The sequence below is a fragment of the Psammomys obesus genome, unplaced genomic scaffold (genome assembly GCF_907164565.1).
Source record: "Psammomys obesus unplaced genomic scaffold, mPsaObe1.curated_primary_1811, whole genome shotgun sequence".
In the NCBI taxonomy this organism is placed as follows: Eukaryota; Metazoa; Chordata; class Mammalia; order Rodentia; family Muridae; genus Psammomys; species Psammomys obesus.
The window spans coordinates 3,955,784-4,077,208 of record NW_026585690.1 but is presented as its reverse complement, the minus strand read 5'-3'; the positions used below and the strand labels follow the sequence as shown (position 1 = coordinate 4,077,208).

The 121,425-nt window shown below is 41.0% G+C and overlaps 3 protein-coding genes and 1 pseudogene across 3 annotated transcripts in view; 3 read left to right on the top strand and 1 right to left on the bottom strand.

The window, feature by feature from the left end:
• Positions 1-28,492: 28,492 nt before the first annotated feature.
• Positions 28,493-55,203, top strand: Mob1b (MOB kinase activator 1B). The gene is made up of 6 exons (XM_055596059.1): positions 28,493-28,743; positions 37,063-37,229; positions 38,588-38,681; positions 43,132-43,265; positions 46,900-47,063; positions 49,473-55,203. Exons 1-6 carry the CDS (start codon positions 28,730-28,732, stop codon positions 49,548-49,550), a joined length of 651 nt encoding a protein of 216 aa, XP_055452034.1. The 5' UTR covers positions 28,493-28,729; the 3' UTR covers positions 49,551-55,203.
• Positions 55,204-55,553: 350 nt separating this feature from the next.
• Positions 55,554-58,881, bottom strand: LOC129667747 (60S ribosomal protein L36a-like; annotated as a pseudogene).
• Positions 58,882-58,969: 88 nt separating this feature from the next.
• Positions 58,970-78,368, top strand: Dck (deoxycytidine kinase). The gene is made up of 7 exons (XM_055595318.1): positions 58,970-59,321; positions 64,565-64,680; positions 68,102-68,295; positions 69,367-69,514; positions 71,837-71,952; positions 73,319-73,409; positions 76,346-78,368. Exons 1-7 carry the CDS (start codon positions 59,231-59,233, stop codon positions 76,370-76,372), a joined length of 783 nt encoding a protein of 260 aa, XP_055451293.1. The 5' UTR covers positions 58,970-59,230; the 3' UTR covers positions 76,373-78,368.
• Positions 78,369-106,915: 28,547 nt separating this feature from the next.
• Slc4a4 (solute carrier family 4 member 4) overlaps positions 106,916-121,425 on the top strand; it is a 397,249-nt gene continuing 382,739 nt past the window's right edge. The window contains exon 1 of the mRNA XM_055596036.1: positions 106,916-106,979. Within this exon, the coding sequence (XP_055452011.1) occupies positions 106,966-106,979 (14 nt within the window). The 5' untranslated portion in view covers positions 106,916-106,965. The remainder of the gene's footprint in view (positions 106,980-121,425) is intronic.

Genomic DNA, 121,425 nt, shown 5'->3' with positions numbered 1-121,425 from the left:
CATACATACATACATACATACATACATACATACATACATACATACATGCAAGGAAACATTCATACACATAGAATAGAAACAAATGAATCTTTAAATGACAGCACACCTAAGTCCTACAGGAGGTACTGAGAACAGCTATAAGCGCAATGCAGGCACAAATGGTGGACCTAATATCAAAGGAGGGGCCCGTGTGTATAGCTAATTCTTTTTCTATTTCATTCTTTTGTATTTTTTCTTTTTTACAATTTATTCATTATATATATATATCCCTATTGAAGCCCCCTTCCTCAACTCCTCCCAGTCCCGCCCTCCTTCCCTCTTCCCTCCTATACCCTTCCCCCTAGTCCACTAAAAGTGAAAGTTCTCCTCCTCTGCCATCTGCCCATAGCTTATCCAGTTTCATCAGTACGGTCTGGATCCTCTTCCTCTGTGGCCTGGCAAGGCAGAGACCAAGGACCAGGCACGGAGAGGACCTAGACCCCTCCTCAGATATAGCCCATAGGCAGCTCCCTTACTGTGGTTTCCCAGTAAGGGAAGCAGGGGCTGCTTCTATCATGAACTCCAATTGCCTGCTCTTTGATCACTTGCCCCTGGTGATGCAGCCTTGCCTAACTCTTCAAGAACACAGCTTTTCTGTTCTTCCTGTCCCTTTACTCTGTCTGACACCCTCCAGGGACCTGTGTCTGCTATCATAGTTATTGTCGCAGGGTTGTCTTGCTTGTTCTTTGCCTAAGTCTTCCCTGGATCTTCTACATCCCTCTTGGGCCAAAGGCTGGTTCCTCCCCAGGAGGACTGTGTGATTACTCTGGCTAGCACTGAAAGTAGCCCTTTGTTCCCTGTGATATCCTGGGGTCATCTGGGGCTGTTTGGCCACAGATGGTCAGAGAGAGCTTACATAATCATGGAAGCACATGAGAATATGGGCCAAGGTTGGAAAGAGGCCCCAGAGTCTTCAGGAAATGAAAAGAACTAATAGTTTTAATATTTGTTTTTCTGTTCTGCATGTAATTTCTGCCAATATTCTGACAAGGCTCTATCTAAATCTCATTTAATTCTCACCACAACCCTGTAACTCAGATGATATTATCTCTCTCTCTCTTTTTTTAGAGACAGCATTTCTCTGTGTAGCCTTGGCTGTCCTGAACTTTCACTGTAGACCAGGCTGGCCTCAAACTCACAGCATCTGTCTGCCTCTGCCTCTGTGAGTTCTGGGATCAAAGGCATGTGCCACCACGTCCACCGTGTTGTCTCAGGTTTACGATAAGAAAATTTAATCACATCTAGTGTATAATCTGGTAAGTAGCAGATCCACAGTTTAAGTCTAGGTGTGTTTAGCTCACATAGAATCCACCTATCCCAGGGTATCTTATTACTGAAGAATTGGGCTTTTAAGTGGAAAAAACTAGGATCATATAACATTAAATCATGTATCAAGAAAGTTCTTATTAAATGGTAAACTATTTATCAGCCCTGCCCCCAAGGCTCAGGGACCAGCATGGAAGAGGTTGTAGAAAGTAAGTCAGAGCCAATGAATGGGGAGGTTATCAGTTACTCTTTTGTTTCTGTGATAAAATACCATGACCAAGGCAACTTACAGGAGAAAGGGACAGCGTCTCTTATCTCCACCCAACTGCATATGTCTCTGTCACCTCTCTGTTATATAAAACAAACAGACAAACAAAAATATTCCTAGACATTGTTAATCTCTCCAGGAAGCAAAAGAAGAAGAAGAAGAACAACAACAACAACAATAACAACAAATAAAAAGCAAACCACAAACTACCTTATTTGGAGAACTACTGATTTAAAGGAAAACTTTAGATGAAAATTCTAGTTTGAGAAAATAAACACCTAAAAATATTATGAGAAAACCTGAAGCTGGAAAACTTGTTCTAAGTAAATGCTACTTGAAAAGTAACTCTAAAAATAAGAATTTACTGTTTATATATGGTTATTAACATACTCAAAGTTTCTTATCAAAACTAAAAGTATTCAAACTTTCAAGTGCAGGGCAGATAAATATATGGAATTCATTTTAATTTTTTCACCTCTATTTCCTTCTTTAATGCTTTTTTTTTTTTAGAAAACAAAAATAAGGGTCTGTGGAGATGGTGCAGCAGTTAAGAACATTCACTGCTGTTCCAGAGGGTCCAGGTTCAGTTCCCAGCACCCACATGTGGCTCGCAACCATCTATAACTCCAATTCTAGGTGATCCAATATCCTCTTCAGGCCTCTTCAGGCACTGCATGCAAATAGCGTACTGTCACGCATTCAAGAAAATACTCATAAAATAAAATCTCCAAAATTTTAATTAAAATAAAATAACATTTTAATGTATTATTTTTTGTTTTATGTGTATTGGGCCTTTGTATGCATGTGTGCCTGAAGTTATTCAAGGTCAACAGTGAGTGCTCAGCCCCAGTTTATTCAGGCTTGCTTCTGGAGTTTATTAGCTACTATAGATGGAAGCTGAAAATCACCTTGTTGACAAATACATAATTATAAGGTATCTTTTCTTGGAAGGCCCCTTTTTAAAGAGTAACAATTCTACTTAGCCACACCATTCATAAAGGGGTTATTATAGCAATGCTCATAGAACAATGAGAAGAAAATTATCAAAGAAATGCTAAAACCAATGCCTTGCTAAAGCCAAAATTGTCTCACATAGATTTGGTAAATTATCTTAGCTAGACTCAAGGCTACTTTGGAGAACTTAACCAGAGTTCAGAGTTCAACTACTGTGCTCTGCCCTCACCTGCTTTAGTTACATTAGGTGTTTTTCCTTTTTTTTTTTTTTTTTTTTTTTTCTGTCCTGTTACCAACTGGAAAGTTATTTTGGCATTTGTCATTAAAACTGCCAGAATGATAGAGATGAATGGCTGATTAAGAACTCATAATTTGGGGGAGGGGAGCACCAGAGATAACTGACCATCTTGTAGGGAGACTGCTGTTGGTCTCTGTGACAAATGTTTTTCAAAATCAATGTGAATGATTTCACACTACATTATTCATTCTGAAAAAACACAACATTGATTTAAATAAAGGGGGAACCATCATACAGAAATATCAGTGCTCTGTATCAGGGCGTGGGGCCACAAACCTGTGGTCCCAGCAGCCATGAGGCTGAATCTAAAGGATACAGAGTATCCGTTTAACAAGAGCTTGTCTTAAAATAATAAGACAAAAATGATGCTATGATTAAAACATAAATTGTCCCTTTTTTAACCTTCTCTTATATAGCTGCTGTCAACTGTCAATAATTCCTTTCTACTTTCTACGCTTTGAACAAAGTATCTCTGTTACTTTGTAAGCAAAACAAACATAACAGATTTCATGCAATCCCTCACCCGACAAAGCTAACAGGGCTAGGATTTTTTAAAATTGTTTTACTTTTTTAAGAAAGAAGGAAAAAGAAAACACTGGTAAGGATGAAAGAACAGGAATTCTTCTAGGCTGCTGGTGGGAAGTGAACTGGTCCAGGCTCTTTGGAAATCATCGTGAATGTTTATCAAAACAACTAAAATAGACTCGATGACCCAACCGTGCTTTGCTGCGTATATACACAAGGCCCAACTCAACACTCCACAGAGATATGTTTGCCTTGATGCTTCCTGCTGGGAAGCTCGCAGCAGCTGGGAAACAGAGGCAACGTAGATGTCCATCGATAGATAAAGTAGATAAAGAAAACGTAGGCTTTAGACACAATCAAATTTTATGGGGGAGGATGATAAAGAAAAATGAAATGTTGACATTTGCAAAAACATGGGTAAAACTAGAGATCATTATACTCAGCAACATAAACCCAACTTGGGACAACAAACACCCTCTGTTTCCTTCCATGTGGACCCTACCTTTTAATTTATGATGCAGATAATATGTAAGTACACATCCGTATGCGTGCATGTGTTCGTGCTTTCGTGCATGCATGGGGGGATTGTGTGTGTGTGTGTGTGTGTGTGTGTGTGTGTGTATTTCTATCTTCTTTTTCAGGAGAGGAAAACCAGGGCATCATACATGCTAGATAGGTAAATGTTCTATCATTGAATTACTTCCTGACTCTGGAGAGAATTTTCAATAATCTTAATCTTCTCCCCACCCCAAGACGGGGTTTCTCTGTGTAGCCATGACTGTCCTGGACTCACTTTGTAGACCAGGCTGGCCTCGAACTCACAGAGATCCTCCTGCCTCTGCCTCCCTGAGCGCTGGGATTAAAGGGTTGCGCCACCACACCTAGCTAATAATCTTACTGGGAAAAAAAATCCTTTTCAAATTCAACATAATTCTAGAATCCATAAAGGTATTCGAAGCAGTTATCAATAAATTTGATATATTGTTAATGATGTGACGGGGAGTCCTTGCAGGTATCATACAGGGAAACCAACTGTGCAAAAGGGAAAAAATGAAAACCCAGCGCAGACTAGCTTGTCAACTTGGATCAGACTTCAGGGAGCCTGAAGTCAAGTGGCTTATTTCCAATATATTTAAGCCCACTATTATTTGGGGAGGAGGGAAAGCTTCCTCGTGTAATAGAATCCCTGGTGCACAAGGAAGCTTAATTGCATTGAAACTCAATCCAGGGTAAGTGTCATTATTCTCCAAGAATATGGGCTCTAGAGATAGGCTACCTATCCTAGCTTAAGGGCCTAAGGGTCTGGCCTGGTCTTGGCCATACAGACAAGTGCATATAGCACAGAGGACATCTGGCTATTAGCCACCTCTAGAGCTGGTTGTGGGAGCCTGGGGGATCCTCTGGCTATAAAGGTCATTTAGGTTACTAGGTATCTCTGGCCCCGATTGGAGGAGCTTGATATGGCCTGGCCCAACAGATAACACAGGTCACCTGGCTGTTAATCACTTTCAATTCTAAGCTTTCTGGATGCGGGAACAGGTTTTTCATCTTTCCCCATTAGAAAGACAATCCTGTGCGTTTACCACTGCTGGTTTCTCTGAAGATCTGTGATCACAAGGACCTTGGTACCAGGCTCCCAACAACAATGAAGAACATTAATTACAGAATTTTTGTGCACGTGAGTACCTGCTTACTCGTGCATAGGCATGACTGTGGTACCCGTGTGTGTGTGTTGACATCAGTGTCTTCCTCAGTCACTGTCTGCTGTATTTTAGGAGACAGGCTGTCAATTGGACTACTCTGACTAGACATGATATACTGAGTTGCTATGCTTGCTCTAGTTAAACTCCACCCCCCACCCCCACCCCCAATGTCTTCAGTGGTGTGGCCACTGGTAAGTAACCTATGCTCCAGTGGGTAGCTGTATGCCTGGGCTCAGCTATACTGCTCTGGTAAATACAACGGGTCACAAGAAAATAAAAAACAAAGCAAGGCATGAAAGTGGTGGGAGAGGGGCGACTGATGGGGAAGGAAGAAAGGGTAGGAAAACAAGTGTCAAAATGCATAGACTGAGCTATCTCCTTAGCCCAATAATAGAATTTTGAAATCTACAAATTGGAAGAAATACTTGCAACGTTTTCAGGCTTAGCACTTATTTCTTTGGTACATAAGACACTCATAATCTAGTAAGTAGAAGACCACAATGTAGGTGCTAGTTTTTCAAACACTTCTTTATTTGGGAGTTCCTTAAAGCTTGTACCTCCCTTCCAACCCTCCAACCCCAGGTAGGGGAAAAAGAAGGTTGTAAGGGAAAGGGCTGTAGCCCTCTTCTTCCTGCTGGATAGGGTCGTAGGGTCCTTTGGGAGGCAATACCAATATCCGTTGTCAGGAAGTTCAGAAATCCAGGGAACCAGCAAACTAGCAAGCGCAGCGAGCAGCCCTCCTCCATCTCCTTCAAGCCACTGCCCTTTCTTCTTCATATTTATACCCCTCAAGGTCCTCAGATTTCAAGTAATTCCAGCTGGCCAAGACCTCGATTAGCACGAGACAATTAACGGCTGTGGACAAACTAAAATCCCCCACTTGAGATTAAAACAGTTTTGTTTACATATCAGAAACCAAAACGTCCACAATACCATAAGGCAACTAATAAAACATAGCCAAAGTGTATAAACAGGATATTACCCAGCTGCTAAGTTATTAGGCAGAGCTGTAGAGACTGATTTCATTTGTTTGTTTGCTCTGGTTACTTTGTGACAAATCTCACTGTGTAGCCCTCACAGTTCTCCGGCCTCAGTCTCCCAATTGATGAGGTTACAGGCATGAGGAACTCACACACGGCCTACCAACTCATCTTTTAGACGTGACACTACGATAATGAACAAGTTATGGGTATGGGAAGGTTCATGGGACCTTACCCCTCCCTGGGGAACTACTGGCTGTTGATGCATGCTGGGGGAGAAGTCAGTGTCTGCACTGGTGAGTCTCCAAAGCTCTGGTGGATAGCTTCGAGTCCAAGCTCATTTACACCATCCTGGTCACACTCAGCGGGTCGCAAGACAAAATAAGGAACAAAATAATAGGACATGGAAGTGAGAGAAGGATTTGTAGGGAGGAAGGTGTGTTGATGTGAGTGGGAAGGGGTTGAAAAATGGTTGTGAGTAAATGTGACCAGAATACATTATATGCTTGCATGAAATTGTCAAGTCATACATTTAATTTTAAAAATTAAAAATTCTTATTCTAAGCAATAAAATAACCCATTAAAGTTGTTCAGTATAAAGTTAGTATGTAAGAAGCAATACACCTAGCACCACTGTGTTAAACACTGAAAAGTATTGATATTCTCCATTATGCAAGAAAGCAGGAGAAGCTGGGTATGGTGTCAGATGCCTGTAATCCCAGTACTCCGGGAGGCAGTGGCAGGTGGATCTCTGGGAGTTCGATGCCAGCTTGGTCTACAAAGTGAGTCCAGGACAGCCAAGGCTACACAGGGAAACCCTGTCTTAAAAAAAAAAGAAAGAAAAAGCAGGAGAACTATTTTGCAGGGAGGGAAAACAGAAGAATTCAGGTTAATTCTTTTCCAATAAGTTCCTACTGATATCATTTTAGCAATTTTATAGCCATCTTCTGTGCATCAAGAAGTCTTGTCATGGGTTTGGAGAGATGGCTCAGAGGTTATGACACTGTCTGCTCTACTGAGTTCAATTCCCAGCAACCAAATGGTGGCTCACAACCATCTATACTGAGATCTAGTGCCCTCTTCTGGCATGCAGGTGTACAAGGAGGTAGAACACTGTATACATAATAAATACATAAATCTTAAAAAAAAAAAAAAGTCTTCCATATCTAATTTGATCCTTTCTACCATGTGCTAAGGACCATTCATCATGGGAGAAATGATCTCACCAGCCCAACGTTTTAATAGGTTTTCTTACTGCCTGTTTAACATTCTGTATTGGTTGCTTTGTTTTATGCCTGTTTATTATGTAGTACCTCTTTCCACTACACTGTGCCTGGTGTTGGGAGGATTCAGTATGATCTTCTGAAGAGGGAAGAAGGATCCTCCTGCCCAGGCACTGGCTATGGAGACAGAGGAAGCTGGAGCCCAGCAACACCTAGATCTAGTCACAGAAATATCCCTCGGAGTGGGGCAAAGCTTCAGTGACTAAAACATGCCTATTGTTCTTTGTGGTTTTTAACTGGAGGGAGTCCTCTGGTTTCTATCTGACCTTCAAGTCTTGCCCTCAGATTCCTGCTGATCTTGTGAGCGTCCACAAGGCTCTCTCTCTTTCTCTGTCTTCGTAGATATACAGAAATAGATTGAGATCATATATGTACACACACACAGACACGCACAAAGACACATTTGTTTCTATTTTTTGTTTGTTGTTTGTTTGTTTTTCTTTTCTCTCTTTTGGTTTTGTTGCTGTTGTTGTTTGAGACATGGTTTCTCTGTATAGTCCTGGCTGTCCTGTAACTCACTCTGTAGACCAGACTGGCCTTGAACTCACAGAGATTTGCCTCCCTCTGCCTCCGGAGAGCTGGGATTAAAGACTTGCACCATTCTGCCAGGCCCCACATTCCCATTTCTTGCAAACAAAAGCCCTAACTCCTTTAAGCCAGCTTATTTTCTTAATTGTTTCTCTTTTCCATGTCATCCTCAGTTCTCACCTGTGTTCATCATCATTTCCCAAACCTGCTGACATGGCCTGGAAGTCCCCTCTAGGACTAATGTTGAAATTTCATTCCACTGTAACAGAATTAAGAGGTGGAACCTTTAAGGAGCAATTAGGTAAGGAGGCTCTGCCCTTTTGCATGGAGTAATGTACTGGTAGGGGCGAGTCCCTGAGAAAAAGGACAGGTTTAGCTGCATTTCTTCTCTGCCCGAATGACTTCACTCGTCTTTCTGCTGCGATATAAATGTCCCAGGCTCTGGGAATATAAGCTAAATAAGCTCCTATTGTTTATAAGTTACCCAGCCTGGAGCATTCTGTCATAGCAACAGAAAACACTCTCCATACCCATCCAGAACACAATCTGGTCCACAGAAAGAAGCAAATGCTTTCTGAATGTTACATATTTATTATTTGTTTGCACACATGCACTTGAGTGCCACAGCACTTGCTTGGAGGTCAGAGGACAGCTCTCCCCTTTCATGATGTGGACTGTGGCTTTGAGGACAACCTCCTTTCCTGCTGGGACATCTCACTGGCCCGTTTTTTTTTTTTTTTTTTTAAACAAGCTTTTTATTAGTTGTGTATTTGTGTGCATGGGTGTGATTCTTTAATTTTAAATATTTTATATGTTCTTTGACAATTTCATGCATATATACAATGGATCTTGGCCGTATCTGCCCCCATTCTTTTTTCTGAACTTTGAATAACCACAGAAATCAACTATAATTCCTGCACAACATTTCTTCATCCTATTTTCTTTCCTTCTCTGATCTATCATAGTATTTATAGGATTGTATTTAAAGTATTTCATAAAACGAAACGTCCTTAAACATGCCAGGCCAACAAGGTCTAGACTAGCAGAGAGCACACCAAGTAAATGTTTGTTTAGTAAATGAGTGAGTTAATTTAATACGGTTTTTATCACTTAAGCTCATTTTGATACTTTCTTTCAACTTTTTTCTGTCTCATCGATGATGTATAAAAATATACTGACTTGTTGAGGGGGCCAAAGAGATAATTCGGTGTTTAAGGGCACCTGCTACTCTTCCAGGATACCAAGGTTTCTTTTGCATTACCCACCTGGTGGCTCACAACTGTCTATGGCTCTAGTTCCAAGAGATCTGACACTGTACACAGAAAATAATCTTTATTTTTAAATAATTTTTATATTAATCACAGGTTATTCACTTTGTATCCCAGCTGTAGCCCCCTTCCTCATTCCCTCCCAATCCCAACCTCCCTCCCTCATCTCCTCTCTGCCCCTTTCCAAGTCCACTGATAGGGGAGGTCCTCCTCCCCTTCTATCTGACCCTAGCCTATCAGGTGTCTTCAGGACTGGCTGCCATGTGAAAATAATCTTTAAAGTTTTAAATATAAAAATCATTTAAAATATATTGAATATATAACATGATTTTATATAGTCTTACAGAGTTTTTCTGTTGTAGTCACATGTGAAAAGTTCAAGTAATGGCTTCCAGAGGGATTAAACAGCTTTCCTAGGTTGACATAATGTATATTAATAACAATTAAATTAATAAAGAAAAACTAACATGAATTAAACATTTCCTATGTTTAAGCACTATTTTGTTTTGCTTTGGTTTGTTTTTTGCTTGGCTGTATTTGATTTACCACCATGTTAGGAATGCCATTATTGTCTCTATTTTGTGGTCAGGGGAACTAGGGTCGCCAGTGAGTACTGGTAAAGCCGATGTCTGAGTAAGCTTGTGGGAATGGAATCAGTGTTCCAATCATTCCGCCACGTTCATACCATCACTACGGCAGCTGTGACGAAAATACCTGAAGAAACAACTTACAGGAAGAATGGTGCAGCTTGGAGTGTCAGAGTTTCAGTCTGTCACGTAGGGAAGGCTGTCACCGGGGTTCAACGTAGCAGGAGTACAGGGCAGGAAGCAGAGCGCTCCTGAACCGGAAACAAACCTAAGCTTCACTCCCTGCAGTGGTCTCCAGCCCCACACACAGCCTTCAAAACCGTGCCATACGCTGGGGCCTCTGCACGCAAAACACGAGCCATTCAGATTGAAATCGGAAGAACCCCTTACTTTTTCTTGGTGTCTTGTTTCTTGGTACCGTGGACTGGACTGGGGGCTTCATGCATGCTAGCCAAGCGCGCTGCAGCGGATTTTCTATCCGTAGATAATGTCTCTCTAAGCTGCCCAGGTTGCCCTTAAACATGGGAACCTGTGTGAGGTGGCACATATAGCTGGGATTCCAGGCATGCATACCCTACCAGGTCAGTTCTGTTTCAACCTCTCGGGCCAAGAGGCTATTGCTTGTTTATATGCTATGTTCTTCCTAGCATGCTGCTCTCTTACTGCTGCTACTTCTTACATGTGCTAGAAACCAAACAAATAACGTGTTTGCATTGTGTCTACATTGGGAGAAAACAAACTAGTATCTGTGGGCTCAAAATGTCTATAGGAATTTTTCCCCCATTTACTTCTTCATTCTCTAACATATTGTTAAGTAGAGGCCCCATGACCCATGCAAATGTCTCCTCTCACATAACTTCACTTGTGTCAACTTGTGTTAACCCAAACAATTGACCAGAAAACAAGATTATCTGAATAATGAGAAAGTGTTGGGACCCCCTGAGAGTGGTAACAATTTATTGTCACAATGTTCTCAGCCCTTGGTTTTACCCATCTGAGGCAAAAAGATAAAGGCACTAGCTAGTTCCCCAAGCCTTCCATGGACTGTCCATACTTAAACTGCCCTGTTCAATGTTTAATGGCCGAAATGGCAAATGGTTACCGTCATGGTTTGCTTTTCGTTGCTATGGTAAAATATCGATCAAAACCAATGTAGAGAGGAAAGGGTTTATTTCCACTTCGGGGTTAGAGTCCGTCATTGAAGGAAGCTGTGGCAGGGCCTCAAGGCAGGAATCTGGAGTCGAGAACTGCTGGCTGGTTTGCTCAGCTACAGTTTTTATACATGCCAGGAACACTTGCCTGCGGATTTCGCAACCCACAAGGGGCTGAGCTCTCTATCCCATGTCAATTAGCACTTAAGGAAAATGCCTCCCAAATGAGGTCACATGTCAGTCTGAACTAGGTAATTGATTCCTCAGTTGAGTTCCCTCTTCCCAGGTGACTGGGTGGTGACAGTCGGAAGAAGACTACCACAGACACGCTCTGCTTAAGGAAGCAGAGCTCACGACTTAAGACAAGCTGCTGAATTCCGGAGCACTCGCCGCCAGCTTGTCCTTCCTTGTCAATGTACCTGTCTTTACCACACCTCACTTTCCTCTCAACATTGATCCATGACTATGTGTGGAACACTTGAAAGTTGAAGGTTGCTTACGTTTCTGTCTGGAGAGAAATGCTTGCTCACTCATCCAGTCAGCACACCGATGACCTCTGATGCATGGATACGCATGTAGTGTCAGGAGACTGACTTCATTTACATCCCATGCTAACCCACTGAGCACTTAGAGTATGTCCCTGTAGGTACAAGATAGACAATACCACCAAACACAGTTTGTTCCATCATCATTGGCATGTAGTCTCTTTATATAGCCAGCTTTTTTTTCTATAAAGTTTTGAGATATAACATAATGACATCATTTCCCCTTTCTTTTCTTCCCTCCAACCTATCCCATATCCCAAATTCGTGCCTCTTTTCCTTTAATTATTGTTATATATACGTGATATATATATACCTAAATATAAAACTACAACTTGCTCAGTCCATATAATATTACTTGTATTAATATGTCTTCAGGGTTGGCCATTTGGTATTGAATAACCAACTGGTGTGCTCTTTCCTGGGGAAGACTATTTCTCATACTCTCAGCGTTCCTTAACTACCTGTAGTTCTCTGTCTAGGGTTGAGGCTTGTCAGCTTTCTCTATAAAACCAGCTTTTATTTTTAATTTCAAAACCTCAGGTTATCACAAAGCATTGTGAATTGTCTGTGTGTTTGTGTGTGTGTGTGTGTGTGTGTGTGTGGTAGTGGGAACTGAACATAGGTCCTCACACATGTCCTATAGTCACTCTATGGATGACCCATATTCCCAATTCAGCATTATAAAATTTGCGTACCGCTGTGTGCGGTAGCGCATGCCTTTAGTCCCAGCACTTGGGAGGCAGAGGCAGGTGAATCTCTGTGAGTTTAAGGCTCGCCTGGTCTACAAATCGACAGCCAGGATTACACACAGAGAAGCCCTGTCTGGAAAAAAAAAGCAAGCCAAATCAAAACAAGATAAGATAAAAATAAAATTTACATATAAATATCAGATTTCCCAAAATATACTTTCTCAAAAATAAGAGGCCAGATATAGTAATTGAATACTATTACTACTACTAAAAATGAGAACTATTTGGAGGAAAAAAAGACCACTGGGATGGGAAAGGGGAGAGTTGTGAGGGTGAATATGAGCATCATACAATGACATGAAAATATCAGAGCAAACCCCTTCATTTGTATTCCAACTAAAATGGAGAATGCTACTACTGGAATAAAAATTAAAGACTATATTTATTATTTTTGTGTTTCTCTGTGTTTATACAGAGACAGGTGAATGTGAGTTCCCAAGGAGGCCAGAGAGGGTGTCAGATCCCTGGACCTGGAGTTACAGGTGGTTGTGATCCCAGCTCTGATGTGGGTGCTGGGAATCAAACTCAGGTCCTCTAGTGCTCTTAACCACTGAGCCATACCTTAGGCTTCATGAGTATGACATTAGTTTCTTATTAGTGGCATAAAAAAAAAATACCACACACTCATATTCTAAAACAGCTCAAATTTATTATCTCACAGTTCTGGAGAAATGTGACTGAAATTGTGCAGCAATGGAACTGCCTGTGCTAAAATCCAGACTTTCTCAGGGCTATGCGCCACCTGGGGCATCCGGGAGAGATGCCCTCGCTTGTGGCCTCCTGCCTTCTTCAGCTCAAGGCTCCATTCTTCCACCCGCAAAGTAAAGCACTGCCGAGCTACCCATGCCAAGATCATGGCGTGCCTTTAGCTTTTGTCTTTATAAGTGTTTTCCTTATAGAAGGAAAAAAAGAGGAGCATGTCAGGAGTCTACCAGTAAGCAATTTGGAAAGCTGTGCTATTGCATCTTAAGAAAATAGCCTGGGTTAGTAGGAGTTGAGGCTATTTGGATCTGCCTGGGACAAAAAGAATTACCAATTTCATAGCCTGTGTAATACCCCCAAGCTCCACTGAATGAACAGTGAGGCGACACAGCTTTTAGTTTGTCTTTAAAAAAACAAAATTGCTGCAATCTGGGCAAGGTGGTACATGCTTGTAATCCCAGGACTCAGGAGGCTGAAGCAGGATTGTGACTTTGAGCCCAAATCTGTGCTACATAGGATGTTTCAGGATAGCCTGGGCTACACAGGCAGGCAACATCAAACAGCACAGAAACTGTAATGAGAAATTATTTTAAAAGATACTCTTTCGATCATTAAAAAAATAATAATAATATATTCTTTGTCTATGTGTTTGTTTCTTTTCTTGTTGGGGATAGTATGTCATGTAGTTAGTCTAAGCTGGCCTTGAACTTCTCACATATCTGAGAATAAACTTGGGCTCGTGACCTTTGTGCTTTTCCATCTCCCAAGTACTGGGATGACAGACAGATGCCACCATTCTCTTTAATTCACTTTTCTTTTCTTTCTTTCTTTCTTTCTTTCTTTCTTTCTTTCTTTCTTTCTTTCTTTCTTTCTTTCCTTTTTTTTTCAAGACAGGGTTTCTCTGTGCAGCCTTTGGACTCACTGGACTCACTGTGTAGATCTGCCTGCCTTTTCCTCCCAAGTGCTGGGATTACAGGTGTGTGCTACCGCACCCGGTGTTTAATTCACTTTTCTATGTTGTGAGGATGAAGCATTTACTTTACATTCTCATGATTTTATGCTTGAAGTGTCTGTTTCTTGCCTAGGACAGAAGCACAGATGATAAAGGATATCTGCTTGGAACTAAAACATTGCTATGCCAAGCAAGCCAAATGCTCTCAATAGATGATTGAAGTGGAGTGGGAAAAGTTCCTTCCAGCTTTCGTTATTCATTACTCTGGATGCTCTGGCACACGATACTTGAAACTTCTTGAACTTTGGCCAGGGGGAAACAGCAGAGCTGATTCATTTGGCATCTGATGTGGAGAACAGATTTTCAGATCCAGATCAGCAGACGGTGTGGAGGAAAGGACTCACAGAGTGGAGTTCCTTCTCTGTCCCCATCACCAGGCACAAAGGCCACCAAAACGGAACTCCGTATTGTCTGTTTTACAGTAGTTATTAGATTTATTAGATGTGAGCAAGGGGACTCTTAAACTTAAGAGTCCTGGAATACAATATAGTAACTGTGCTGGATATTTTACATCAACTTGACACATCTGAGAGGGAATCTCAAGAAAATGCCTCTATAATGAAGGGATGAAGAGAAGCCTGTAGGACATTTTCTTAATTAATGATTGATGGGGAAGGGTGCCCATTGTGGGTGGTGCCATCCCTGGGCTGCTCATCTTGGGTTCTATAAGAAAGCAAGCTGAGCAAGCCACGAAGAACAAGCCAGTAAGCAGCACCCATCCATGGCCTCTGCATCAGCTCCTTTGGAGGCATACTGTTTTGGGCTACTTTATTAGGCTCTTTTCTCTACAACCCTTCTCCACCCCAATCCCTTCCAACTCCCCAACACTAGGTAGGAGAGAATGTAGGTTAGAGGGGAAATGGAGCATAGACCTCTTTAGACTACTTCCTGCTGATTGGGGCATTGAGTTCCTTGGAGAAAGTCCAGTATTCCTAGTCAGAATATCCCCAGCCAGCAACCCAGCAATCCAGCAATAGCAAATGCAGCAGCAGAAACTGCAGCAGTAGGAACCAGCAGCAGCAGGGGAAGCAGCTGCTGCCAGAGGCCCTCTTGGGTTCTTGCATTTATACCCTCTCAAGAGTCCCCAGAATTCAAAACGTAAACTATCTGCAGCTGGCAAAAATCATACCCCTTCCTAGAGCACGAGACAAATCATAGCGGCTGTGGACAATCTAAAGCAGCCCCATATCTCACACCTGGGATTTAAAACAAAAGCATAGTCGCATAACAGTACTGGGTTTTTTTTTAAAGAAAACAAAATTCTCATACTCCTGTCCTCTCCCCTGTTAATCACTAATTTAAAAAATGCCCTACAGACTTGCTAGCCTGCAGCCAGATCTAATGGAGGCATTTTCTCAATTGAGGCTTCCTCCTCTCAGATGACAGTAGCTTGTGCCAAGCTGACATAAAACTAACCTACACAGGTCTCCTGGAACTGGAGTTAGAGACTGTTGTGAGCTGTCATATAGGTGCTGAAGACTGATGTCAGGTCCTCTGGAAGAACAGCGAGTGCTCCTAAATGCTAAGCCACATCTCCAGCCGCCATATTTTCATAGAAACGAGTTTCACTGGAGTTAGCTTACACAATCAATGATCTTCCTCCCAGAAACCACAGATTGCCAAATGAACAGGCTCGTGTCAGGTGTGGGATTCCGTTCTTTGAGTTGGTGGTGAGGGGTGACCGAAAGATGCCCCTCCTAAGACAATACAGTTCACTGTTGTCGCTGAGTCGTCCATAAGAATTAGATGGCAAGACCCCATAGCTAAAGACACCAGCTACTTTGGTCCCAGGACATAGAGAAATCAAGCTGGCGTGGACAAGAAAGTTTCCTCGCTGTTGCTTAGCTTTTATAGTACTGGAAAGTGCGATGCAAGCTGCTTGGGCTGGTATGTGTATGGGGGGGGGGGCTAGTCATCAACAGTCTTACCCGGCTGTGAACCATGTAGACTTCAATAGTGACTATTGTGGGCAGATATGCCTTTGGGTCCAATAGTGGCATGAATGCTACTAAGGTAACTAACCACTTTCTGGTTGCCTTTTAAGGCTCCCTCAACAGGAGGAAACACATGCCTGTCACTGTAAATCTGGTCAAGAAACCATGCTGAGGACCTCACAAGTGTCAAGGGTGAGCTTTAGACTATTAATTGCTATCTTATCATTATGGTAGCCGAGGTATGACAAAAATGAAGCCAGAGTTTAATTTGTAGAACCTACACTAAAGAAACAGACATAGTTATCAATCTTCCATCTAAATTTGTATCTACCAGTCTATTAGGGCAGCTCTCACACTTCATCAGAGAAGTTTCTTTTGTGTAGTAGTTTGTGGTTAAGGCAGAATCCCACAGCTAATCTAAGTACAGGGACTATGTATCAATGTGCTCAGCTGCAAAAGGGGCATCTCTGTCCCCACCACACATGCAGCTCTGGAGCATTGCACAAGAGGGGGTAGAAAGACTTTAGAACCAGAAGGTGGAGAGAATGGAACAAAACAGTGTCTTTTGGGCACAACAGGATCGCTGCACTCACAGACTCCAGCAGACGTGGTTGCCTGCACAGTATCCACACAGTCAACATTCCAGGATGGAGGAAGAATGGTTTTCTGAGCCCCCACCCCTGACTGAGACATTATTGACAGTTTTTTACTGGTGTAGCTCCTGATAGGTCAACCATGCTCCAGTGAGTGACCCATGAGTATGCGGGCAGCACACATTGGACTTTCTTTTTTTAAAGGGGGACTAGAGAGATGATTCACTGGTTTAGGCACTGGCTGCTTTTTAAGAGGACCTCGGTCTGACTCCCAGCAACCACATGGTGGATCACAATTGTCTGTAACTTTAGTTCTGGGGTTTCTGATAAGCTGCTCTGGGCTCCCAGGGCAACAGGCATCTACTTAGTGCACAGACATACATGCAAGCAAAACACCCATACACATAAAATTAAACTTAATTAAATTAAATTTAAGAAAGATACAAAGTTGGTAGGTAGGAGGAGGCAAGGGATGAATCCAAAAGGAGTTAGAGATAATATAAAATTATATATTCTATATAAATTATATGTTATATAATTTATATTTTATATAATATTATGTATAAAATTACATATATAAATATATGTGTTTTTCTTTTTTTTTTTTTTGAGACAGTCTCACACTATGTAGCCATGGCTGGCTTGAATTCAGTATGTAGTCCAGGCTGACCTTGAACTCACAGAGAGCTACTTGTCTTTACATCCCAAGTGCTGGCATTAAAGGCATGCACCACCCATGCCTTGCTAAGAAATATTTGTTGAGGGCTGAAGAGAAGCAAGAATGAGGACCTGGAGCTAAAGAAATGGCACAGTGGTTATGAATATCTGCTGCATTTGCAGAGACCTACCTAGATTTGGTGTACAGTACCCATATCAGACCATAACTCCAGCTCCAGGAGTTCTAGCACCCCTCTTCTGGCCTTCCATGGGCCCTTCACTCATTCTCTCTCTCTCTCTCTCTCTCTCTCTCTCTCTCTCTCTCACACACACACACACACACACACACACAAATAAAAATAGCATCTTTTTTTTTAAAACGAAGCCTGAGTTTAATTTGCAGAACCCATTAAAGAAATAAAAAATAAAAAAAAATAAAAGGAGGGAAGGGGAAGAACTGAGCACTGGGAAATTGGATGTGGAGCTTTGGAGTTGCTGGCCAATTGGTACTTCCAGACCAGTGAGAGATGTTGTCTAAAGTAAAAATAAATAGAATGTAGATGGCATCTTAGGTATCATAACCAGTGACACGTGTGTGTATCCAGCTTCTACACGAATGTATTCCAGCCTCTACATGAGTGTGTACACATGTGTGTGCTGACCTGTGCTCACATATGTACCTGGACACAGAAAAGAAATAGTTGTTGAATTAGAGTTCACGTTGTACATGGTTGTGGTGGGCAGTGTTTTCTTTGCCTGTATACATGGTTTTGCATTTTATTTTCTTGAAATACTGTCTGTATAGCCCAAGCTGGCTTTGAACTCAATTCTCCTGGCCCAGTGGGCAAAGCACTTACCGAGGAAGCAGGAGGACTTGACCAAGCTTGGCTATCAGGCACCTACAGAAAAAGCTGGCTGTGCTTATTCGTTTGTAATGCGAGCACTAAGGAGGTAGGTAGATCCCTAGGGCATGCTGGTCCAGTCTAATCACTGAGTTCCAGCTTCAGTAAGAGATCTTGTCTCAAAAACTAAGGTTGAGTGCATCTGGAAAAGGCACGTGATGCTGATGTCTGCTCTCTGCATGCAGCTGCTTTGCCCCCAATACAGACAAATAAAAAGCCGAGGTTAGAGAGATGGCTCAGCTGTTAAGAGCACTTTCTTGCTGATCTTGTCAGAGACCCAGGTTCACTTCTGTCCCCCACACCCCCAAGATCAGCTAACTCACAATGCCTGTAACTCCATTTCCAAGAAACCCTACATGGTCTTTGACCTCTGTAAGTATATTGTGAATATAATACTCAGGCAAATACACATATGTATAAATTAAAAATAACAAAAAAAATTAAAAAGATGTTTTGGTTTATGATATGTAAACCTGCTTTTGTTATAATCCCAGTGGGGGAATTTTAGTTTGTCCACACGTGTTAATTGTCTCATGCAGAATGAGGTCTTGGCCAGCTGGAATTAGTTAAATTCTGAGGACTTTGAGGGGTATACATTTGATAGCCCAGAGGGGGAAAAAGGGCAGTGGCTTTGAGGGAGACAGAGGAGGACTGCTTCCTGAGCTTGCTGGTTTGCTGGTTACCTGGGCTTCTGGATTTCCTGATGAGAAATACTAGTATTGCCCCCAAAAGAATCCTATGACCCTACCCAGCAGGAAGAAGTAAAGAGGACTATGTCCCCTTTCCCTTACAACCTTCTTTCCCCCCTACCTGGGGTTAGGGGTTTGGAAGGGAGGTATAAGCTTTAAGGAACCCCCAAGAAAGTAGTGTTTGAAAAACTAGCGCCAACAGAAAAAGGAAAGAGAAAATTGAAAAACAATAATTGCTTATCTATCTATCTATCTATCTATCTATCTATCTATCTATCTATCTATTTATTATTTATTTATTTATTTTTCCTCCTAGATCCTTCTCATATTAACGCAATCCCTTGTCCCATCTGGGTACCTATAGTCCTGGGTTTAGAGTCCTGTTATGAGAGATCATTGTGTGTACATAGAGAGATGACTTCTCTATGTACCAGTTTCTGAAGCTAGGAATGTTTCTTGAGATGGTAATGCTGTGTCTCTCTCTGATGGCCTCACTGTCAGGTGGTTATTGGCTTATGGTAGGAGTCTGTTAAGAGTCAGCAGGAGATTCTCCAGCAGGGCCACAATAAGGTCGCAGCTCTCCAAGTCAATCACTACAAGGCTTGCTTCTTCTTCTTCTTCTTCTTCTTCTTCTTCTTCTTCTTCTTCTTCTTTTAATGTTATTGCTTCTTTGTGAATTTCACAACATGCACACCAATCCCTCTCATCTCCCTGTCCTTCCATGTCCCTCCTCCACCCTTGCGACCTTCGCCCGACCAGAGAAAACAAACAAACAAACCCATCTCACTGTAGAAGCTGCAGTGTTTCACCATGTCATATCATATACCCTTTTACTTCCTGGAGGGGCTGGCTGACTCCTGAGTGCTGCAACTGGCAAGGGGCGAGGCCTTTTTTTGTTTTTTAATATAGGGTTTTGCTGTGTGATCTAGGCCTTGAACTTCTAATTCTCCTGCCGTAGCTCTGGAAGGCCAGGATCATAGGTATGCCATCATGCCTTCTGAATGAAATGATTAGTGGGTAAACATAGACTATGGCATCTAAATTACAGAAATTTGAAAACACTTTACAGTTCAAATGGGGGGGGGGGGAGTTCTTGGTAGGTGTTTTGATCCCATGGCATCCTCAGGCATAGTAATAGCTGGGAAGGATTTCTTCTGAGGCAAAGGGAAAAAAAAGTTTGACTATGTGATCAGATTCTTACAGGGGCAGGGCAGGGTAATTGCATTGTATAAGGTGGAATGAATGAATATCATGTCTCCAGCTCCGAGACGATTATAGCCTGCTCAGGTTGCTATAGTTATGACTATGACAACTAAAGAAAACACACAGAGATGCCAAGAAGCAGGTGTAGCAATGGCCACTGGTGAGAGAAAACAAATGGCCAAGATGAGGGAGGGTCTGGGGTCCGTGGATTCCAGCAGTCTTACAGGCAAGGATTCAAAACCGTATGCAAAGATGAATTCCTTCCTTTTCTTTCCTCCACTCCTCCTTTCTCCTCTCCCCTCCCCCTCCTCTTCCCCTTCTGCCTCCTCTCCTCTTTCTTTTTCTCCTCCCTCTCTCTTCTTTGGCCTAAGCTCACAGCAACAATTCTCTTGTCTTTGTCTCCGGAAGGTTCCACATATCATTATTTAAATTTAGACAAACCCTTAAGCTCTCATAACTGATTGATTCACCCAGGGGTTGCTTTCTGCTATTCTGAGGTAGAGAACCGAACAGGAGGAACCAGCATCCACATAGGGCAGCAGCTCCGAGGACAAGTGCTGTTCTGCTCAGCCAACTTTAAACGTTCGTGGTGCAGTTGAAAGCAGCAGCTGCTGGTTCCAGGAGTATTTTTAAGTGGCACCCGGTAGGGGTGTTCTTTGTGTCTATATATGGTCCTTCAGGCTACAGGACCTCGAGGAGATGATGAACTTAAAAACACAGCCTCCTTGAAATGCCGTCCTCATCTCTCGATCTGTGACCCGTGTTATCAGCAGCCTCCTCTCTGCTGCATTTTTAACAAGGTTAAAAGTTAAGCGCTCTCTGGCAAACTCAGCTGTGACTCCTCCATCCCCCACACTGTTTTCCAGGCATTTCTGAGAACCAAGGAGAGACTTGTTTAGCCTTCACCGAGTTCCAAGCTGCTTAGTTACCGTGTCTTGTGCACGCCAGGCCAACAGACTGTAGGAGTGGACTGGATTGAAGTAGCAAGCGAACCTAGCCGACTGAGTCCCCTGAGCCCGTGTGGTATCTGTAGCAAACCACATCACAGCTGGTAGAGTTAATTTTAGACTGCAGACCTTGCCAACAGCCTGCCCATTTGTGAAAGGTAACATTGGATAACTGGAAGTCACTGCTTTCCCGTCTTGTGGGGGAGAGAGTTGTGGGCAATGCTAAACTTTTTGACCGAGAAATACAATTTACTGAAAAAGTACAAGGTTCATTTCACCTTACATTTTAAGGACGTGTGTGTGTGTGTGTGTGTGTGTGTGTGTATGTATGTATGTGCGTCTGATGTGTGTGTGGGGCTGGTGTGGTGGTATGTGAGTGTGGAAGTCAGGGAAAAAAAAACCAACAAAAAACCTTTAGGAATTCTCTTCCTCAACCAGCTGGGTTCTGGGGATCAGGCTCAGGTCAGCAGGTTACCTCACCCACCCAGTGATGTTGATAACTTTTTCCTTCCTGTTGTTGGGGACTGATCTAGGGCTTGGCCTTACCGCTGAGTACAATTCCAGCTCACACGAAAGCTCTTGTAGCTTTTGTCCTATGGATGGAGAGTCTCATAGTTACTCTAAAAATAACATGTCCTAAAAGATCTCATGAAGCTGACTCGTGTGTGTGTGTGTGTGTGTGTGTGTGTGTGTGTGTGTGTGTGTGTGTGTTTGCGGGTGGGTGTCGGGGAGATGGGTGGAATCAATTTCCCTGTTTGCTTCAAAACAATGTAACATGAACATGAGTTTCACTTTTTATTAAGTTATGCTGTTTTTAAATGCAGCAGTATTTTTTTTCTCTCTGTGTCGACTTGGCTGTCCTGGACTCATTTTGTAGACCAGGCTCTTCTCACAGAAATCCACCTGCCTCTGCTTCCCGGAGTGCTGGGATTCCAGGCATGGGCCTCCTTGCCTGGTTTGCAGCAGTTATTTAAATGTGAGAAGTAGATTGATAGTCTCCAGTCATTTTAGGGAATGCTATAGATTAAAGCCAGGGCCTGCCATGCTAGGCTCTCTACCACTCTGAATACAGGATCCAATACTCTGATCACCAAAACAAGAGACATCCTTTGTTTGAGAAAGGGGCTCACTATGTAGCTTTAGCTGGCCTGGTACACACAGAAATCCACCAGCCCCTGCCTCCGGAATGCTAGAAATACAGGTGTGTTCCACCATACCTCGCAAGAGATACCCTTTTAATACAAACACAAACCTTTCCCTCAGGGTTTATTCCTAATCATTCGTATTTACTTATATTTACCGTGAGACAAGGAATGTTTTCCAGATTCTCCCCCATCTTTTTCACAAAAACCCCTCATTGAAAATAAATGCTTATAAAGTGGGCAAACATGGTTTATCTTTTTTTTAAAGATTATAAAATTTATTGTAATTCGATTTTCAATGTACCAATGAAAACATTTTACCTTTCCATATTAAAAAATAGTATTTGTGCCTAGTGCGTAGTGTCTTAATCTCTAAAATCTAGCCATTTTATACACAGACCCCATCAGCAAAGAAAGAACAACTTCACATAAAAGTATTTTATTAGGGCTGTGATCAAGAGAAGGTTTATTTTCTTTCATCTTCATCAATGACATTTGAATAAGTTTTTCTTCTGCCTTACCATGTTTTTGATAAAGGATGGCATCAAGAAACACCAGCCTTTCATGCTTCATTCTTCATGAGTGTCGAATGTGTGTGTACATGTGTGTGCAGCTTGCCTATGTGTGCACATGCTTGTCTGTGTGTGCACGTGTGGAGGCCCCACGTAAACACTGCTGTTTTGTTAGCCTCCTCCTCTCCTCACTTTTTGAGACAGGGTCTCCCACTGATTTGGGAGCCAGCCATTTTAGCTGGATTGGCTAAAGAGCCAGCAAGCCCCTGGAATCTTCCTGCTTTCCCTCTGACCCCAGTGTTTTGGAGACAGACAGTGACCAGTGTGCCTGTGTTTTGTTTTTCTGGTATTTGTTTGCTCATTGTTGTTTTGAGACAGGGGCTCGTCATGTAGCAACAACTGGCCTGAGACTCTGAACACAGAGATCTGCCTGTCTCTGAGTTCTGGGGTTAAAGGTGTGCACCACTAAGCTCAGCTATGTTTGGCTTTTTATGTGGGTGCTGGGCATCAAAATCAGGTCTCAACACAGAGTCATGATGAATTGCTGGCTCTAAGAAGTAGAATTGTGTAACATGGCACGATTAACTTAGAATATACTCATTTTAATTGAGTCTATTTGAGAGGTGGTAAAAAGGGAGAAGTGGAATTTCCTAAGTTCAGATTGTACTTAGTAGCTGGGCTCTTGAGCAAGTTACCGACTCTTTCCTTGTTTATAAAAAGGGGAGAACAACACATAATGTCAACCTCATGAAACATTATGAGCCATAAATAAAAAATAAATAATAAATAAAATGTGTGAAGATTTAAAATGACTCATAGAAATATTAGATAAATGGTTAGGGCAAAAAACAGTCTTATGTAATGAACTAATTAGATGGAATAATTACCATATCTATCTAAATATTATACAATCAAAACATTCCTGTAGGACACAGTGCATCTTATCCAGTTACTAAGGCTTTTTCACTAGACATCTTTTTCCAGAATCACTGTTTAGATACCCATTCTACCAGAAGCAGATCACATTTCTGAATCAAAGGGGAGGAGTGACTCAAGGACTTTTAAGAATTTGGGCTGGGGCAAGCATTTCTTCCCTCTGACATTAGTAGTGTCTGCTTTTAGTTTTAGAGTTGAAAAGCTATCTTTAAATAGAAGCAGAAAGAAAGCTGACTTCTGTGGGGTGTTAGTTCATAAAGCATTATTATTTCTAGCAACTTTATGAAAATACCTTTTATTTATTCATTGACAAGTCACATCTGTATATAATGTATCATGGTCATAGCTACCCCCAATTTCTTTCTAATCCCCCTGGACACTCACCCACCCCATATCTCCTTCCCACTTTCCTGACTTCTCATCCTCCAGCTTTTAAATCCTCTTCATTCTTCCTTGTTTTTTGAACTGTGTGTGTAAAAATAAAAAAGGGCCTTTCCCACATCCATTCTAGCTCCCAAATAATGACACGAAGACCTATTACATTTATTAATAAGCTTTAAAGCACTATAACTGGGCAGATACTCATCTATTCTAACCCGACTGTGCTGGTCTGGACTATTTCCCAGCCGTGTCGCATTACCTGCCATCTAGCCTCGCCCTGGCTGCTCCTGCTCGGTGCTTGTCCTCATGGCAACCTTCTCCTCCTCCTCTTTCCTTCTCTCAACCTTCTCTCCTGTCCTGCTATTGGCTGTTCAACTCTTTATTAACAAATCAGAGCTGATGGAGAACATTTTTTTACATGTTGGGACAGGAGATTCTTTAATAGTAGTAATGACAATGCCCATGTCTGGACTGCAACCAGATCTCTAGGCATAGAAGTCAGCATCTGAATACACAGTGCACAAAACCATTCCAACAGTGTGTGTGTGTGTGTGTGTGTGTGTGTTGAGTTGTTATAGATGTCTTACTTGGGCTGAGCATTTACCAGTCTCCCCCACTTTTTTTTCCTAGCACCTTAACCAGTTATGAGTTGCTAACTGCTTCCCACTGAAGAAAGTAGTCTCTCTGGACAAGACTGAGATCAGTGCTGTGGGTATAAACATAATTCAGCCTCACTGGGATGTTAGCAAGAATTTTGTCACAGTAATGGAAGGCTGACTACCAGTTTCTCCTTCAGTGCCTTTCTTTTCTTTTGTTGAAGGAATGAGGTCCAGCACAGTTTCCCTACAAACTGAATTTTGCTGATTTCATGTGGTATAATTTTATGTTTTTATTTTACTTTATTTTTATTTTTTTAACCAATCCTTTTCTCACCTGTATCTATTATGAGTTGGTAAATCAGATCTAGAGGTTTGATGCGATTCTGTTTCTATTTTGGGAAAAGAGTTAAAAAAAGAAGAAACACAGATGTTTAAAGGCGACCCTTTGTCTGGTCTATTTTTACCTGGCCTGTTTTCCTATCTAAACCTCCTTCTGAGACTTTGAAAGTTGAGCATTTGCTGAAGACTCCTGCTCGTGTTTGGGGTTCAGACTTCTCCCAGGCATCACAGGGAGGCCAAAACATGACCTGGGTGCCTACCAGACATCTCAAAGTGGACAGGTTCAAGTGGAGTTTTAGGTTGTACCCACCGGTCTGTGGCCCACCTCTCCTCTATCACCAATGGTGGTACTACTTGCTAATCACCCAAATGAAAAGCCAGAGCCGTCTTTGACTACTTTCTTCCACTAACCTCTACCACCAATTCCAGCTGCCCCTGGGTTTGCTTCACCTCGCTTTCCTTATTTCTATGAATAATAACACCGTAAATAAAATATCAGTTACTGAGAAGTGACTGGACAGTTTTAGAAGTCTACAGGCTCAGAAGTGCTGATACCTGCAGTGCCTTTCCCACAAGCAACGCAGACATCATAGTAAATGCTCATCAGGGTCAGGAGCTGATTGTGAGAGGCGTACTGATTTATTCTATTAACCTGTGGCCTTCTGTGTATGCTTACTATTTAAAAATATTCCGATTAAATTTACATTATCATTTACATCGAACTTACTGACTTCTCAGTGCTCTTGGGTTAAAATCCAAATGTCAGACTGGAGAATCCAAGGGTCTCGTTGAGGACTGGCAGCCCCTGACTGCCTTCCACCCTAATGTCCACCCTCACCTGATGACACTCTTCTCCTTGCCTACTCTTCTTCTTCTCTACAGCCTGACAGAATAACTTTTTTTTTTTTTTTTTTTTTTTTGATCTAAACCTTGAGGACTAGAGAGAAGGTCCAGCAGTTCAGGGCCCTTGCTACTCCTGTTCCCAGCACCCATATCAGGTAGCTGACAATCAGCTGCAGCTACAATTCCAAGGATCAGATGTCTGCTTTTGAGCTGTGAGGGCGCCAGCATACACGTGACACAGACACACTCACACATAAATAAAACCAATACATAATCAAAAACAGCAGGTCTGGGGGAGATGAGTTAGGAGTTAAATGCCACTTACCAGCAAGTGTGAGGACTTGAGTTCAGAACCCCAGAACACAGGTAAGTGCCAGGTGGGCATGATATTCCCTGTGGCTCAGAAGACCTGGCTGGGATTCCTGTAGCAAACTGGCTAGATTGGTTAGTGAGCTCTCGGTTTAGCTGAGAGACTCTGCTTCACCAAATAAGGTGGAGCACAATTGAGGAAGACTCCTCAAAACAGCCTTGTGACTCTACACATACGAGCATCCAGACATACGCTGGCCTACACACACATACATACAGACACACACACACACACACACACACACACACACACACACACACTTAAAATCGTCAGAGTATTCAAACCCCAGAATAGAAAAGGAAATTTTAGAAAGTGGAATTAAATATGTACCGTTAAAGGAGAAATTATCATTAAAAAAATCTATTCAAACGCAATTCTCTTTTTGATTTCAAAATTCCCAGTATTTCCACTATACTGAAGACTCTCATGTAACAGTCATTGTTTGATTTAAAGTCTAATTTTGCAGAGTTATATTCTGTATTATCAACAGGACCTTGCTCTGATTTTTAGGACCAATGTGTTTAGGTTTTCCCAGATGCCAATTCAAGGAGGCATTTCCAGTGAGGTGATAGAGCAGTACTCAGTAGTTATGCTTGAACAGTCTTTCCTTTGCTGGTGTTTTTCCTGACTCAAAGGGATAGGATGTATAGAAGTCACGTCAAACCACAAGCAGGGCCACCTAAATCAAATCAAGGAAGCAGGTAAGAGCTGTGTGCCAGGATTCGGAAGGATGCCTCTGGCATGATAGGGCTTTAAAACTGAAAAGTTTCTTAAAGATCATGCAATAGCTAGGCACACACCTTTACTCCCAGCACTCGGAAGGCAGAGGCAGGCGGAGCTCTGAGTTGGAGGCCAGCCTGTTCTACAGAGGAAGTTCTAGGAAAGCCAGGGCTACACAGAAAAACCCCATTTCGAAAAACAAAAACAAAACAGACAAAAACCCAGACCAAAACAACCAACCAAACAAAAGATCACGTGATAATCCAGAGCTTTATTGTTCCGAGTGTCTGGCTATACAGTCCTAGGTAGGACTCACATTCACTATTTTCCTGCTTCTGCAGCCATTTTTTTCTGAGAACACAGCTGTCTCTGGCTGCCAGGACCACAGTTAAGAGCGGGAGATACTGAGGCTCTGATGTGCTGCTTCAACTTTGTGTTCTCAAATACTTCCTAACCTCTTGAGGCAAAATCTTACTTTTGGAAGACCTTAATGGGATTATAAGCTGGATGGTAGTATTATATCAAGATTTGAACACAAGGCCTCACATTACTGACCTATTGTTTTTATTACAGTACGTCCTTTTGTTGTTTTGTTTTTGAGATAGTGTCTCACTATGTATCTCTGGTTGGCCTGGAATTCAGTATGTAGACTAGGCTGGCTTTGGACTCACATACACCCGCCTACCTCTGCCTCTCCAGTTCTGGGACTGAGGACATATACCACTGCATCTGGGCCTCTTATCTTCTGAGGCTGTCTCTTCAAATTATTATTTGCTGTTCCGAGATAACACAAGGTTGTTTTCTATGTATCTAGTTTTTAAAAACCACCTAAGCAACACAGCAGACAACTGGTATATAAGTGAAATAGGATAAATTTAATATTTGCAAGTATCTTACGTCTTTTGGAACGGTAAGCTTAAGTTTGGTTAACGTCTGCACATTGTTTCATTTTAAATTTCTTGAAAACTTGTATAGCCAATGGCATGAGTAAAAGAATACCACTGTCTCCTACGTTTAAAAAGGGTGAACCTTATTTTCCCATCTAAGTTGCATCCTACTGTGAAAAGCCCAGTACTTCCCACCCCCATCCCAGACCTTATCTTCCTGTGCTGTTCTGGCTTACTTCAAGCTTGTGATCCTTCTGCCTCAATCTCCGAGGTGCAGGGATTCCGGCAAGCACCACCACGCACAACAGCAACCATTCTTATTTATTTGTGCATATGTGTGGAAGTCAAGAGGACAACTTGTGGGAACTGGTTCTCTTTACCATGTGGGTTCCTGGCTATCAGGCTTGGTGGCTAAGCCATCTGGGGAGCCGCCTGCCATTCTTACATATGAAGCTTTGCCCTCAGCCTCCAGAGCATGTGAAAATTAAAGTTCCTCCAAGTGCGAGGCTGACAACTGGTTAATCCCTAGGACCATGGACAATCAGCTTCCCTGCCACTCTGGGGCTCATGATGTACTGACCTCAGCTCTCCTTGGCTCCCTCAGTTTCCCTAGCTGCTGTCCCCAAGTCATTCCAAGAAGGGGGGGGGAATGTATCCTTGTTTATCAAAGTGGGCACAGAGGGACTGTTGATGTGGCTCAGTTTGTGGAATGCTTGTCTAAATGCAAGCACAGAAAGGGAGCCCTCTCGGATTGCGATTCCTTCCTTCAATACAAGACCCAGGCATCCTGGAATGGAACTCCACCTCCTTCCTAGGCTCCGAACACAGCCGGGCAGCTCCGAAGGCCGGGCCACGACCTCGGGCAAACTCTACGGGAGGTCGGAGTGGGCTGCCGGGGCGACCCGATGGTGATCCCGAGGTGGGCTGGGCGCCCGCGCTCTCGCGAGACTTCGCTGCGACGGGGCGCGGAGCGGCGGGGACGCCGCGGCGGGCGGTGCTTTCTGGGCTGCCGGGTTTCCACTCCGCGGAGCTCGCCGAGCCCAGTTGTTCCACTTCCGCCGCTCTGCCCGCCGAAGCCGAGGAGCGAGGCCGAGCAAGCCGCCGCCGCCCCGCTGCCGGGGCGCGTCCTCCTCCCTCCCTTCCTCGCCTTTCCTCCGACTCGAGCCGGTCGCCCCGGGCTTCGCGCTGCCGAGCCCGCAGCCCGCAGCGCGGCCGACATGAGCTTCTTGTTGTAAGTAACCCGGCCCTGCCGGCTTTGTTCCGAGGCCCCGTCCTCCGTGTGCCGCCCGGCCCTGCCTCCCCGTCCTGCTGGTACTGCCCGGCCTCTCCCTCTGTTCCCTGTGTGCTGCCCGTGCCGGAGCCCCCAGTGTCCATGCCTGCATTTCTCTACCCGGCTTAGTTCTCGCTCCTCGGTCGGTCGGTCTCTGTCCGTCTGTCTGTTTCTGTCTCTGTCGATGTTGACATAGGTGTGTGTGTGTGTGTGTGTGTGTGTGTGTGTGTGTGTGTGTGTGTGTGTGTTTGCAAGCTCACCTCCCACTCGTGGGTGGGCGTGTGTATTTTCAAGCTTACATTCCACCCTCCCGACTGGCATCCAACGCTTGCCAACCCCCCTCCTGGCTCTGTGTCAGATGCCCGTTGTTGTTTTCTGAATGCCAAGCGTAGGAAGATGGATTGGCAGTCCCAGACCCCTTTAACATCTTCGTTAGGTCCTACGGTTGAGAAATTGAGAGCCAAGTTCCGTAGAGATCACTTCAAAACCGGACGGCTTGCGGGCCTGGATTCCCTGGTGACAGCCTGCGGACTTCAGCACCCCACTTCTTTCTTGATTTGTAGGGGTCATATTTTGTCAGTCACTCTCCAGATAGGATTTGGGTAATGTGTCCTGGTTAATTTAGGTCCGCTGGGCTGTTTTGCCAATCATTTTTTTTAACACCAACTTTAGCCTTACTTTTAGTGCTGGTCATTATTTTATTTATCATTTATTTCACACCAGTTTGAGGTGGAGGTGGGGGTCGGGGTAGAAAAGTGGGACAGCAAGAGTATGGAATCCACAGACAAACTTTAGGTCCCCGGGGTTACACCTGAAGAGTAACTTTTTTGAACGATTTCTTATAATTCACTCAGGTGTTTAGAAAGCTAGTTTAAAACAAGAATAAAAAACAGACTCGTAAAGGCTGTAATCTACCTCATCTGCTCTTTTACTGTGGAGCAAACGGCATTTAGCGATTCCTTTCTGTTCAGATTTCTCTTTCCCTTCTTCCACAAGTTTTAGTCATTGCATTGGTGGCACCCTTATTTTCACATGCTCATGTATAGGATACCATTTCTTTCTAGGTTGTTTAGACAAAGCTTAACTATCGTGAAAGGCTTACCCTGGACAGGCTTTTCTCCTAGGCCCAAGGTCTGGCTTGTGTCAACCTGCCTGACACCTTTGAACTTGTGCATGTATTCTAGGGCTGATTCTGAGTTTGTCAGTGGTAGATGAGAAACTTGGTGGTTTATACAGTAAGTTGTTTCATATTTTACCTTTAACCAACACCCTTAAGCAACTCCCATGCTTAGTGTAATTTTACATTGCTTATATTCTCGTCTCAAGGATTTAAAAGCTATAAAGTAGCTGTAATGTGGATGGCTGCTTCTGACAGGCCTGTGTCTCGGAACTCATAAGCTAAAGTGGTTGAAATGTAGGATAGCCATATTTGGCCGAAACTTGGTGATGTTTGGAAAGGTTCTAGTACTGTTTTCTGAATACATATATACTAGCATCCTGCTTTTAGGTGGTGTGGTGTTAGCTGCAGATATGAGGTAGATTAGACAATATTGCTGTAACTAATGTGAGCATCTAGAGGGTTTGTACTGTTTGGGGAACATTTTTATTTTTTATTTATTTTTATTTTTAATGTACATTGGTGTTCTGCTGAATGTATGTCTGTGTGAGGGTGTCAGATGCCCTGGAACTGGAGTTACAGACAGTTGTGAGCTGCCATGTGGGTGCTGGGGATTGAACCCAGGTTTTCTGGAAGAACAGCCAGTGCTCTTAACTGCTGAGCCATGTCTCCAGTCCCGCCCTCCCCCAGGGGAATGATTTTTTTTAGCAAGGTCACAAATAGATGTTAATACACTCTCAACAGGTTTTGCCCATCAGTTTAATAGTCCAAAAAAGTTAATCTGGAGGGAAGTTAATCTGGTGGCACATACCTTTAATCCCAGTACTCGGGAGGCAGAGTCAGGTAGATTTCTGTGAGTTCAAGTTAAGCCTGGTCTACTTAGAGGGTTACAGGCAAGCCAAGGGTAATAGTGAAACCCTGTCTATAAAACAAACAAAATTTAATTCAGCAAATTTTATTTGATGATTTCTTGAGTATTATACAGGGGAAGCAGAAAAAGAAAGAAAAATTGAGTTAAATACGGATATTTTCTGGTTCTTGGAACCTGTTTGGGAAGGCTACTGTAAGTAGAAAAAGCAGAGGAAAGAGGGCAGCGAGAGATAGGATTAAAACATGATGAGTCATGTCTGAGAAGGAAAGCCTAATTGATGAAAAACCTCACAACTTTCCTGTGCTCCAGCATGGTGCAGACATTGAGTATCACGTATGATAAGATGGACAAGCTTCCTGCTCAGTGGCACTTAAGTTTCAGGCAGTGACCACAGTATTAAATGTCAGAAATCCCTTAGTATGAAAGAAGAGCTAAGTGCTGTGGGTGGGGAAGGAGGTGGTCGGGGGTGATCCTGGTGGGTGCACAGTCTTCCACAGTGATAACCTTTGGGTAACTTTTGCATAGATGCACAGGATACACTTTCCTCACCTTATGTGAAAAGACTGGCTAGACTGTGGTGGTGCTTCACACTGCGTGTCTGCAATTTAGACCAAACCCCCAGATGCTGATTATAGGAAGTTACGTTAGCATTGTAGACGCAAGTCCTTAAGTGCCTATGTGGAGATGTGGCTACTCCAGAGACAGTAGACGGTAAATCAGAGTCATCTCTAATGGGCATAGTACACTCCTGAAGTCCTGAAGCCAAGGAAGCATTTTGTTTCGAGGTTTATGAAAAAAATTTGGGTGATATTTAATGAAAGGTTAGTAAGAGTTTTCTAAGAAAGAAAGGGAAAATAGTACATTTTACTTCTTAGTAAATGGGCTTTTTTCAGTGAGAGCCTGTTCCTTATTTTACTGGAGGAATAAAATCACAATTACCAGGTTAGGATTGCTGGTCCCATCCTTGGAACACAGGTCTCTTTACTTAACAGTTTGGTCCCCCTCCCTTGATATTTTATATATGTAAATGCAGAGAAATTAGGATAAACATGATTCTTGGTAATCATCAAAAAGTATGTTGAGTGTTCTCTTTGTTTCTAGCTTTTTAAAATTCTTTTGAGAAATAATGAAAAAAATGAAAGTATAATTTCATAATGTAAAGCTTTTTGATGGAGATAAAGCAATGCAGTTAACTGGAACAAAGGTGTTTTGGAATGTGAATGAGGGGCTGGAGAGATGGCTCAGAGGTTAAGAGCACTGGTTGTTCTTCCAAAGGTCCTGAGTTCAATTCCCAGCAACCACATGATGGCTCACAAGCATCTATAACAAGATCTGGTGCCCTCTTCTGGTGTGCAGGCAGAATACCATATAAATAATAAATATTAAAAAAAAATGCTGTTAAAAAATTAAGTCAATATTAAAAAAAAAAAGATGTGAAAAAGTCGGAATGTGAATGAATATGTCAGTCTATTTATATATAGGCAAAACAAAAATGGTTTGGGAATGGAAGAAAGAAAGGAAGAAAATACATATTAATTACTATGCTGGGTACCTTCCATTTTTCTTTTGTAACAAGAAAAATTTAAGAAAAGAGACCCAGCTTTTCTTTTTGTTTGTTTTGTTTTTTGAGGCAGGGTTTATTTATGTGACCCTGGCTGTCCTGGAACTCACTCTGTAGATCAGGTTGGCCTTGAACTCAGAGAACCACCTGCCCCTGGCTCCTGAGTATTCTATCAGTGACCTAAATCCCCAGCCTGTATAACATGTATTTTTTAAAAGTTGTTTTTCAAGTCGGATCTGTTTTCCAGAACAGTCAGTGATAGCAGGTATTCCTTGTGTATTTGTAGAATTCTTTCCTAAGGATCCCCCACTAACACAGAGAGAAGACAAAGGAGAAACTTTAAAACAATATTATAACTCATTCTTAGGTTAGTATTAAAATAGTTTCCGGGAGATATTACAAAACAAGAAAAGAAAGAAAATTCCTGGTGGGCATGCTGGTGCGTGTCTGTAATCTCTGGGAAGCAGGAGGATTGCCAGTTTGAGGCCACCCTGTGGTGTAATAGTGAGACCCTGCCTCAAAAAGTTAAAGAGTATAATTTACAACTAGAACTTCTCAGATAACCATAGTATGTATTTTGGGTTATAATTTCTGTCACATCATACAGATTGATCACTTATGACTGGCATGTTAACAAATCCTTCCCGTATATAGACAGGCTCTTCATGTGTCAGTTTCTTAGTGATGGTGCATAGACTTTTGAGCCAATGAAATGGCTGAGCTGGTTAAGCGTGTGCATGCAAGCTGGATGAGCAGAATTTGACCAGAGTCTATCTATTAAGGGTTTCTCCACCCCATAATTGCATTGTCCTGGGAGCAGCCCTTTAGCAAATTAGCCTTTCAGGGGATACTGGCCATGTTCAACTATAGCACTAATGAGCATAAGATCATTTTTATAATATCTCTAATTCGATAGTAAGCTGTAAAAATTACAGAAAAAATGTAATTAGAACTCTAGCAATCATTATAGCAATAATTAAGTATTATAACAACAATTACAAATTATAGCTGTAAAATCTTTTCATTTGCTGAATTGTTTAACATTTTATTTTAGCCAGGCATGGTGGTATAAACCTTTAATCTCAGTACTCGGGAAGCAGAGGCAGGTGGATCACTGAGTTGGAAGCTAGCATGGTCTACAGAGTGAGTTCCAGGATAGCCAGGCTACACAGAGAAACCCTGCCTTGAAAAAAAAAAATCAAACAAACGAAAAATTTTATTTTAAAAGTTTCCATCTTTGGAGAGACTGCACAGAGTTTCTAGATGTCCTCATCTAGAGATCCCATCAGTAACTTTAACTTCTTAGAGTAACACACAGACACAGACACACACCTGCACACACAGTTCTATGTCTGCAGTATTCTCTCAATCCCCTGTATTGCTGGAGATCAAACCCAGTGGTTGATCAAGAAGCTCAATTTCCAGCCCCACATTTTCTAACTAAAATATTTCTTCAGTCTTCATTGGTTACTATTGGGGGTTGGTCTACTGCTATGTATTCCGATGTTAATTTTTGACCCTCAAAGATCTTGACCCTGCTCAGAGGAGCACTTTCTCATGTACACCTGCCCTTGTGTAAACCTTGCTCCACCTAATTTAAAGCTGATTGGTTAATAAAAAATGCCGAAGCTTGGAATTTGGCAGAGGAAAGAGGGGAAGAGTTTAGGGTCCACAAGCCTTGGTGGAGGGACCACGAGATGACAGGATCGGAGGAGAAGGCAACAAAATGGACTGGCATCATCGGTTAGCGTGGGAAAGGAGCACATGGCTGGGTCAGCATGGATGGAGGAGTTGGAGAACAGTAATTAGCATTTTGGGACTGTGGATGGGAGGTCGCTCGAGATAGGGTTTGAGAGGGTCAGTTTAGAGAATTATCTTCAGTGCCCCAGATAAAGTCTATTTTATAAAGGACAACAGGTTCTATGTCTTTATTGGATTGATAATGGGTTAGAAAATACCGCTTAAATGGTTATACCTAATAACAAACATTTATTAGGCTCTACCTTTTAAATTTAGCATAACACATGACCTTTACCATTTTTGTAGAATATCCCTTATTTTCAGTTTCTCTGATGTTTGCCTGCCTCTGTTTCCTGATAGGATTAAAGGTGTGTGCCAGCACCACCTGGCTATTACTGGTGGTTTTAATTTTGGTGTTTTAATTTGGTTAAATTGCCTACCTGTAAATGTTTTTATTTCCTCAGATGAGAAGATGAGATGAGAGCTGTACCCAAGCTTTACAAATACATAGCTTGGGCTGAGCCCCCAACATTTCATCTAATATCCCTTAGGCCTAGGCCTGGAAGCTTCTAGCTTCCATACAATCTAATCTTTAGCCTGGACCTTGAAGGCTTTAGCTTGCAGCCTCTATCTGCTAACATAGGCCTAGAATGTTTCAGCCTCTGAGACTTATTGCTGAATAGCTCACCCTTTTTCTAGTTCTTTCAGAACTCTGACTGGCTGGTTGAACTCAGCTGTTCTGGCTCAAAACTCTTCTCCAGGTTGACTGATTCAAACTAGCTTCTCTCTGAATTGCTGTGCTTGGAAAAAACTTCCTCTGAACTCTACTAACTGAACTGCACAAACTGAGCTACACTTAAGTGTACTGTACCCCCAAACTCTACTGTACTGTCCATGAATCCTCTTGCTCTTCCGTGCTGCTCTTAAGTAGCTTCTCTTTCCTGTCTTTTCTCGTGAGGGTCCTGTCTGACTCATTCTGGCAAATCTGTCTGATTCATCACTTTGTCTGCCCCGAAAGTAGATATTATTGTTTGGGTTTAAAGGTGTATACTAAATTCCAGCCAGAGGAATTAAAGGTGTCCTGTGTCTATATTCCAGCCAGTGGGATTAAAAGTTTGTACTAAAGGCATGTCTGTATTCCAGCTGGGTCACACAAGCCATGTTACTGGATTAAAATTCCTTAACATCTATCAGAATCCTCCACTGTTGTTTTACCTTTTTGTTCCTCATAATTAACATTTTGTGTAAGTATTTTGATTCTATGTAACTGGTTCAGTCTCCATTCCAGCTTGTTCTAGCTTGTTATCTAAGTTCTTATTATTTTTAAAAGATTCATTTATGTATATGAATATTCGGTCTATGCACACCAGAACCAGGAATCAGATTTCATTACAGATGGTTATGAGCCACCAAGTGGGTGCTGGGAATTGAACTCAGGACCTCTGGAAGAGCAGCCTGTGCTCTTAACTGCCAAGCCATCTTTCCAGCCCCATCTAAATTATTTTTATAATAATTGCAAGAGTTCTAATTCTCTCATCACTTGCAAATTTACTTAAGTTTTATTGTAAGGAAAACTCAGCTCGTATTAAGAGATGGATGTTTTGTCCATCTAAAGGTGATAATTGAAATACGATCACCAAGATATAGCTGCATGCATATTAGAAGGTGAGACCTGTGGGAGATGAGTAGTGCTGTTATGGCAGGTCTGAGCAGTCTTGCTTTTCTCTTACCACACAGTCTGTCTGCCACTTCCGTTACTACTGAGCTGTTCCTAGTGTATTCACTGTAAGATAATACAGGGATGATACAGGCTGGGGAGGTGGCCTTATGGTTAAGAGTGTGAGGACCTGACTTGAAATCCCTAGCAGTCCCTGTAAAAACCTAGCGGAGAAGTGTGGAAACGACTGAACTCTCTAGCTAGCCTGCCTAGGCGATGATGCAGTGATTGAACAGGACACTCCAAATCCCCCTGTGGTCCCTGCACATGCACACCTATACACACATGTTCTCAAGCACACATACACCATGCATACAACAGACACAAGATAATCTAGGTAAATGGATTCTTAGTGTTCTTCAGTCAGGATCTGAAACTACTATCACTAACTTTGGCGCTCAGATTGTCCCAGTTTTTATTAGTGAAAACCCTATTCATGCTGGTTTCTGTGTCCTTTAACTTATGCCGATCTCATTTTTGAAATACATCCAGACACAGGATGTATTTGAGCATATCAGTCATACTAACTACCTGCTTAAACCAGAATTCTATGTTAAGATTGATTGGAAATGTGTCCTATCATTGTGTGTAGAACATTTAGCTTCCTTTCACCTGGCTCTTGGATTTTTCTGTTTATTGATATAAAAGTGTGTCTACATCTTATAAGAGAAAATACTTCTGTATTAAAATGAAAAACAGGGTTGAATAAGAAGTAAAAATAAAGCCCGGCGGTTGTCCCACATGTCTTTTAATCCTACCCTCAGGTAGAGGCAGGCAGATCTCTGAATTTGAGCCCGCCCTGGTCTATAAAGAGAGTTCCAGGACAGCCAGGGCTATACAGAGAATCCCTGTCTCAAAAACAAACAAACAACAACAACAACAAAAAACAAAATAAATAAAAAAATAAAATTATTAATATTTATTATGGAAGTGCTTTTTTTTTTTTTTAGAGTCTAGTCTATAATCCAGAGTGATTAGTTTACTGTGGAGAGCTGCATTAGTTGCAGCTGAAAGTTCTTAGCTCCTCCTGAGTTAAATTAGAGAACGTAGAGGAATTTTTTATGTATTTTGGGTAGATATCATAGTCAAAACAGTAACTATGTTATTGCTAGGATTAATGTAGCTAGTACAGTTTAGGTTTGGGGGTTGTAATTCCTATTTTTTGTTATTTAATATGACTTACTTAATGCAGAAATAAAATATAAATTCCATTGATAGTATTTATTTAAATAATCAAGTATTATGCCCCTTTCCCTTCTTTTTTTTTTTCATAGTGGTAGTCGCTCTTCTAAAACTTTTAAACCAAAGAAGAACATCCCAGAGGGGTCTCACCAGTATGAGCTCTTAAAGCATGCAGAGGCCACACTTGGCAGTGGCAACCTCCGGATGGCTGTCATGCTTCCTGAGGGAGAGGATCTAAACGAGTGGGTTGCAGTTAACAGTAAGTAGCCCTTCTGTTTCTCAGCAGACAATATAGTGATGATGTCACAGTCCAGCTTTAGTCTTTGTTATTTTATGAAATGTCAATAGAATGTTACTGTCACACTATTTCTTAATTATGTGATTAATCAATATATGATTATAGTTTTGGACTACAACAGTTCTGTTATTAAAAATAAAATGGTTTGTGTTTTTTATTTTATTGGTGAGAGCCAACTTACCTATAAGATATCTCAAAGATAATCAGAATAAATTGGCCATGTATATGTACATTATTACAGGGTTTCACTGTGTAGCCCTGGCTGGTACAGAACTCACTGTAGATTAGGCTGGTCTTTAATTTAGAGAGATCAACCTGTCTCCCAATTGCTGGGATTAAAGGTGTGTGCTAACATGCCCTGCTCTGCTTGGCCCCTCCTGCCCCCTCCTCTTCCCTCCTATCTTCTCCTATTACCTCCCTTCCTTTCTGCTCTTCTCTCTTCTTCCTTTTAGCACTTGTTTGTGTGTTTGTACCTTTGAGAACTCAGTTATTAATTTTTTTAGTTATTTGAATGTTTATACATTTATTTGTGTGTGTGTGTGCGCGTGCACGCATGTACATGTATGTGTTAATGTGTGTGGGTGGGTACACATGCCACATCAAATATGTGAGTCCTGAGGATTGAACTCAGGTTGTCAGGCTTGGTGGCAGGAATGCTTACCCACCGAGTCATTTTGCCAGCATGTGTATGCTAATTAAATATTAAGAATGGCTGTGTAGAAAGAACCCTGTGTTGTAGAGCACAAGATACTGTCTTAAGTGTAGAAGCAGACAATTCCTTTCTGTCTGTATTTTCTCTGTTGCTATGACAGTGTCTGTGTATTGGAATAGCAGCCGATGTCCCCTGGCCATTGCATGCACACACAGACACTTTCAATGTGTTGGGTATTCTTGGCTTTTTACAATCTGAAGTAAGTTTTTAGCTAGGGGGTGGCTTTAGAATGACAACCCGTTATTTAAATTTATGATTTCATTATTACCAACATTTTTCTATAGAATTTTATGATTATCTAGAAACTTTTTTGTGAGGGGGCATTTTAAATTATTACATTTTCTGTGTGTTGTCTTTTCTTACTCACATACAGTTCTTTGTATATTTTATATATGCATTTTATGAGGGTTGCCAATAATTTTTAACACTGTCTTCTTTCTCTTTATTACCAGCTCCTAATTTTAGTATACTCAACAGTTGAGGCTTTGGTGTGAGCTTTCCACCTGCTTTTGTAAGGAAGAGGAACCTGGGATTCTTCTTAAATAGAGTCAGAGTGATTTCTTTTTTTAATATTTTATTTTACTTATAACGGACATTTGCTTTGCAGCTGTGGATTTTTTCAATCAAATCAATATGCTTTATGGAACCATCACAGACTTCTGTACAGAGGAGAGCTGTCCGGTGATGTCAGCTGGACCAAAGTAAGATTCAGTTAATGATCAGTTTTCCTTGTCACTGTCACTCTTCGATGAGAAGGAAGTGCCTGGCCATGCATCAGGCCTGTGCCTGATCCACTTGTTTCTGCCTTGCCTTCCAGCTGCTTCCTGCCTTTCCTCTCCTTATACCCTTTCTTTCCCCATCCACCTGAACCAGCTTCCTGGAAGCTCCTTGCCAGTCACTCTATTTCTTCTGGAAAGTTGCCTCATCTATTCTTCTTGGACATTTTTCTTTTTTTTTTCTTCTCTTTCTTTCTTTTGTAATTGCTTTCTCTCTCTCTCTCTTTTTTTTTTTTTAACCTTATGTTAATATTTTAAAATGTCTCACCCTTGTTACAGACCCAGCTGAACATTTCTTTCCCTTTGAAACTGCCTAGGATTCTTTAGTGTAGATGTGCTCTTTCTGTTTAAGTTTTTATTTTGAAAGGATTGTTGTTAATTTGTGCGTGTGCGTGCGTGTGCGTAAGTGCATGCAAGTGCCCACAGTGGCCAGAGATGTCCTGCAGCTGCCTGAAGTCGGAGCTTATCTTGGGTCCTTTGAAAGAGCTTTGCATGCTCCATGCAGCTGAGGCATCTCTCCAGTCCTAGTGGCTTTACTTTTATAATGATTATATTTTCATTATGTTGTGTTTATCCTGTGATACTGTGCGTGTGTGTTCGTGTGCGCATGTATCAAATCTGGGGTTTCAAGTATGCCACTCAAATTCTTTTTTTGTTTGATTTTGGTTTTTCAAGATAGGGTTTCTCTGTGTAACCTTGGCTGTGTGGACCATGCTGGCCTTGAACTCATAGAGATCTACCTGTGTGCTCCCTGAGTGCTGGGATCATAGGTGTGTGTCACAGTGCCAGGCTTAGATCTTTTCTGTTAGAATTGTATCTGGTGATTTTCTCTTCTCAAGGAACTCCTTATGATGGAGAACTGCCCTTTATGGAACTTTTGTTGTTGCTTTTTGAGATAGTTTCGATGAAGCCGGATTGGTCCTGGAACTCCTAGGTAGACCAGGCTGGCCTTGGGCTCACAGAGATGGGCCTGCCTCTGTCCTCCCCAGTTCTGGAATTAACTACTATTCCCGAACCTCTGTAGATTTTTAATTGAATTGCCTTTCTTTATTAAATTTGTTTTTAAATTATTTAATTATCCTTTGGCTAAATATTGTGGTTTAGACACAGGATAGTGTCTTAGTTTTATCAAGTTTCTTACTGTAAAAGGGCATTAGAGAAATGAAATTTCCTTTTATTACATAATTCTTATCGGTGTTATTGGTGTTCAGATGTTTTACATTTCATGTTAAAATGGATGGTTTTAATTTTACTACACATGCTTTATCTGCTTTGGGGAAAAAGTAGTTCTGCTTTCTAAAAAAAGCAGATTCCTCTGTAGCATATTGCCTGCCCACTTGCTCCTCTCTCTCTTTTTCCTTTGAAAAATAAGACTTCGTTTTACCTATGTGACCCAGGTAGGCAGTAGACTAGAATTTTCCTGAGTCTGCTTCCTCTGTTAGGATCATAGCTGTGCTCACTGTGCCCAGCTCTTTTTGTTAGGGCATTTTAGCCTGTCATGGTGGTGAAGGTATGGAGATAGGTTGACGCTGGGCAGTGAGAGCTTACAGAGGATCCTTAGTGAGATCCTTACTAAAGGATCAGGAGGGATACTGGAGGATCAGAAGGCAAGACAGCTCTCACTGTAACCTTCAAGGTCAGTCCCCAGTGGTATACCAGCACCTGCTTGTAAAAGGTTCCACAGTCAGCCCACACCTAAGCCTGTGGTGCGGCTCAAACTAAAACCATATCTTGATCTTAATTATAAACATAACAAAGAAAAGATCAGGAAGTGGAGCGAGGTGGCACACACTTATAATTCCAGCAAGGGGGGTTGGGAGACAGGCTGATCTCTGTGAGTTCGAGGCCAGTCTTGTTCACAAAGTGAGTCCAGTATAGCCAAGGCTACACAAGGCTTTTCCTGTCTTGGAGAAAAAAAAAGAAAAGAAAAAATTAGAATCTTAGGTTTAAGCAAGATACAGTTGTTTCACTTTTTGCGAGTGTTAGGATACTGACAGTTGAGATTATTTTTAAAGCTTCAGGACGCTGTATATGAATCTTTGATTTACTATGTTTGCTTTTGTTTTTTTTTGTGGAAGTGAATGAACACCTGAGAATCTACCAAGTTAACAAACATGACTGTGAAGAAAGACTTTGAAATGTCTTACTGTAGAGAAAGAATATGCATGCCTTTTGTTTCCTTTTTTAAAATGCATTTTTATTTTATGTGCATTGGTGTTTTGCCTGCATGTATGTCTGTGTGAGGTCCAGGTCCTCTCTAACTAGATTTACAGATAGTTGTGAACTGCCATGTGGGTGCTGACAGTTGAATCCAGACCCTCTGAAAGAGCAGCCGGTGCTCTTAACCACTGCGCCTCTCTCCAGCTCATCCTTTTTTTCTTAAAGATTCATTTACTTGTTTATTATTTTATGTACATGTGTGCACCATGTGCATAAAGGAGCTCCCAGAGGCCAGGAGAGGGTATCAGATCCCCTAGAGCTAGAGTTACAGGTAGCTGCGAATTGCCATGTGAGTGCTGGAAACTGAACCCCAGTCCTTTGTAGGAGCAATAAGCACACGTAACTGGTGAGTCACCTCTCCAGCCCGAAGTTCATGTTTTTTAAGTGAAAAGTAAAGAAGGTAAGGCCTAGTTACAGCCCCCATCTGTCAAGAGGGTCATAGAAGAATAAACAGGCTTAAAACTGCACTGAGTACTTAAACTTTATAACAGAAAGTGAAAGTGATTAATCACAGCAGGGTACCAGTTAGGTGCTTGGGAATGTCTTCTTTTTGAGGTTTCACACTGCATTTGATGGTCTTCTGTGCTAAAAAATGATAAGGCTCTGGTTCTACACACATTTGTCAGGGCATATCGCTGCTTGGGGTAGTTCTGGGTTATTATTAAGGTGTGGATTTGATAAATGGAAAGCATCCTCATCTGTATATTGAAGATTACTATTTTTCTGTTATATTTTTATTTTCTTTGTTAGGCTAACTGGTCTATTCTTCATTGAGGTCAAACTCTGCAGAAAAGGTTAAAAACAGTTGATTAAAAAAAGTGAAGTAGCAGAAGAAATGGAAACTAAAAATCTAAATGACAATTCGTTTATAGATTTCTATATTTTGGAATTTTAGCTATGTACTTAGTTTTTTAGAGCTATGTTGATGGACATGTTTATTGTACAGTTTGTAAGGAAAGTCTTATCTTAAAAATAAGGGTGTGTGTGTGTGTGTGAGAGAGAGAGAGAGAGACTATGAAATGAATTGTTTAAGAAAATGACTTGAGGGTTTGGCCTGAATACAAATCAAGCAGCTTGTTTTATATTTGCATTTATAGGTAGATCTTTCAAGGGTTAGTTGTTCACTTTAGACAGGCAGTTCATACATATTTTTACTTATACATTTATGGGCATAGATTCTACTAATCTTGTTTTTCAGAGTAGTGGAAGTGCATTTCATTTTAGTGTTTCTTGTTCTTGACCTTGTGTTTCTCACATGATAGTTGCATATTAGATGTTTTTTAAATCAAAGGGATATTAATGTCCAAAAGATGAGCACTTTTGAGTTGCAAGTTTCCTTTTAGAGTGTGTTAATTCCTCATCCAAAAGTACTATTTTTTAAATGTAGGAGTGCTCACTCTGCATGTACACCTGCATGTCAGAAGATGGCGTCAGATCCCTTTATAGATGGTCTTGAACCAGCATGTGGTTGCTGGGAATTGAACTCAGGACCTCTGGAAGAGCAGCAGCCAGTGTTCTTAACTGCTGAGCTATCTCAGCCACCCACTGAACCATTTTTATTTATATTAGTTTTACTTTGACTTTTCTGCTTTCTATATACTTAACCCCAAATTTAAAGCTCCCAGGTAAAAAGAATTGCTCTGCATTTTATGTAAGGAAGAAAAACAACTGTGAAGTTCAAAGAATGCCATCATAGAACAGAGAAGTAAGTTCTCCTGCTTCAACAATATATATTATTCTACTCTGTATTAGAGAGCTCTTTAAGAAAATGTAGGGGCTGCGCATGGTAGCCCACGCTTTAACCCCAGCATTTGGGACACAGAGACAGTGGATCCGGTTCAAGCCAGCCTGGATTACATAGTGATAGACTGTCTTTAAAAAAAATAAATAAATGAAAGGAAAAAAGAAAGAAAGGAAAAGAGAAAATCAGACAGGTGAGGAAAACATCTAAATAGAAGATGAGTTTGATGTGATTCCTTAGTTTGGATTGTGGTAAATGCAAAACAGGCTACTGATAATTGAAAAATGTGTACTTACTTGGAAGAACAGATTGTTTAGAATATGTTTGTATATATTCATTTTATATATACATATAAATGTATGTATGTGCATGTTTATACCTCTCTTTTGATGTGTTTTCTATCTTTCCATTCAGATATGAGTATCACTGGGCAGATGGAACAAACATAAAAAAGCCCATTAAGTGCTCTGCACCAAAGTATATTGATTACCTGATGACTTGGGTTCAGGACCAGCTGGATGATGAGACATTATTTCCATCAAAAATTGGTAAAATTATTTTGTGTAATGGGATAAATTATGGAGTACTGAATTTTACCTTTCTGCAGTTGCTCTGTCCCTTCCTGCCCTACCCAGGAGTAGTTTCATGGGACTGTGTTGATGAGCTTGTGTGTCAGGCAGTTTCTAAAAAGCACAGGAGATTGTTAGCCCAGTCATGACAAAAGCAAGCTGTCTCATGGAAATTGATTTTTTTCCTACCCCTGCCCCTAGTGTTTTAATTGAAAGGTTAGATAGTAGAAAATAAGTGATCTACTTCTTGACTTAATTTATTATTTGCTAAAATTTTTGTGATATTTCAGATTAAAATATTACTAACATTATAATCAAAGGTTTTTAAAAATGTTTTATTTATTATTTATGCAGTATTCTGTATGTATTTATGCCAGCAGGCCAGAAGAGGGCACCAGATCTCATTATTGATGGTTATGGGCCACCATGTGGTTGTTGGGAATTGAACTCAGGACCTTTGGAAGAACAGCCAGTTCTCTTAACCTCTGAGCCATCTCTCCAGTCCCCAAAGAGGGTTTTTTGAGTGTGTGTTTGGGTATATTTGAGTCATTCATCTCCCCCCTCCCCTGCAACCAGACAGGGTTTTTTTATGTAGCTCTGGCTGTCCTAGAACTCGCTTTCTAGAGCAGGCTGGCCTGAAACTCACAGGGATCCACCTGCCTCTGCTTCCTTAGTACTGAGATCAAAGGCATGTGCCACCAAGTCTAGCTCCTTTTTAACATTAAAAATAAATAAATAAATAAACAAACAAACAAATAAATAAATAAGGAACTGTAAACAGGTAGTAGTTTTCCTTCTCAGTAGAAAGTTCCACATGGAGGTTTACTATTGTTCTGGAGTCAGAGCAAGTTACCACATCAATCATTTCTAATTTTATGCATTTCAAGAGCATTCTTGTGTTCCTTTCATACTAAATTTGTTAAGGATACTTCCTTGTAATTTTAAGTGATGAACAAATGAGGTTATACTATAGGAAGGTAATAGAATCTGGTCTACCTTATAAGAAAAGTTAATGGATAATAAGACAGCCAGTGATACTTGACACACGTTTATTTTCCCTTCCTCCAGTTTGTTTGGCTTATATATAATGTTATGTTTATGATAAAGAAGAGTGTGATTTTTATGGCTCATAAAATTATTCTTAAAAGCTGGGTGTGGTGGTACACACCTTTAATCCCAGCAAGTGTAAGGCAGACACAGGCAAAAAACAAAAACCCTGTGAATTCGAGGCTAGCCTCGTCTACAAAGCGAGTTTCAGGACAGCCAGGGCCACGCCCAGAGGAACTCTGTCTCGAACAAACCAAAAAAATAAAAATTATTCTTAAAGAGTTTGCCTTGTTCTTCTGTTTTAAGGTAGGGTCTCCCTCTCTGTAGCTCAGGCTGACACCAAGCCAGTGGTAATCCTGGCTGAGCCTGCTGGGTGTGGCTCCAGAGAAGCACTGCCATAGGTCACATTGATTTTGAAATCAAGATGTGAGAAAAAAACAGACTTGAGGGTTTGGCCTGAGTAATTTGTTTGGTGTACTTGTTTTTAAAGATAAATCTATCAAGTCTAACGTGTAGCAATTAGACAGTTCGTATGTGGTTTTACCTTTTTAAAATACTTGCAACTATGATTTCTGAAAAAAAAAAAAATGGTTTAACAGTTTGCCCTTAGAGTATTGTTAAATAACTTTTGGCTAACATTGTATGCTTTCAGTAGAGCATTGATCTCTGAAATCTTAGGTTTTCTTGGATCTTAGGTCTTTCTTGTTTGTGTTTTTCAGGTTTTCCTAGTAAAGAGACCATTGCTAATTGTTTTCATGCAGTGCTGTGTCCTGTTAGTCTCTGTAGTCTAGAATATGTGGACTTCAGTCTTTTTTCATCTATCATGACTTTGATATTTTAGAATGTCCTTTGGTTGTGGTGTGTTTGTTTCCTTGTATTTTTTATTGGTGTTAAATGGGCAATAGACTATGTTACTGAGGGAGTAGTACCAGTGTTTGGTTATCTTGCCAACATTCAGAATACAGCATTTTGTCTTCTTCCTTTTTAAAAATGTACTTACAACTGTTGTGTTTATGTGTGTGTGCATGTGTGTGTCTGGGATCAACTTTGTGAAACCTGTTCCCTCCTTCAGCCTTAATAAGCTTTCTGGGGATTAAATGCAGGTTACTGGACTCACCCAACTCACCCAATAAGTGCTTTTACTTGCTAACTGTTTTGGCCCAGATTTTTTTTTTTTTTTCAAGACAGGTTTTTCTCTGAGTGTCCTGGGTATCCTGGGCTCACCTTGCTCAATCTTACAGTGATCATCTGCCTCTGCTTCCCTGGTGCAGGGATTAAAGGTGGGCACCACCATGCCTGGAGTGGCCCAAATGGGTATTAAAATTTTAAAGTTGTATATATTTGTTATATAGTATGATGCTAGTGTGTGTATATACATACAGCTTTTATAGTAAAAAACTTGCATCATGTTACAGATCATGTTATAGTTAAGCCATTTTATTTTGTTGTGAAAGAAGCTATAAATACCCAACTAATAAAAAATTATAGTGGTGTTAAATGGGCAATAGTATTCAATAATACTTATTCAATAGTCTTATAATATTCAATATAATTTATTATTATTAATTTTATTCTCATACTTTATATTATATCTTTAGAGTTGATTACCTTGAATCTTTGCTATAGATCTATTTCTGACCTACATTATCTCATATCCTGTCCTCTTACCTTGGTAACCATGGTTTTATTCTCTATGTATTTCATTTTCTTTTTCACTCAAAATACAAGTAAGATCAAAGAATAGTTTTTTTGGGGTCTGGTATGCACTTAGGATAATATCCTTCCAAGTGCAGATCTCATACTTATTTTTCTTTTTGCTTTGAGACAGGGTCTTACTATGAATCCCAGGCTAGTCTTGAACTCACTGTTACCCTGTCTCAGCCCTCTGAGGTCCTGAAATTGCTGATACATGTCACTATACCTGGATCAGAATCTCCTTAAGGACAAGTGTATGTGTCTGTCTGTCTGTGTGTGTGTCCGTGTTTGTGTATCAGTCTCTGTGTGTGTGTCTGGGTATGTTTGTGTGTCTGTCTGTGTGTGTGTCTGATACATTAAAAGCATTTTAAACATAAATGAAATGGTTAATACATTATTTATGTTAGCAGATAATTGTGTAGTGCTTACTGTTAACAAACCTCACAACCTGGATGTGATTTTAGCTTCACTACCTCTTGGGTATTTATTGTAAAGTGGCAGTATGTTAGAGGTTCAGTATGCCGTAAAGAAGACTCATTCTAGCAGGGTGTGGGTGCATGCCTGTAATTCCTGCACTCCCGAGGCAGAGCCGGGTGGATCTCTAAGTTGGAGGCCATGCTGGTCTACAGAGTGAGTTTCAGGTCAGCCAGGACTACACAGAGACCTATCTTGAATGACGAAAAGAAAAACAAAAAGACCGAAGAAGAATCATTCATATTTAAAAGATGCTTTGGAGTTTACTTTCATTACATGCTTTCATTATTTACTTTCATTGATTATTTCACAATTTCATGATGCTATATAATGTCAAATCATGCTGCTCTGTGCTCTTTTCTTATTAACATAGGGATGGTTGTTATCTCTTCACTAGGTGTTCCATTCCCGAAGAATTTCATGTCAGTGGCAAAAACAATACTCAAACGACTCTTTAGAGTTTATGCTCACATTTATCATCAACATTTTGACCCTGTGATCCAGCTTCAGGAGGAAGCACATCTCAATACATCTTTCAAGCACTTTATTTTTTTTGTTCAGGTAGGTTGACTCATGAGGCTTTGTGCCTCATGTTTATTTTTAGGATTTTGTGAATATACAAAATAAATGTTGCATATATACTGTCAGGACATAACTTATCATCTCTCTCTAGTCAGTATTCTGTTTTATACTCTCCAAAATGACAATGACAAGCCTCATTAATCTCCCAGTTGATGGTAGGCAAGCCTAAAACAGTTCTAAGATGCCTTGCCTTGCTTGGACCGCTTTAGTGTCCTGGCCATGTGAAGGGGCTACATAAGAAACCTGAATAGAGAGTCAGGTATGGTGGTACTCGCTTATAATCTTGGCACTTGAAGATGAAGCCTAAGGATTATGACTTCAAAGCCAGCCTGCTACTTTGTAACCTCAGGCTGTTGTGGGCCATAAGATCCTGTCTTAACAAACAAACAGAAAATGGATAGACAACATTCAAAACCAACAGAAGCAAACAACAAGCAAAAGCCACCCAAAGTAGGGGAAAAAAGGAATTTGAATCTGAACTAAAATTGGGTGGGTGGTGGCATGTCATGAACTTGGTCTCAGATATTTTAGCATTCTTTTCCTAAAACTCTGCTGTAAGAAAAGTCTGATTGTTATTAGTAAATTTTTTTCTGGACATATGCTTTGAATATCACATCCTTGTTTCCCATTTCTTTAAAAAACCATTTTCTAAGTAGTTTTAAAGCTAATGACTCTCCGTCATGTTTGAGGAAGGAAAGGGTCAGAGTGATCTAGAGGTTCCTTTGAGTTGGAACTGGATTTGCTAGTTGATTTCCCCTTTCCTTCATCCTCAGAGAGCTGGCCTTAGAAATGTAAACTAATAAGCCAGGTTGGTGGTCCCTACACACAATCCCAGTACTCTGGAGGCTGAGGCAGTAGAATCAGGAGTTGAAGGCCAGCCTGGTTTACGCATCAGTACTTTGTCTCAAACAAACAAGGAAAGATAAACCACATATGAATATATTTTTATTTAATTTTCTAATTAGAGAAATAATAAAGTTGGAAATAGATGATGAGTCAACTAGTTTGATTCCTGCTTCTGTAGAGATTATAAGACAAAGATGGTGGTTGGAAGAAAGCAATTTTACTTTGTGTTGTTTTTCTTTGTGAGCATAAGTTTATAAATGTTGTCTTTACTTTTCACTGAAGTGTCTATTTTCATTAATACATACTCCTTACATTAAAGTCACACTTCTCTTAAAATAAGAAGACCACTTGTTTGGGCCTTTGAATTTAGAAAATCTTTCTATGGCCACAAACAGTCTAGACTTTACAGGGCCAACAACATACTTGCCCAGGTTCCTTTTACTATCTCATGCAATTGAAATATATGCGATCCCAGAATTCCCTATCCACATGCTCTCAGATAGAGCGTTGATGTTTATTTTTTGGAGACCAGGTCACATCTCCGCTAGGTGTAACTTCAGGCATGAGTACCGAGATGATACCTGCATGTTAGAGGTATGTGGACATCATTCATACATGCCAGCCCACTTATCTTTACTGATTTGTATGAGTCCCTTTTGCAGGGAGAAGGTGGGGTTGGAAAAACAGAAGGTTAACTGAGGGCCAGGAACCAGAGCTGGCCCTCCTCATTGACATCTACATTCTAGTGTAGAATCCTGAGAGGTTTTCAGAATTCTAAATCTGGGTTTGCTCTCTGCTCACTCTGAGGATTTGTCAAGGCAGGAAGATGGGACAGCCGTTATTTAAGGGTGTTACTTAAAGTGCAATACAAAAATGTAGGCATGTGGAATGTATTCCCATATGTTTTGCCCAGACTCCATTGACTGAGGAGTAGGCTAATGTTCTTCAAAAGTTCTATTTGTCGTGGTTGGCATATGATAGGTGCTAATGATAGATGACATTGGAAGTTGAGAATAGTCCATCATACAGAAGGTTGGAAGTATATGTGACCTTTATTGAATTTTTAAAAAAAATTTAGTTCAGGATAAATCATTTAAAAAGTCATTTTTAAATGATATAGTATCTTACTTACTGGCACAGTTTGAAGTATCCTGACTTCTTAATTTTTTCATGATAAAATCTTTTTCTTTGCAGTGATATCAGATCCCCATTTGATTGACATATTTCAGTGCCACCCACTGCATTCTTTTCAAGGGGAAGCAACAGCTCTCACTTACTGACCGGTAGTTTGTCTGTGAAGTAGTTAACGCAGTTCCCACATTTAGTCTCCACAAATATTTCATGAGATGTGTGTGTGTGTGTGTGTTTAATATTATAGATGTGAAATCATAGCATCGAGGGAGGTTAGGTGATTTCCTTATGCTCATGAACAGTTTCTTAAAAAATGAAGTTTCCTTTTACTTACTCCATAAGGTAATATCCAGTAATGTTCACGGTAAACTGCTCTGGAATTAGATGTGAATAATGCTCTGCTGTTTGTAGGAGTTCAACCTCATTGACAGAAGAGAACTTGCACCACTCCAAGAGCTGATTGAAAAACTCACCTCAAAGGACAGATAGAAGGATGAAAAGCTGTGCAAATCTTCCTCAATTGGAGCTGTGTGGAGTATATTTGGATGTTGTATTTCGTTTTTATCTAGATTGTTTCTGTTCTAGGTTTGGGGGCTTGCTTGGGTTCCCTTTTCTCTTCTGAATATATAAAATCATACTCTGCTACTAGAGGAGGCCAAAAACCATTCTCTGCTGTTGAAAAGGGCAGGTTTTGTCTTAGTGGAGTACAGTGTTTTTTATATCTTATTTTTATTAGCCTAGTTTTGGTTATTTGAGGACTTTCTATGATACTGTACGCTGGAAACAAGTAATAACTGACTGAAATGCTGATGGATTGGATACTGCGTTGTGTAAATTGTGGCCCACTTTCAAGTCCCTAAAAAAGACTTCGTGTTTTTAAGTGCCTTGATAGGCTCACTTCTGAGGTGCAGAGCACAGATACAGGACTGAACAGAGCTAGAAACAATATTGGAATTTCTATCTAGGGCACTTGCTTGTGCATGTTGTAAAGTAATCTGTTATAAAAGCCATAATTTACTCAAATTGATGATGTCCAGCTTTTACTACATTGAAAAAAACATAATTTGTAAAGTTGTGCATGTAGAATATCAATGTAAAACAACAAAAATGATTTCTTAATTATTTTTGACATAATTTGTAAAGGTGTGCATGTAGAATATCAATGTAAAACAACAAAATTCTTAATTATTTTTGATATTGACTAATATATTCTGTTCAACAGATGTTTAAAGTTCTACAAGCAGGTCTTTTTCCATCTCTTAATATCTGTGATATTGAAACGTGAGGATGTTGAAATGTGATAGTTATTGCATTTCGGCTCCTTTCTACATGTAAGTGCACTGTAAGTGTAAAACTTCAGGTTATATATAGAATTGCCATCTTCAGAAAGGATGCTGAACTGTGAGGCTTCCTAGCAATTGCCAAATGAGCCGTAAGTGCAGAGTCCCCTTGTACTTCACAGAGGAAAGGTAAATGGGAACGGTGGCCGCAGGCATTAGTTTGTTTGGGAAATTAGAGGAAGGATTAAGGTGTGGGAGTCATATTCTAGAAAGTCCTGTTTTAAAACCCTGGAATGGAACGTGTCTATTACTTATAAACAGAGTCTTGGAGACTTCCTTTTAGAAATCAGCTTCCATGAGAAGTTAAAAATGAATAGTTTTAGGTACAGACATTAAACATGGAATTTAACAACTATTTGGGGAAATTAATCACTTTTTAGCATTTCCATTCAGTGAATGGAGCTAGTATTTGCCTGTCATTTTAAATGATATACTACCTTGATTATTGGTGCAGATTGAAGCATCCTGACTTCTTAATTTTTCACTGTGAAATATTTTTTCTTTTCAGTGATTCCAAGTAATGAAAATGCTAGCTTGGTAGTTAATGACAAAGTTTAGTTGACACAACATTCTGTTCTTTTATCATTATCAATTATAAGTTCAGGATTTGGTTTTTAGAATAATTATTGAGATTTGCTCCCTTTCAGTTTTGTTCTTGAGAAATACTCCTTTTCAACTCGGAGTATTAATTTTGTCAGTGTGGATAAGTCTGTTTCCCTCAATATTTTCATATTCTCTCTCTTGTTAGAGACACATGCCTTTCTCCTAGTAAAATAGAAATGCTTTCTCTGAATTTTTATGCAAATACTTGGTAGAAAAGAGTATAAAGATTAAGTAAATTTGGTTTTGTCATTAATAAGTAGACAGTGATACAATTGAATGCCCTTGCGATTGTGATCACTAGGAACTGCCTTTTTCTCCATTTCCTTTCTGTAATGGCAGTTACTTACCAAGTACCAATAAAAAAAGGAACAAAAGAACTTGGAAAAGGTAACATGGGCATTTATTAGTGATGCTTATTTATGAACTGACAGCTAGCTGATTTTCTTAAAATTATATTTTAGTATCTAAATAGATAATGCCAATCAATATAGGTTGCTTCAGAATCCTGATGTTTGAATCCTCTCTGTACAGGAAGTGAAACACTAATTCCTTATTGAAATAGTCTTCCATAGTATATTTGACTTCATACCCTGTAACAAGGGGCTTTCATAGCAGCAGCATGTGGAGAGAGGAGTGAGAGGTTGTTTCAGGTCTTTTAAGCCTTACATATAGTACGTTGTCAAAATGGAAAACTATCCTAGAAATTAGTGCTTGGTAGAAGGACATATATTCTCACTGTATGTAGATAGGAGCTTATTTTCACTGTTCAAGAATCTCAGGTGCCTCAGTTTCAAATATTTGCTCAGTTTTGGGGAAATAAGGAAATACATGTGAATGTACATGTGAGGAAGAGTGGAAGTTCTGGGGAAAGGCCTGGTAATTGTAAGCAGGAGTAGATGGCTGTAAGTAAAAAGATATGCACCAGAACACAGAGAAAGTCAGTTCAACAAAAATTGGCTTTGAGAGTAAGATGCTCTTTTATAAAGTAAGGATCAGAGCTTGATTGTGCAGGAGAGCTTGCTTATAAGTGTTATTTGTTTTCAGATCGGTTAATTTATAAATAAGTAAGATAATTATCCCCTTTATCCCCCCAACCATTTTTATTTTATTTTTACTCTGTAGCCATGGCTAGCCTGGAACTTAATATGTAGACCAGATTGGCCGTAACCTCTAAGAGATCTGCATGCCTTAGCACCCCCACTTGCTGAGATTAATGGTTTGCTGCCTACCCCATTTTTTTATACAGTTATAAAAGTTCAAGTTGTTTTTCGTCTTTCTTTCATAAGCTTTCCCGTACAATTGAATGTAGTAAGTTATCATTATATTGTTACTCGCAGTGCTTTGGTTAAATGTGGATGTGATGAAGAAAGACTTAGGAATTATGCAGTTGTCAGAACAGTGGTGGTAAAGAGAAACTGAGGAATGACTTGCTTGCCCTTAGCAGTAGGTAGTGCTGCAGGCCTTGTTCATTTGCTGACCTGGTTCTTCCAATTTCCATAAAATGCAATTAGACTGCCCCAGACAGAAAGCGTGTGTTTTGGTGGGTGGCTGTGGAGCCCTGTGTACCTTAAAATGAAAGACTTTTAGATTGTTGCCTCTTTTTAACTGTTTTGTTAGTCATTGTAAATTCTAAATGGTTAACATAAAGTGTATTACGTAGCAGAGTATATTTTTAATGTGTATTTCAGACTGAATTACTACCTGTATTATCAGGATGGATGAAGCACTACAATCTCTTATCAGAAAATAGAAATATGGATATTTATATTTTGCATATGTAATCACTAGATTCCATTTTATGTAATGAGCATTTTCCTTGCTTATGGGGAAAAATAGCAAAACAACAGATTTCTTTTATAACTTTGTCTACACCCTCTCCGAGAGAGGTTTTGCTAACCACTGAAATGGTAGATTTTGTGAGATGCAGATTCTAAGTTGTTGAACTTTCTTTTAAAATGAATAAGTGTGTACCTTACCATCCAAGTGAGAGGTGACTGTCAGAGCAGTTCTCTTTGGAACACTGTTTATTTCAGTTATTTTTAGAACCTTGTGGGTGCTTTGAGAATTGGCTATGACTATGTAAGAAAAACCAATTTTTTATTGCACAAAACCAATTTTTGTAGAACCTATATTAACTACAGAACCAAAACAGTATGGAAAGCAAGAGACTATGTTAGGCTCTAATCTGTGGAGAAGAGGACTACAGACATTATTAACGGCATTGCAGAAGAGAAGACTAGGTTCATGAGGTCTATTTAAACACAAAATAGAATTTCAAAACCCAGAATTTTGTTTTTATTTTTTTATAATTTGCTTTATATTTTTTGCCTCCTTTTTCTTCAAAACTTTTGAGTTGTGTAGGATATTTTGATTGAGAGGATAGATGGAACAGTGGATCCAGTACTTAAACAGCAGTTTAAAGACACAAAACCTTTATTTATCTCCATTTATTTTGAACAGGCTTTTCTTTCAGTTTGACATTAATGAAAGACGAGATTGATATACAGGGAAATTGGTATGAATTTTATTAAATTTGCCAAGTTTTAGCATACATATCATTAATAGCATTTAAAATTATTTAAGTATTCAGCACAGATCATTTATAACATTAAATTCTGATTGTCTTTTGAAAATATTCCAGACCAAAAGTTTATTTTTAATTTGGAATGTGACTGCATCCTAGGAAGACATCTTATTTTGGAACTGTCTTGAGCTATTAAAGTGCATGTTAGGTGTAAGCTCAGCTCAGTCTTCAAGCATCCTTCCTAATGTACTTAGAGTGTCAGGGTTTTTGCCATAATGCTGAGAATGGACCACAGGAGCTCCTGTTCCCAGCGGGACTATATGTGAGGTGATAAATGATTGATTAGAGGTCTGTTTCTAGATCTTATAACAAAGTTCAATGTTAACAAACATGCAACAAAATTCTGAATGCAAGTAACTTGAATTTTTAAGGCTTTCTTAAGTTATTCTGTAAGAATTCATTTGGATGATATGACTGCTCTCTGTCTACCACTCATATTGTATTTATTTGTATTCTGACAAAAGAGAAAGAATACAGATTAAAATATTGGGCCCTCAGTATGGTAAGAATTCTTCCCTTCCACTCCCTCTCTTCCTTCCTCCCTCCTTTCTCTCTTGCATATAGTGCTACAGTAGAAACATGCAGTAAGCAAAATCACTGGCCTTTCCAGAGTTGTATATTCCCACTAGCGTCTGTGTCGTATGCGCACACACCTACCTGCTCACATGCACTCACGGCTGATTTTACTGTTCATCGTGGTTAGAGACTTTGCAGCACTGTTGACAGGCAGGTTTTCTCTTGTCTGGTTGACAGGTTCGTTAGGTCACCAAAGTTGCAGTTATTGGTGATGTAATGTTTCAACTTTTTAATTTTTTCTTTCATTATTATTTCTGTAGGTGGATATTTCTTTTTAGTTTTGCATAAATTATTTGTTTCTCAAACAGATGTATTGGTTGTAAAATAGATTAGTACATTTTCATTTGAGAACACTTTTCTTCTTAAATTGTCCTTCAGAAATGACTATTTTTAGGGAAAATAGTTTTTTACAGCTACTAAATTATATTTGTTATTTTTGTACATGCATAACCAGGGTGGTGAAATCACTAATATTTTAGGGAATACTTTTGTTATATTTGATTTTTTCCTATACATTTAAGTTATTACTTAAAATTATTGGTAGAAATAGTGTCATGAAGACAGCAAATATAAGGAACACTTAAAGTTGGAATAGAAATCATTTCTGAAGAGGGAAATCAGAAATACTGCCAGTGCCAAGTAATGGAAGCAGAATGGCAGCATTGGAATTGTGCAATTGCTTAAGATACGCATGGAGACATGAGTCTGTTCTTGTGAAGGGGACAGGCTCTCTAGGAAGGTAGTTAGATGGGACAAAAATGGCCTAAAGTATGAAATGCAACGTAGGCGCCATATTGTAAATTGTGCCAAGATTATGCAAAGTGTAGTTATTGATCAAAGCTTAATTGCTTCACTATTATTATTTTAAAGGAAATACTGAGTGTCAGAAAATCTGTAATATGGTTTTTTGAGCGATGTAAATAATGTGTACAGTCTTATATGTGGTGGAATGGGAGGTATTTAAATTCTAGGTTTTTTGTTTTAGAAGAAAATGTTTATAAGAAAAAAACCCTAATAAATAGTTACGTTTGGCCATCAATTCTGACTTTGTATTCCTGTTTATTTTTACAATAGGTATTTCTACACTGAACACCTTCCAAAGCAGAAGGACACAGAACGTATTAAACCTTTCACAGTTTGGTAGGCTTTACCTCTGTAATTCCACATCACTGGTAGTTACCATCTACGCACCTTACACACTAGAAAACTAAGCTGCAGTGTGCAGTCAGCACCCAGCTCTTAGGTTCAGAAGTCGGGTTTAGGGCTTAGAGGCTCTCATATGCCTGCACTTTAAAGCTTTCTTTCTGTCTCTCTCCCTTCTTTGGTTCCTTCTTTCCTTCCTTCCTTAACAAAAGCTCATGATTTTATTGTCTTCATAACCAAATTGCCTTAGAACTGGATCACTTGGCCCTTTCTCTTCTTATTGCTGCCCAGTTCAAAACACTTGCATCTCTTAATAGCCAGCATTCTCTTAGATCTGCACTTGGGCTCAACACATTCAAGTCTCAGCACAATCTTCTTTGTAGTTTTAGCTTTTTTGCAGAAAACAGGTGTAGTCTGCCCACCATAGCCACTCTGTTTCCTGTTGTAACGCCACTTCCCCTGGGCATACAAAGAATCCTTGCTCTTCTTGTACTGTGTCAGTTGTGGGGCTGGTGCTTGCCACATTTCTTGCAGAATGTCCGACAGGTTTTAGGAACGTTCACTATGGTCGTGCCAGCGATACCAGCTCAGAAAGCTAATGTTTTCTTTAGTGTTTAATATTACAGTGAAAAAAGAAACAACAGCGGGGGGGAAAAACAGTGGGAGAAAAAAAAAGAAACAACAGCGGGCCTTTCAACTGAACTAAAAATGATCTATTATAAATTATGAAATCATATTAATAAACAATATTAAAGGATAGTTTATCCTAACTGATGTTGTAAGAGAAAATGTGTATTCTCCAGTGTTATCAAAGTATTACCATTTATGTTAGGGGCATTGTGCTTAGATCTTAAGGGTGAAGATGTTTTGGTAATGGCTGTAGTTATCAGTCACTAATGGTGCACTGCCACACTACTCAGGGGACACTTAGGTGTGTGCAAGCGCACTCGTGTCAGTAGACGGAGGCCAGAGGTCAGGCTCCAGTACTGTTATATGATTCTGTGTATATGTGTGTGCCTGAGTGTACCTGTGTGCACCATGTGCACGCAGGAGCCTATGGAGGTCAGAAGAGGCATTGGAACCCCTATGGAACTTAGATAGTTGTGAGCTGCCATGTACAAGCTGGGATTCGAACCTGGATCCTCTGCAAGGGCAGCCAGTACTCTTAACCCATGAGCCATCTCTCCAGCCTCTTAATTGAAAAACAAAACAAAAACCATACATTTTTTTTCTTTTTGTTTGTTTAGTTTTTCTAGATAGGGTTTCTCTGTGTAGCTTTTCTCTGGAACTTGCTCTGTAGACCAAGCTGGGCTGAAACTCACAGAGATCTGCCTGCCTTTGCCACCTGAGTACTGGGATTAAAGGGGTGCACCACCACAGCCTGGCGAAAATATGTATTTTTCATACAGTATATTCTGATTATGGCTTCCCTTCCCTCCAACTTCTCCCCATCCACCCAAATCCTCAGCCTTTCTCTCATCAGGATACAATCAGATATCTACAAATAGTAATGAAACAAAGTAAGAAAGAAACAAACCAGAATAGGTTGAGGCAAACAAACTACCAGGAGAAAAAGAACCAAAGAAAAGGCACAAGAAATGCATATAGACCCAGAGACACACAGTAGCACACAGAAAAAGCCCGTAAGAATACAACACTGGAAACCATAAGATACACAAAGACTGGTAAGGGGAAAGAAGAAATGAACGAAAATAAATAAGATTGATGACCCAGACAGAACATTACGAGCCAAGGAGTCTCCAGAAATGCCACTGAATTTACTCTGTGTTGGCCATCTACTGCTGGGTGTGGGGTCTGTTCCTCGGAGTAACCCTGGTGAGACTCCATCGGAGGAAACTAACTTTTCATTTGCAAGCCGTTATCAACTGGAGACAACTCCTGGGCTAGAGATGGAGTCGCTGCTTCTAGCCCTAGGACCCTAACTGGCTTAGACTCATGCAGGGAGGGAATGCACATGCTGCCACACTATTTGAATTCATAACGTGTTGGTCCTGCTGTGTTTGGAAGATGTTTTTTACTTCCCGGCCCCAAGCACCCAGATCAAAGACACAAGAGGCTCCAAATATATTTACAGATACCTAGGACATATAGCTAGAGTCTTCTCTGACTAGCTCATAACTTAACCCATTTATTCTAATCTGCCACATGGCTGGTTACCTGTGCTCAGGCTTGATTCATCTGTCCTCATATCTTGCTGGCCACATCTCCCATGTATGGCTCTATCCAGAATCCTTTCTTGTCTACTGGATGTCTTACCTCCTATTTCCTGCCTAAGCTATAAGCTATTTTGTTTACTATGGACATGTGCTATATCCATGAAATACACAAGATAATTCTCTTTACAAGAAAGCCTCGTTTCCTTGGTATCCTCTATCACTTCTGGCTCTTACACTCTTTTTGCCTCCTTTTCCACAAGGTTCCCTGAGCCTCACTCGATGGGAGGCGTTTGATGGAGACATCCCATTTAAAGTTGAGTATTCATTCCACGGTCTCTCACTCTGCACTTTGTTCTTTTGGTGGTTTCTGTGTTTGTTCCCATCTTCTGCAGGAGGAAGCATCTCTGATTCTGGCCAAATGAGACACTGGCCAATGGGTACAGCAGAATGTCATTAGGAGTCATTTAATTGCTAAATTCCTTTAGCAGAACAGTATTGGATTTCCCCTAGGTCCATGGCCTATCAGGGCATCCAAGCAGAGTCAGGTATGGGCTCCATCATATGGTGTAGGCCTTAGATCCAGTCAGTCCATGGTGTCTCTCTTTAATTTCTGCTCTACGTTTTGTAAAAGTAAGTCTCTATTTCTTCACTTCTAGGTCTGTTTTTAGGACATACTTGACATTTGGTCAAATGATAGTTACAAGCTAAAAAAATAGCCCCTTAGTTTTTGTAGATAATTTGAATCTAACCTCCAGATTGGGTAATCTGTTTTACTAGGTCTTTAATCCGACTAAAAATAAACTGCATCTTTCTCTAGCCCAGGCTTCTAGATGAATGGATGTGTGTATGTATGCGGAGTACACCTGTATATAGACATAAGTATATGACGTTAAAAATTAATCACGAGTTAGGTAGACATGCAGTGTTAATCACAACCATGCTGCTGATAAACAAGTGGAGAGCTCTTTCTTGCGTGGCTTAATACCTAGTTTTCCGTCTCAGTTCCCTGGCCTGTCTTTAAACCAGTAGCCACTCCTTCCTTCCTTTCATTTCCGGCACTTCCTGTCCTTCTGGGCCGTATGGTAGGATTCGAACTGGATCATTGGTTAACCAAAGGAAGCTCAAGACCTTGAAGGACAGCTACACGTTTCCTCTGAGAGACAACTTGATGAGGCTCTAACGTTCGAATTTAGCCTGACAGGGTCCCCAGGGCTCGTTCTGCAAAGCCCGCCCCCACCATCTCTGAGCGCCGAGCTCTTCGCGCAGGCCCCTCCCCTTTCCTCGAATGAGCTCATCGCGCAAGCCCCGCCCCTCCCTCCATTTATGGCACAAGCCCCGCCTCCGCCGGCCCGCGGCTGCACGCGCAAAGCCCGCTCCTCGCTCCCAATGGAGCTCATCGCGCAAGCCCCGCCCCTGCCTTCCCACGGCTTCCCACGAAGCCCCGCCCTGCCGCTGGCCCGTCGCCCCGCCCTCTCTGGCTTCGCCTTGCAAGCCCGGGCCGCTACCTTCCGCTCCCGGCCCCCTTGCCGCCCGGGAGGAACCACTCACGGAGCAAATCCCGCAGGCGAGGCAGAGGCGTGGAGGGTGGGAGTCGTGGTCACCAGGGACGCCAGGGCGTGGCCGCCCCGCAGGCCCGCCCAGCCGCCTGCGCCTCCGCGCGCCAAAGTCAAAGTGCAGGTCCCGCCGGCGGGAGACCGACTCTGCAAGCCCGGGCTACCCGCGCCGCCGCCAGCCAGCCAGCCAGCCATGGCCACCCCGCCCAAGAGGCTCTGCCCTTCCCTCTCGACCAGCTCTGAGGGAACCCGCATCAAGAAGATCTCCATCGAGGGGAACATCGGTAAGGCGCCCCCGCTCCGCGTCCACTCTCCGCCTCCCTGCCCGCGCCGGCGCGGTGGCTGGCCTGGCCCGGCGCCAGCCGGGGCTTTGTGAGGAGCGCTCTGGGCCACTGCACCCTCTTTGTTGGGGACTTCCAAAGGGGCGCTGTCGGGGGATGCTGCTTTTCTTGAGATGTAACTTAGGTAAACGAAACCCTTTTTTAGGTGTGCTCTTTGGCTAGGTTTCGACGAGAACAGTTTCGTCATCTCCAGTCCCCTTCTGCTGCTTTTCTCCCTTCCCATTCTCTTACAAGCCCTGGCATGCTTCCTTTTAATCTCTGCAAATTTTGTTCTTCCAGAACCTGAGTGTCTGGGTCTTCTGGGTCTTGTTTGGTTTACCGGAGTGCTTTGAAGACTCACTCATGCTGTTTATTTCTGTCGTGCTTTTTATTTTGAGATATCTATTTGGTTTTTTGGTTCTATGTAGTTATGGCTTTCTTTGAACTCACTATGTAGACCAGGCTGGCCTTGAACTAAGATCTTAAGGATCCGCCTGCCTCTGCCTCTAAGGGCCGGGATTAAAAGAGTGCACCTCCACACTTGGCCCACTGTAGTACTTTAAAAAAAATTGTTAAATATTTTATTGAGTGGTATATATGACGTCTATTCCACGGTTGTGGACACTTGGGTTGGCGTTCCTAAGATAGGCATATGAGGGAAGTAGTTTTTAATGATTTTGATAGTGTGGGATTTTTAGTCCCTTTCCCACATACAGGTAAACCCTAGGTTATGGCTCAAAGACCATTAGCGTTTCTGTCCTTGACCCTACTGGAGGATAAACCACACTGTGCATGTCATTTTGCAAGGTGAACATGAACTCCCATTCTTTTACATCTCCTATTGCAGGAGACCAACTGACATTTCCTGTTTTGATACAGCTGTTATGTTTTGGGCTGCAGGTTGAGTACTGACTACTCATGTATGCAGCAGATGTTTTCATTTCTACCACATTCAAAGCACTGTCTCTTTAAGAAGGTAAGCAGATGTCAGACTTGAGCAAGAGCAGAGCTGAAACACAGGCAAGTAGGCTTGTTTTACTTGCTCCACACTTAAAACAGGTCAGTGGAAGAGATCCTCGTTTCTTTTCAAGTTCTGTGAGATGTCATGCTTATTAGTAAGAATCCTCATAGCCTCTTAGTGGGTAAAAATGACTGTATGTGTCAGGGGAAGTGGCACATGCCTTTAATCCCAGCAGAGGCAGGGGGATCTCTGTGAGTTCCAGGATAGCCTGGTCTACAAAGAGAGTTTCAGGATAGCCAGGGCTACACAGAGAAACGAAACCCTGTCTCGAAAAACTAAAAAAAGGTGACCACATGCAATGATGAGAGAAAGTTCTCAGTAAAGTCGTCTTTGAGGTAGGCTCCAAAGTACACTTCCTTGGATCAGAACCAATGGATTATCTCCCTTCTCTCAAACCCGGGGAGGCAACATACACCTAGACATTGCCTTCCTGCAGGCCGCCTGTAAACTTCCCGGACTGCGAAATGGGCCACTCCAGCTCCAGTTGACCTGCTTCCAGAGCTGTCTTTCTACAGACAAATCCAGTTGTGTTTTTTAATGCCTAAACTTCCTCCCTGACCCCCCCATTGAACTAAGAAGAGCTGGACAATAATGGCTTGCATTTACACAGTATTAGGAAAAATTCGTTACCAGCGTTCACAAGAATTGAGATTTCCCTTAAGCATCTATGTCTTTGACAAAACAACGACAACAACAAAATGAAGATTTGGCCGCATAGACTTACAGCTCTGTTGGAGGAACTGCCATTTAGATTAAGTGTGCTCTTGTCATTTGTTGTCTTTCCTACAGGGCGGTTTCATCAGCTGCCTGTTGTTCTTGTATGGTTGTTTACATCACCTTCACCTTATTTGTCAGGTCCAAATAACCTGTTACTGTAAAAAATGGTGCAGTCTGTGAAGACTGGTTTGTGATTCTTATGTTCGTCCTGAAATTTGAAGTTTGCTTGCTCATTTTTAGTTGAGTAGTTTTGTAACCTTTTTTCTCATGTTCTGTGTGAGCTATTCCCATTGGTTAGATTTATGGAGGCTTCATGGGCCCATTTCAGTGTGTTCAGAATGACGTTTGGTTTGGTGATGTTTGCTTAACATTAAGAATTCTGTTAGTTAACCATGACTTTTGGTTGTTGTTTGTGTTTTGTTTGAGACAGGGTTTCACTATGCAGTGCTGACCAGCCTGGAACTCACTGTGGAGACCAGGCTGGCCTCAGACTCACAGAATTCTACCTGCTTTAGAGTGCTTGGGATCAAATCCTTGGGCCACTACTTCTCTTCCCATGGCTTGTAAAACTATTAATAAGTGTCCAGGCTTCTTGTCTTTCACGTTCATAGAATATTAGTTTGTTAGCTCTTTTCCAGCTCTGCTTTCCCTCCAAAAAGTTGAGGAAGGAACTGGGTGGTGACTGACTATTAGGGGAACTACTACTGATGATTAATCAGCTTGAGGTAAGATTAACATTTACAATTTTAAAGTGTGACTGTGCGAGCTTTTTCTGGGTGTAGTCAATGTCAGAAGCAGGCTTACTGTGTTAGCCTTATGTGCTTTTAGACTCTCGACTAGCCTGAGATACTTTAGTGTGTTTCCTGTTCTCTCTTCTACCTAAGCCAATGAACTATGACCATTTAAATCTTTCTTCTAAATGCAGTACTGTCTGTAAACTGAAGCCTTTCCATACAAAGTTTTGGTCACCAGTGACCTCCCCACAAACTCAGTAGCTACCCAGTTTGTCTTCACATTTATTTCTTCTCTGATTTGGACGTAATGCACTTCCATGGCTTGCTTTTCACCTGCCCTGGTCTGTCAGCTTGTTGATCTCTTTGCTCTGCTCTATGAAAGAGTCCTTAAAGTTCTTCCTGACTTTAAGGGACTTTAAAGGACTTCCTTAAAGTCCTCTTGCCTTGTGTGCTTCTGCAAGTCAAAGGTAAGTTCTGTTGTGCCAACCTTAAGCCCATTTTATAAGGAAGAGGACACTTGGCAAATATATTGAAGCTATATAGTTTGTTTGTGTGTGTGTGTGAGGTAAGAGGTTGAGGAAGAAAGAACATGATTCTGGCTATCAGGTGTCTTATATAACCACACGTGGTGGCTTCTGATAGAAGGGTGTGGAGGACATTAGAAGTACTGCTACACCCTGTGATACACACTGATACTAAAATGGGGACTATAGTATGTCCTGATTACACATAAGCTACTTTTGCTTTATTTCCCTAGATATCTCAGAAACTAGTGAACGACTGGAAAAAGTAAAGCATATCTTGTCTTTTTTTTTTTTTTAAGCGTTTCATAGAGAACACAGAACCATAAAGGTGAGGCAGATTTGTACAGCTGTTACTCCTAGGAAGTGCTTTGCAAGACTTAAAATAATTTCTCTCAGCTATAGGGTTTATTAGGGCCCGATAGTCACCATCTCTTAAGCATTGGGTGTATCTTCGGGTTGATTTTATGGTTATTTCTTTTTTTAAAAAAAGATTTCTTTATTTTATGTATATGAGTGCTCTATCTTTATGTACATCTGCATGCAGGAAGAGCATCAGATCCCACTATAGATGGTTGTGAGCTACCATGTGGTTGCTGGGAATTGAACTCAGGACATCTGGAAGAACAGACAGTGCTCTTAACCTCTGAGCCATCTCTCCAGTTGTACAGTTAGTTCTTAATTGGCTTACTTTTTTTTTTTTTTCATTTTTCGTGCCAGGGTTTCTCTCTGTAGCCCTGGCTGTTCTGGAACTCACTCTGTAGACCAAGCTGGCCTCAAACTCAGAGATACACCTGCTGCTGCCTCCCAGTGGCTAAGATCAAAGATGTGCACCACCGCACCGGCTTATTGGTGCCTTTTGTTGTTGAATTGGGGTCTCTAGGCTCCTTTTTCCCTCCTTTTTTTTTTTTTTAATTGGGTATTGTTTTTTCTCTAATTGGGTATTGTTTTTGAGTGGGGAGGGAGATATGGTCTTGCTTTGTAGCCCAGGCTGCCTTAGCACTCACTATGTAGGTCGGTTTGAACTTGAACTCACAGTAATCCTGCTGCCTAAGCCTTCCAAATGCTGGGATACAGGTCTGTGTAACCACACATACAGGTCACACCTGTATTTTGTTTTGGGAGACAGTGCCTCACTGTGTAGCCCAGGTTGGCCTGGAGTTCAGAATCCTTTACCTTTCGCCTGCTGAAGGCTGGAGTTACAAGTGTGGGCCACGAACTCTTCAGACTGAGAAAGTTGAGGTAGGAAGGAAGGGAGGTTTTGAAAATACAAAAGATCAGAGGGCCTCTGAAAGGCTCTGCCCTGCAGACTATCAAAGCAGATGTTGAGACTTATGGCCAACTGTTGGGCAGAGTGCAGGGAATCGTATGAAAGTAGAGGGAAATCTGAGATCTGGAGAAGACAGGAACTCCACAAGGAGAGCAACAGAACCCGAAAATTTGAACACAGGGGTCTTTCCAGAGACTCATACTCCAACCAAATACCATGCATGGAGATAACCTAGAACCCCTGCACAGATGTAGCCCATGGCAGTTCAGTGTCCAAGTGGGTTCCATAGTAATGGGAACAGGAACTGCCTCTGACATGAACTGATTGGCCTGCTCTTTGATCACCTTCCCCCTGAGGGGGGAGCAGCCTTACCAGGCCACAGAAGATGACAATGCAGCCACTCCTGATGAGATCTGATAGACTAAGATCAGAAAGAAGGAGAGGAGGACCTCCCCTATCAGTGGACTTGGGGAAGGGAATGGGTGAAGAAGGAGGAGGAACAGTGGGGTCCGGAGGGGAGGAAATACAAAGTGAATAAAGTGTAATTAATAAAAGTTAAAAAAAAAAAAACCCACAGCCTGTGTTATGAAGAACCAACGTCAGGGACTTGTTCCAAATCTCACAACTGCCTGAAAGTTCTTTTTCTAATTGTTTGGTTAAGGAAAGCTTGGCTAGAAGTCAGTTTTTTTTTTTTTTTTTCTCTTAAAATCGCTTAACCTTGACCAGGTTTTTAATTATTTTGGTAAACTGAAAAATAATAACAAATTTGTTCTGTTGGCTAGAGACCATCTTTAAGTTGTAATTCATATAAAAGATGAAGAGAAAGGGCTTAGTGTTTCTGTATATCTGTTGCTCACTATTAAGCTTGTAAAAGCTGATGACCATTGCTTATGTTTTGCTTTTTTAACATGTTTTCTTAATTCTGTCTCTCTGTTTTACAACAGCTGCCGGGAAGTCAACCTTTGTGAATATCCTGAAACAAGTTTGTGAGGATTGGGAAGTGGTTCCCGAGCCCGTCGCCAGATGGTGCAATGTTCAGAACACTCAGGATGAATTTGAGGTAGGCAGGAAAATTTAACTGAATACAGTAGAAACTCCTTAGGGCTGGAGATGGCTCCGCAGGTAAGAGCACACGATGTTCTCCAGGACCCTGTCTGTGGTAGCTCGTAACTGTCTGCAACTCTAGTATGAGGGGTTCTGACGCCCTCTTCTGATCTCTGGGTACCCAGGACATATATGTGCACAGACAATTCAGGGAAAACACCCATACATTATTCATAAATAAATAAACCCATGCAGTATGAATGAATGAATGAATGATTCTCTAGGTTAGAGAAGCAGTGTGTAGTGTCTCTTGGACACCCCTCCTCCAACCTTTCCAACAAAACTTTGAAGTCTAGCTGTGTGTGTGTAAAAATTCACCGAGCTGTATATTTAAGCATTATGCACTGTCATATATATATATAAAATTTGCCTCATTTTTGTTTTGACTGAGTGTATCTTTGTAGTAAAATTTAATGTCTCACTTCTATTCCTTTTAACTTTGTAGGTAAGTCATCAGAGGTTTGATTAGATTTATTTCCAATTATTTTTAATATGATTCTTTGTTTATATTTTTGTTTACTGTTACATCTGGATGTCCTTTTTCAGTTTAAAAGTCTGTGAGATGCCTTAGGGGCGAAAGAGTTTCCCATGAAGCCTGACTACCTCAGTTCAGTTCCCAGAACCCGTGTCGTGGGAGGAGAGAACTGATCTTCCAGTTGGTCTTCTGACCTCCCTGTGCCATGGTGTGCCTCATAAATACACAGTAAAAGAAGTGCAGTAAAATACGAATAAAGAAACCAAACAGATCAGTTACTGCAGCTGCTTTAGCCTTATTCACGCAATAAGAGTCAGGCACGCTTGCTTGTGCCAGGGACTTGGGGCCAACCTGGACGGTTGTCTTGAGAAAGAAAGAAAAAAGAAATTCCTATTTGTTTTCTCAACACCTTTTAATATCATTATGTGTTGTAAAAGATGATTCTTTTCTCAAGTGTTCTGAATTTATTTAGCCCTGAGTCTATAAAAAAAGATGTTTTTATCCACTGCATTTCCTACAGAAGAGAATAGGATAAAATACTTTTTTTCTTTTTTCTTTTTACTTATAGATTTCTAGAATAAATAATGGATGCTTTAACAATCTTCAAAGATGACAAGTTTCTATCTCTCTCTTTTTTTTTTTTTTTTAAGTCCTATGAGCTCAGAGATTTTTCACCTTTTATGTTTTTGGGTGTCCACACTTCTCTGACAAAACAGAAGCCCCTCCATGTTGTCTTTGTCCTTTGTGCTCTTCAGGAGTTCTTGGGTAGTCTCTTGCTTAATTGCAACAGGGTGCACGAAGCCCCGCTTCCAAACTTGGAATCTGAAACAGAATACGTCTCAGAGGGAAAAGTATTTAGAAGCCATCTAGACGACATTTATGGTTGTTATTGTTTGTAAGGATTGCTGTTGTTCTTAAGTTTTTCCGCAGACTGAGCTGGGAATCCATAATGTAGAAAGTAAATGAATTCTAAATACCATTTGCAATTCCTATTTAAGAAGAAGGAATTTTAACCCAATTTCTTATTTTGTGTACTTTTTACTCAATGGTGAAAATATTGGTCCTAACAATATCACTATTGTAAGTTTGGAGCATGATTCTGTTCTGTCATATTATAAGACTGTAGCCCTGGCTACCATGGAACTCACTCTGTAGGCCAGGTTGGCCTTGAACTCACAGAGGTCCTCCTGCCTCTGTCTCCCAAGTGCTGGGAGCTTGTACTGCCCAGCTTGTAAAATGTTTTGTTTTTGTTTTTTGTTTTTTGTTTTTTTAATATGAAAACATGTACCTGTAGTAGATGTATTTTGATTTTTTTCCCGCAGGCTGGAGAAATGTGCTGACACTCTCTTGTTCTGGATAGCAGCAGTGAAATCAAAGTGGCTCAGAAAATCAGAAGTTCACCACAGTGTACTATGCTTTTTAAGCTATGATGTGTTTTCATTTCTTGATTTCAGTTTAGGATATGTTTAGGACGAAAGCCCCGTTGTAAGTGGAGGAACACCCTAAAGTTAGATCTCTAGAAAACGGGGAATGATGGGAGCTGATAAACAGCGTATGTATGTCACCTGAGAAAGGCCTATGTGACTCTGCTGTAGTGGACTGTTAGAGATCCCTTCATTTTATGTTTATGAGTGTTTTGCCTGTGTGTACGTATGTGCAGCATGTGTGTGCTTGGTGCCGGCAGAGGTCAGAAGAGGGTATCAGATTCCCTGAAAGGAGGTACAGCGAGCTACCATGTGGGTGCTGTGAACTGAACCCTCATCCTCTGCAAGAGAAGTAAGTGTGCTTAGCCAGTGAGCCGTTGTTCCAGCCCCCAGTGTAGCTGATTTAAAAATATCTGTATTTGTGTGTTTGTGGACATGGGTTAGACACAGTAGTGTGGAGGTCAGAGGACAACTTTTTGGAGTTCATGTTTTTCCACCTTTGCATGGATTCCAAGGATCAAACTGTCTGTCATCGGGCTTGAGTGGCCACACTTCCTCTGAGCTCTTGAGCCTGTAGCTGATTATTTTGAGAACAAAATATAAGTACAATAAATACTATCTTTTTCATCTTAGAAAAGAATATATAAATCTGAATGTGTTTATTTAGCCTTTAATTATTGACAATTTCTTCTGTAGATTGTCAGTCACCTGTGAGAAGGATCTAAGGATTCTTTTAGACATTAGATAATGTAGGACATTTGCTAGAAAAGAGTGAGGAGAAGGAACTTCATTGTCTTAATTTGCTAATAATTATATGTTTACTTATGAAATGTCTATATTTTTAAAAGATTTGTTTATTTTTCTCACATGTGTGTGGGTGTTTTGCCTATGTATGCCTGTACCACCTGCAGTGCCCATGACGCAAGTAGAGGGTGTTACATATTTTAGATTGGAATTACAGTTTTGATTTTTTTTTTTTTTTTGTGGTTTTGTTTTGTTTGTTTGGTTTTGGTTTTTTGAGACAGGGTTTCTTTATGTAGCCCTGGCTGTCCTGGATCTAGTTCAATAGATCAGGCTGGCCTTGAACTCACAGAGATCCCTCTGTCTCTGGGATTAAAGGCATGTGCTTCTATTGCCTGGCTTTGAATAACAGTTTTTAGTTACCATGTGGATGCTGGGAACCAAACCTGTGTTCTCTGCAAGAAAAGAGCAACTGCTCTTAACTACAGGGCTATTTTTTCCAGCAACTTTCCCCTCATTTCTCTTTCTGAACACCTTAAAAACTGAAAGGAGGTGAGCACGTGCGTAGCACTTGGGAGGCAGAGGCAGGTGGATGTCTGTGAGTTCCAGGACAGCCAGAGCTGCATATTGAGACCTTTTCTCAAGAGAACACAAAACAAAACAAAACAAAAAGGTAAAGTAACTCTTTTGGCAGTTATATTGTTTTCTCGTTTGTTTCTTCTGCCAATTTAAAATAGGAATTGACAACGTCTCAGAAAAGTGGTGGGAATGTTCTTCAAATGATGTATGAGAAACCTGAGCGGTGGTCTTTTACCTTTCAAGCATATGCCTGTCTGAGTCGGATCCGAGCTCAGCTTGCCTCTCTCAACGGCAAGCTCAAAGATGCAGAGAAGCCTGTGCTATTCTTTGAACGGTCTGTGTATAGTGACAGGTATGCAAATAGCTTCTATTTGGCTTTTGGAGTTTATAACTAGACGCTTTCTTCTTTCTCATTTCCTGGTAATCAAATTAGAGGCTGAGCTGGAGGTTTTAGATAGAAAGTGACATTTAAAAGTAACTTTAGCGTTGACATTAGGACAGGGACTGGAGAATGAGATGGTCATCTAATTCAACTTTCCAAAGAAATCCTTCCTTTCTTTCTTTCTTTCTTTCTTTCTTTCTTTCTTTCTTTCTTTCTTTCTTCCCTCCTTTCTTCCTTTCTCCCTCCTTCCTTCCTTCCTTCCTTCCTTCCTTCCTTCCTTCCTTCCTTCCTTCCTTCTTTCCTTCCTTTTTTTCTTTCCATCCCTTTAAAATCCTCATCTGTTCAGATTATATCTGGATTTATATCCTTGACTCTCAACTAGGAAAAGGAGATTAAAAATTGAATATTTCTGAAGGTGTTTTAGAATTTTCCTGTTTATACAGGAGCCTTTTCACCTTCACAGTTATTGCAGAATAGGTGGTTGGAAAGATTTTGGCCTTACGATCCCTTTCCTTTAATTGTTGACCAGTCTAAAGAAATTTGTCATTTGATACATATGCTATTAGTATTTAAGTTTGAGAACCAATATATAAACAATATACAAATATAAAATTAGAGAATCAGTAATAAACATACTTTGTATTAACATAGGTATAACCTGCTAAAAAAGTTTTAAAACAAAAATACAGTTAGAAGAATAGTCTTACATTTTAAAGTTCTTTAATGCCTGACTCAATAACAGTGGGTTTTCACTCATGCTTGTGTGTTTATGTTAATGTATATATATGTGTTTTGAGTGAAGTATAGTAGTATGTGAGGTAAGCTTGCTTCTCATAGAACTGGAAGGAGATTGGGTAACTCCAGGGCTCCTTAGCTAACGTTTTGAAAGCTACTGGCAAAGAATACATTTCCTATACATTTTGTGTGTGCTTTCCAAGATATTCGGTGATTTAGGGGTATATTTTATGGCCATGTTCTTGTTCCTGTTCTGTGTGTCTGTGTATAAAAGGATGCATCTGCTGACAAAAGATTCTCTTTCAGGTATATTTTTGCCTCTAATTTGTATGAATCTGACTGCATGAATGAAACAGAGTGGACGATATATCAAGACTGGCATGACTGGATGAATAGCCAGTTTGGCCAAAGCCTTGAACTGGATGGAATAATTTATCTTCGTGCTACTCCAGAGGTGAGACCAATAAACAGTAGTTTGTTTGTGCCATTGAAACTTTAAAGCAATATCAGAGCTCACAAGAGGGACGTAGTAATGGCAGTTTAAAACCAGCCTCCACGCTGGAGAGCTATCTCAGTGCTTAAGAGAACTGGCTACTCTTCCAGAAGATACAAACTCAATTCCCAGTTGTCACATGGTGGCTCACAAGCATCTGTGACTCCAGTTCCAGGGAATCTGATGCCCTCTTCTGGCCTCTGTGGGCACTGCATATGTGGGTTGGCCAGACATACTTGCAGCCAAACATGCATACACATAAAAACAAATAAATAAAATCAACTGTCCAGCTCCTCCCCTGGAAGCTCACAGCAGTACAGATTTTCTCAGCATACTAGGAAACTAGATGTGGCGAGTTTGGTCTTCTCCACTCTTCACCAGTCTGGTTTTATTTTTGTTCTAATTCCTAACTTACTCAGATTCTCATATTCCCTCGGAGCAAGAATAAAAAACTTGCTAACGCACCTTCTAAAACATAGGCTTAATGAAGTGGGGCTTTGCATAGGGATTTTAGCTGTTGTTGGATTTTAGGGCCAGAAGGTCTGGGGACACAATTAAAACGTAATAGATGCTTGCTTTATTAATAGCACAACTGCTGAGGTTCACTGTAAGAAACCTTTTATGGTTACTTGTGACTTTGTACAAATGGAGAGCGGCACACTTGCAAAGAGACTCAGATATCTTGTCATTTTCAGCTAAGGGAGAACCCCTGGAAATAGGCCTTGTGTTAGGTAAATTTCTCTTCTATTTATATGTTATATTACATAATGAATCCAGAAAGGTCAAGTCAGCTAGACCTGACTGGCTAGTGAGAATTTTATACCTAAATACTCTATGTCCTTTCCCCCTTTCCCTCCTCTCCTAACTTTTACCATGTCCTCGTTTTCAAAATCATGGCCCCTTACTTCTTTAATTATTATTGTTACATATATGTGTATATATAAATTAATAAAGACAGCCTGTTGAGTCCCTTCAGTTACTCCTATGAATAGAAGTTTAGGGCTGGCTGCTTGGGTTTGGATAACCTATCACCCCACTTGTCCCTGGAGATGATGGCTTCTCTCTGCCTCAGCATTTTATTGTTTGAGACAAGACCTCTGAACTGGAAGTTCGCTGGTTGGCTAGAATGCCTGGCCACCCAGCCTGGAGGATGTGCTACTTCGTCCCTTCTCCCTGATGGTGTGAGTGTGCTGGGCACTAACGTTAGGTCCTCCTGCTATGCGGTTAGCACTTTACTCACTGAGCCCCAGTCTCTCATTTATGGCATCTTTTTTGTTTGATTTTGAGGCAAGCTCTCTCTGTGTAGTCCTTATTGTCCTGGAACTCACTATGTAGACTGGGCTGGCCTCTAACTCCTAGAGGTCTGCCTGCCTCTGCCCCCCTGGCTGCTGCTATTAAAGGGTGTGTGTGTGTGTGTGCACATTTATATCTCTTAATTAAAGATTATTGAAAAAGGACTCGTAGCAGGTCGTGGCAGTTCATGTGCTGCCATAGCTCCTGGTTGTTATTTGTTCGAGGTTCCTCTTCGCTTCCTTTCTCCAGTGCCGGGGATTGATCCAGGACCTTGTACACGGTAGACAGGTGCTTCGCCACAGAGCGCAGTGTGGCGGATCTTACATCTGAGTGTCTGTGATCTCCCACAGATTGTATGAACTTTCATCTGTATGATGCTGTTAGAGAAAAATGATGTAGGGTCCCACGGTCCAGTGTGGCTATTGAAGCGTATGTACAGTTGGAAAATTCTCTTCCTTGGTGACCATATTAGCAGTGCTTCAGGGCTGGAGCCACAGTGGCTGGTGGTGGCTCTGCTCAGTAGTACAAATAGAGGACAGATGTAAAGCACCCCGTGTTCTTTTAGGTCATGGCAGTTGAGAGCTTCTGCCCAGTGACGAGCCGTTCTTACAGGAGGGAGCACAGACAGAACACAGACATAAGCATGTTTGCTTAACAGCCAATTAGGATGGATAGAATGACACGCTAAGTTATTTTCTAAAAGCAAAGTAGGTAAATATTTAACGAACTATTAACTCCCCCCACACATCCTTCTCTTGTGCTGAAATTAGTGTATTTCATGTGTGGAGACTGATTTATTTTTCAAAGTTCTGCTTAATTTAGAACTACCATCTGGCAAAAATAAGGCAATTAGAGGGAAAATTAACTATTTCAGTTTTCTGGAAGAAATAAGTACAGGTTTTTGGCTAATGTAAAGACAGCAGAAGATAACGCTTTCACAGCAGCAGACACAAATAGTTACCTGACTTTTTTCTTATTGCTTGCTTTCAGAAATGCTTAAACAGAATATATTTACGAGGAAGAAATGAAGAACAAGGCATTCCTCTCGAATATTTAGAGAAACTTCACTATAAACACGAAAGCTGGCTCCTTCATCGAACTCTGAAGTAAGACTTTCTCATGCTGCTTGCTGTCCATTGTGATATCTTTTATCTAGACATGAGCAGAAACATGTACAAATGCTTATTTTTATCCATGTGCTCGTTCATATTTCCAAGACACTTGTTTGAGATCTTGAAACTGGTTTATTCTAATCGTGTTTTTACTTAAATGGTAAAGTAAGTGTGTCTGTGTTATTAAGATACACTTAGAAATAATTTAAGGCGCTATAGTCTGATGTTATATACTGTTTTAGTTTTTATACTTCTAGTTATACATTATTAGCTTTAGTCCAAAAATATTAAATGTGAACTATCAGAGAGAATTCATAAATTTAAAATTGTTTGCTAAGATGATCATACCTCTTTCTAGTCCTGTCTCCTGGGAGGCCTGAGCTCAGGGGCCTGAGACCATCCTAGACAACATGGCCTTCCATTCTGAGTAGTGTTGAAACACTGTGTTGTCCAGCTCTATGCTGTGCCACCCAGGAATGTCCAGGAGATGAGTGGTCCTTTTGTCCAGTTCTTCTAGGTGCCTACAGGACACACTCTATCATTCGTTTCATAGCTTCCCTGTTTTGAGAGCAACCGTCACCGTCTGGCAGTGTTATCACCAGGGCCTCCCTTGCCTTGGTAGTGCTTCTGAAGTGCTAGAGTACCGAGTGACACCGGCAGCTTTATGCCAAAGAGAAGCCACGATGCGCTTTAAGTGGGAAAGGGAAAATTCTCAACTCGAGGAAAGGAAAAGGCAGTGTTAAGGTGGAAAGCGCATTGGTTTGTATGTGTATGTGTGTAAGAGAAAAACATAGTGTACATAGAGCGCGTGCCACCTGTGATTTCAGATGTCCTGGAGACCTTGGGATCTCCCCCCACCCCCCCCGCCAGGGCTAAGGGGAGCTACTGGGATATATTTTAAACCTTTGTCTTCAGTCGGATTTGGGAGGTAGAAGCCTAGTCAGTGGCATGAACCAGCTCTTGGACAGTATCTAACTGCATAGGCCCTTGAAGCTTCGAATGGCTTTTCTGTTCGTTTTCTATCTTTTGGCAGTGCTGGGAGCGGAGCCCACTGCCTTAGACATGCTGGGCAAGCGCTCTACAACTAGGCTCTACCAGTAGCTTTCTCATCACTAAGACGTGAGACCTCCTCCTCATGTTTTCTGCTTCTGAGGAATGACACACCATAACGGCTAGTTTTATGTAGTCCATACCTGAGATTGTTGTAAATCTGCATGTAAAGTGGAGACTGCCAGCTGTGTTAGCGCAGGAAAACATTAAGATAAAATGATTGGCAGTATTTTGAATGTTAAACGATGGAAGTTTCTAATATTTCCCCTTGATTTAGTGCTTTTTCGATTCTGTTCATCTTCCGAAACAGAACCAACTTCGATTATCTCCAAGAGGTGCCTGTCCTCACGTTGGATGTTAATGAAGACTTTAAAGACAAACATGAAAGTCTGGTTGAAAAGGTTGGTTTAGAAAAAAGCTAGTGTTTGTTTTGTCTTGTCTAAGACAGTTCTGTTAATTTGTGAAAACAGCTTACAGAGAGGCTTCTATAAAATTACATTGAGAGGGCTTGGCGTATAGTTTTGGGTTCAGATGTTTCTAGGCATTCATGAAACCCTGGGTTTGAGCCCCAAGATCACTCACACACACACACACACACACACAAAAGAAAAAAGGAAAATTACTTAAGAAACTAAAATCTGAAGCTGGGTTTGGTGGCACACACCTGTAATCCCCCCACTTGGGGAGGTAGAGGCAGGCAGATCACTGAGTTCGAGGCCAGCCTGGTCTACAAAGCGAGTCCAGGACAGCCAAGGCTACACAGAGAAATCCTGTCTCGAAACAACCTCCCCCAGCCAAAAAAAAGAAGAAACTTAAAATCTGTAGAAAACTTTAGACTGTTTAAGATTGAGTCCTAGTTTTGAATTCTAGCTCTGACCTGAGCTAAAATAATCTTTATATTTTATTTCCTTTTCTAGAAGGTAGGGCAATTGCAGCATTATGCTTTTTCTCATTCTTTTTTTTCTGTTTTGTCCCAATTTTTCCTTCACATATCACCAATATGTGATTAATATAAACTGCTTAGAAAACTAGTTTATCTTTTTCAAGGAATTCCTATGGAGGGTGTTTAAAGTTGTAGGTTTAAAGTTGTAGTCTTGTTCGTTTTCAGCTGACGTTTGGAAATTAGGCAGTGTTAATTTAAATCTTTGTTGGAGACCATGTCAAGGATGAATTGGCTTTATCCTAATCATTGAGTCATTATATTAACAAAGGTTAATTTAATCCTCAGATAATTGAGTTGATCATTATCTGAGTGAATAATGTTATTTATACATATATAAAGGAGAGACTTACTGATGAACATCAAGATGGTAACAGGAAGAATTGTATAATAAATATCCACATTAATTAACTTGGTGATTTCATGTCTAAAGGAAACCACATATTTGTTTAGATTTGAGAGAAACTTAGGGGCTATTTTTGTTGCTGCTGTTTGTTTTTGTTTTTGTTTTTTTTTTCATGAAATGTCTGGATGTTTACTATAATAAAATTCTGACTGTATCTAAAAAAATTGAAAACCTCAACATTTGAAACCCTTTACTGTATATGGTTAGTTTCCCTGTCATATAAAATAATACATGTGTGAAAAATCCAGTGACTTACTATTTATGATATTAAAACATAAGGTAGAATTAACTTACAGTACTCTTAAAATAAAATTAGTAGTAGATGTAACAACACCAAATACCAATTATAAAACCACTTCCTTTTTTTTTTTTTTTTTTTTTTTGGTTTTTTAAGGCAGGGTTTCTTTGTATAGCCCTGGCTGTCCTGGAACTCACTCAGTAGACCACGCTGGCCTCAAACTCAGAGATCTGCCTGCCTCTGCCTCCTGAATGTTGGGATTGAAGGCATGTGCCACTACTGCCCGGAAAAAAAAAAAAAAAATTAAAGCTTTATTTATTTGTTTTATGTAGACTTGTGTTTTGCCTGTATGTCTGTACACTAGAAGAGGGCATTGGTTCCCATGGGACTACAATAGTTCTAGATGGTTGTAAGCTGCTGTAGGAATTGAACCCAGGACCCCTGGAAGAACAGCCAGTGTTCTTAACTGCTGAGCCATCTCTCTAGTCCCTATTAAAATTTAGTTTATTTTTTAATGTGTACAAGGGTTTTTTCTGCGAGCATGTTTATGCACCACAGGTGTGCAGGGCTCCCGGATGCCAGAAGATGTCAGCTTCCTGAAACTGGAGTTTCTGGTGGTTGTGAGCTGTCATGTGGGTGCTGGGAATCAACCTGGGTCTGCTGTAAGAGCAGCCAGTGCTCCTGAGCACCGAGTCATCTCTCCAGCACCACATTTCTTAACTTTAAAGAAACACTTTCCTTTCTGAGACCTGGAATCATTCCACATTATTCTTTTCAAAATTAATAATCCTGGAATTTGGGGCAGTATTTTTTTTTTTTTTTAGATTTATTTAATGTTTATGTTTATGAGTACTCTATCTGCATGTACACCTGCATGCCAGAAGAGGGCACCAGATCACATTACAGATGTTTGTGAGCCACCATGTAGTTGCTAGGAATTGAACTCAGGACTTGTGGAAGAGCAGATCTCTGAACCACTGAGCCATCTCTCCAGCCCTTGGGGGAGTATTTGTACAAGGCACCGAGCTTTATCTTCTGAGGAGAACTTTGTAGTTTAGAGTGGAGATTGCAAGTCTTGCACTGTAGTCTTCATTTGTTGGTAGGTTTATTCAGAACTTACATGGCCTTGCCTATACACGAACATTCCAGAAATTTATGCCTTGGCACTAGAGTGATGGCCCAGCAGTTAAGAGCACTAACTAGCTTATCTTCAGAGGAGTCCGATTCCCAGCACCTATATGGCGACATACAATTGGCTGAAACTCTAGTTTCAGGGACTTTGACATCCTCTTTTGGCTTCTCCTGGCACCAGGCATGCAGACAGAATATTCTCACATAAAAATATTAAATAAAAAGAAATTTATGCCTTAATGCTGAATATTTATATGTTTGAATTGCAGGGGTGTTTAATATCTCATAAATAACAGTATTAAAGCTATCCATATCATTGATCAGTGTTATTTATTTAAATGTACATGTGTATATAAACATAGAGATCGCAAAACTAGTGTTACAGGTCTTTTAGAATTGCATCAATCCTTTTTAATCGTATCCGCTTAAATGTAAATTAATAATTTTAGGCTGTTCATCCTGCTACTGAAATACTTAGTCTTTGTTTTGAAAATAAACTGCTGTGGCATTGTGATAGCTATTTATAAAGTTGGGGTGTTCTGCTCGGTGCTCTTAAATGAATATGAGCATTAGATATCAGATTAATTGAAGGAATTGTATTAATTTATTTTTCTTCCTTCAGGTCAAAGAATTTTTGTGTACTCTGTGATTGCACAGGAGACTGCCAGCAACAAAGTGTTTCCAGATACTTGAGTTTTGTGTGTCCTCATAGCTTAATATTCATACAAAAATCTTGACAAGTTCAAGTTTTTAAACCATTTTTGTTTTAAGGAAAAAAACCCTTTCTTTATATATATATTTTATTTAATGTTTCAGAACCTTCTGTAAAACTGCTACTTCCTCCACTTCTGTTCAACAGTTTTAAATCAGAGGTGTTTATCTCTCCCAACAGGAGGTCTGGGGATACATGACTAGAGTCAGGAAAGTGAATGTCTAAACTATTGTAAAAGGCCCTGCCTTATTCTGCCTTCTCAGTTGTTACCCTGCGTGGGTTAACGTGGTTTCATTGTGCCTCTGGCTTTACTGGTACCAGTTTCTTAAGTGGATACCCTGCTGTTAAGTGTCAAGGGCATGTGTATTCTGGACATCAGTACACCTGTCACAGGCTGAGAAGGGAGTTTGGGGAGTCCCTTCAGGGGTGCTAGAGATGGAAGCCAGGCCCTTTCATGCTAGGGAAGCTCTCTGCAGTACCTGTCCCCAGCCCCGGAGGTTTAGTTTTCATCAGGTGCCCCTCCCTCCAGTCCACCTAATGTTGGAGGTAAGGCCGCGTCAGCATCACCGCAGGATGTTCTTAGTGTGTCTGTGGGCCTCCGTACAGGAGGAGGTTAAAGTCGGTTCCCAGCCTGGTAACAGTACAGCTGGTTTATGCATCACCTGATCTTTACCTGTTTCTTCATCTGTGACGAGTACTTTGTTTACCTGAAATTTTGGACTAGAAGAAATCTCTATATTTAAGAGGTAGCTAAGAAGTGTATTATGTACAAGACTTCATTAAGGTAGCCACTGCTCTTCTCAGACTACAGTTAAAATGCTTCTTTAAATTATGATTTTTCTTTTTTCATTTTTTTTTCTTTTTTTCAAGACAGGGTCTCTGCATAGCCCTGGCTGTCCTGGATCTCACTGTGTAGACCAGGCTGGCCTGGCCTTGAACTCACAGAGATCCACCCACCTCTGCCTCACTTCTCACACTCGGTGGAAGCATCCCCATCCTGAACTCTGATTTCTTTGAAATCCTTTGAGGTGCGAGTGCAGTTTTTTTTTATGTAAAATGATGATAGAACATGACAAGGTTTTCCATTCCCCCTTACCCCCAGCCCTGTATTAATAATGAGTAGTCTCTCTTTAGCTTTATCCGTGGTGAGACATTGTGATAAACCAAGCCAAGGGGGAACATTTTAGCTTTTCGGTCTGTTCAGTGCACATCTCCCCAGCTGCTGAACATGTCTGCTTTCTCCCTGGAATTATCAGGCAGTTTGCTAACTTAAGATTGAAGGTCACACATTTCAGCTGTAAAAGGGCCACGATCATGCTTTGCCTCCTGGTTTGCTTTGCTTTGTAGGATTTTCCTTAATTTTTTTGTACTCACAGAGAAATTATTGATGAAGCAATTTTGCTTTATGTTATAGTGTCTTGTGGAAATGTTACAATTTTTGTTGAACTAGGAACTAAAATTAACAAATACAGGGAGCCTTAACACTCCCATTAATAATGCACATGTCTCTAAACTACTTTCATGTTTAGCTGTAAAAATTTGCTTGGATTTATCCTAGGCCTATATATAATTAAATAAGTACTTTTTTTATTGCTTTTTTTTTTCCCCACTGTAGTTAAGTTAAAATGTGTGTTGTTTTTACCGAGTAATTAACCTTTCTATTTCACATTAGGAAAAATGTATAATTTCTTGAAAAGAACGCATTTATCTTGAAGCCATAATTTTCCTTTCTAAAATGTTATCTTTTACTTTGGGCTTCTTATTCAGAGATGTTAATTTACTGTTAACAGCTATAGTAGCACTGATCTTTGAAATGGGGACTCAAGTCTGTAATAACCATAAATAAATTGTCTTGTGTTATATCTGACTTTTTATTTTTGTTTGAAATAAAGTTGCCCACTGAAATATTTGTCAATAAATGAATTAAAATTTCTTGGGCTATAGGGGGAGAGTTTGAATTTTCTTAACAAGAAATCATCTGGTTATTTTCTAGGAATTTTATGGCTTTGCACTTTCCATTTGGATCCATTTCGTGAAACTTTAGGTTTGTATGTGGATGTGTGTGTGTGTGTGTGTGTGTGCGCGTGTGTGTGTGTGTGTGCGTGTGTGTGTGTGTGCCTGTATGCCTGCTCCAGCATTGTCTCTGTTTCCTTGTATTGGCTTCCGCTTTGTTTTCTAAGATCAAATGATTATCTTTATCCAAACCTTTTCCTGGGCTCTTTATTCTGTTTGGTTGGTGTATTTATTTTTTGTCAATACTGTTTTGATTATTTATTGTGGTTTTATAGTAATTCAGTTAACTAGTGTCAGCCCTCCTATTTGTCTGTTTACAAGGCTTTGCCTTCCAGCCGGGCTGTCCTGGAACTCATAGTCCTGGGCCAGTGTCCTCAGTGCCGGGTTATAGCTGGGTTTAGTTTCTTCCTTTTAGTTTTGCGTTGGGCATTTGCCTCCCTGTGAAACATTAGACTTGGTTTGTCAATAGCCACAAAAGAACATGCTGTCAGTATTAATTGGCATTTTGTTTGGTCTGTAGAACAAGTTGGGGAGCTCTGACAACTCTGGGGTTCTTGGTTGTTGTTTTACTGTTGGTGAGCATGGATATTATTTATTTAGTTCACTGACACCTTTCTTCAAAGTTGTATTGTTTTCTTCATGCAGACCTTGTATTTATGTTACTCTTAAGTGGTAATGCATTTTGTTGTATTTACTTTACATTCCGCAAGATTGTTGTATTACTTATTCTAGATTTTTGTTGTTTCTGTTATTTTTTTTTTCAAAAATATTTATTCTTTATTTTATTTTATGTGCATTGGCATTTTGCCTGTGTGTATCTATGTGAGGGTATCGGGTCCCTTGGGACTGGAGTTACAGACAGTTGTTAGCTACCATATGGATGCTGGGAATGTGACTGTGGGTCCTCTGGAAGAGCAGCTACTGTTCTTAGCCTCTGAGCCTTCTCTCCAGCCCCTGTTTCTGTTAGTTTTCAACATGAAGGATCTTGCCAGCTGTGGACAGACTCTATCATTTTTTTCCAATGACGATACCTTTTCTTTTTCTTGTTTTATTACATTACGTAGCACTTTGGGTGTGATGGTGGAAACAAGCCTTGGTACAAGGAGATTGCTGAGCCTTTTTCCTGATCTTACCAGGGAAGCGTTAGTTTCTTGCTATTAATGTAATATTAACTTGCAGCTTTAACAAAAAAGGAAGGAAATTCATCTGTGATAGCCTGTATAACCCTGAAGGACACTCCGCTAAGTAAAATAATTTAGTTAAAGAAGGATAAATACCATGTGATCTCCTTCATACAGAATCTAAAGCATTATCTGGATAATGTTCTAGACAAAGGGTACAAAATTTGGTTAGGAGGAACAAGTTTTGTGAGACGTGTCACAACGTGGTGACGAGAGTTAACGTAGTCTTAAAAAAAACTTATTTTCTCATAAATTACATCTGACCAGAGTTTCCCCTCCCTCTATCTGCTGGCTATTTCCTGAACCCCCCTTTTAATTTTAATTGTATAATTGTATATATTTAATTATATATTTTAATTACATATATTTGTTTTTAAAGTGTATGTGTGTGAGTGTGTGTTCCTAAATGTGTATTGGTGTTCCATGTGCATGTAGGTTTTTGAGAAGACCAGAAGAGGGCATCTGAACTCCTGGAACTGGAGTTACAGGCAGTTGTGAGCTGCCAGATTGGATGCTGGGAGTTGAACATGGGTCCAGGGAACTGAACTAGGTCCTCTGGAAGAGCAACAGGTGCTCAAAATTGCTGAGCCATTTCTCCAGCCCCAAAAATGTACTTTTAAATACTAAGTAAATGGTGTTTTCAACCACCAAATTGATGTTTGAGGTGATAAGAATATATAATGATAACAAATTACACTTCAGGAGTAAGTATATATATGTGTATATATATGTTTATACATACATATATATATATATATGTATATATAATACTTAAACTTCAGTAGTTTCCTCCCCAGTGCTGCTATTATACACCTTGGTGTTTGTTTGGTTTTAGCTGGGGGTTCTAAGGATCAGAATAATGTCCTCCAGGCAAGGATAGGACTTTACTGACTGAGTTATCACCTTAACTTGATGGCTCATCTAGGTTGTCAGCCTAATATACTAGGGCATTGGTAAAGGGCACTTCTGGGTGTGCCTCTGAGGATATTTACAGAGAGAATTATAATTTTTAAAAAGTTTATTATTGTTGTTACTGTTTTTTTAAGACAGGATTTCTCTTTGTAGCTCTGGCGGTTCTGGAACTCAGTATGTAAACCAGGCTGGCCTTGAACTCACAGAGGTCTGCCTACTTCTGCCTGCCAAGTACTGAGATTAAAGGTGTATGCCACCAACCACCGGGTTAAAGATTTATTTTAAACTATGTGTATCTATAAAAGTTTTGAGTGTGGGTATTTAGTAAACACCATTATTAAGAATGTGGATAAGCCAGGCGTGCTGGCACACACCTGTAATCCCAGTAGCTGGGGAGGCAGAGACAGGCAAATCTACAAAGCGAGTCCAGGACAGAACCCACTGAAAATGAGATGTGCCAATAAAGAATTAAAAAAAAATAAAAAATAAAAAAAAAATACCGTGCTTGTATGTTCTGGTTCCTGATTTTTGTTTTTAATGGGTTTTCTCTCTGTGTGTGCATGTGCTTCTTGTGCTTCTTTGTTGTTTGGCTCTGCCCTCCGCCATTTGTTTCGTTCTGTTCTTGCTTCCTTTTTTTAGTTACCTATTTGTTTTCTAAAGAGAAAGAAGGTGTGGAGCTGGGTGGGTAGAGGATATGGGGAGGATCTGGGAAGAGATGAGGGAGGGAAAGCCCATGATCAGAAAATATTGTATGAAAGAAAATTTACTTTCCGTAAAAAGAAAGAAATGCCACCAATACAGAAAATCATCAAATTTACAAGATACATAGAAAAAAGGTACTTGAAGAAAATCCGAATGAGACGTAAATTTATATGGCAAGTGTTGGAACAGCACCTATTAAAAAAAACAGAACAACAACAAAACCACTGCCAGACATCAAAAGGATATTTAGTCCTTAGTGTAATGGGGTGATTTAATACCAAGAATAATTTTGCATTACTGGAGCACAGAAGACTTCAAACAGCCAAGGGAACCCAAGTAAAACCATATTGGAACCAAAATAAGATGTAATGAAAACGCGTCAGGATATCGGCACAGGTGGATTATTTTAGATAAGACTTCATAGAAAAAACAAGAATTGAAACCTGGAGCGGGTCTCTGTGCTCTCTGCCTGCTGCTTGTGGTTTGAAACGTGAGCTCCCAAGAAAGTCCTGATGTCATACTTTTTGCTTTGAATCATGGATTCTAATCCTCTAGAACTGTAAGCCCAATTAAATGTTTTATTTATTAAAGATTTATTTTAAAACCTTGTATGCCTGCAGTTCTGTGGGTGTGCACAAGCATGCAGTTGCCTGAGGAGGCCAGAAGAGGGCAGCAGATTCCTGGAGCTGGAGTTACGGATAGTTGTAAACCGCCTGCTTCCTTGAGGGTGTTGATAACGCAACGGCGGTCCTCTACTTGAGCTGTGTGTGTTCTTAGTGTTGGGCCATTTCTCCAGGCCCTCCTGAGGAGGTTATTTAAGAGGAGAAAGCTCTGTCTTGGGTGTGGGCAGCACCATCTCATTTCCTATGGCTTTGAATGGAATAAAAGAGAAGGAGGCCCTCTAATGCAGGATTTTCTCAGCTCCTGCCTTCCAGGATGGAACTCTTGTGTCTACCATGCCCTCATTCTCAGCCAACGGGCTGAAAATACAAGTCAAAGGAAAATCTTGAGTTGTTTTGCTCAAGTAGTTTGTCATGGAGACCAGGCCTGTCTAACACAGATGAGGGCTCAGGGTAGCCCATGCTGGCTGGAACCATTTTGTACTGGCTGTCTTGGTGATGCGTGGATTGTAGTCATGCCCTACCATGTCCAACTCTTGTTATCTGTTATTTTTAAGCAAGGCAGATAGATATTTTTGCATTTCTTTTTAGAAGATAGATTAAAATAAAAGTAACTCCCAATGCCTATACACTTATATTTGTTTTTCTTTTTTTAAGTAACTCTTTCTGTAAAATAAACTATTAATCTTTTCTTGGTTAAAAGATTACTATGATAGTGAATCCACTCTTCCTGGCGAGATAAAGGGGACACCTGGGTAAAACGTCACACAATCGGGACTGAAAGGAAAGTAAACCTTTTGCTAATGTGTGTTTTTTCCTTGCTGTCTTGTAGTTTTTATTTCGTTTTTCTCCTGGTTAGCTTCAGCTGTGAACCTGACACCGCCAGAGTAATCTGAGGAGGTCTCAGGTAGCTTTGCCTTGACCTGCTTGGCCTGTGGGCCATTTTCCTGCTTGCCAATTGATGTAGAAGGGTTCAGGCCACGGTGGGCGGTGCTACCACTGGGTAGGAAGCCCGGAAGCAGCAGAACAGAGTTCCTGCCTCAGTGGTTTGTAACCTGGAAGTGTACTCCAACCAAAACCCCTTTTCTCCTCAGGTTGCTTTTGGTCATGGTGTTCATTACAGCAGCAGAAAGCAAACCGGGACAGCTGAACAAACCGGTCATGATAAGGAAGAGAAGGGAGACATTTCTAAGTTAGCCCTAAATAATATTTACCAAAGAAAGTTAATCTAGACAATTAGAAGTAGAACAGTGGCGTCTACTGTAAATCCAACCACATCCTTTCAAATCAGTGCTACACATTCTCAGGTGTGTGATGCAGTAAATGCCCAGACTACATTTGTATATGCTTGGTATCCTGGGCAGTCTTGTTTAGATTCAGAGGCCAAAACTCGTGATTTCTGTATTGGAAAGATAATGTTTTTATATTAAAATTTAGTTACTAGCACAATTTCTTGACGTTTAAACGAAAGATACCCTGTGCCTAACTTAAACTGAAAGTTTAGTAAGGTAGAGTTTGAGTATATCATTATTTTCCTATTGGTTTATAATTTCAGATTTAAGGAAATTACTTCCTACTTCATAACGACAGTGAAGGCAAGCAGTTCTTGCTCAGTTGATAAAGTGCCGGTTGGGTGACCCTGAGAGCCTGCCTGAGTTTGGACCTGCAGCTGCCACTGTGGGTCTTAACCCGAGCACTTGGGAGTAGGGGAGATGGGTGCTTCTTCAGAGCTTGCTAGCCGGCCAGTTTAGTTCATTAGTGAGCTCTAAATTCAACAAGAGATTCAACTCTGCCCCTCCCCCCCCCAAAAAAAAAAATAGAGTGATGAAAGAAGGTACCCAGTATCAACTTCTGGCCTCTATGTGTGTGCATACACACGTGCACACACAGACACAAATAGAATATGTCCTTTAAAATAATGTAATGATTGAAGCAATAAGAAAATGGCTCCACAGTCCTGCTGGGCCACAGAGGAGGACTTTGCAGCCAGTCCTGAAGATACCTGATAAAACAGGGTAGATGAAAGGGGTGGCGGTCCTCCCCTATCCATGGACTTGGAAAGGGGCAAGGTGGAGATGAGGGAGGGAAGGTGGGATTGGGAGGGAATGAGGGAGCGGGATACAGCTGGGATACAGAGTTAATAAAAGGTAACTAATAATAAGAAAAATTAAATTAAAAAAAAAAAACTCTCAGACATGACTTACAGACCTAAACATTCTGAAAACAGAAGAAACACTGTAAGGTTCTTTTGGTGTCCTGGAAATAGTTTTGGCTTATAGTACTGAACTGCTCAGAAAAATAAAAACATCATTCAAACAAAACAAACAAACAAAAAAAGAAAATGGCCCCAGCTCACAAAATGCAGAGGTAACACTGCTGTATGAACCGCCATCCAGCCTCAGGTTCTTGTGTCTGCTGAGAAGCATTGTTCTATTTTTACCAACCTAAGATCATTTTGTAGATCCGGTTCCATGCACCACTTGCTCATCTGTTTGTTTATTCATTTTGAGCATTTTGGCCACATAGCCCAGTTTGCTGTATAACTCACAGCCCTTCAGCTTATCCTGTGCTCAGGATACAGGTGTATGCCACCGTGGTCTGGCTCTTCTAGAACATTTTTCCCCCCATAGTCCATTTCACTGTGTTGCTTATGGTGGCCTCGAACTCCTGGGCTGAGCCCACGTACTTGAGGTGTGCGTCAGGCCTAGCTTTGTAGAGCTTACACATTTGCAGAGTAGCGTTTCCTCCATAATGCGCGCGAGTGTTAGAGTGCTAGCATGTGGTTTTTGATGTATTAGGGGCTTAGCCTAAATCGTTCATGAATCTGACATTTCACCCTTTGCATTTAACCTGAAGTTTGTTTTCTAGTTTTGTTTTGTTTTTTCCTCTTCCGTTTTTGTCGATCAGCCGCCAGGAGTTGCAGCTTTTCCTTTCTGAATTATGGAGATTTAAGGAAACCCTTCCCTCTCTCCAGCCTCTCCCACCCACTTCCTGCTGAGTATCACACCCAGAGCCTCATGCATGCTTGGCAAGTGCTATCTAACCACCAAATTATACCCCAACCCTGGCGCACAGGCTTGCCTCAAACTCCCAGTCCTCCTTTGGTGGTTTGAATGAGAATGGTACGGTGGAACCGTTTTTTTTTTTTTTTTTTTTTTTGGGGAAGGATTAGGAGACGTGGCTTTAGGGGAGGAGGTGTGTCACTGGTGGGTTTTGAGTTTTTCCCGTATCACGCCCAGTCTCTCCCGCCCCTTCTCTGCCTCCGACTGCCCCTCCAGAAGAGGTGTAGCTGTCTGCCACTCCTCCAGCCTGCCTGCCTGCTGCCATGCTTCCTGCCATGCCGGTCGTGGACTCGCCCTCTGAAACCGTTCGCAAGCCCCCAGTGAAACGCTTTCTTTTGTAAGTTGCCTTGGCCCTGGAGCCTCTTTGCAGCAGTGAACAGTGATTAAGACGCCTCCTGAGTGTCCCTGTCACATGTGCCTTCACACCCAGACTCATTATTTCTTAAACCTGCGTAAGATGACTAGCAGGTGACAATGCACTAAGGCACAGACACTGCTAAGTAATTGATAAATTACTTGCTCGCTCTTTCTTCCCATAAACCCTGGAGTTAAAATTGTACTTCAGTGAAATCATAATTCATTCTTATGAAGGACCTTACGAGTGGCCGTTCAGATACTAAAACTTCAAAATGTTCAATCTTTTTTTAATTTTAAAGTGTTATTTTATTTAGGAAGTTTGTATAAAAAAATGCCATCTTAGATTTTAGCTGAGAATTTTTTTAAAATGAAAAATGTTTTAAAAAGTCAGAATATTGCAGACATGTCTACCTCCTCTTCTGCTTCCTGCACATTGCCACAGATAACTCTCTAGGCAACCCTCTCTCCTGCTTTGGTTCTGGCTAACACTGGAATCTTCCCATTTGCTTCTACTACATTGCTTTCAAAGTTGAAGCAAGTTTTGTTTGTTTGTTTACATATATTGCAGTATTTGGATTTAGTATAGGAATTTAGTACATTTGAAAATTAGGGGAAAGAATTCTGAAGGGTTATATTGCTATCTTATTTCAGACAATGAGAAAATTTTATTGCTTCCTTAGAAGTCACTTCTTAAACTTTTTATTGCAAACATGAACAAAAAGAGGAAAGGAGGATGATCAGTAAGAATCACAACTGCATGGACGTAACTACATAACGTCTTAAATCCTAAATACCATTTTATCTTAACATTTTTAGGGAGATAGTGTGTCTGTGTACATATGTGTGTGACTGCCTCTCTCTCTCTCTCTCTCTCTCTCTTTCTCTCTCTCTGTGTGTGTGTGTGTCTGTGTGTAACAAATGTAGAATTTAAAGACAGTTCTTTGTGCCCTGGCCAAGCTTTGAATTCTGTGAGCTTCAGTTTCTTTACCTGTGGCAATAGAACCTTTCCAACCTACAGGCTATTTTAAAGAGCAGACAGCATAAAATCTGTGAAAGGCCTTTGTTTATTACGACACACACCAATATGATACACATCAGTGTTAACAGTTATTGTTCAGAAAGCTCCAAGAAAGAGAAATAAAATGTAAAGACAGCTCATGATTCCCAACTTGTGGTTTGTTTTTTTTTTTTTTCTTCTTCAATAACAGATGGGAACTGGGCATGAAACAGCAGTAGAGCCTGGGAGACAGCTTAGCCATGAAAGTAGAGGGGGCTCAGCCTGACAGCCCAAGTTCAACGCAGAATTTGTGTGAAAGGCTAAATGTGCAATCCTGGTACTCCTACAGTGAGGTAGACAGGAGAACCGCCTGGAAGCCATGGACCAGTTAGCATGGAGCATGGACGTGACCCAAGTTAGAACCCACATAAAGGTGGAAGGAGAAAACTGACACCTAGGGTGGTCCTCTGACCTTCACATGCTTGCCACACACACACACACACACACACACACACACACACACACACACACAAAGGCAGAGGCAATAACTGCCATGGGTTTCCTTACTCTAATTTTTCCCAAATGACCTCTTCATACAGAAGAAATATAAATGTGTTTGTGTTGCAATAATTTTGAGCAAGAATGGTTCCTAACTTAAGAAAAAGAGAGGTGGGGTGGGGAGCAAGGGGATGGCAGGTTTGTTGGCCATGGCCTGCTGTTTTTAGATTGGCTAGGAGTCCCTGCTTGGCTGCCTTTCCCCATCTCATTTGGCAGCTCTTGAGCTTGCATCTTTCAGAAGATACAAGGAGCTTAAAAGGTGGGAATGTGGATTTCTTTGATTTTTCCAGGCATCACTGCAGAAAAGGCATCCCTACAGACCATTTGAAGGACACAGGCTGTAAGTAAAACCATAGGTGTTTTTATTCAGTGTAGTGGACATACACAGCAGGAAGATGTGGTGTATTTCTACCTTTCTGCCTTAACTGGGAATGGCAAAACGATGAACCTTCTTGACTTGATTTTCATGTGTTATCGAGGGAAATAAATTTAAAGAAATATGAAGATACTTTACATCTAACAGTTCTAATATTGCATGTGTCATTATTGTCTTTCATGATCAAATACATAGAGAGAAAGGGAAACACCATGAATGCCATGCAAGGAATGCCTAAGGTCCAATTTTAGGATTAATGTCTTAAGTTAGATGAATTCAAGCTAAATAAACAGACGGTAAATAGAGAAATCTAATATACCACCTATTTGCATAAAGAGCTAATATAGCACTGATCAATTTTATTTGTAGTTTATAAAAAATTCTTTGAAATATTTTTCTTATAAGCCAAAATATCTATTACCTGCTTTTTTCCCACCAAGTCAGTGGTGCTACTTGCCTATGTTGTTTTATTATTTCACTATTTTCCCATACTAATTTTTCTTTCCTGATGAATGGTCATATTGCCATAGCTGAAGAATTTTATTATACAAGTTAATTAAAGTTCAATGCTCAATATTTTTATTATAGTTAATAATATCTGGTATTTTTAATGTGCACATACATTTGTTAATTTAAAACCAGTCCTATCTTAAGCTGTATAATTATTTTAAATAATTGTGCATTTAAGCTTTCTCCAAATTGGTAATTTTCTTTCTCCTTCTAAAGGGTTTGAAAAGCCTCACTCTATAAGCTTAGTCTTCAGTGTAGTAAAACCATTAGGTGCAAAATATCATCACTTTATTTAAATTTGTTATCAAAAATTCAGTGACATATAGAGGAATAATCTATATATAAAGGGTATATAAAAGAAAAACTTAAAATGATGTCAAAGCAAAGATACACTTTCAGGTGTACTTGCTTGTAAAGAGAATACAGGGACCATTTATGAAGTACTTTATTTCTTAAAGCACCTTTATATATTTTGTCATTTAGTCCTTAAATATTTCCTCCTCAGCTAATAAAAATACATGATCTGTTCTGTCTCTGTGTGTGATGACATATAGTATTAGGTCTTTAAATATTGGTTTGACAGAAAATGAATTTCATGCAACTGTTTATACTGCCTAATGTGAAAATAACAGTCTCAAGTTATAGTGGCATTTTTATATTTGTTCTCATCATGGTCTTTCCTTATTTGATCTTCAGTTACATTGGTTAACCAATTGTTCAAGTAACATTTAACTATATGTTGTTCCTGTTTAATTGGGCTGTAAGATCGTGGTAGGTATGGGTGGTCTTTGTCCATCATCCAGTCCATTGTTATCATCAGGGTATCACTGGGTGGGACTGGGGGTTCATGCTGTGAATAACCAGAGGTTTGGATTTGACTGATCGATACAATTTATGCTTGACTATGGCAGGATTTTGGCTGAAGACAAGAAGGTGTTCCTTTAGTTGCTACTGTCAGGTGAAAGGCTGCGTGTCATGATACTTATGGTCAAGGGCAAAACCAGAAAGATCTATAGGAGAGTATGCTGTATTTCCAGAACAAGGGTATGTCTTGGTGGATATTTTGAGGTAGTCTTTGGTGAAAATAATCTCTCCCAATTCTGGGCCTTTCCTGACCTCCTGTGCTTCATTTGCTGACTCACTCAGTTTTTAGCTATAATTTTCTTTAAGAAACTCCTATGGGAAGAGCCTAAGGCCGAATGAGATGCCTCTCTTCTGAGTTATCACAGGGCCAAAATACTTCCCTTCTTGACATACATTATAAAATTGTGCTGTAATGGCTTATATTTTTTTATTGTTGTGTTTATTTTATTTGTATCTATCTGTATGTTCCCTACTAGATTAAACACTGCGTGAAGATGTGAGTCGCACGCTTTACTCACCACTTTACTGCGAGTCACTGCCTGGAAATAGGCGTCTGTTCAATACTGAATGAAAAATGAATAAGGAAAAAGCAGAAAACTGAAAATAAACGTGGTTTACAGAGTGTCTGTTAAGTGACTCGGCCTTCATAGATGTTAATATTTAATCCTTGTAACAATCTAGAAGCGGCGACTGAGGTTCAAAGGACTTAACCTGGTAAAAACAGTGCTGCTTTGATTTGTCTGAACCAGGGTCTCGGAATGGAAAGCCTTTGTCTTTCCACTGGAAACACTGCCTCCCTCACCTCTTTACCTGTGTGGGTTGTTACAGGCCCCAAACCGCCTTTATTCTTAGTAATAGACTTCTAAGCTAGGCGTTGTCCCCTGCTTTAGATCCAGATTTTAAATTAGATACCCTAGGTGCAAGGAGAGGACTCACCTTATGCAACAGTGAGAGGAAGAAAGTTTAAAAGTAACTGAGAGTCTTTAAGTATAGAAACAACCTCAGAAAGATATATTTCAGAAGTACTGGAACAATTTCTGTGGTATTTTTGTTTTGTTTTGTTTTGTTTTTGTGTGTGTGTCATTTTTCCTCCAGTAAAGTTTATAACAAACTTGGGAATAGTTGCTCTTAATACTATCAAGTTCTTTTTTCCCTGTGCTGTCTGATTATTGCGTACTTTCTTATCGCTCTGAACTCATTCAGAAGCCTGTCCACACGGTGGATCTGGGACGGGGTGGTACTGTAGCATGGATTTGATGCATGTCCTTCTGCTTGCCGTTGGCGCTCCTCAAAGCCCTTTGTTTACTAGCAACTTGGCTCTCCTATACTCCTTGACTGCAGCTTCTGGCAGGAGGTGCTTAATGGGTTTCCCCCCAAGAGGTCACTGACTTAGGCGGCTGTTGGCCTGTGATTTTCCTCTGCTCTTTACCCTCCCATCCAGTCTACTTCTGTTGAGAGGGGAGGGGCCTGGCTTCTGATGTCAGTGAGGTGTGTCTGCTTTTGACTGAAACCAGCACACTTGGCCTGAAAAGTAATATAAGTGTATTTTCTAAGTGATGTCATCCTATTTGACAGCTGCTTTAATATTTAAAGATCACTGGTGTATAGGACAATCCAAACACAAACTCATAAAAAAATAATATTTCTTTTTCTAATTTCAAAAATGTGCTCCAAGCAGATTTCAGTTTCCTGAAACCACAATTAACCAAAATTTTATTATAATTTCTTACCATAATGTTAGACTTAAATGCCAATTGCAAATTTAAGAATAAATTGCTCTAAATCAAATACAGTCCTCACATACATTTCGGTGATTGCTTACTTTGTTCTGTGTCTTGGTGTTCTGTAAATGTTTGACGAAGCCGCAGTTCATTATTGACTTTTCTTTGATCTTCCCACGAGTTAAAAATATTTGTGTTTCTGCTTTCCTTGTGACTTTGCATTTGTGTTGTCTGGCGCTGGAATTTTGTGAGCTTGTGGGGGAGAAAGAGAGAGGAATGTGGGTAATGTAGGCCCAAGTAGGCTGCAGTTGAATAATAATAATAATAAAAATTGTTGGCTGGCTTTTTAAAGGTTGACATATAACTTGTATGAAGATTGTGAATTTAAGCTGAGATCATTGATACATGCCTAAAATCACAGCACTTGGAGGGAAAGGCACAAGGATCTATTGTTGATGCCACAAAAAAAAAAAACAAAAAAACAAAAAAAAAACCATGAAATAAAAGACTGAGTGTAGAGCAGATTTTATACACACACACACACACACACACACACACACACACACACACACACGATCACTCAGCAGAAGATAGTATCAGAAAGGTACCCAAGGCATCTTCCCAGGGACCCTGCACTGCCAAGAACAGCCATTATGATGATTTTTTTTTTTTTGTCACTATAACTTAGTTTTGTTAGGATTGCCATTTTTTTGAACATTTTAAAGATCACATGTACTTATTTATTTTGGAGCTGGGTGGGGCACATGAGAACCCCAGCATGTGTGGGGGTCAGAGGACAACTTCTGGGAGTTAGTTCTCTTCTTCCACTACCTGGGTCCTGGGGATCAAACTCAGTTGAGGCATCTCACGGGCCATCCTTTTGTATTAAACAAACAAACAAAATTAGCTATACAAAAATAACAGGTTTATTATTATGATATTTTAAGACATGTACATCATTCTTAGCTGATTTCTGCCCTCCCCATCCCATGCCCCCAGTGGCCTGATCATTTGTTCATTTCCTTCCTGAGGTAGGCTATTGTGACTTATACTTCGGCTTTTTTTTTTAAAGCTGTGCATATTTATTCTGTTCTTTCTTTCTTTCTTTCTTTCTTTCTTTCTTTCTTTCTTTCTTTCTTTCTTCCTTTCTTTCTTTCTTATAATTTATTCACTTTACCTCCCTATTGTAGCCTCCTCCCTCATTTCTTCCTGGTCCCACCCTCCCTTCCTCATCCCTCCTATCCCCTCTCCCTTAGACCACAGAAAGAGGGAGCCCTCCTCCCCTACTATACCTGATACCCTTACTAGGGAACCCACAGGGGGACTGAGTTGCACCTCTGCTACATCTGAGCAGGGGGGTCTAGGTCCTCTCCCTGCATGGTCCTTGGTTGGTGCATCAGTCTCTGCAGGACCCCCTGGGCCCAGTTTTGTTGGCTTTGTTGGTCTCTTTGTGGAGCTCCTGTCCCCTCCTGGTCCTTCTATCCCCTGATTCCCTGTACTCTGCTTAAAGTTTGGTTTTTACATTTTTTGTTCCAAAAGTGACATATAACTTTTTTTTAATTGGGCAAAGTAAGTTGCATGGCCAATCACCCATGCAAAGGGACGTACAATACTTTTCTGAGCCCACCTAGAGGAAGATTAGCATTTAAGCAGACTAACACTGAAGAGGGATTCTGACTTGCAAGTTTGATTTCTAGGAATATAATGAGGTAGATATTTGGGTTTCCCATTCTACTAAAAAGCAACCAACATTGTGACTAGAATGTAAAACAATTAATGAATGTTTAACCAACCAACCTACCGACCAAAAAACCCAGTCAATTCAGAATGAATGATGATGGGACAATAGAGATGAGTTACGCAGAACTGCCTTTGAACTTTGGTGATGAAGGAGAGACTGAGGACAAAGTTCTGAGAAGGATGCAGAAACCCTTATTTAAAAAAATCCTGTCCATGCTCATGAAGGGTTCTCCTTTGTTGTCTCAGTGAGTCAATAAGTTTCAGGTGTTCTGTAAATAGGTAAATAATGGAAAAATTTGACAAAGAAAATAAATGAGTGAGGATGGATGGAGGCACACTGAATGCATGTATAAAACTTAAAGAATGATTAAAAAATTAAAATAACTGGTCTATGTTTTTAAAATTTTGTAGAATGATAGTGATGAAGACCTAGATTTTAATGTTCTCACCTAACAATTTAAGAAACAGAATTTCTTTATTTCCATAGCTTGGGGTTATTAGTAAAGGCATTTCAATAAACATTAATCATAAAATTTTTAAATGCTACTTTCTGTACTATTGAATGAGCACCATATACATATATCCTAAAGTAGAAAATCCGTAAGTGGACGTACTATAACATGAACCAGCTCTTTTTAATTTCCTGGTCATTGTTGCCTTCCCTGAAGCAGTCGCTGCCACCATTATTGGTGTTACCTTAAGGTGCCTTTCCTGAAACGCGTTAGGGTATACCCTCCCACACAGACACGTAGAAAGGGTACCCAGTGAAAATCTGTGTTGGCACGAAGGACATGACATAAAAGTCTCTCATGGAGGGCTCCTCTTAATTGTTTCAAAGCCTCTTTAGAAGTCACTTTTCCTCACTGTTGTGCAATGCCACCTTTACTTAAAACCGAAATTCCCTCTTCTATCTATTTCTTCAAAACAATTAAACATTGGACACATCCCTGTGCAGGTAGCATGCTGTGCCTGTGGAAGCCGGAGGACAACGTACAGGGTTCCGGCCTCTCCTCTACCACGAGGGCGCTGGGGAACTGAACACAGGGCAGCAGGCTTGGCAGCCAAAGCCGCTACCCACTGTGTCATCCTGCGCGACCCTTTTGCCATTACACCTCATTTCATATATTTACTAAGTGTATTGGTTATAGTTTTCTTCAGAATTAAAGAAGTTAAAAAGCTATATAGTAAGAGTGTCTCTGCCCCTCTGAGTGTGTGTGAGTGTGTGCATGTATATTGTATGCATACCTATGTATAGCTGCCGTGTTCGGAGCGCGGGGGATAATGTACAGTGCCTTCGTTCTGTTGCTCTCTGACGTCTCTTGAGATAAGGAGTCTCACTGACCCAGAGGCTGCCAATTTTTGGTAAGGATGGTACCAGAAATCCCAGGAGAAAGTCCTGGTTCTGTCTCAGTACAGAGGCTAAAGTTACAAGCTTCATGCCTGGCTTTGTTGCTGTGGGTGGTGGTGGTGGTGCTAGGGATTCGGCAAGCACTCTTCTTCCCTAGCCGCCTCTCCAGTATGCACCTTTAAATCTCCACAGAGGGGGCTGTAGAGAGAGATGCCTTAGCCAGTCAGAATGCTTTCTGCTTCTGCAGAGGACAGGAGCCCCCCTCCCCCCCATGTATGCGTAATAAGAACATAATCTTTAGGCTCCCCGCAGGGAAGCTGTTATTAGTAAGGAAATGAAGTCACGACCTTCCTGAAGGGATGTCTTACACATTCTAGTGTTTCAAATATTTGATCAAATGTGCCTTTCCATGAGTATTTATTTACTCTGTTTCTGTGTAGAATTATGCCCCACTCCTTTCCTGGCTCATTTTCCCTCTATAACAGCTATCAGCATTTCACAACTTGTCTGTTTAGCTGGTCTGTTTTTATAGTGCATATGCAACTCACTTCTGGTAGGTAAGCTCATTAGAGCAGGAGTCTTACCCTTTGAGGTCTTACTGCATCTTTAGCACCTAAAATTATACCTTATACATAAATTACATAAAATATGCAGTTATCAACATCACACATTAAACAAAACCTCAATACTTTATGGGTAGAATTTTCCCAAGATGATGTAAGAAAGGTGCCTTAGTAGATTTAAATGGAGGACAAGAGTGAATTATCTAAAGCCCTTGGTGGATGCTAAGCAATTATGATCTAACACTAAAATCCCTGTTACCTGTCATTTGTTCTGCTGTAGTGATAGACCACATCTGAGACTCTTCACAACTCAGATGGGGAATAAGGACCCAGGAGGCAGCGGCTCACCAGAGGAGAGCAGGCCAGAAGTTAACGGAGGCACTGGTAGAGTTCCCACGTGTTTCCCCCGACTAGCATCTGTTTCGAAAAACAAAGTATTTTTCATGTGTTTATAGAAGTGACCGCAGAAGTATTTCACTAGAAAGAGAATTCCCTAGAATATGAGCCCTGTGGAACAGCCTTTCGTATTGTTGAAAACAGAGCCTCTTTGTACCTAATTTACTATCAAAATGAGCCATTGTGGAGACACTGGCTAACCTTGTTCCCAAAAGTTTTAGGCTTGGGATGTAGCAGCGATTATTTAAAAGATGAGAAGAAAGAAAGGAGGGAGAGAAGAGGGAAGAGGAAGACAAAGGGAGAGGGAGGGAGAAGAAGAGATAAAGAAGGAGATAAAGAGAGGGAGGAAACAAGCTGTTTTTGAGACTTCTCCCTGTTCTTGGCTGGGGAAAGGAGGCCCTGCTGAGAATGCGGGCCCTTCAGGAGGAACTCATTCCATGCTGACACAATTACTGCAAGAGAGGGCCTGATCTCAACCCGGAGGACCTGCAACCAGCGCTGCAGAAGGAAAAATCTGGAGATGTCTTGCCAGTGGCACCCCTCGTGTTTGTGCTGTTCCTAGCCCATGATTGGGCAGCGTTTAGACCAGATTCCTCTTCACCCGATGAGCAAACGGGAGCTTACTGTATTTAGACAGAATGTCAGCCTGCTATTAGCAATGTTTTTGGATAAAAATGGCAGTAGCCACATGTTTTGGTCTTATTGTGGATTTTGCAGTCTGGTTCACCAGGACTCAGCTCTTCTTTTCTTGCAACTGTCAGGTCTGTTGGCGTATTCTGCTCCTTCTGCTTCATGCCAGGTGGAATAAAGGATTCCCACACCAAGGCAAAGGAAATGTAATTCTATCCTTTGTCTTTCTTTTCATTCAGACAAAAGATGGTACTTTAAGATCCTTTATAACCTCCAGCCTCATTTCTCACTGCCTGTCTCCTCCTACTCAACGACTCTAATTTCTTCCAACAAAACTAGATTATTGACAGTTTTCTGTACATTCACAGGCAAAAAGAAATATCTATCAAGTATGTCAAACGAGTAAATGCATATTATTAAGAAAAAGCAGCACAGATATCTTTGTTAACCAAGTGTGTATCAAGCGTGGGTGTCCAAATAGGCTAGGTGTTTTCATTCCAGTGCTTGGAAAAATCCTGATGAGCTGAGATCCTAGAAACTAAAAGAAAATGAGAAATGTGTCCTGTATGGAAAATATAGCACATGCCAAAAATAGTCAGAGTAAGGGGTATTGTGGTATGGAGTTTTAACAATATGTTTTGGTCCTTCAAAGTGTGTTAAATTATTTTAAATATACTTTTAGAATTCATTTATGAAGTTTTTATTTCCTTCTTTAATAAGAGTTATTTTGTTATTGTGTATGTGTGTTCCTGTGTGCTTGTGTGTATTTGTGTGCACCATGTGCGTGCATGTGCCCCTGGAGGCCAGAGAGAGCCTTGTGTAACCTGGAGCTGGAGTCACAGGCAGCTGCAAGCCACCTGACGTAGGTGCTCCGGGAACCAGACCCAGGTCCTCAGCAGTGAGTGGCCCTAACCACTGAACCATCTCTCCAGCTCCTTCTCCTTGTCCTCTTAAAACAAACAAACAAACAAACAAACAAACAAACAAACAAAAACCATATATAATTGTGTATATTCCTATGTGTGTGTGTGAAAGAGAGTGTGAATGCTGTGTGTGTGTGTGTGAGTGTGTGTGTGTGTGTGTGTGTGTGCGCGCGCGTGCGCATAGAGGCTAGCAGAGAGCACTGGAGCCCTTGGAGCTGAAGTACAGGCAGAACATGGGCTCTGCGAACTGAGCTCAGGATCTCTGGAAAAGCAGCAGAGAGCACAGTCTACCCTCAGTGACCCATAGTTCAACTTTTTTTTTTTTTTGTAACATAACAATTGTACATGTTTGTATGTTTGTGGGGCATGATGTCCTAATTCAAAACATGTCTGTATTGTGTAATATTCAAATCAGGGAAATCATGTCACATGGGATGTTTACCATTTCTTTGTATTGGTAATCTTCCTTTCTTCTGGTCCTTAATAAAATATACTGTAAGTGAGATATAATGGCATTTGCCCACAATGCCAGAATTTGGAATGGGAAGCAGAAGAATTAGGAGTTCAAGGCTAGCCTTGGATACGTGGCAAGGCTGACAACATCCTGGGCCACAGGAGGCTGTCTTAAAAAAAAAACAAACAAGCAAACAAACCAAACTGTGAACTACAGCCACCACCTTGTGTTGTGAGGGGGTAGAGTCCATTCCTCTTATCTAACTGCATTTAGAAACCTAACTTCCCAACCTTTATTTTTCCTCCCCTCCTACTATTCCTAACAGCCAGTGGTCACCATACAAAGAGCCAACAGGCACATGGAAAAATGCTTTATATTACTAACCATCAAGGAAACGCAAATCAAAACAGCATGAGGAAGCATACCTGGTTTCCCTGAATTAGCCAGGCTATAACCCACGGGACTGAAAGTGACTGGCTCAGGTGACTCAAACGGTACGGATATAAGTTAGTATGGCCATTTGGAAAGCACTTGTGGTTTCTTTAAAATCTCAAAATAGAAGTACCACATGATCCACACCCAAAGAAAATTAAATCAATAAAGAGATACAGAAGCTCCCATTGTTATCCTAGAACTATTCACAATATTCAAGCTATGGAATCAGTCAAGGTATCCATTGATAAATCAGTAATTAAAGAATATAATATATATACATATACATATATAAATAATTTTTATATATGGTTTTACATATGTATGTATGTACAGTTCCCTGAGCACCGAGAGGAAGTCTTTGATGAAGTCATCCCAATAAGGGCTGTCTGTTCCAAGTTTGCTCACTTCCTGTCTGGCTGTGGGTCCCCTCTTCTGTAGGAGGGAGCTTCTCTGATGCTTGCCGAGCAAGGCACTGACCTTGTCATCACGAGCTATTTTACAGGCATGTCCTTTAGCAGAACAGTAGTATTTGGATTTCCGCCAGGTCCATGGTCTATCTTATCTCAGCTTCTCGGCCACTCAAGCAGTGTCAGGGATGGGCTCCATCTCATGGAGTGTGCCTTCATTCTAATCAGATATTTGTTGGTTAATCTCAGAACTTTTATGCCACTATCGCATCAGTGTGTCACACAGGCAGAGCAGTCACCAGTGTTTATTGGTTTTCATCCCCTCAGACAGTTTTAGCCCTCTTTTCAGGATGTGTTTACACAGTTGATTTGATATGTCTATATAAAGTCAGGTCTACAAATGAGAGAAAACAAACAAAAAATACTTGGGTCTGACTCGTTTTGCTTAATGTGACTATCTCAAGTTGCATCAATTTTCCCATAAATAACGTCTTTTCACTCTTTTGTTGCTGAATAAGACTCCACACGTATCTCCTCATTCGTCTGTAGTTGGACATTTAGGATGATTCTACAATCAGCCATTGTGCAATTGCTGCTACAAACATGGACGTACATCTCCCCTAGGACTCTCCCATTTTCCATCTTGATGTTAGAATACAGTGGATTGCCATGTTTGTTGAACTTACCTGTTAGCATTTCCGATGTAAAGCCACCTCAAAGATCTCTAATGTCTATCACCCCAGAAACATGGCCTCTGGCTTTGCTGAAAGAAGTTGAGGAATTGCCATGCGCCGTCTCAGTGGCACAGGGAATGTAGATACTGTCCAAGTACTTGATGCTTTTGACCCTGATATTTTCATGTACTCCGTGTTATTGGCATGGCATTCATCTTCAGGCCCACCTAATGCCTGTGTGTGCTATGTACTCCATGCTCAGGCCTGTGCCATCAAAGCAGGGCTCATGCACCTCAGACGAGATTCCATACATTCAATGGGTTGTCCCATGTGGAGAATGGGCACATTCATGTGCTCCACATTAAAGCTGATGCTGGCAGAATCTATCTATCCAATGGTCTGACCCATATGCTCAGTGTTAGAGGCGCTGCAGTCAGCGCTGGAGCCCATGTACCTGACTGAGCCTGTGTGGTCCCAGGCAATCCACAGTGCTTGATCCATGCCACAGTCTAGGCCTCATCCATCCATTTCATGCCAGCATTCCTAATGTGGTTATTGACAAATTCTATCCTCTGGATTCTGGGTTGCTGTATCTGCCTGTCCATCTTCCCTGCTCTGTCATAATCTCTCCTCGTTTCAGATTCCTCTCTGTTCAAGGGCTTGCCAAAGCTTGGAGACATTTCCATCTCATTTCTGGCAATGTCTCTCAAATCCTTCACCCACAACACACTCCATCTTGTTATCTTGTTAGCTCAAGCTCATCTAAACAGCCCTCATACCGTCAAGAGGACCACTTTAAGGTCTTTCCATATCCTCAGTTTATTTATTCTAAACCCCATGCTATCCAATCTTGTTTCTGCATGTTGCCCTTACCATGTGCAGGCAGTTTGAACCAACAGGCTGCCCCTTGCCTAGTGCCCCCCGCCTCCCATTCCTAACCAAAGGCCAGTGCCAACAAGCCCATAGGAAGTTGCTGTGGACATTCAGGATGAGAAAAAAAAAATCATCCTATCTTAGGGTCCGCTCATCCTCTGTGATGTACATTGGTGTATCAACTAGCAGTTGGCTAGTAAATATACATACATAGTGTGCACAGCTTTAGTGGACTCTTCAAAAGTCACAGTGCCTCTTTCTATGACTTTTCCATCTTCCAGAATATCTCCTAGGGCCACCATACCAACCATTTAAAGACTTGCTCAGTTTCTTTCAGAACAGCTTTATGATCTGAATCTGCTGCAAATCCCATCCTTCCAGTCCCTCCAGCCTCTTGTGCTGCTTTCTTGTCATGTTCCCCAGCAGAATGTTCTTTGACTCTAGTGGTCTTCCATTCTGACACTACGTGCTCAGACCTTCAACAGCTCTGCTGACGCCTTCCTCAAACTTGAATTCCAGAATATACGTCCCTTTGAATTTCTTCGAGCATCTACTAGAGAATTTCTTCCACGCATGCTACTTCTCTGAGGCTTTCTTTAATTGGCATTTAGAAAGTCACTGCCATTTGACAGGAGAAGTTTGTTTTGCCTGTATGTATATCTCACATGTGCCTGGGGTTGGTGGAGGTCAGAAGAGGGTGTTGGATCCCTTGGAACCAGATTTACAGATTGTTATTAGCTCTGGCATGGGCGCTGGGAATCAAACCCGAGTCCTCTGCAGAGCAGCACTCTTAACTGCTGAGCCACCTCTCCAGCCCAAGACCTGAATGTTTTCATTAGCCTGGCACCAGCTGTGGCTGACACCAGCTGTCTTCTCGTTCTATGTTTTTTCTCCTTCCTTTTCTCCTTCTGAGTAGGTTGCACTTTACCCTTGAGGCCAAAGCTTGGGTACCACTCAGCATGCTCCATGCATTCAATTTGGGGCCTTCCTGGCCACCATCTCTATCACCTCCGTAGACCTTTGCAGCCATATTTTCCATGTCTGGGTTTTGTCTTCTGTAACAATTTCACACCAAGGCGTGAAATTATGACATGATGTTTACTCTTTGATTATGCATGGGTGCGCCTATGGTAAGGCTGAGAGTCTCTGAGTCATCTCAGGGAGCCAGAAAACATTTTACTGTCCACTAGCCAAAATATCCCGTGACCGTGTCATTCCTTGTGAGATGCCTCCTGGGGAAGAAAGGACAGTTGAGGACTTTTAATGGAGCCAAACTCTCCTCCTGCAAGCTTAGCATTTAGCTTCCTCAGCCACATACAAAGGACACACACAACTAAATAAGAAAACCTATGTGTGATGGAAAGAACATGGCCATTATTGCTTTGAATGTACGGCATCCTACTTCATTCAAAATTTCATAGTCAGGATGACCGTCAAGTGTAGTTAGAGCCTCAAATACTGTGATAATAGGGTTTGAATTACTGGAAGAAAATGCTTCGGTTTCTTTATGGCTCGCTTTTCATGAAGACCAGGATGCCAATAAGTTATCCGTGGTCACCGTCTGGAGGCAGACAGCCCTGTGCATAGCCAAGCATTTACTGGATGCAGGAAGAAAGGAAATGTAAGGATTATGGGGCTGTGCCATTCACAGCAGAAAAATGCCGAAAATCTGCTGCACACTGCCAGCAACACCCCTCTCCGGAGGGACCAACATACTGACCAGCCCTTCAGAGGCCACTGACCTCCCCATGGGAGAGTCTTGTTAATCCCTTAGTGTCTCCGAGGGCAGGCCTAGCAGGATCCTGTTGCCAGGGACCGAAGATAGCTGTTACCTTGACAGCAGCAGCGCAGCATGCACGCGTCTCTCCTGGTCCCCATGTGATCCTCGACTGTGACGCTTCCATGTTTACACCTGTGCGCCGCGACTCAGGAAGACAGCCCATGTGTCCCCTATGCCCTTGTCAGGAGACCGGTGCTGAGGCAGCCGGGTCAGCTTGCACTGGCCCTCTGCTGCCCTTCCAGAGCTCAGCTGATGGGAGCTCCTCAGCCAGTGGGGGCCCTTTCAGGGAAGACAGCATAATCCCTGATATGGACGAGAAGCCGGGTAAGTGAGGTACACCTGCGTCTAAGCGTCTAAGCCGAGCGGATCACTGAGTGCTGCCTGGTGTGACGCTGTGTGAAAGGGTGAGGATTTTCAGGCTCCTTGCTGCTGGACGGCTCTCAACAGGGCCTCAAAAACGATGACAGGTGACCCCCACCCCCCGCCCTGTCATTGTCATTTTGGTTATTTCATCCTTATTTATATTCAAATAAGTTGGAGATTGCTGGCGCTAATGGATTTACTGATCAGCTCGGGAGGCGTTTAAGGCCAGCTCTGGGGTCAAACAGTGAGGTCACTGCCCAGCTCCTCCTGGCCTCACCTGGATTTAAGAGCTTAGTAGTTCCTGCTTTGAGCGGCCTGTCACTCCCCTTTTATACTTTTTATCTGCAGAATAAAATCCTAGTTACGTCACAAAGTTCCTCTTAAAATCAGGCTGGAGTATGACATGCTTATCACTGGTTATAGTTAAAGACATTGTTATAGCATATTCGTAAGTTGATCATGGGTCGTTTGCAGTTTCTAGAACAACCCCCCTCTCCATCCCTTTCTTCACCAAAAACTCTCCAGGAGTCCATTATCTTAGAAGGATATAAGTATGTTGGGAAAATGATATATTTCAAACGTGTATTTATTTTGTTATGTTCTTTTCTAACTTTGAAGTTCTAAGTCTTTCACAAACACTATTGTTCACAGCAGCAAAGAGCCATGATTTGAGCATCTTGGCCTATCCCACCCTGAGAGCACAAACACAGCGGTGTCTAGCTTGCTCAGGTCTCCTCCCACTGAGAGTCGTCCCCCCCCCCCGCCCCAGTCCTGTTTGTGGAAATTCTAACAAATTGCTTTTGTTCATCCACATCGAGCACTAGTCCCTTCGCAAACCGAGAGGACACAGTTGCCAACTCTGCAGCTGCAGATTTCAGAGGAAGGTTGCTCGCTGCCCAGTTGAGCCCCAGTGCTGTCTCAGCTCCTGTCTCAGGCATCTCAAGGAGCCATGCTTTAGCAAAGTGAGAAAAGGATGTGTGTTTGTTCTAGCTTATGACGATAAAGGGTCTCAGGACAGGATTTGTTAGCCTTAAAGCACAGCATGCAGCAGCTGCTGCTGAGTGGTATGCATCGCTCCTAGCTACAGCATGAGGTAGCCTGGTGCCAGTCCAGTTAGAATTCTGATCTTGGAGTTGCTTCAGTCTAGGAAACTTAGACTTTGCTACTGCCAGCACTGTCTCTTGGGATCCCTGCTAACATCTGGACCACTTTTTATGTTTGCAAACAACATTGTTTCTTCCTTTCTGTGGGCAGTGGGAAAACTTGTGTCCTAAATGTTGTAGGTTCAGACACACAGAGCTCAAACATACTGCTGGAACGCCCAGCCACTACCTTTACTGTCTCTAACCCTTAGATCCTCTGGTTGAATTTGCTACACCAGACTCTGTGCTCCGTTGGATCAATGTTCTCTTGTTGCTCTTTATCTGTAGCTTATTTGGAATTTCTCCAGTGAATCAGAGAGAACCACATGTATGTAAAACATAATTGGGGTTAGATTTAATTACTTTCTCAGGATGATTTGCAGTGTCAAGGAATCTAAATTTATTCCAGTAGATGATATCTGATAGCTGGGATCCGGGGTACGGGTCCTTCCAGTCTGCTTACGTGGGTTTGTTTAACTCTCAGCTCCAACCTAGCTTGACCCTTGCTGCTTGTTGTCACAGCCCAAGCTTCACACACTCTATTTGCAAATGGGTCCCTTCATCCATAAGGACATCTCACTCCTTCGCCATCTCCCTTCTCCCACTCTCATCAACATCTTCAGTAGCTCTTTTCCCCTAACTGACAACAGCCACCAAACTGCACCCCAGCCTCTTTCCATGGTCTGTTTCTCTTCCTCAGTGAGTATGAATGTTTGTATGGATATATGTATGATCGATCTATCTATCTATGCATCTATCTGTTTATCTCCATTAAAAATCAGAGACATTGCGTTGAAAGAAAACACTTTGAAAGAAAACTTCCAAGAAATTCATGCCCTATAAATACCACCTATATCTAATAAAGGGAAGCTTTTTAATGTCTTTCCTTAGTATTTTTATTTATTTTTATTTTTAAGATTTATTTGTTTTGTTTTAGATGTTGGAATAGAACTGTAGTTATAGCTGGTTGTGAGCCACCATGTGGGTGGTGAGAAGTGAATTCAGGTCTTCTGCAAGAGCGGCCAGTGCTCTTAACCACTGCGCCATCTCCCTGAGCCATCCTTAATATTTTTAAATTAACAATGTTCTTTGTGTACTTAGTAGAGCCATAACTCTTTAATTGCCCTATGAATAATGATTAATCCCCTAATGTGGACTTTCCCCCACCCATCAGTGCTTTAATATGTTTTACCTGAGTGGGTATATCCATATTAAGCACCATTATTTCATGCAGTTAAAACTTAAATGCATGGTATCATTCGCTATACAACATACTCCAACTTGATTTCTCCATTCAAACTTTAAAGTTTTTTTGATGTTCATATGTTAAATGTAATTCATCCATTTACAACTCCTATCAGGACTGTGTTTGACAAGAGGCATGGCTCAGTGGGGATAGCACTCGCTGCTCAAACATGAGCACCTGAGTTTGGATCCCTGGAATCTCGTATAAAGTCAGACATAGCAGCAGCATCTATAACTTCAGTGCCCCTACAGCCAGAGGGGAGGTAGAGACAGGAGTGTCCCCAGAGCCCCCAGCTCAGCCAGCCTGGCACTCACACCAGCGAACAAAGACCTTGTCTCAAGCAAGGTGAAAAAGGAAGCACCGAGGTGGACTCCTGATCTCTACGTAGGCTCTGTGGCACACATGGATTGCTCATACCTGCACACCCTCATAAATCAGAGACTTAGAAAAAGAGATTACACTCCAAGAAATACATCCGTTTTCAGTGATAAGCCAGATAGATAACTTTAAGTTCTCTTCCCTTTGAACCTTTGCTTTATTACCTCTTTAAAAAGTTTATTAGTTATTGATTCTGATCACTCCGTGGTTTGATTCTTTGGCTCTGATTTGAAGGAAATGAATTGATACTAGAAATAAAAGCCACAGCAGTTTAGAGAGACAGAGGGCACAGTTATGAGCTCCGAAATAATGACTGAAAATAAGATTTTTAAAAAATGGGTTGATAAAGATGCAGTGTTTAGGGACAGCAATGGTATGGGGATTAGGGATAAGAATGTGAACCCACCACTCTTTTCCAGATGCGCAGATTTCTCTCTAACCCCTAAACAACAACAACAACAAACCAACTCTGAGTCTCTGGGGGTGGGGCATGATCAAAATATATGATATAAAAATTTTAAATAAAAAATTCTCTTTCTGAGTCTCGAGTTTTTAATGTAGGGTTTATAGAGTCACCCTGAGTGCTGAGCGAAATAATTGTGTAAGGCTTATCCTGCAACGCCAGGCATATGGAAAGCATCTTTGTTATGACAAATAGATCTTAGCTTAGTGGAAGGCACAATCCTGCACATGGATCTACTTTTGTCTCCACTGACCTTCCACTCCTGTGTGTGTGTGTTCAAGAAGAGAAGGGAAGGGGACTGCTGGAAATTATCTAGCTCCTGTTTCACAAGCCAGCTGGACTTTTGATGTACTGAGATTTCTGTATTAGTTCAAGGGAATTGTGCATTCTACATTAGTTAGCATCTCCTAAGAACATCATTAATAATGGGCCGTAAGGATTACCCTAAAATATAGTGTATAAGAATAAATCAAATGATTCCCCTGACATTCAATACAATTTAAACCAGTCTGTTCATATGCCTGTTTCACTATACCTAAGGCCTTCATGAGGTCTCTTCAGTCTCTATGTAAAGAACCAAGTCTTTATTCAAACCCCAAATACTTAGCCGGGCATGGCATTGGACTGCCTTTAAGCCCAGCACTCAGGAGGAAGAAGCAAGATCTCTGAGTTCCAGGCCACCAGCACAGCAAGCCCTTGGCTAGACAAAGCTGCATAGAGGTACCCTATCTCAAGCAAATAAGCAGACAGACAGTCAGACAATAAAAAGTTCCCCTAAATGGAAGACCTTTAGCAAGTGGAAGTTTATGTGCACAGATAAAGGATGGGGGGGGGTATTAGTTGGGGTGGAGGACTTCGTAGCTCGAGGGATTTAGTGGCTTCATTTTCATTCTTGTAAAAACTGTTTCATACTTTATTTCATATTATTACTTAGTTAGACAGACATAGATGCAACTGAAAGAGACAATGCTTGTTTCTTGCTAGTAAAGCACTTGGGATGAAGGCAGAATGACAGGACCTAAAGTAGGAGCTCCTCAGAGTGGCTTCCCTCAAGCTTGAGAAAAATAGCATTAGAGATTGTTTATTTTGAATGATTCTACTAAGACAAAATAGTTACTGTGATAATCGTAGCCAGCAATACAGGAAGAAGTGGGGCCAAGCGAGAATGCTGAAAACAAGGGAATCTACACAGCAGACTGTTCCCATTGAGGAAAGAGTTTCAAAGCCTCTAAAATGCATTAATCCTGCAGATGAACTGAGGGGGCTGTGTTGGTTAAGGTCCAAATTCTCATGTAGGCAGCAGAGAGGCCATGGCCCGCTCATAGGATGATTCTCTGAGTATTCTCAGTTTCATTTCTTTCACAGAAACAGAACTATAAAGAGGTAGGCTTTGGGAAATATAGCATACCCCTTTCTCCTAACACCAGCTTTATGATTATTTCTATATTTATGTACAGTATGTAGACTTACTTCTCCTAAATATAATATCTGTAATAAAAACTAAGCAACATGAACTTTGCTTCCCTTCCTTCCTTCCTTCCTTCCTTCCTTCCTTCCTTCCTTCCTTCCTTCTTTCTTCTTTCTTTCTTTCTTTTTTTCTTTCTTTCTTTCTTTCTTCTGCACTTGCAGAATAGTATTTTGTGTCTTTGGGGACCATTAGTGGACTGACTGTATGTGGAACTACCTAGCATTGTTGCAAGAGAAACTTTTATTCAGGGATACAGGATATTGCAAGTTTCAGCTGAAACTCTGACAAGGACATTCCAGATATAATTTCTGGTCAAACACTCATTTTAAGTATCAATTATTTTTATAGAGTTGAAATACTCATGGTTGATGGGTTTCAGCAGGTTTGTATTTTACGATCTCTATACATTTTTCTTATAGTAAAATTTCCATTTTGACAAATGTGAAAATGGTTATTTGTATTTCTATATTTAAATACCCAATACAAGATTAGTAGAGACATTTATAGAATTTTTTTTTTCCTTTTGAGACAGGATCTTCCAAAGACCAGGCTAGCCTTTACCTCACCGTGTAGCCAAGGCTGGCTTTGAACTCTCCATCCTGCTAGCTCTGCCTTCTAAGTGCTGGAACTGCCAGGATACATGCCCAGCTCATTTGCAGCCTCTCACAAGGAGAGGTTGGCAGAGACAAATCTCCCATACATTTTCATTTCAATCTTCCTCTTTAGGAAGGAGAAGAGGGAACAAGAGGAGGTAATAGACCATATGCCATCAGACAGATAGATGAGGGAGCAGGAGATCTGTAAAAGGAGGTTTGGGGACAAGGAAACATGGTGGGGAAGCAAGTTAAAAACAAAGTGTAATGATCTGTATATATATGAAAATGTCACCATTAAACCCATTGCTTTGTATGCTAACTAAAAATTAAAATGATAACTAAGATATTTTCATTCATTAGTTAATTTTTTGCAGCAGGGTCTCACTATGCAGACAGACAGGGTCTGTCCTGGAGCTCGCTATGTGGACCAGGTTGGCCTCAAACTCACAGAGATCCTCCAGCCTCTGCTGAGTGTTGGTATTAAAGGCATGCTCTTCTACACCAAGCTAAAATCTTTGATTTTCTTTCTTTTTTTTTTTTTTTTCCTAGTGAATGGGAACTTATGCACTAAACTACATTAGCCACAAAAACAGAGGAAGTCAGGAAATAGACTCCTGAGACTAGAACCTGAGAGCGGCAGGAGGGCGAGACTGTGATCTAGATTTAAGCATCCCCGAAAGAGCTTCAGGTTGTTTGAAGTACCTCACTCGGTTATCCTTCTGTCCACAGGTCTCCACAGTTGCTTTGTGACCTCCTCTGGCTGCAAACCTGAGCACCAATGCTTGACCTATTGTAAGTAAGAAAGTTCCACGTGACAGTCTTGCTTTTTGAGTACCCCCCCCTTTGTTTTTACTTAAGGAATATTTAAACCACAAGCAGGTGGAAACAAAAGCAGCTTTTGTGGTTATAAGCAAGTGCGCCACCCTGGTTCGGAACTGGTAAGCAGTTCCAGCCTCCTTCTGTTCATTCAAACTCCCAGAGTCTCTTTGTGAAGTCATCTAGGTTCCCTGAAGACGATCATGGACATAATGGTACAGGGATGCGTTATGTATGTACCAACCCCCCTTGGAGGTTTGATACAAAAGCCTCTACCTCATCCATTATACGCACACGCCTACCTGGTCTTACAGTGGTTTGTCATTTGTGTATCTTATCGAAATTTAGTCCAAATATGATAGTTTTTCATCTCCAAATAGAAAAAAAAACTGGAGAGAAGTAATGAGACACCATTTGGGATTGTTGGCAATTTTAAATGTTCAAAAACCAAAATCACACAAGTGAGGGAACAGTGAGCCCTGTCCTGCTGACTAGATGATCTACCCAGCAGTTGGTGCTGGCACCAAACTATTAGCCAGACTGGTCAAAAAAAAAAAAAAAAAAAAAAAAAAAAAAACAAAAAACAAAAAACAAAAAAACCCCACCACACAGGTGCTGGCAACTGTTCTCTGTGGGAAAAAGATCTGAAATGTATCTCTCATTATACTTTTCAGTACACAGGTTTTCCTAGTAGATTTTTCATTATAAGAAAAATCCCAGGATAGAACATTGCAAGGAAAGATGGGAGTGGAGCCAAGTCTCTGGAGATGTGGTGGGAGTTTTTCCATCTCAGGTTGGGGGAGTTGGAGAATCAAATCCTCTATTAACAGGGTGTCTTGTCTGGCCTGCATCTGTGCACACTGGTTCGCATATTGATGGTTAGTTAGCCAGAATGGGCTGGGAAGGTCCTCGCAGTAGCTGTAAGGTCTTGTGTGGTGTGGGACTGGCAGGCCTGGATCCTTTCCCAGACAGGATGGAGCATATACAGCTATTCTGGCCACCACACTATCAACAGGGCACATGCTTTTCATGCTGCGGAAAATGGCTTTCATGGATACTTGCATGCCATTCTACAGTGCTGTGATATCTGAGGCTGCTTTTATGGCTTTGTAGATGGTGTTCATTTCCTAGCCTGCCTCTTACCTTTCTGGGTTTCAGTTCTTCGTAGGTGTAAGGAGAAGAAATGTTTCGGATTCCAACGTGCTAGTGGGCTATTAACCACACCCAGTGTGGCTGGCAGCATTCTCTAGGTCTTGTTTTATTTTTAAACTTATATTTTGCATAGCAAATTTAGGGGATGACAGGAAGCTGAGTGTTCTGTGCTAAAGTCTGTGTCCAGTTGGTGTGAGAGCCCTTATTTTCCCAGGCCCAGGGCTTTTTCTTTTCCCACAGTCTTCAATGAAGTTCCTCAGAGTCGAGCTGTACATTAATTAGCTTTGTTCTGTTGACCTTTATTTTGTATATAGCCACAGTGTTCAACAGACAGGTTGAAAGTTAGACAGTGATTATTGTTTAACTAAGGGATTTGGGCATTTTTCCCCCCTTCAATTGTTGTCTAGTCTGATCCTTTTGAGCTGTTTTGACTCACTGCATGAGCACAAGCATTTCAGCATGCTATGAGCCTCTGCTGAGAAGGGCTTCCCAAATCTTTATGGTGCACTTTTGGGACTGGGAAAAATTGAACCTCTTCCACATAGGGCTTGCAAAGGCATTTGGTATTTACTCTTTGATGAGATGCAGGAGCCAGCGAACAGCAGGTACAACCTCACATCCTGGAAAAGATCAATGACGAAGCATTTGATCACAGAGGAGCAAAAATGAGCTTTAGGGGGCGATGCTAAAAGCCAGATGGCCTGCAGGGTCTGCCAAGATGCCCGGAGGCTCTAGGATAGCCAAGCCGACAAACAGACTCTTCTCTGCCTGTTACACAAGCAGGACTTGGTTATGACTCCAGGATTAAGAAAAGGTGGGACTTGCAAATTAGCTGCTTCCTAGTCATGGCCGGAGGTGAGATTTCTCTGTCTGCTGCCTCTTGTTTATCGGCTCAGTTGTCCATTGACTGTAAACTTTGAATGGTGTTTAAAGTTCACTGGCTGCCCTCCATTATTTAATTACTTAATAGGGGTCTGGAGAGTGCTGGGTACCGCGTCACAGCTGGATATATGACAGAGAACAAAATGAAGCTATCTTTCACCCTCATCTAATGTGGGGAAACAAACAAACAAACAAACAAACCAAGAGTGAGTAGTTACAATAATAATGCATAACAGAACTTTAAAAGACAAGATGCCATTGAATTTATAGTTGCACACAGCAAGGGAAGCTTATTACAACCAAGATGCCAGAGAAGGGCACTGTGGGGTATGCACAGGTGTGAGTAGGTACAAGGCTGAGGGACAGAGGAGAAATTTGAGGTGACTCAAGGAAAGAGTCCACTTAATAAAATGGCTTGGTGGAGAGTGTGAGGTTGAGATGTTGCCACATCTGAGTGACTGAAGGAGACAGTGGAAATGAAGATGAGAAGGAGGTCTTGGGAGATTCCTGTCACTTTTTCTTTCTTCCTGTACCATAGGCTACAAGGTAAGCTTCAGAGAGGCAAGGCAATGGCTTTGATGAATCCATATATTAAAATTTGGCAAATTAAAGTATTCCACTGGATGTGAAAAATAGTTTTCTGCAAATGCAGTGCAGGAAATCGGTAACTTGCAGAGGGTTGGGTTAGACTTGGGGACTGTTCTCTCCTACAGTGTGACCGGAGGGTGAAGTGGGGAGATGCAGTTAGAGATCAGGAGACGAGAGACGCAGCTAGGGTGATGTGGATGGTGTGTGCTCACAGTGAAGACCTGAAATAGAAACCTGGAAAGCACTGACACTGTCCAGACAGAGAGCAGAAAAGCTGCAAAGATGTTTGAGGAGAGGCCCTACAGAGAAGAACTAGTGACTATGGTACGCTAGAAATGAAAGAAAGTTAACAACAACAAAAATCCATGATGAACAAAACATCATAAATTTAAATAAATGATATCAGAATTCCTTTCTTCCTTCCTTCCTCCCCCCTCCCCCTTTCTTTTTTGAGACAGTATTTTTCTGTGTAGCCGTGGCTGTCCTGGACTCATTCTGTAGACCAGGTTGGCCTCGAACTCTTGCCTCTGCCTCCCGAGTGCTGGGATTAACTTTCCAATGTGGCTGACGGGAGATTGTTACACAGTCATATTTAGCGGTCATATCTTTCAAAGCAATCACTAGCAGTAACTCGGGCTGAAATGTCAGTCAAGAGAAGGCTAAAATGAGTTCACTGGTTGTAGGAACAGGCTTTTTGTCACTGAGCCTTTTGATAAATCAGAACAGAAGTTAACTTACAGACTCTGCAAACATAATCACCACCTCTAAAATGTTTTTTTTTTTGTCTTAGACAACGAATAAGTCAAATATATATTTGCATCCTTTCAAATTTTTATTCTAACAAAATGTGCTTAACATGAAATTTGACATCCTAATCATTTTAAGGGCATAGTTTGAGGATGTTAAATAAATTTATATTATTGTACAGTGATCACGATCTCAGAATTCTCTTAACCCTTACAAAACAGGCTCTGTACGTTGCAGTCCTCCACAGACTTACACCATCTCTGTGTGACATCAGGATAGCCGTTCTTTCTAGAAACCATCTATTTATTTGTACCTGCACACGTATGTGTACCTGGGAATGTGGGCCACACACTGGAGTTAGCTCTCAGCCCACTCTGTGAGACCCCAGGCTAGAATTCAGGTCACCCGTCTCCAAGGCAAGAGCGCTTCCCTGCTGAGCCATCTCACTGGCCCATTTTCTTCTTTTCTTCTCTTTGGTTACCATTTGCTTGCACTAGGTATTTTGGGATCTTTGAATATGCAGAGAGTTTCTTATACAGGGCACATTTGGGAATCATAGAACAACTTTTGAAAGTTGGTCCTCCCCTCTGCCTTGTGTGGCAGGGTCTCTGTTGTTCTGCTGTACAGTGTACGCCAGGCTTTCTGGCACCTTTCTGGCATCTTTGGTGTTGTTTCGGCAACGCTGAGATCACGAATACTACGGCGTCAGGCTTTTATGTGGGCTGTGGGCACTGCACGCAGGTCGTCAGGCTTACGTAGCCAGCACTTCTACCCACTGAGCCGTCTCTTCAGCTGTGGTAAACTGGATTTCTGATGAGAAACAGTCTGATAATTTTATTGAGGCTTCCTTGTCCTTTGAAGGTTTGGTTGCACAGCGTCTCAGTAAGGATATTTGGGAGTTCATTCTACTTGGAGCTTGTTAAACATCTTAGATGCTTGTAATGAAGTTTTTTTTTTTTTTTTTACCAAATTTAATGAATTACAAATTTCCATTTCTGTTGCATTTTCTTTCTTTCTCTGTTTCTTTCTTTGTCCATTGGTCTGCTTGATCATATCTCACAGGTCCCCATGCTCTTTTCTATTTGTTCAATCATTTTTTTTTTCTGCTTAGACTTAGTTTTTATCACCTATCTTAATTTTGAATTAATAGATTTTGTTTTCTTCCTGTTCAACTCTGTTGGGAAATTTCTCCTGTAAATTGTTCATTCCAGCCATTTTGTTTCAAGATTTCTTTCTGGTTTGTTCTGAGGTTTTTCTTTCTCCTCACTGATGCTTCTGTTATTTTCCTGATGCTTTTATTGTCCTTGAGACAGTTGTGTTTTTGTGTTCCAGGGGTCCTAGAGTTCAAGCCAGATCTATACCTGACACACGCTGGCCAAACAGTCTAACACTGAGCTTCACTCTCTAACCTAAAACAACTTTTAAAGTGCCCCTGTCAGATTTGTCCTCATGTTGTTGCTGTTGTTTTTCTTTTAACATAGCATATTTTCCTGTTTCTTTCTGTGCTTTGTGTTTTGTTCTTTTTGAAACACGGATGTTTGAGATAATATTGTGGCATCTCTAAGAAAAGTCAGATTTTTTTTTTTTTTTTTTTTTTGCCTTTCTCCTGAATTGGCTGAATTTATTTTATTTTAAAGACTAAATCTCACTGTTTAATCTGGCCTCCAACTCATTCTGTAGATGAGGCTGGCCTTGAACTTGTGGTTCTCCTGTCGGCTTCCTAAGTGCTATTGTTAAAGGCATGTGCCACATGGCAGTACAGCATGTCTCTGTGCTCAGAGTCAGTCTGAGCTGTAAACTTCTGGTCTCTTCTGCACCTGTCCCTCCCCTAGGCATATGTGATGATTTTATTAGTTACTTCACTTTGGGAGGAGGGTTTATTTTAGTTCATGTTTTGAGGGTATGGTACATGTAGGTAGGGATGGCAAGAAGACCAGTAGCCAGTCACAGTGCATGCTCTGCCAGGAAGCTGAGAGAAACAAATGCGAGTGACCCCAGTCCACAGGCTGGTATCACTTAATCCTAGGGAGGGGAGGGTCTTTGTACTGCAGCCAGCCAGCCTTCCTTGGAAGTGAGGTTTGTTCCCTAGGCGATTATAATCTTGTCAAGCTGACAATTGAGATTAACTGTCACCAGCCCAACCCTTATCAACACGACATCCTAACGCATCACTTTTAAATCATAATAATCTACTCTTTATCATGCCCCTATAATCTTTAAAAGTCCAAACACTGTTCAAAACTCCAAAGTCTAATGTCTCTTCTAAAATTCAAAGAAACATCATAAATGTGAGCACCTGGGAAGTCAAAGCCAAACAGATTGATTGTCACAGCAATATTCACTTCCCATCACAGACACGGTTCTTTTTTTATTTTAATACTTATTTATTTACTTATTTTACAATTTACTTATTGTAAATACCAATTATAGCTCCCTCCCTCATCTTCTCTCACTCAACTCTCCCTCCCTCTTCCCCCCATCCCCTTCCCCTAGTCCACTGAAAGGGGGAGTTCTCCTCCCCTGCCATCTGCCCTTAGCTTATCAAGTCTCATCAGGACTGCCTGGATCCACTTCCTTTGTGGCCTGGCAAGGCTACATCACAAGTGATCAAAGAGCAGGCAACTGAGTTCATGTCAGAGAAAGCTCCTGTTCCCCTTACTCAGGCACTCACGTGGAGTTTGAGCTGCCATGGGCTACATCTGGGCAGGAGGTCTAGGTCCTCTCTATGAATGGTCCTTGCATATCTAAATGGTTGGCAGAAGGTGAGGAAGGAGCAGAGATGCCCCAGCCCTTCAGAGCCTCAGGAACCCTTCCAGAGAGGTGGAAGGCTTGATACAATGAAAGAAGATTTAACAACAATGGAAGCTGTTTCTTTGCTGGGCTTTCTGAGACTAGAAGCACGAACCAATGATCAGAGGATATTTCTGGAACTTGGAGGACCTTGTCTCTGGGAACGCATGTACAGCTACGTGCTAGCAGATGGGTGTGAGGAGGACAGGCTGGGCTGGGATTGGTCAGAATTGATAACAGTTTAATCACCCAGCCCTGGAAGCTGCAAAGCTTAACCGACTGGAGCTCTAGCATTGATACATCACTCATCCTGGTGCAACTATTATTTGGGGAAGAAAGGATACTGATGCCTCTCACTCAATTTCCAAGCATTCTCTCATCACTGTGCACTTTAAGCTTCTCAGCATCCTTTGTGTTAGTAGGTGCTAGGTGTAATTGCTACGTAAAATGGTGTTTACTGGAGGAAAGGTCAACCCGGTTTGTATGTGGTTGGCTCTGTTTGGGAGACACTAGATTCTTTTAAAATAATTGGCTTCCCGATAGGCTTTTTAGTTCGAAGTACTGCCATTATCCAATTTTATCTACAAGAACTCCCTCACTCAGGTTCCTTTCTAATGAAGCAATCTCTCTCCATTCCTTCTCAAGTGCTCCATCCTTTTATTCTCAGATTTGATCTCCTAACCATGACTGGAATACTTCAGAAGTTGGGAGGAATTAGATAGCAGAGGCAACAAACTATTTGGGAGGCTAAGGAAGGGGAATATTAAAAGTCTGTCTGGGCTACAGCATGAGTTCAGGGCCAGTTGGGTAACTAATGAGACCCTATAAGAGAAAATTAAAAAAAAATGAGAATAAAAGGCCGAGGATATAGCTCAGTGGAAGAACACTTGTCTACCATGTGGAAGGTCTTGATCTTGGTCCCCAGAAACACACACACACACACACACACACACACACACACACACACGCATGTAAAAGTTTAGAAGTAACTTTTCTTATGTCCCATCAGCATGGAATTCTAAATCACCTCTCAGTGTGTAAAGAGATAAACTGTATTTACAACATTAAAAACTTCTCATTTATACTTTGTGAACTCAGCCTCTTTCTATAGGATGTCCAGGGACCCTGGGTGGCCTTGGACTCTGCAGTTTTTAGCACTGTCAACTCTGTAACCTAGAAAACCCCTCAGTACCGAGAGAAATCTGGGCAACAATTCATCCTATTTGGCCCAGAAACCTTCACTTCTTTTTAAAAGTCACATCATGCTTCTGTCTGAGGGTGCCTGCTAATTTTGCACATCCATCAGAAGTAAATTTCTTAACATCGGTGGACTGTTGGCAGTTTTGAGTAAGAAGGGAGTTGAGAGAGCTCGCTCTACAGGCACATCATTTTACAGATGAATAAAAACCCCAATTGCATTGGCAAGATGACGCTGTCTTCTTCCACCCTGGCTGCTGTGGTACTGGGTTTCTGTAATGTCTTCAAAAAGCTCCTTTCCCCTAATGAAAAACAAAGCATAATGTTGGGAGATCAGCTACAGTAACAGGGAAGAGTAGCAGTTAGTTTGAAACTGTCCAATAATCCTTTTTCTAATGCCTCTATTTGCGTCAGAGGCATCTTAACTTCCCTTGTGTCTGAAGTTCTGCGTCTCTCATGAATTGCTCGTATTATCTGAGAGTGAAAATAAATATGGTCAGGTTAATTAGCTTGAATTTTAATAAGATCCCAAAGTAATTTTACACAATGACTCCTGAAGAAAAAGAAGTTAAATTTGATGATGGCAATGAGGGGACATAAAACAGAAGCTATTCGTGAAGGAAAGTAAACACAGCAATGGGAGAAAGATAGTGGGCAGATTATATATGATGTATCAAAATGGGTTTCTTCTTAGAATGTTGTCTCCGAAGGAGGTTAAGTTTTGATTCTCAAAAACAGACTGACCTTCAGGGCTCACTAAACTTCAGACACTTGGATCTCATACTTAGCGATTGAATCAACAGAATCAATAGGAACTCCATTCTGGAAATGTGTGTTTTCAAAAAACTTCAGAGGTGATACTTCCGAGGCATTTGTTCAATGGAGTGATGTCTAGGTGCCACGGACCTGGGCTCTTTCAAACAGAAGAGTCTTTAATTTGTGTTAAGTATGTGTATGAGGGTGTTGATCAGCAGACGGATTTGTGCACATGATTGTAGCCACCCACAGAGTCCAGAGGCATCAGCTGGACTTGCAGACAGGCCTGAGCCACCTGATGTGGATGCCAGGAACTGAGCCTGAAAGAGCAGCAAGTGCTCTTAACCACTGAGCCTTTCTTCTTTCTGCCAAGGAAACTGCACAGAAATAACAATTTCTCAGACTTTTTTGTTTTTGTTTGGTTGGTCTTGTTTTTTTGAGTCAGGGTTTTCCCTGTCTAGCCTTGGCTGTTTTTGACTTGCTTTATAGACCAGGCTGGCCTTGAATTCACAGAAATCTCCCTGCCTCTGACTCCCGGAGTGCTGAGGCTGCAAGTGTGTGCCACCACGTCCAGACTTTTTTTGTTTTTATCATGTTAGGGACCATGGTTGTTGCTTTGAAGAGGACATTACTTGAAGAAAGCAGAAATCTACTAATAGAAAATATGAGAAATGAATATTTTTACACTGAAATTTTGCTTTGATGTTCTACTTCAAGGTTCTGAGAGAAAACCCGATCTGCACATATGAGGGTGAATTCCTCCAGAGGGCAGCGGTCACATATAAGACAACCCGGGCATTCTACACTTGAGCATAATAAAGGCAGTGACAGCTGCTAGAATCTTCCCAGAGTCCAGCGTTTGCCAATCTGAAACTGACTTGGACTGTAGAAGCAGTCTCCCCCAAAACGGATGGAGAAGAAATGGCTGGTTGTCTGTAATGGAAACGTTTCTTATTAAGCGTGTGTTTGTGTGATAATGTACACATATCTGTGTACCTTGAAAGATCCTCTGGGAAACTAGTACAGGTCCCCAGGTTCTTAATTAGAAGGGCGGATTCCCCAGCTCCTTTACCTAATGCTGTAGCAGAAGATGTGCTTGGAAATTAATTGGACAAACTGTGAAACCAGAATCCTGACCACTTGTGGTCATTAAAAATCCCAGGGTACTTTCAACATGGCAGGTGGAGTTCTGGACAAATTCCAGCTCTGATAATTAAATTATGTTCTGCCCAGCCTCCTTGTACACTTCCCATTGGACTCTGTTCCCTGTCAATCTTTAATTGTAGTAGATCTGTGCATTCACAGAGAACCAATAGATGTCTACAGGATAGTGAAAAATCCTGTAGATTTACCCCTGGGCGATAAAGCGAGAGTCACCACATTAGTGGTTGGGAGGCACATTTTTGTACAAAAAAAAAAAATTGTTGGAGGTGTCTCTGAAGCTACATGGTTCTACTCCTGAAAAATTAAAACAAATAAACATTCTAGTACATAATAAAAAGTGTATGCCTCTTAACCTTAAGGGAAAAAAATCTGTGTTAGCCTGGGTTGAACTCTAGATCTTCTTGCCTTAGCACAGGGATTACAAGGCATGTGCCACCATACTGGGTCCAACAGGTTTTGGCCTGATCCTTTTATGTAAGATGGCATTCTGTAATAGCTGCTGCTACAAAGAGCATAGACAAATTTTATTATCAGACCAAAATTATATGTTCAAGGAAAACACACACACACACACACACACACACACACACACACACACGTACATACACACACAAATGAAGTGACTAACCCTAGTCCCTGCCCCTAGAAGCAGGACTGATGACACTGAGATGCACTGAGAACCTGTTGCAGGATTTGAGATCTGATCAGAATTTGCCTTCATGTGACTCATTATAAATAACAAATCTCATTTTAAAATTAGATTACTTGGTTTGTTGGTGTTTAACTTCTTGAGTTCTTTAGATATTCTGGATATTAGCTCCTTGTCAGATGTTGGGTTGGTGAAGATCCTTTCCCAGTCTGTAGGCTGTTGTTTTGTTCTGACGACAGTGTCCTTTGCTTTATAGAAGCTTTTCAGTTTGAGGAGGTTCCATGTATTGATTGTTGATCTTAGAGCCTGAGTTCTTAGTATTCTGTTCAGTAAGTTGTCACCTGTGGCAACGAGTTCAAGGCTCTTCTCCACTTTTTCTTCTGATAGATTTAGTGTATCTGATTTTATGTTGAGGTCTTTGATGCACTTGGACCTTACTTTTTGCAGGGTGATAAGTTTGGATCTATTTTCATTTTTCTACATGTGGACATCCAGTTAGACCAGCAAGATGCTGTCTTTGTTTCCATTGTATGGTTTTGGCCTCTTTGTCAAAAATAAGGTGTCCGTAGGTGTGTGGGTTAATTTCTGGATCTTCGATTAGATTCCATTGATCCTCCAGTCTGTTTCTATGCCAGTATCATGCCGTTTTTATTACTGTTGCTTTATAGTACAACTTGAGATCAGGGATAGAGATACCTCCAAAACAGAGAATTCTCAATAGAGGAATATCAAATGACAGAGAGACACTTAAAGAAATGCTCAATGTCTTCAGGCAAAGCAAAACAACTCTAAGATTCCATCTTACACCCATCAGAATGGCTAAGATCAAAAACTCAAGTGACAACACATGGTAGAGAGGATGGGGAGAAAGCAGAACCTTCATCCATTGCTGGCAGGAATGTAAACTTGTATAACCACTTTGGAAATCAATTTGGTACTTTCGCAGAAAACTGGGAATAGTGCTACCTCAAGACCCAGCTATACCACTCCTGGACATATAGCTGAAAGATACTCAACCATACAACAAGGACATTTGCTCAACTATGTTCATAACAGCTTTAATCTGGAAACAACCTAGATGTCCCTTAACCGAAGAATGGATAAAGAAATGGTGGTGCATTTATACAATGGAATACTACTCCGCTATTAAAAACAAGGAAATCATGAAATTTGTAGGTAAATGCATGGAACTAGAAAAAAAATCCTCTTGAGTGAGGTAACCCAGAAGCAGAAAGACACACACAGTATATACTCACTTAGAAGTGGATATTAGCCATATAACATAGGATAAACGTTCTAAAATCTACAGACCTAAAAAAGATAAACAACAAGGAGGACCCTAGGGAAGATGCTTAATTCTCATTCAGAAGAGGAGCAAAAGAAGAGAGGGAAGAAGATGTGAGCCTACCACAGATGTTCTCTAAAAGACTGCACCCAGCAGGAGATTGAAGCAGATGCAGAGACTCACAGCCAAACTTTGGACAGAGTGCAAGGAGTCTTATGGAAGAAGGGGAATACAGAAGGATAAGGAGGGGACCAGAGCCCTACAAAGAGACCAACAAAGCCAAAAAAAAAAAAAAAAAAAAAAAGAAAAAGAAAAAAAAAAAAAGCTGGGCCCATGGGGGACTGCAGAAACTGATGTATAAACCAAAGACCATGCATAGAGAGGAACCTAGCCTCCCAGCTCAGATGTAGCCCATAGTCAACTCAGTCTCCATGTGGGTTCCCTACTAAGGGGAGAAGAGACAGTCTGTGACATGAACTCAATTGTCTGCTCTTGATCACTTCTTCCTGTAGGGGTGACCTAGCTAGCCCACAGAGAAAGGGGATCCAGGCAATTCTGATGAGAACTGGTCATCAGGCTATGGTCAGACAGTAGAAAAGGAGGACTTCCCTATCAGTGGACTAGGGAAGAGGGATAGGGGAGGAAGAAGGAAGGACAGTGGGATCGGGAGGTGATGAGGGAGGAGCTACAACCAGGAAACAAAGTGAATAAATTGTGAAAAAAAAATAATAAAAGAAAGAAGATCTCAGAAGATGGAAAGATCTCCCGTGCTCATGGATTGGTAGGATTAACATTGTGAAAATGGCCATCCTGCCCAAAGCAATCTACAGATTCAATGCAATTCCCATCAAAATACCAACACAATTCTTTACAGATCTTGAAAAAAAGATTCTCAGCTTCATATGGAGAAACAAAAACCCCAGAATCTCCAAAACAATCCTGTACAACAACAGATCATCTGGAGATATCTCTAGCCCCGATCTCAAGTTGTACTACAGAGCAATAGTAATAAAAACTGCATGATATTGGCATAAAAACAGAAAGGAGGATCAATGGAACCGCATAGAAGACCCAGAAATAAACCCACACACCTATGAATACTCGATTTTTGACAAAGAAGCCAAAACCATTCAATGGAAAAAAGACAGCATCTTCAACAAATGGTGCTGGTCCAACTGGATGTCCACATGCAGAAAAATGAAAATAGATCTATATTTATCACCCTGCACAAAACTAAAGTCCAAGTGGATCAAAGACCTCAACATAAAACCAGATACTCTAAATCTGTTAGAAGAAAAAGTGGGGAACAGCCTAGAACTCATTGGCACAGGAGACAACTTCCTGAACAGAACACCAACAGCACAGGCTCTAAGAGCAACAATCAATAAATGGGACCTCATGAAACTAAAAAGCTTCTGTAAAGCAAAGGACACTGTCATCAAAACAAAACGCCTGCCTACAGATTGGGAAAGAATCTTCACTAACCCTTTATCTGACAGAGGACTAATATCGAGTATATACAAAGAACTAAAGAAGCTGAAAAGCAGCAAACCAAGTAATCCAATTAAAAAATGGGGAACAGAGCTAAACAGAGAATTCTCTGTAGAGGAATATCGAATGGCAGAGAAACACTTAAAGAAATGCTCATCCTCATTAGCCATCAGGGAAATGCAAATCAAAACGACCCTGAGATTTCACCTTACACCCATCAGAATGGCCAAGATGAAAAACTCAAGGGACAACACATGCTGGAGAGGCTGTGGAGAAAGGGGAACCCTCCTCCACTGCTGGTGGGAATGAAAACTTGTACAACCACTCTGAAAAGCAATCTGGTGCTTTCTCAGACAACTAGGAATAGTGCTTCCTCAAGACCCAGCTATACCACTGCTAGGTATATACCCAAAGTTTGCTCAAGTACACAAAAGGGATATTTGCTCAACCATGTTTATAGCAGCATTATTTGTAATAGCCAGAACCTGGAAACAACCCAGATGTCCATCAACGGAGGAATGGGTACAGAAATTGTGGTATTTTTACACAATGGAATACTACTCAGCAATCAAAAAGGAGGAAATCATGAAATTTGCAGGCAAATGGTGGGATCTAGAAAAGATCATCCTGAGTGAAATATCCCAGAAGGAGAAAGACAAACACGGTATATACTCACTTATATAGACCTATAAGATATGATAAACATAATGAAATCTATACACCTAAAAACGATAATCAAGAGAGCGGACATGGGGTAAGATTATCAATCCTCGTTTAGAAAGACAGATGGGATGCGCATTGAACATATGACAGGAGTCTACTGAGTGCATTTGAAAGACTCTAACTAGCAGTGTTTTCAAAGCAAAGACTCATGACCAAACCTTTGGCAGAGTATAGGGAATCATAAGAAAGAAGGGGAGTTAGTCTGATGAGGAAAGGATAGGAGCTCCACAAGGACCAAAGATATCTGGGCACAGGGTCTTTTCTGAGACTGACATGCAACCAAGGACCATGTATGAATGTAACCTAGAACCTCTGCTCAGGTGTAGCCTGTGGTAGCTCAGTAACCAATTGGTTTCCCATAGTGAGGGGAACAAGGACTATTTCTAACAGGAACTCAATGACTGGCTCTTTGGCCTCCCCACCCCCCCAAGGGAGGAGCAGTCCTGTTAGGCCACAGAGGAGAGCTTTGCAGCCAGTCCTGAAGATACCTGATAAAACAGGATTAGATGAATGGGGAGGAGGTCCCCCCTATTAGTGGACTTGGCAAGGGGCAGTGTGGAGATGAGGGAGGGAGGGAGGGACTGGGAGGGAATGAGGAATCGGGACACGGCTGGGATACAGAGTTAATAAAATGTAACTGATAAGAAAAAAATAAAATTCAAAAAAAAAATAAAAAAAATAAACATTGTGGCTTGTCACTAAAATAATAATAATAATAATAATAATAATAATAATAATAATAATAATAATAAAAGAAATAAAACAAATAATCAATCTCTTTTCTTATGGACGGTTGTTCCAAGGTAAGGAAGTTTTGGGTAGGGGAAGAATATGCTTTAATGTGACCATTTTATTTTGTCACAAGTTTTTTGATAAAGACAAATTCAGAAAATTCTTTTAATTGTGGTTACTTATGGCATAGAGCACGACGTTATAGACACATACAGTAAAATCGTCACGGAGCTGAGATGAGTGAACGTAACTCTCATCTCACGTAG

Coding starts and splice junctions, on each gene's coding strand:
- Mob1b (XM_055596059.1), top strand. Junction 37,230..38,587: donor CGAGTGGGTTGCAGTTAACA/GTAAGTAGCCCT, acceptor TTTGCTTTGCAG/CTGTGGATTTTTTCAATCAA. Junction 38,682..43,131: donor GTGATGTCAGCTGGACCAAA/GTAAGATTCAGT, acceptor CTTTCCATTCAG/ATATGAGTATCACTGGGCAG.
- Dck (XM_055595318.1), top strand. CDS start 59,231: ATGGCCACCCCGCCCAAGAGGCTCTGCCCTTCCCTCTCGACCAGCTCT. Junction 68,296..69,366: donor CGGTCTGTGTATAGTGACAG/GTATGCAAATAG, acceptor ATTCTCTTTCAG/GTATATTTTTGCCTCTAATT. Junction 69,515..71,836: donor ATCTTCGTGCTACTCCAGAG/GTGAGACCAATA, acceptor GCTTGCTTTCAG/AAATGCTTAAACAGAATATA.